Raw genomic sequence first — 144,179 nt, forward strand, 5'->3', positions numbered from 1 at the left:
GACATTTGGAACAAGTAACAGGGATTGTTGAAAGGTGATGGTACTGTAGGTGATGTATCCCCTGGTCTGGGAAACCCACACAGCTCTTACACAACTTAACTCTTAGTTAACTTGATTGTAGGACTATTTGAAATCTGCTTGACTTTTTTCAGCTCTGAAACATGATGAAACCTTGATTCTGCACTCTAACATTATTGATCACTGTAAATCGTTAATAGACACTTTCTAGTCTTGGGGCTTTCAAGTTCCACCAGGGCATCAACTGCTAAGAGCAGCTTAAAATCTACAAACACACTGGGCCTTCAAGAAATGGATTGACAAGCCCTGCATTAAACCAGTGATTGTGACTGCTTGACTACTTGTTCATTAAAAACTCACCAGCTCCTAGGTATCCCAATTCCTTCCTTTCAGGTCTTCTGGCTAGGTCTCCTCTCTTCTTTAAAAGAGACCTTTTTTCTTTTGCTCTCATTGGTAGTTCTACCCTTTCAGTCATTTGCGGCACCCCTCAGTATGGCATCTGGATATTCTCAGGCCACAAAGCCATTTGTTGAGTCTCACAGGGCTCTTAGCTAGTTCAAACCACAACCCCCTGGCAGAACACTACTAAACACAGAGTCCTTCTCCATCTGTCCCTCTCACATAGTGCAGGAGCATCCAGTAGGAGAGACTCCTTTTCCCTGATTCTCAGACATTTTGCATCCTGTATCTTCTCCTTGGAACTACAAAGTTAACTGCACACACCTGCTTCCAATTACTTCAGCTCTCAGTAGCCATTTTTTGATCCAAGATGAATGATGAGAGGAGTTTAAGCTAAGATTGTGACCTTCTACAGAAGCTTCCTAGGGACTCTAAAAGTGCTTCTTCCAGCCTGAAATATAAACTCTATCCCATGTTGTTCATAGGAGTAGGAGTTTTGACTTCACTGTTCTGACTAAATTACATTCCCAGAGTTTACACCAGAGCTTATACTGGTTTTCGTAGCATTATGCATGTTATTCCCTCTCTGGATGGGACAGCAATCTATCACATAGAATATGCCCCAGAAATGTTGATCCCCACTAGTATAGCTAGTGGACTGAAGAAAACAGGATAAAGTTATTAATTTAAGAGTAGAACAATGCCTATAGTAGGGTCTTAAACCGACAACTTGCTTATGCATTACACTACACCATCCTGGCCTACCTAAAGTTCCTCCTTAATTAAAATGATGACATAATTTCTCACTTCTCCACCTGGTCTGCTGTGTTTAACGGCTGCTACATGTCAGCAAGGTGAAATAGGTGCTGCCCTATATGTAAAGTGCTTTGGGATCTCTTGGGATGAAATGTGCTACAGTATATTATTGGTATCAGTCTGGAGTTACAATATACTGTAAATACAAAGTGAGAATCAATTCAGACTCCTATTATAACAACTCTGTTTGTTATCAATACACTTTAGTTTCAGTGAGAAGAAACCAAGCTTGTCATTTGGAAATATTTAATCTACATTGAACAGAGTCTTCAAAATCTTGATTACAACATTTAAAAATGAACTGTATATGATATATCATATTGTAGTAACTAGGCCATTCATACAGGCTATGTTACTTTACATTTCAGAGGTTATAAAAAGGGTGCATTTTCCAGGATGCTCTGTGGTTGTCTCAGGCACTGTCACTCAGCAGAAAACTTATGACAGAACCAGATATTTTCTGGTAGAACAGACTTTACAAGCTGCGCACTTGAAAAGAGAGGTGTGCAGATGGTGATACCATGACACATAATTTAGCTGATGATGTAATGAAACAAATATTAAGTGCTCACAATGTAATTTATTTTTATTTAATGCACTTAACTGTGAAGTAATATGACAAAATAAATACTCAAAAATATTGTTTTCAATTGATGTACAGTATGCATTTATTCACTGATAACTAAATGATTTTGACACTGTAAATATCAAGAGACCAATTTAGTCTCAAGACATTGACAATTTGTATGGTACTTAAAAATGAATAAATTGAGGAAAGTAATTCCAACTGTGAAATTGTTCATCCAACAAAAATATCTGTAACAGTGTTTGGCAGGTGAAATGTATTCTTATGTACATTTTATATCATTGTCTTTGTGCAGAGAATTCAAACAGAGCCACAATATGTTCACAGTGGTCATACGTGATATGTAACAAAACCATTACCAGTATAGATAAACTTTGATGTAATTCAAGCTGCTGGAAACACCTACAATTAGCATTACCAATTACTAAAGAGGGAGATTTTCCCAGTTTCTGCAAAAAAAGAAATTCTAAACTGGTAAGGTTTTTCCAAAGATGCATGGTTTTCCAGGGTTAAACATGAGCATTTCCTACATATGATACACATTTCTGAAAACTGGAGTTATATTCAGTCACAGAGATTCATAAAAAGGACTTCCTAGCTCATCTAATAAAAAATTCAGTAAAACAATTACAATTAATAAAGGATTACCAGAGTTCAGTAAACATCTTAGGAATTTTCTCATTTCACTTTCCTGACGCTTAAGCAAAAAACAAAAAACTAGTGTTATTTTCAATGATGAACAGCTGTGGACTGCACAATGAATGAGATAAGTTTGACCAATTTTCAAAGAAAAAGATGTGAATAATGTTCCCTTAAACAGTTTCTACAACACATAACATTTACTGTATTTTTCTCACATGTGTATGGATTAATTTTAATAATTATCTGAATGACACATGCCAGGTTTCCTAAATTGCCTCAATTATCTTTTAATTTATGTTTGCGAAATGTAAAATGATGTTACCGATGGGAATGCAGACATTACAACGGTGTTGTTTAACACGATATGGGACGAAAAGGGGATACTACAGTCAACAGTGAAAAGCGAGGTGTTTCTCCTCGACTGACAGGTAGAGGCGGCAGTGAGTATTCAAGCCTCTGGAGCTCATAGCCGTGCTCTGTGCATGTGTGTGAGATCATTATCAGAAACTGCTGCAGGACTAGTCAGAGAGAGAGCGAGATGGAGCGAGGCAAATACTCACAACTCTGATTGAACACAGCCAAGGGGGAAAATCACTGAAAAAACACCTTCTTCTGATCATTTACAACCGCCTTTCCCATGTCTGCAAACTAGCGTCACTACACCTCAAGTGGGATTCCGGATTTAATAAGGATACGCGTTTTGCTTTCTTTTTTCGCTGCAGCAAAAATCAGCTTGATTTTTTTTTTCACTCCAGGTCTAGGATTTGAGAGGGAAGCTATGGAGGTTTCTGATTGACCAGCAACATTAAGCAAATCAAGTGGATATTTTCTGCAACTAAGCTACGGCTGTTACCTTTGCGTTCTTTAAAGCGGAGCTGGGAAATTCATCGATTTTGACCAACGGATCTTATCGAACATATTGATTTGATAATCAAACCCTTTTTAATTTCTACATTTTCTTATTAACTCAGCCTTCATCAGACGCCATTTTCCCCTCTTTTTTTCTTTTTAAAGCCTCGCTCTGTTTGACAGATCGCCGGGAGGATGTCATTGCAGCCGGTGTACGTGTAAATGGATTTTAAATAACACACAAAATCGGAAAAAAGAAGATTCGAGAAAATAATACAAAATTGGATATGGGTTAGTAAGTAACTTAAATCTTAGTTTCTGAACGTGTTACTACAAAATGTTGTAGCATACTTAAACGCTGTATTATTTAGCAATGAGGAGTTTAATAATAGTGTGCAAGTTCCATATACGTAATCTGCATGCTTCATGAAATGCCCTTCAAAGAAGAGACAAATGGTAACTTTTTAGCTACATGCTGCGAATTTGTAGCCGCACACATATACTGTTTTATACGCTTTCTGATTAAGTTTACTATAATTTACAGAATGTTTAACAGTTTAAAATAATATTATTTAAAGTTTAGGTTCCTAACGTTGCCGGACCTTTTCTTTTGAGAGACACTCGACCTCGATAGCTCTTGGTGAGCTGTCGTTTTGTTGTCTGTATTACCGAGGTTTTGAACTTCAACTTACTGTTATTAATACACACTTCTCTATACATTCACCTATTATAAGATTGTTTTTTTCAAACAATTCCATTGCAGGGGTTTGAGAAAACAGTTACAAGGTGAAATGAAGTAACTATAGGGACTGGAGTCTTCAGAATGCAGTTAAAGGATGAGAAGATATTTCTGGGTTTAGGGAGTTTACTTGGAGACAACTGAAGATCTAATACAAGTTACATACATATGTGCAACGAAAGTACGAAATTAAGTTTAAGTATCATTATATGTTGCAATCCCTTCTATAGTATTTGTTTCACGCACAGAACTGTTGTGGAATTAAAGGTATTGCGTTTTTTAAAATCATAATGAGCTAAGTAAAACTACTTTCGTAACAAAATTGTATATGGATGTAATGTTGAGCTATTATGAAAAAGTTTCCCGCGAAGAGTAAGTAGTTGGGGGGAAAGGGAGCAAAGTGCGAAACGAACTAGACGTCCTTTGGTTAAGTAAGCGAAGGACACAAGGCGTTGCAAAACCCGCTAAAACTGCTATGTTCGAGCATCAAACTTGACTACAAGCTCAGGAAAACGCATCAAGCATTATCTACTAGTTAAGCTAAAAAAATTATAAACATCTTGCACGTTGTATTAAATCATGTCTGGCTGATGAAAATGCGTCTACATTAGAGGGCATTAAACAGATGATAATTTACTCTGAAACTAAGCTGATAAAAAGGTTTTATATTGACTCAGTTCCTGTGTATAGGGAATCCCCTTTGATTGCCGAGTACTGCATTTGCTGCTGCAGTCTCGCATAGTGAGGGTGGTTTAGCAAGGACACGACTATTGATCTTTATGTAGGTTTTCACCAGAATGCTCTGGCCTGTAGCTTCAGTGTTTAAATGTCCTTTTCGTAATTCAGGGGCTTGTAGTGGATTTTTTTCTTTTTGTCAGACATTTCCTGAAATTCGGGACGTTTTTATCACCCGATATGGCTTGAATGCCAAGAGCGGTCATTCTGCAGCATTACGGTCAAAAGGCCTTCATAAACGCTGTCTAGCACAAGCATCAAAAGTTCCCATGTACATCGTTGTGTTAACATGCAGGAAGCTAATATTACTAAAATAAATAGCGCTGAATATATTAAACATATCAAGTCTACATTTCTTCATCGAAACAGTCTTGTTATCCTCGTTTGACTAAATGCCTGTGTGAGAGGTGGGAGGGTAATTTTCATCTATGAAGTTTGTCAAGATCAACCATAATGAATCACCACTACAACCTTTACAAAAAATCAGCAACTGAACCCATTATCACTTTTTTTGCTAGCGTGATATCGAGCTCCAGATCCACAAAGAAAACAGTTTTGTTTCAGTTTTCAGAATACAAAGTTGTTATTGCACTTCTTAATAAAACATTTTGAGAAATATTTTAAGCTCATCCAGAGGAAAAAAACACTCCCAAAAGTGTTAAAGCCACTGAATCATGGATTTTAACAGCCTTACTCTTTCTCACATGCATGTGCAGTAGGCACACTAAAGTTTTATCAGTATTCTGTATTCAGGGATTACATTTTACATTACATTACATTTTAGTGATAATGTATGTAAGGCTTAATTGTAGTAGCCTTGGGTAGATGTCGAAATGCAGTAGTACTGTGTCACTTGTGCTCTCACAAAGGTGAAGAAAGTATGTAAGAGTATTTTGTCTAGGTGAGTGTATAAGATTGTTGTGGTGTAGTAAGGTGTATAAAACGTAAAGATGTTATTAAAGTAAACTAATCATAAAATGGCTGTCTTCTGATTTTCAGGGTAACCATATGTATTTTTTTTCATTTAAAGATTGGAGATGATCATGCCATCTGAGCATGGGTCCACAGAATGTGATGTGAGTTTACTTAGGTTTTCTACATCTTAAATTAAACAAAAGCTATGGGTTGTTTCACCTTATTTTTCACCTTGATGACTGTATTTAGGGATAGCATTGTCTGAAAATGATCAAAAGTTTATTAATGCATGTTTGTAAACCAAAACCTTGTCCAAAATGATGATGTACATACTGTACCTACCTTGTTTTCATATATTGTTTTCATTACTTCTGAAAATGATTTGAGAAAAATTATTGTTTCATCTTGAATAATTACTGAAATATGTCAGTCCAATCTTGAAACCCCTCTCATCCAAGTGTAAAATATGAATATGAAGGATAATTCACAAACATATTCAATGATCATACTTTAAAAAGCACAGGGATCCATCAACCCAGTGACATTTCTACTGCTAATATTTCACTGATATACCTTTTGATAATGTGTGCTTTTATAATCAAATTACATTTGGCTGCATTTCTGAAAATGTTTGCTATAGACAGAAAAGGAGGTGGCCTCACTGTTAAATATTTTTCTGGAGGCTGGAGACCTTTAAAAAAATCCTGTGTGTAACAAATGGATTATAGTATCTAATTTTTCTTTTAATAATCTCACATCAGTACAACTGCTGAAGGCTGTGGGAATAAAAGAAAATCACAGCATTTGTAAATTTTGTGAGGATATTAAATGTGAAACCCAGTGTGTGAGTGAAGTTTGTGAAGTTGTGCTCAATGATGGATGTCCTATGTAACACGTTTCTTAGTATGTTAAACATTAGGTTTTCAAAAAATGCCAATTTATTATTGCAGTGATATAGGGTGGTAGCGAAATAAATATTTTTACTGTAAATTTCCATTGAATTCTTCTTTGAAATGTCCACTGGTAGCTGTTTTTCTTCAAGACAACATATTTTGGAAACATCTTACTTTGAGAACTGGATCATTCACTTCTCTATTGACTGCTTAAGTTTGAATGACAGAATTAAGACACCCAAGTTTTTGATGTCCTGCACAACAGATGAAGAAAGAATAGGTGTCTTAGTCTCTTAGGTATACATAAGTACAGCTACCTCATCTTTAACATCCCATATTTTTTAAGCAATTTATTTTTCAAAATCCCAAGTTTGATGTTGTTTTCCATGAGATCTTAAAAACCCCATTGGCTCTGATCATTTCTGAAACTTTGCTGTCATTTTCCACCTGAACTCTTAGCTCTACACAGCTGTACATCTGTGTATAAACCTGATCAGTCCACTTTTACTCTCCTTTCAATAGTCTTCTTCCAGCTAGGTGTCCCAGTATTTATTAAGCAATAATTTCACCTCAGCCTTTCAGGACCATAAGCAAGCCCAACACCATGTATTGTAAGTGTTGCTGTGTAATGCAGTTATTGGAGTTTGCATTGATAGTTTTGTAAAAAAAATTGTCACACTAAAAATAGTACAGCCTAGATAGTTTTATTCTTTATTCAATACAAATATTAGTCCCAGATGGTATTCATGTTTCAGCTTTTACAACTTTATGAGTAATGTAACAAGAACATCTTTTCTGTGAACTAAAGACAGTCTGAAATACTAGAGCAATTACTTTGTTACTAATACAAATGTAAAGGACTAAAATATGAGTATTGTTGCAAAAGTTTCCCTCTGCATAAACTTGATAATTGTTCATTTTACTTATTTCCTCTGCAGTGGGTGGTGAGCTTAATGTTTACTTATAGGGAAAATTAAGAATCTTCCAACACTGGAAATTTGACCTTTGCAATCTTCTCAATGTAGTTATTTCTGGGAGAGCAGTTATGAAAAGCAGCCCTTTATGGGAGAAAGAAACATCCATTAATTTTTATTTCACTTTAGTAATCTGTTTTGACAAATAAGTACAGATTCCAATGCATTTGTCATTAGAAAAGAAGACCAAACCCTACATTTTTTTCCTTTCAGTCAAATAATTTTCAACATAAAGGTTTCTGTTATAAAATAGAGTTCTTGCAGTGCAGCAATTAAATGAATATACTGTCAGCACAGTTAGAAATGGTGAAAGTGATAGCAATACTGGATTAGAAGCTTAGTTATTTATAGCTGCTGCCAGTTGCTGAAATAATAGTAAAGTGTATTTGTTGGTAACCTAAGCGACACCAATAAGGTACAATATACAGATATTACCTGTGCATCCAGAGCATCCATTTTAGGCTGCTGTATAAGCTTGCAACATTTTACCTTATAACATTCTGTGGCAGCACAGGAGCTCATACTGTGAGAAGGACTCAGGAATCTCTCTTATGAATTGATTCTGTTGGCATTCGAAGTATAGTAAAAATGCAGTGTAATCCTATAATGACCTTTAAATTTTAAGTTAATGGTATGTTTTCTTCCTGGAATTCTTTAAGAAAGTCAGCTCATTTTGCTTCATTGTGTAGTTCCATGGTTAATTCTTCCCATCGCAATTGTGTATGTTTTTATAATGAGCCAGAAGTAGTAATTTTGTTTTTCAATGTGATAAGATTTCTCCCTATATTTGGCTGTGGTTGGATTTCCATGGCAACCAGCCAAAACTTGACAGGAGTTAAAGGAAATGGAAGAGACGACCAAGGACAAGGCATATTGTTGGCAGGTTTTCTGAGCTGAACATCAGAGGAAGTATACCTGTTGGCAGTGTTCATGAGTTGAAAGTTAATCTTTGTTATTGACAGCCATTTTATAATCCAGATACAGTAAAACAGACTAGCTATATTCTTCAGTTGATAAAAAGCCAACTCTCTCTCATATTCTCGATTTTGGGAAATAGCAACAGTAAAATATAGTTAAATTGATAGCTGTAGCACATTAGCTAAAGCCTCAGCAATTTTTGAAAGCTTATTGAGTTTGCCTTTGCATGATTCCCTAGCTTTCACACTGCTCCACAGCCTTTCATGCTTGTCTGCACAGCTACAGATTTGTGAGTTAATGTATTTTTTACAGGATTTGTAAGAGTGCTTAACTGCGTTTTAAGGTAATCAGAAAAAAATGTCTTATTTTCAACAGGCATTTAGTCTTGATTTTCAAAAGTCATAACAACAGAATGTGAGTCAGAGACACAATATATTAAACTTTTTTTTCAGGTCTTCCTGGCAAATGAGTGAATACCTGAAGAGGTTTATCACATAGTAGTTGCTTTTTTTAGTGCAGCCTTCATTTTTGGACTTTAAATCCAGTTAGGCCTAATGTGGCAAACATCTTTCTAATGAGAAGCATAGGATTAATAAACCTTTTTAGATTTTATTTGTTGTTGTTGATTTGAAGGCATCTTCTACTTCTATTCCAGTCTGTTGGTAGGGTCAAAACCATTTCCTGACCAGAGTCTAAACTTTGTGCATGGCAGGGTTAATTGAGTTACATGGAACGTGCCACCTATAGTGCATTGTTTTTTCACTGCACCAGACACATTAAAACCCTCTACTATTTTTATCTGAATCACTGAAAAGATCCATTGTTCTTCTTAGAGTTAAAATGTCATTGTTTTTGCTTGTTTTGGAAGATTGTATTGCCATTGCAGCTGAAGTTATTAACGATGCTCTCAGTCATTGAGGTTTTGTTATTACTTACAGATACAGTTGGTATTGGGGACAGAAATGGTCACTTTTCTTTTAACTTTTTAATTAGAAGCCTTAATCGCAAAGCATTTATTATTGGTAAAGGTTTCAGTTTTTTATGACAACAGAAATGAACTAACATATTTTATGAAGCAGGATGAAATACTAAATTTCTCTTTGACCCTTTTTTTTAATTCATTAGGCTAATGCTTTTATTTAAAGCGATTTACTTTTGTACTCATTGTTACAGCTGGACATTGTACTGTAAGTATTAATTAAAGTACCTTCCTTAAGGATACAATAGCAGTGTTCCACCTAGGTTTTGAACCAACAACCTTTTTTTATGATTATTTGACCCCTAAACACTACTTCCTATTGCTGCCTACCTTGGTCATTTTTATAAAGAGGAAGGTCTGATGTTTTTACTTCAGGAAAAAACATTGCAGCCTGACCAGTTGTAAGTGGGAGATGAATGAAAGTGATGGAATCTAGGATAAACTCTCAGGCTATTTCATGATTGCTACAGTGTATTATAAATTCTACATAAATTCTTCAGGTAGTCATTATAAGCATATAATTTGAATTATTGCAGGGATGTAGTATGGCTGACTTTTTAATATAATCTTGAAAAGACTCTGAAGAAACATGCATTGTGAATAACTTTAGTGCCATTTTCCTTTTCACTCTTTTCTATAAAGCTTAGCTGAAAATATACAATTTAATCTTTACCACTGTGTATGTCGTACAGGAAAATTTCATGGTGACTGACACTATTTATTGGGAACAACTCAAGATGATTAAATCTCTAGTTATTGTGAGCAGTAGTATTTAATTCAGCACTACATGTCACTGTTTCTTTTAAGTCTCTATTCTATTATTTCAAATATAATAAAAGTACCTGTGAAGTGGAACCAACATTAATACTAATTTAGACGTCGGGATAAAAAAAAGTAGTGAATATTACTTTTCGTATAAAACATTCTTATTCAGACCGACATAAAGTATATAAGACAATATATAAAGAAAAATTCAAATACATGCAAGAATTCCAATAACAAGACAATATTTGAGGCAGGCATGTTAGAAGTGCTGGTGTCCATTGAGCAGTAAACAACGTATAGGTGAGGATTCCGTTATTATAGAATAGAAGTATTGCAATTGAGAAGAGTGCACAATTAGTTGATGGTTAAAGTTCACAGCAGTGTAAAAGAGATCACAGCTGCTGTTCAAACCGATGAGTCTTGAGGAGACACTGAAAGGTGGTCAGGGACTGAACAGATGTGATTTCAATGGGTAGTTCATTTCACTGCTTGGATCCAGGGATGAGAGTGAATGAGCACTGGAGGCAAGGCAGCAGAGAGGAGGACAGGAGAGGACAGGAGGCCGTAGAGGGACAGAAGAAACTCTGGAAATAGACTGTGGCAAAGTGGTGGAGGCCACTGCAGGCGAGCAAAACAAGTGTTTTGAAATGGATGTGTGCACCTGTAGGGAAACAAGGTAAAGAAAAAAGGCAGAATTCTGAGTTGGAGAAGTTAAATATCAACTGTTGGTTAGATGTGGTGACCACTTTGGACACTTTAAACTGAAATATTTCTTGAGACAGGGAAGGCAACTAGACCATGAAAAAATAGTAGGTTGGATTTTTATTGGATCTTTATTGTTGTGCGATAATACTGTAAATCTGATCTCCAGTTCTTAAATCCCTTGGAAGTTTGAGTCTTTTGAGGAGAAAGGCCAATAAGTTAGAGGTCTGCCTGTCAGAAAGGCCACTGAGTCATGGTACAGCTTATTTTGTTGTCAGAGGCAGAGAGAAGAGATGGTCAAACTTTCTCTGATCTGAAGAGTTGATCTCTTACCCTGTCTGTTCAACTCTTGGCTGATTATTTCTTTAAAAAATCAGGGAATCTTCTACCAATGTTCTGCCAATTTCTGTCTTGTATTTACAGAGATGTTTACTGTATGTGGCCTTTCTACTGGCCATCAATTCCAGTTCTCCTTTTGTATAGGCTTGATTAAAACTGACCTGTATTGACCCGAGTGATGATCAAAGCGATGATCGGAATACAGAATATTCAGTTGGCTATGCAATATCACCATTATCCCATGTAACCATATATTATACAGTATTGCGAAACAATATATTAGACAATGAAATGCATATTGTTTGCGGTATAAAATCCCAAATTTATAATATTATGTTGATGTGTAAGCAAAATGCCAACTTCAGTCAACTTGTAGAAATTGTTTCAGCCCTTATCAACAAACCTAACTAAAAAACACTCCATTGATGTCTTGAAGTGATTAAGAAGTTGTGCTTGCATGGTAACATTAGCCTTAAAATTAAGTTGGCAAAATACAAAATGTAATAAAACAAAATAAATAATACTAGTGTATATACTTTCAGTGGATGATGTGCACTTTAATGCTTGTTTATTCAAAATTAAACCTGACCTTGCATAACAGATAATACAACATATTAATGGATTCCTGTAATGTATTAAATGATGAAATATTAGTTTTAAGGAACCTGTAATTCTTTATCTACTTGATCAAATCATATTGCTCATTTGGGCCACCTCTTTTGCAAGATGTTTTGAAACAAAATAAAGTCATTTTAGAACAATTGTTGGTAGGTTGCTGATCCATTCACTTGCAGTCTACACTAAATAACTCCAAGACGGTATGTCTTCAAGAAGTGCAGATAAAATTAAGTAATTTGTGTGTGTGATGTGTGATGAGAAACAATATCAGCTGAGTATCAACCCTCGCTTAGGAGCATACTGATATTTCTAAAAAAAAATAGAGATCGCCTGGTAATATTGTCTGGCCTCTAGTATTAATGAGGTTGATTTAATTTTTTCTGAGATATATGGTAGCTTTCATATGAATAGTTGCACATGCTTCACTTGGTCTCCAACTGACAAGTGTTGCTGTTTCACTGTTTAAATTAATGAGCTATTGGATGTAACAACACTGCAGAGTGAGAATCCTTAACTATGTGATGGGTATGTCGCAATAGGAATTTTCATTAAATTGTCTTCTGTTTCTTTTTGTACACTGAAGTCTATGGCTGAACCTCAGTCAGTCCTATATGATAGTTACAATTCTAGTGGGATACATTTGTGGTTTAGGGATTATAAGATGTAAGATGATGCTTCAAATAAGAATATGACCTACAATAGTTTTAAATAGTTAAAATTTAATCATGGTAAGCTTGTAAGGCCGTGCACAGTAAATAAGAAACAGCTTTTTTCTTACTTCAGAGATCTTTCATCATCCAAACTCTTTGTTTCCTGAGTTTGCCATCTTTATTTCTTAAGCAGATCAACTTTTTTCTTGTGTGAAAAGAGGTAATGGGAAGCTGTTTAATTGAAAAGGATACCCCACAAAACCAGCTTGGCACTTGAATCTTGTTCTGGGTCGGTTTCTGTCATCTTTGGCAAAGATTGTTACTTAATACTTTAATGTCCTGGACTTGTGTGCTGAGTAAATTGCCATTTACCTCTGCAGACACTTAAGGTCTGTGACCGTTTGGCAGAGCTGTCTCTGATTTTTCCCAGATTGCCCTGTTTCATAGCCTTAAAAGGGATTGTGTGTTCAGCAGCTCCTTGTTTTCAGTTGTGCCACCTACAGTAAGGTATCCTCATGCTATTTCAGTGAGAGAAGCAGGCATTTACAAGATCACTTCAAAAAAGCATTTTTCCACAATGTAAATGTTGATCTTGTTATTCAAACTTGTTCTTAATGTTTACATAGAAAAATGCTGTTTGTATTTTAGTTCTATTTTTGCAATCCAAAACAATTTTGTTTCTTTCTTTCCATTCTCACATTGTCTCTTGCTGGATGTTCATTTTCAAACCATTACTAGCAACCAAAGGAGCTACTGTAGCAGTGCTGAATGGCCTCCACTCATTTGTAATTTTTCTTGTTCCCTGTTCCCTGGAGAGGCTTGAAAATCACCACAATATATAAGCACACCAAACTATAACTTTTTTACCAATTGGACATGTGTTCCCCCATGACCCTGTATTGGGTAACACAGAAAATGGATCGATGGGAACCAGAAAAAGAGATTGCTGGAAAACTGGTTAAATCATATTCAGCCAGGGTCTCTAGGGATGAAAAAATAGGGTGTTCTTGAAGTACTTCCCCTACCTGTATGGGTTATAAATCCTGTTTAAACATAAACCTTTTAAGTGTGTAAATATTGAGATGGCTCAGTGATTTTGAATTATGCAGTGTAGTCTTGAATTTAAAAGAAAGCTATCAATATGAATTAGTAACCTGTTATCTTAGTGCAGATGTGTGCCTTCGATGGCTTGTCCATGTTTTATTTTTAAGTCACTTTTTTTTCGGATTTTTGAAATCCCTGTTCATGTGATGATGAAATACATTATGGCACAAGAAATTACTTCTACCGCCTTGTGGAAGCCTTTAGAGTTTTAAAATAAATGCAATTCAGGGTCTAGACTTCTTGGCTGAGTGCTGCTGTTATCTTTTCTATGTAAGACTGTTTATCTCTAATCATATTTTAGATATAATTGGGGCCAGAATAACGTGAATCGTCCAGCTGGAGTGGGGCCTTTGGACTACAATCTTGCCTTGCAGTACTCTTGATTAAGTGTTGCGCGATATTTTTCAAATAGTTATGACATCTATTTTGACTAAGTGTTTTTTACTATGCAATTTTATTTGTCATCATGGGACTAATATGTATTAGTACAATATAATTTACATTTACTCTTGTGGTAATTCCATATATTAAATATATTTTGTGTTCAACCCAGAGATTTTATGTGGCATTCCGTATTGGTATACATTAATTTTAAGAGTGTAAACGTTATATGGTTGCATATCCCTTTGTGGCACTAACTGCTAAATTCCAAGTGTAATTCTCTGAAATGGGTTGCCAAGCCTTCATTTTCAGCCACTTTGAATTTCTTCCTGGTTTTGCACTGTTCATTTTTTCTTTGGATTGCAATATACTGCTCAGTTGAATTTAAACCTGGAGATTTACATGACCAGTCTAGGATTTTCCACCCTTTTGTTCTGATGAACTCCTTTGTTACACTGGCCATGTGTTTTAGGTCATTATTATGGTGAAGCTCTGCCGAATATGTATGGGAGCATTTTCTTCTACATAAGCTGACATAATGTTTCTATAAACTTCAGAATTCATTCTGGTGCTGCCATCATTAGTTACATCATCAACAGAGACAAGTGAGCCAGTTCCAGATGCAGCCATGCATGCCCAGACCATGACATTACCTCCATCATGCTTCACAGATGAGCTGATGTTCTTTGGAACATCTGCAGTTCCTTTCTTTCTCCACACTTTAACCTTTTACCATCACTTTGTTAAATGTTTATACTGGTCTCATCTGTCCATATTTTTTTTTTATATTTGCGAGTCAGTTTTGAAGCATAATGTTTGCTGCTCCATGAACAGAGTTGAAGATATATCCATACTAGAATATCCTTTTTTAAAATTACAGTATTTGTCTGTATTTTGATTTGCTATTTCCAGTTACCCTTATCATCGTCAATTTTATAAACTTCTTTGTCTTTTTGTAACATACAGAATGAAATTTAATTTGTACTTTTCTCTGTTGGGTGGGGATGATGAGCAGCCACTCAAAATGTACCAATGCCAAAATTCCAGTGTTGAAGTCTTTCATTTCAAGCCCAAGTTCACCAGACATTAAATTAACGCAAAGTATAAACACATGGAAGCAAGTGTGCATACTGTATACTACTTTTGGCTTACAGAAACAAATGCATTAGAGATGAGTTTTTATCTGAATTTCACTGCATCTGCTCATTCTTGGTATAGTAGTAAAAAAATAACTAGCTTCCAACAGTCCTTTCATTTAGGTTTGTAGTACAGAAAAGAATACACGAAAAAATTAGGATTTGAATATTTCTAGTTTCCTTACAAGTCTTAAGTACTTGGTAGAAAACCATGGCAAGGAACATCCAAAATTAATAAAACCAGTTTTACTGTATTAGGTACCATGGTATGTAGTTTGCATCTGTAACTGGAATAACAAAACACTTGAGCATCACCTTTGCTATTGCAATTGTTAGAACATGAGCACCAGTATCCCTGTGGCACGCTAGTCCTAACGTCTTAAAACTCTTGAGATCTACTGCTGAAGTGAGAGTTAAAAAACCTTTCTAGCTTTTATTTCTCCTATGCGGACCACATAAAGAGACATCAAAGCTCATCTAATATACATATTTACAAGTTAGTTCCGAGTGTCTCCTTTTATCCAAATGTCTTTTCCTCCTATCCGCTCTGAAGGAGATCTCTCTTGTGCTGCTGTCAGTGCAGTCAGGCAGTTTCCTTGATGAGCAGAAAAGCAATATCAAGTGCTCTTACCAGCGGCCCTCAGGGTCTGTACTGATTTTGGTCTGCTGTGTGATATTATCACCAGGCTGATTAATCTTGTGGTACGAGTCACTCAGTTTAAACTGGATATCACTTGCTTGTAAGGCAGTGTAATGGATTGGGAAGTTTGGGATTGAGATATTATGTTTTTGTGAGGGTGTAATAGGTTATCATCACTCAGAGATGTGTGAGTGGTATGATGGACCTCATTTGAGGGTGTTTGGTAGGGGAAAAAAAAATACCTTATTGAAATGATCCCAATCTGGGTATGACCTTTACAATAGTAGGGAGACAGATTTAAAATATAATTCTGTTATATCTTTAAACTTGGGAATTCCTGCTTTAATAGGTCTGCTTGGACTCTTAAGGTTATGTGTTATGTGTTTAGTACTGCACTATTAATGTAAGTAAATGGTTTGGATCATTTTTGGAATGCCAAACATTCAGAATTTGGTGTTTTAATGAAGTGTTCTTGACTGTATGTACCAAAGAAAATGATAAATGGCTTTAAAAAATCAACACTTTTACTATTATAGCAACTTTGACTGCTAAAATATAGTGTCGTTTGGGTGAGAAAAACAAGCTTTTCATTGATCAAGATTTCAAAATCTGGAACAACCTCGATTACAACAAATTACTTATCCATGAACATCCTATATAAAGTGTTGTAGTAACTAATCTTATTACTTTTACGAATCGTATGTAATTGAATCATTGTGTGATGTTCCTTGTCCTTAATATCATTTGTTCCTCTGTACACAGCCATGAAATTAAATGGGTACTTTTTATACTGTAAAATATAAAGTGGACTGTCAGTTTAAAACCAAATTAAATCATATTTTTACGTAAAGAAGAAAAAACATTTAGTGAAGTGATAGAAATACAAATAATTTTAGCCTTTATATTCTAAGAACATGTGACCTTGATATTCGGAAGATTAAGACGTTTGTGCTCCCAGTGCTACACAGAAATGCACTTAGGAAAATACATTGTATTGGTTATTGAGGACATGGTCTTGGTCTAAATACTCTTGTACAATTTCAATTTAAAGTGATAAACCCCTTATGACAGATAAATGCTGTAAGCTGTGTTGCCATTCTGGACATTCCATATGGTGAAGTCGCTGAAACATGGTAGAGGCAGGCTTGGAATTGATAGACTATATTGTATGTTGCACTCCATTTATCAGGCATGCAACTAGCAGTCTTGCAATTTGGGTGGTCCAAGACTTAACAGTTGTCACCAGTAGTCAAGTTCATAGATCTTGACTGCTGCCTGAGATGCTAGCAGCATAGAGTGACACAAAAACATGCAAAGTGCAGTCCAGAACAACAGTGGAGTTAAAATCAATTAGTAAGCAGTATGACTCATAATAATTGCAAAGTTTTATTTTGATTACATTCATTTCTGTTACTTATACTTGGTAAAAGATAAGAAAAAAGGTTTACATTTTTGTCACAAAATTTGTAGTTCAGAAAGCAGGACTGAAACAGTTGAATACGTTTCGGTTTATATTGTGAGGGCAGTCCAGAAAAAAAGTTATTTGTTTTACTGTGGCAAATCTTCTCTTTGCTTCTTCTGTGGCAAATCTTCTCAAAAAATTGTCTTCCAGAATCAATTTTTTATATGAATGTCAGATTGTATTTGATCTATGAAAGATGGCAGTATTGCTTATAAACATGTTTTAACACTATGAAGAGCTGAAAGATTGAAAGGCTTTTAAAAAGTAAGTAGAAGTATGTGCGTCATTTACATTTGTTCACAAATGTTAAATGCTTTTAATAGGTGTTTTTCTCTTTGTGGTTAGCACTGTATTTATGGGTTAACATCTTCTGAAAATTGTTCATTTAAATGGACCAGAGAGCTGACTATGTGAAGGGCAAATGCTTGGCTTGTTTTAATAGTGCTGACAGAGTAGTACCGGATTCATAACGGCATTTGGTTTTCATTGTACTTCTGCTGCGAAGGAGATATTTCTTCATTTAGCTACCAAAGTTAAAACAGAACACCATGACATTATAGTATTTTAGCTTTGCCTCTAGGGGTTAATCTCCTGCAGCAAGCTGAGAGATAATTTGCAGTATGATAAGTATAATTGGGAGAATCTCAACTCTGGATACTATGTTGCCCGCTGCTGCTAATGGGTTTTTCAGTGTCATCTAGCACTCGTGGAGAAGCCAAATGACTTTGCTCTGATTTTCACAGCATCTCTCAAACTTCTAGAATTGTTGGGAAGTAATTGAATAAAACATGTCAAAGGGAAGACTTGATGATTTCCATCTCAACTGCTGAAGTTGTTCTGTGAGAGCTATTTACCTTCTAAATCAGTGCATTTTTCCAATTGAACCACAATTGAGCCTGTGCATAAGATGTCTGCAATATTACTGTTACTAATTAAGCAGACTTTTCTGTCCTTTTCTGTCCATGTATTTGTCTTTATCTGGCCATTTCCTCCATGAGACTTTGGTCTAGGCATTCCTGTACATACCTGTTTGTGCATTCTATAGAATGTACCTGTATACATCTACAAACATGGACATAGGTAATTCTTTACACTGGTGATTCTCTTCACTCTTATACTGTCATTGTCCATAAAGAAGTCTTTTTTTTCCCTTGTTGGATGACCTTTACAGTTTAGTGTGGGAAGGGGTGTTTCACACCTTGACAGTCAATATCAGTAAGGTGTCAGCTGGTGAGGGCCCTCTTTTGTTGTTATGGAAACTGGCTCCAGCACTTGGCTTCCAGCAGCAGGGGTGCTTCATAAGGACAGATGAGATTTGATAGGTCTCTTGCTGTCAGTTTAAACTGCCCTGACCTCTTCCCCTTAGTAGCAGTCTTTGATGTGAGCCGCAAAGCTGAAAGTAAGTTTCATCAGTGCTACAAGTAATCTACCCTCCACCTATCTTAAACACTTTCTTTTATTTCTGAATCATAAATTACTAAAATAGTCTGTTTTTCCCAGGTTTTTTGGGCAATTTTAAGTGCCAAAGCTGATATTCCATCTTTTATTTAAAATATTACGAACTCTTGCTTATGCAGTGGATCATTCAGGCATGGCAGTGCAGTGGTTAGCATTGCTGCCTCACAGTGCTGGGGACCTGGGCTGCTATCTGTGTGGAGTTCACCCTGTGTTCGCATGGGTATTCTCTGGGTGCTCTGGTTTGCTCCCACAATCCAAAAACATACTGGTAAGTTAATTAGCTCCTGGGAAAATTGCCCCTAGTGAGTGTGTACATGTCTGCGTGCGTGTCCTGTGATGGACTGGTGTCCCCTCCAGGGTTTACCCTGCCTTGCTCCTGTTGCTTACTTGGATAAGCTCCGGTTCCTTCGCGACCCTGAGGGAAGTGTTTAGAAAATGGATGGATGGACATTAAAATGAAGGAGAGCACCGATCCTTAGGGGCTGAGGGATATTTTGAATATTCTTCCAGATCCGTAAATTCCTTAATTGAACACGGCACCTGTTTACTTGATCACAGTGAAAGTGTTCCAGAGCTTTAGGAAATTTAAAGGCGACCTCTAAAAAAACCTGCTGGATTGAGACTCTTCGCACAACGACACAGGGTTGAGTAAAATCAACAGGGAACATGTTATATGCGCCATTGCTGCTTGTGACGATGCAGTAGTGTGGTATGTGTGTTGTGAAGTAAAGTCTTCTGCAAAAAAAGGTGAACTCTGAATGGTATGGTTATCAAAGTCTGTCTCTACTAGAGCTCTAGAAGTACTTTAATGGTAATGTGTGCTAGGGAGCTGTGAGTTAACCAGCTCCATCAGCTTTTATTTTTACTTGTGCACGGAGGCTAATAAACTATTTCAGTAATCTCTTGGGGTGATATGTGCCAATACTCGCAGCTTGGCACAGTTAGGTGCAGAGCCAGCAAGATCTTCCTACATGCTGGAGAAACTCAGCTATGAAGGACTTCAGTTCTAAATCTGAGTAATTGTTGGCTTCTTATCGTGTACCTTTTCACAAGAGGCATTTGGCAGACCCTTCTCTGGTTTTTCTTCTGTAAATGGTTGTGTAGTATTACTAAGACAATTATTTTGTAACACTTAAAACAAAGAGTAATGGTTGTAAACCTTTACGCACCTCTGCCTGCATGGTTGCTGCATAAGGAATGAATTCGTTACATTTTGATAGTGACCCATGGTTTGTGACTTAAATCTTTTGTGTTGTATTAATATGTTGTAAAACAGGTTTTTCTATTCTTGATACAAAAGGAAAACTAGGGAAATTCAATCTCTTATGTTACACAAAGGAGCTTTTATTTACAGGTTGTTTGACTCCGAGTACTCTTTAGTGAGAGCGTTTAGGTTTTAGGGCTTGTGAGTTCAAGTGAGGATAATCTCAGATTCTGGTTTAACCGCTAAGAAAGTTTGCATAGCTTTATTCTTAGTCATCAAGGGATTGATACTTTTAGAGGAATAAGTATTAGAATCTCTATTAAATGAAGTCTCTTATAGGCATTTACATTTCATTAGAGCTTTATTATGTTAGACATAGGGTTCTGATTTGAAGAACCAAGGGACTTTTTAATGTTAGTTTAAAAACATTGTATGTAAACTGATATGTGATATGTTCCAGGAGACTAAAATGAAAGATAATACCTGCCAGCAGTATCTTTGAGGTCATAATGAGCTGTAGGAGTTAAATTTTTTCTTTCATTTTTCATACTTGCCACTTATGTGCTACTTATTGTCCTTTTTGCCAACTCCAAATGTGAAATGTTAAATTCAAAAACTCACATAACCTGAATTTTCACTCATTGTTTTCCCACGCTAGCCAGTATTTATAAGTCAGTGTGGTATTATGAAACAGTTGTGAGACGCTTGTAAAAAATGTCGGCCCTCACCATACCCAATTATAAAAAGCACAGTATGACAACACCTGGATAGTGGGAAATGTGCATTTATAAGTTGGCACATGCAAAGTGTAGTGATAGACAGATGGATCGTACACTGGGAATTATGCTGGTGAACAATGTAATGTGAAGGATACTAACATTACTCAGGGTTCATCCATCTATCACCACTGCGCTTGAAAAAACCCATGCATGAACTAGGCCCAATTAACTGTAATAACCCAGGAGGGACCACCCAGTTGGGCAGCATGGAAGACCCATAAACCCAGTTATGGTCGATGCACTACATCACACCTCTGGTATCAGATGCTGGAGTTCCAACAATGGCAATGTCATGACTCATGCCCTGCATTTTGCATATGAACATAGAAAACAGCCTCCTGGATATTGGTAAAAAGAGACCTTTCTAATGGGTCCTGCTATTGTGCCTTTTTTGTGATAGTGAGCAAGTGTAAGCAGAAGAAACCATGAAAGGTTTGTTAATGTGCAGTGCTGTACTATATATAAGGGAATGGCATAATTCATAGTTTTGAAACATAGAGGTGAAGTAATTGTAATCATTATACCTCAGCAAAATATTTTTTTTCTGTTTCTTTGTAGAACTGGAATCTACTACACCGAGCTTAGTTGTTTGGCATTTTTGTGACACCTTCTATCTATCTTGCATTATAAACAGAATTAAACTTCATCTGAACATGAACTTGGTGTTTATATGCACTCAGAACGTGGCATCTAGAGTTCTCTTTCCTGCTGTGAAAACCACATTTTTAACTTAATGTACACTTTTAAAAAAGAGATCTCTCAGCTGCTTCATTTGTGCCCAGTGCTGCTTTTTAAAGAAACCCTTCACCTAGAATACTAATGATCTAACTTTGCTGGAAAGGTACAATATCAAGACCATATTGGATTTTAAGATATTTATTTTGTTCATTTACTTTTTCAAGGAAAACAGTGCTACTGTGGCTTTGAACTAATTTAGGAGTTATCTTTCCACCTTTTGTTGTTGTTTTTTTAAAAGGATATAGTATGCATTTTTGCCAACATTTCCCATGCATTCTTTATTATTTGTGAAATTGACCATATCTGATTTGATGCATACTAGCACAGGCAAAGAGAACATAACAGAAAGGTAAAGAGATATTACCGGTCTTTCCAGAGATCAATGTTTCATAGAGACCATAAAACTCAGCCTTTGTGTTACAAAGCTTGCAAGTGAAGGCAAAAAAGAAAACTGCAATGAACAGATCCCTGCTGTGTTCAGCCTTTTCAGACGTCCTGAGATTGTCAGTTTGCGAACAATACCATGTTATCTAATAGAAAAACTAAATGAAAAAAAACAACATTCTTGTGCGTGTGCTTTCTGTACTCGGTGTTCAGAATAAAATGTCCTTCCACCACAGGATGACCCAGTTCTTAGAAAATACACCAGTGTAATTAATCTGGGGTTTTATGTCTCTAATAACTACTTTGTGGCTGATGCAAGATCTTAGCTCCCAGTGATCCCTGCAAGGTAAGCTTGTTGGGTGGACCCTCAAAAAATTCTTTGCTCTTCGTTTTCTGTTGACAGCTGATACTTCAAAAGTTTTTTTCTTAGTATTTAGCATACTCTCTCAAAAAGAGAAGGACATTGACCTGAATCCACCTAAAAAAAATGAGATAATAGGTACTTTATGTATGTTGTGCATTTTCTGTAATATACTCCAAAGAAAGGAAACCACAGTAATAATCAGCAATACAGTGTTGCTCTTTTCAAAGGTAGTGAATGTAGTTAGTTATCATGATGTGGTTTCATATTTGACTTTTTGTGAGACCATTACTTTAGTCGGTGAGATTCTTTTTCCCCCCCAAAGGAAAGCATAAGAGATTTTGATTGTTTTAATCTCCTTTATGGCATGTTGAAGTTCATAATGTTTGGAGGATAATGATAGGATTAGTAATAATATGAACTTCAACATAAAGGGGATTAAAACAATCACCTGTGCTGTTCTTTGTGGAAGAAAACTCACAATGGTGGCCTGCTAGGGGTATGCATTTTAATGGAAATTCATGTTAATGTGTAGCTAAGGTTAATAGCAAGGAAGGATGAGGATACACATATCCTGCAGGACTGAGGTGTTATTTGCTTGGTTCTGGTGGGGAAAAATATGAAGCACCGATGATAGGAACCTACAGTATAGCACTCATGTAAAATATCCCAAAATCAGCCTTGGAATTCCCTACATAATCATTTTTTATCATTGGTGTTGTTCAACTATTTTATGAAGAAAGATTATATTTCTTCTGTTAGGATTTCAGCTTCAACAGTTTATTACCTTATTAGTTATTTATTAGTAATTACCTTTTCTGGCACACACAGTCTTACAATGACTTGTGAGACAAAACCACATGGGGAAATTGGCAACTCTTTGCTTTAGAAATGGGAAGAAATAAGTAAATAGTAGCACTGACTTCTCTGAAAAGTTCTACACACTTATCTTGGATAAGCCTGTTTTTTACTGAAGTAGTATTCTCCTGATGGGATATTTAAAAAGGACAGAAATAACAGAAAAATGTAGGTAATGGATAAAATGAAAAAACAAACATCTGACTGTTCAGCATAGGTTAGTGATGTAAAGATGGGTCAGGCATTGTACTTTGTTATTATTGTTGGGTTTTTAGCATCCTAAATAATTGCAGGAAAATCTTATGAATTGTACAGTGTTTCTTTGTAGGCAAAACAGTCTGCTTTCTGTCATTTTTAAACTAGAAAAAGCAATAAAAACCTAGAATTCTTTCAGTTTTTTTAAAACTTTCGTTTAAAGTTTTTATGGTGATTCTATGGTATTGTTTCTTGTTACAACAGGTATTATTGAGATTTTATGAAATATGTCTCTGCCAGACAGTTATTAGACATTAGATTCCTATGGTTTTTGTTCTTTACTGGGATTGAAGCTGTCTGTTACTGACAGAAAATGGCTGCAAGTTTGACACTGATGGTTCAATTATGTTAAATAGGCTGCCATGGAAGTACAGCATTCAAACCCTAATTAGGTCTGTTTGAGATGGAGCTAGTATTGGTTTGCAGGTCACTGATTTATTTGGTATTTTAAAATAATATATTCATCATGGTGTCAGAAGTCTGATGTGGAGTTCCTTATTCGTTCATTTTCGCTGAAGAATTCTGCAGCACACCACAAACCAAATGAGGTGGCTTATAATATTATGATGGTCTTCCGTGATGTCTGACCTTGTACTTGACAGTATTTCATTGTAAAATCCAGCCAAATGGTTTGGTTCAATGGACATACTTCAGAAGCAGACTTACAAATTCATTCTTGCACTTGGAATGAGCTGTAGTGTACCTGTGGTTTTGGTTTAAAAAAGCATTCTGAAATTTAATGTAAACTTAATTCAATCCCAACTCCACCAAATCAAGGGAAGATTGTTACTCAACTGTCGCAGATTTAGCTGGAAAGATGCACCTGGGAGCAATCTTTATTACAAATTGCTAAAATTTGCCTTTTTAACTTATCAGCCCTGGATACCCCCACATTAGGTTTTTTAGCAAACTATGAGAGGGTCTAACTCTTATTGATGCTTAATGATGCTAATGTTCAATGAGGATACAGAATACTTAAAATATATTTCTTGTGTTTATGGGGGAATATTAACATGTAGAAACACCTTGTTCTAAAAACATGCCTCCATTATGCCTTTGAAGAGAGAATCTTCATACCTCCATATGTCTTTACAAATTGGTTTGTGTTAGATGAAAGAGAAACAAATGGAGCAGCTTTCATTGTAAAAGTTTTAAATACAGTACATCTTTCTTAATAGTAAAATGCACTTAAATGGGGTTATTTGTAAGAGATATAACTGACAATTATCCAGATATTTAGCAACAATTTTACACAAATACAAAAGTTTTAATAAGATGAGGACAGTGCTTTGTGTTTTAATGTGAATGACTGCTACTTGCAAAAACAATACCGCTTTTCTTTTGTACTGTAAAACCATACTACAAACTGTATGTGCACACCATTATTTAGAGGTAGTCATGCTAGACAAAGTAAGAAAGAATGTTCCCTTTACTTATTTAATTAAAAACATCTTAAACTATTTAACAGATGTTCCTAAAATCAGGGCTATGGGTGACAGTGTATTCTGCTGTTTTCGTCAGTATATATAGTAGGTAATGGGTGTCTTTCATATTAATTATGCTACTGTTACTTCCTGTTGTATTGGCTAAATTCTATTAGAATAACAATTGATATTGATATAATTGATCATTTTTATTTTTTGATATTTTGATGTTGCTTGTCTAGATGTAGCCTAAGTGCCGAATAAGACTGGAGTATTAAATTTAACTTCAATGCAAACATTCGTCAGGATATCTGTGAAATGCACATATTTATATATTCTATTTAGTAGTATGAAAGGCAAGACGTACAACTAACTAAACTGGTAAACCGTTGATGGAAGTTTACTCATGGAATGCCCAAAGTTGAATATTAATGTCTATAGCTAGATTAGATTATCTGGATGAATTTGTTCATATATTTTGTTGGAAAAAGTATTCAGCTTTTACAAACCAAGATTAACTTTGGTAATATTAAAAAGGGAAAGCTGTTTGGTCATTTTTGAAAAATTGGCACACATGTGCGTCAAGACATCTTTTCCGTGAACACAGGGTTTCTTAGTAGGAATGGTTTGCCCGTTAATGGAAAAGGTTCAGATAATAGAATTTACAGATATAGGGTTGCTATGAATGATAATGGAACAATATACATTCCAAAAGCATACCTTAATTCTCAAAACCTTTCTACTGGATTTACTGGACTGATTTAGTTGTATATATGCACAGTAAATTGATCTTTATCCTTTAAAACAAAACTTTTTGCATAGATACAAAAGATATGCTTTTCCTTTATGGAATGTGGTAAAATCTAAACAAAATGAACACATTTGATGTTTGTCAAAGAGAATTACTGGGATTATGGACTGGTGAAATGGAGAAAGATTGATCCTATATGCATTTTAAAACTTTGTTTTCCTTTATTTTCTCTGCAGTGACACCTTTGCAGTTTTGTCTTCATCTGGGATTAATAGGATTTCTCAAGCAATAGCAGTTTCAGATCTTTGAGCCTTCCCTGTCTGGAAGCGTTGCACGATCCTCTTGTGAGTTTGTTCCCCCTTTCTGTGTCCCGAATTGAGGACCGGGAACGTCGATGGAGCAAAGAGAACTTTCTGGCCCCGCCCGACCAAAGGGGGGTGAGGGGGTTGAGTTTCGACCAGGCGGCAGCACCCCAATCCCAGGTCCCATCCCTGAGGATTCTGGGAGTCCCCTCCCTCTTCCAGGAAAGGGGCTCCCCGTAGCTGGTGAGAGGGCCGACCCCGAAGAGGAGGAAGACTTGGGACTGGCCAGGGATGTGGATGCCAACTCCAACCCGGACAGTGAGAAGTGGGCGCAGGGAGACGGGTTAGAAGAGCAGGAGTTCTCCATAAAGGAGGCTAGCTTCTCCGAAGGAAGCCTCAAGCTGAAGATCCAGACGACCAAACGGGCTAAGAAGCCCCCTAAGAGCCTGGAGAATTACATCTGTCCCCCTGAGATTCGGATCACTATTAAACAGCCAGGAGAGCAGAAGGTTGCCAAACCAGGCAAAAGCAGCAAGGGGACCAAGGAGGAAGATAAAGGAGTTCCTAAAAAGAAGGTAGTGTTATCTTAATAACTTTGATCTTGGTGGTAGTGATCTTTTCTTTTATGATTTTGTTGCAGCTTCATGTTTTTATTATCTTTACATACATCTGCAAGTATTGATGACCTTTTTTTGGGGGACCAAATTCTCACTTCTTCTTAAGACCTCATCAGCTACTACAAGAAACGCCAGAGTCATTTAAGGACTTTCAGAATTAGCATAGCACACAAACTTCATCGCAATTGAATTTCTAAGACCACCAGAAGGAAAATTCTTATAATTGTCTCAACACCGTCTGTTTTATTTCCTTCTCTTAAAATTGTAATCTAGACTAATAATGAAAATACATTAAAAACACACAAAAGTACTTTAAACTGAGAGGAATGTTGGCAAAAACTGCATAAGACAGTACTCTGTTAAAAAAGTGTATTTACAATCTTCTTTGTGATTGAAGCAACTAAATATTAGTGCTTATACACCTGTTACTGGTCAGTGGTATTTTCTGTTTCACTTGGCTTCATTGCAAGAAGTATTTTATAGGACCAAATTTAATTGAATTCAGTCTCAAACAGTTGTACTGCCCTGCCTGATAAGAAGAATGTTTAGAAAAAATGTGCTTATGCAAATTTGCCTTCCAGGAGACCTGATACTTGGCTAGCTTCCCAATGCATTAACTTCCTTGTGTATCTCTTTTCATCTCTGCACACAGAAAAATAAAAACAAATCTTCAAAAAGTTTGCTAAATGTGTTGATGAGATCTGCAGTCTTACCAAATAAAACTCACACTTATTGTTAAATCAAAAATGGGTTTTGAGATGTTAACGTACATGTGGGTTAACAAGTGTCAAATTAAATATTAGAAAACCAAGAAGTGCAATCCAGAACAATAATTGTTTGCAACATTAGGCTTTTAAATTTAGATATTCAATTTATCAGCGGACATAAAATGTTTGTTATTTGTCTTCTGAATTCAATGTGACAACTTAATTCCTTAATTACACCAGATGAAATAGTGAAGCTCCTTGGGATTTTAATTTTGCTGAGTTTTTTATTATACTGTATTTGTAGAACTTTTTCTGAGTTGTAGTATGGCATGTTATGCAGTGCATAAGCAATTAGTGCTAAACCAGGAATGTTTTACCGGTGTATTGGAAGATTTTTTCCCCATGGGAAGGCTGCTCTCATTGTTCTCTTAAAACGATGTGTGTTGCATTAAATATTTTTGCGAAAAAGGAATCTGTCTAATATTTTGACATTAAATTAAATGTTTAAAAGTGTTTAATGACGAGTGTAGACAATTTCAACAGCTGGGTAATCCTTTTCCCACAAATAAGCAATTAAATGATTCTTTATCACCACCATATAATACTTTAACTCTGTTTAAAGCTTGTATATCAGGGGTTTACAGTTTTATCAACATAGCCATGTAGATAATTGATTTTCATGCTAGAACTCCATCCAGCTTTGTCTCACAATACAAATACTAGAACTAGCAAGTTCTCTTATTGATGTGGTGTGTTCTTTTCATGCAGACATTGGTCAAGAATAGAGATGATTCAGTAAAAGAAAGTAGATCCCTTTGTGGGCTGCTGTAGCCTCCCACAATTTGATGGGGGTGAACTGTTATTTTCATGTCAGAGGTACTTGGGGGGTAATGGAAAGATTGATTTGAATAAGTAGCCGCCTGAGGATTATTTATGTGCTGATAGTAGGCAGGGGCTCCACAAAGTCATGCACCCATGATAACCACATCAGAGAAGTGTTGGTTAATACCTAAAAAAAAAACCTGATGTGATGAGAATGAATTTGACTCCTGCTATTTTGTAATATACTAAGGAAACCTGTTTGGACTTGGACAAGATAGGGAGTCATTTTCACAGACGAGCTTCTTAACCCTCCAAAGAGGAAAATAGTAAACGCCTAGCATGTCCCACAAAAGCTAATGTTTTTTTTTTTAAGAGGAAAGCAGGAGAGAGGAAAATAGAGGATTCTGGGAGAGAATGAAAGGACAGGATTGTGAAACCGCAGCCCGACCCTGTAATTTAATATAATTAGGGAGAAAATGCTTTTGCTTGCAGAAGTGATGTGGAACTGCCAGCATCAGCAGCTTTGCGCAAGAGCACTGGAGCTCAAATTGATTTTCTTTTTTTCTGCAACATTGAGGAATTTGGTTGTTAACCAGTGAGCTTCTAAAGCCAAATAATTGTCGGAATGCTTCTGTCTATTTGCACTAAGTAGTTTTTGCACCAGAAGATTGTATCCGAAGTTGCTGATTGTATCCATTAAGTGAAATAGACCCATTTTTACATTTCTTTGCCTGCAGTGCTGGAAGGTCTAGTTCTGATTCATAGTTTCACTGCAGCAGAAGCTAAAGATTCTGTGCTGTGACCTTATCTGAAAATTTGTTGTGCATCACCAAAAAGTATCAATTCTATTAAACTAGAAATTACATTTTGCTTAACGGTTTAGTATATGAAAGAGATTTTTGGTCTTGAGTTCAAGCATGGCCTCATAGTAAAGTGCTACAGTATGTCATACTTTTGTTTCTTGTTCTTTGTGAAGTGTTCTCTGCTACTACTGAAAGGGAAATTAATGTACAAAAAATGATCACGCCCTTGCATTATAATCCTACTGAGATTAAATCAATGAATTGGCAGTGTAATAATTTAACAGCTGAATCACTATTTATCTCAACAAAAGAATCACCTGCCAGCTCTCACAGTGCATTGATTATTGTCTGATACAGCAGTCCAAAACTGGGAATTCAGTTATTTGTTTTGATGTAGTGTTGTAAAACGGCCTTAAGAAAGAGACTGCCAACAAATTGTTTCTTTTATTTGAAACTAAGAAGGTGGCAACTCTAAACCACTGCTGGGACCTAATTTAAGACTTGTTATAGAACTGGAACTCGCTTGAAAGCACAACATTTTAGTCCTTGGCTGGAGGCTAAACTTCACAGCTGATTGGTTTTGGGTAGGTAAGAGAGAGAGAGAGTCTGAAATGCATTTTAATCCTGCAAGGCTGCCTCAGATAGTTATCTGCTCTAGGCACCCAAACTGCCTGAAAGAGAGAAGGTCATAACGCAATAGAGAATGGACAAAGAGGGTCTGCATACTGTAACTGAGAAAAGGTCAGGTTTTCACCGTATGTGCCTACAGTGGGTCGAATGGAACAAAAGGTTATGCTTGATAGCAAATGGTCAAAACTATCCTTAGACCTTTCCACTAAAATGTTCATATATATACTGTATATAAAGGAACAAGTATAGGTTTATTCCATGCTGAAAGGAGAAGACAAGAAACACAACGTTTGGGCTGTGGAGCCTTCTTCTCACGGCCGAAGAAGGCTCCACAGCCAAAACGTTGTGTTTATTTTCCTTTCTTTTCAGCAAGGAATAAACCTATACTTGTATCTTTGCAGCCCGTACATGCTTACGCAGCTACCGACTTGAACTGTATATAAAGGGATGAGAGTAAAATTTTAGCTTTTATTGTTTGAGGTAACACAAGGTTCTAGTTGTCTTTATAGCCAAAGAAGTTAATATTTAAAGAAACCCACACTGTGATTTTAGCCCTAACTGCAATCTTAATAAAATATGTACGTATGGTTGGAATGAAGAATTCTGACCACTGTCCCAAAAAGAAAACATTATTTTTCAGTACATCTGGTAATTTCAGCTTTAATTATCAGGTTATCAGAATAATTAGTACATCTATATTATTTTTTATTGTTATTTTAAATCTGATGAAGAGTCAGGTGTTCTTTTTTTGAAGTTTGAGCTATGTTTGCATGTCTTTGCCATAAGCTGTAACCAGTCCTGAGCTATAAATGCTGCCAAAAGATTTACCTGTATCTGTTTGATACTGGATCCTTAGCCTGAAACCTGACCCCGTTTTCAAATTGTCCAGCAGACAAAACCTTATGGTCTAGCATTTTTAGTTTCCTTACATAAAAAGGCTTTCAAAGATGAGGGTTAAGCTACATTTTCCTGGTGTCCAAGTAAATTAATGCCCTTGGACAGATGGATCACTTTGAGGTTGAGATGGCATGAAGTTTCACAATGGTTTCAGAATCAAGAACTGGGGGATTTTGAAGAGTCAACTCCACCTCCCTTTGGATCTGCTTAGTTCCAAGCTGACTGAGGTCAAGGGTCAGGAAGTAATTGAAACTGGTCAAGGCTTGTGAAGATAATGTTTGCAACAATTGATGGGGCTGTGACAGCTGCCTGCTCTGCCCTTCATTTGTTGTAATAACCCCTTTCCTTCCTGTAATGAAATGACCATCTTTCAATGAAGATTAGATTTTTACAAATTGGTTATCTGTGATTCTGTGACACGGCACATTGTGAAATGTCTTCGTTATATGTTCAATACCAGGGCTTTCTAACATCCAAGAATTTATCCCAGCTTGAATAATGTGACAATGAGAAGACCGGTCTGGTGTGTTCAGAGCTGTTGGCGCATCCTGGAGATTTGAATACAAAAGCATCTGTTGAGATATTTGATGTGTCTCTTTTTTTCAACCTGCTGCAGTGAATAGGCGAATCCTTAGCAATTAGATGTGGAGGTAAAACTAGACCCGCATTAGGAGGTACAGGAGTCCTGCCATTTCGATTATTAAGTGTGAGACCAAAGAGTCGGGCTTGATAATGAGGTGGCCTGACCGCACAGAGAAACTGCGTGCTGCTTAGACTGAGCTCAGTGCCAATTTACATTAGTATTCAAGGGCGTTACAATTAATTGCATGTATTCCCATTTTGCATGCAGCAGGGGTGATCAAGTTATTGTCTGGAGAGTTTTCACTTTGCTATTTACTCTGATGACCTGATCATTTAAAGTCATTTCAAGTCAGTAGAAGCTGTGGCAGATTTAACTACCTTGAAGTTATAGTGAGCTCTTGATTTCTGTGTCTTTATTAATATTGAGTGAGGTTTCAATATTAACCAATATTCACCCCGTCATTAAAAAGAACAAATGCTGGGTAGTAATTGTGCTTTTGCCTCAGTCTCAGTCCTGTGAATGGAATACTGCTGTAGCCCTGAATTATTTTTTATTCCTTTAAATAAGTTTTTAAAGCTGAAGATTGAGCACCTATAATTTAAACATCTGAGTCAATAATTGAGTAGTTCTGTGGTCTGAAGAAGGAGGTTTCGGGTTCCAAAATGCTTATCCCTGGTAAGTAAAGTTTGTCTGTCCATTTTCTCATTTCTCCTAACCCTTACCACTGCTGCTGTGGATTTGAGCAGAGCGGAATCAGTCAGATCCCAGAGTCTCAAAATGTATGAAATGAAGCTCCACTGATCAGTTTTCCTTTCTACCTTCTGTGTCTAACAGGCTTGTCAGTTTGTGTGTTGGTTCAGTTGATGGAGAGGAACAGGTTAAATAAACGAGGAATTGTGTTTGGGTTAAACGCTGCCTTTGTGCTATAATGATTGGGGAGTCTGGCACGGAGCAGATGGGCTGCCACTATGTCTCATTGTGTCTGGGTCTTTCTTTTTTCATTTTGGCTGAACTAATAGGCCAGATGGTGGCAAAGAGGAAAGGCCAACAAGTGAAGCACGGCATATGGGGAGCCTGTTTAAAATGGGACCCTGCTGGGGTGGGGGTGGGGGTTAGGGTGTGTGATACAATAAAAGAGAATTAGGGGAAGGACTTGACTTTAGTGGATAAGGTTGTAGACTGCTGTATTTAAACCGCAGAGCTTACAAATTGCTTGAAATACAGCCTTTAAAGTGAAAGATGTCAAGGTTTAACTCTAAATTCTAATGTAGTGTAAAAGATAAATTGATAAAGAAGATTAATGTACTGATTTCGCACATATGTGCATGCAGCATGATATGGGAAGTCCTGTCATGTTAATTTACTGTCACTTGATCTTCTGAAGGCCAGTATTGGGGGTGGGTGGGTTAGAGGGTAGATCCCTTGCCTAATGGATATATGTAACAATGGCAGCAGTGGTGGGCCCTGCACACACTGATCGGTTGTGCCATTAGAGTACATGAATTAACAATTTTGCATTTCTAAATGAAGGGAGGAATGCTTCTGTGTACTTCATGATCAAATGCCCAAAACCCTAATCATTTGTGCATGGCATTAATTATTCTGCTATCAATAGAAGCAGCCATGCTATCATTAGTGGTAATAATAATATGCTTTTTTGCATTTAACTGCCGAAAACTCTATTAAATGCTTTCGGAAATAAGGAAGTCCGGATTTGAGCACATATTTAATATATTTTTTGTATTTTTTTCATACTTTGAATGGGTTGGTTAGATCTGAAAGTATTTGTCCGCACAATACTGTATATTGTAGGTAACACTCAAATCATTTCACGTGCCCTGATGTACAGTATGGTTAAGTGTATTACATCATAATGCCAGTTGGCTCTTCACAATGCTGAATTGTGTAGCAATCCTCAGGGTAATGCCTGTATACCATAATTCGTGGTGTACTGTATATCTTCATGTTTGCATTCTTAACTATTAATTGTAGTCAAATTATATGAAGCAACGTGCTTTACTCTTATTTCCTTTTCAGTTCAGCATCCAAAAACATGAGCGACTAACTTTAATTAAAGAGTTTCTACATGCACCACTTCAAGGTTGTGGGAAATACTTATTGTTTCTCTAAATTATACCTGAACACTCCTTCGTTCTTAATCATCTGCTCAAAGGATTGGCCACCCTCAGTAGTGGTTAACATCAGCTAGCATTTCTATGATTTATGAGCTCTCAGTGATTTTTTGTGACAACAGGACCTTATTTCATGTTAGACAGGGTCACTGAGTTTGGGTGTTGGGCATAGTAATTAATGTTGTAAGACAGAAGTGAATATCAAGAGCTTACTCGATATGAATTTTGTCTTTTCTGTGTAGAGTTCAGTTTTGATGTTTTAGGTTTCTTCACATTGAGTTTTCTTGGAGTCATTCAAGTTCTGCTGATCAATAATAAGCTTTACAAATAAGCTTGTTTGTACAAGTTAAGAGCTGAATACTGCATGTGCCAAGTTCAAGCTGCTAACTGCTGCCGGGCATCGAATTGACAAAGATATTCAATGTCACATCTGTAGGCTATACTGTCAGTGTTAGGTTTTAAGGTTTGGTGTTTAAATTGACTAAAGTGTCATTTAAATACCATCTCATGTGTAAAATGGAAGAAAGTATGAAGGCAGTTGAAAACCTTTATAGGCAATCAATTATTGTCTAGGTTGTTCTACTTTTTCCTTGTGGTTAAATCATTTTTGATTTCTGTAAAAAAAACAATATATGGGCTCATATAAATGCTCCCATCATACTCTGATAGGTATAATATTAGTCTCAGTTGAATTTAGGATAGGATTATCTCCTTGTGTTTCAGCTTCATCTGAATTGTAGCATTACAAAGAGTGCACACAAGATTTTAAGTTATCATTAGTATGATGTGCATACCAGTAAATGTATTATTTAATGGATATCAAACAGATATGGGTGGCTTAAGCAGCCTCTTGATGTGAACTGTTTATCATAACCCAATAGTCAGGATGTAATGGTGTCACTGACCCACCATAAAATAGCAGGGCTGTTTAATGAGGCCTATAACTTATTGTCAAACGGTCACTGCAGTAAATCCAAAAGGGAAACATAATAAGAGTGGGTGTGTATCATCCTGTATTTTTATTTCTACTATATACAAATATGTAGTTTGCACATTTTTTTGTTTGTCTGTATAATATGTGATAGTAACTGTATCACTATGATAATTCATATTCAGATTATTTGCTCACTACGAAGTGGAAAAATAGCATTCTGTGGTAATTAATTACGTTTTCATAACAGAGGATGTTTTGTTGTAAATAGTTCAGTAAAAATGGAGGCAGCAGTGGTAGGCTTTACAATATGCTGCTGTGAGATTGAACTTTTAAGGGATTTAAGGGATTTGGGTTTCTATAAGGTGTGATTAAAAGGGGCTTACGTTGGTTCACAGTGTTGCAAGAGTGTTAAGACATTCTGTGGTTTGATGTAGCACTGTAGAAATCAAACATCACTCATACAGTGGCCTCCAGCAACAATAATGAGGGAGAGGAGGGGGGTTGTTCTTGCTAGTGTGAAATCGGCAAATGGCTAAAAAAGCCTTTTTCTGCAGCTGAACTCTGGTACCCTCTCCATTTCCAGCGTGTACTGTTAGTTATATTCTCTGTGTGAACTGTATTTGTACCCTATACATTAATTTTAATGGGTGTTGTATAAAACTCCACCATCTAAATATCTAGTAGGGGCTACACTAAAAGTATTGAAGTCACACCCCCTCCAGCTACAGAAAAATCCACAGTAGGTTTTCCTTCATGACAAAAAAAATAATTAGCTGTGTTTTTTTATATTTCACACCACTGAGAGGGGGCTCCTGTTTCAATAGCAACCTAGGCATGTGATAATGATATAAGGAAGTGGTATTGTTGGACTAGGTTGCATGTTGTTTTCTATCTGCTCTAACAGGGCCCCAAATGAAGCCGTCTCATTTTGGTCTCATGCTTACTGAATGGCTGGCTGCAAGCTGTGCCTGCCTTTGTTGTGTGATCCATTGAGCCGGAAGGGGTTATTTTTTGGGGGAGGTGTGGGGGAGAACGAGAGTGGTGGGCTTGGAAGCGATGGGTGAGGGGATGTGGCTTGTTTCAGTGTGATTTACCACCATCTAAACACCAGCTGTCCTCCTGCGTCTGTCTAGCAAAAGCCACTGTCTTACAGACCAGCCGGGTGAAAGCTGGTGGATATTTGCTTCATGCAGGAGCAATGTGACGTTTCTGAACAGGAGTCACTCTGTGATTTTTTTTTATTCAGTTTTTTCACACAAGGTGTTGTTTTTTTTTTAAAAGTCACATATTGTAGACATGTGTTGAGCAAGCGAACGTACACATTTAGTAATTTAGTAAAGCAAATGCTGGTGAATCAGAAGAGGAATCTATGTTTGTAAAGCAACAATGACTTACATATAGTCAGTTACCTGTAAATCTCCATTTCCTCAAATAAATTGAATAAATAACACTTATACCCATGACTTTCTTGCATTTTGTTATATATTTAATTTGGACTTGCAGTCTTGCTTATTAACTTTAAAGCACATTTAGTCATACATCATTTATAACACAAATATTAGACAAATATTAGACTTCTAGGTTAAACAGTTGTCTATAATTTTACAAGACCGTAATCTGTAGTAAGATTACATTAAAAGACCAGACTGTAACATGTAAGTAAAAATATTATTACAGGGTGTTTTGAAAACTGAATTGATATCTTATATATTTATATATTATTATAGTATATTATCATAATATATTTCACAACATTTGAAAACATTTGCTATTCAAAATACAATTCTAAGGCATTAATATTAGCAAAATTAACACATTAATATAGGAGAGGGTGAAATAGAGTGTATGAAATGTGTTCGGATGAGTAAATTGTCTATTGAAATGAATATAATAATGCTCAAATGATCACCCACTGAATTGATGTACTGTACTACACATCGAAATGAGAATCTCACATACTGAAAGGGATACAGTATGTGATCAAATGATATACTCAGCTAGTGACTGAATGTCTTTTTTCAGTCAGTAAGTGCTTTACTGGCCATAGTGGTTCTGCACTTTTAAGCACATGGCTTTTCATGTCACTTCAAAATATGTTCATTATGGCATATTTCTTACTCAGCAGTTTTGGATTTAACAGCTTTTTTCAAGATAATTTTGTATTTATGCTAAAATATTGCTATTGGGGCAGCATGTTGGTGCAGTGGTTAGTATAGCTACCTCATAGTACATCCTGCCTTGAGCCAATTGCTTGGCAGGATAGGCTTTGGCTCCCCTGTGACCTTGTATTGGAGAAATTGGTTAGAAATGGATGGATAGAATTTTACTAGTGCTGTCCTTTTATTTTCAGCAGGAAGTCCATCAGATTTTGAAAGTCATTTTTCTTCAGGAATAATCTAAGTTTTTCTTTGGAAATAGTGTGACAGAGTCTGTAATGGAGAACATGGTTTACCCTTCCAGTTTTAGACATTTGGGAAAGTTCCAGTTCTTTGTGACCTGACAAAAACATGTTCCATCTGTTTTGCAGTGGGTGAGTGTGAGTGTGTTATGTAGATACAACAGCTAAAGACCAATATAGTAGTATTTTTTATAGTATTGTTTGTATTATGACAATATAATACAGTAATAATGTTATTGTAAGGCTCACTGGCCTCTGCTCCACCCAGCTGTCGCTCAGTGCCAGTTGCCTTGGACACCAATTAACAGGACACTTGGATCACCTGGAGACTATTCTGCTGCAGTTGGTGGTTTGAGGGGATATTTAAGGGCTGCTCAGACTCTCCTCTGGGCTCTGATGTAGAGTTTTGGATTCTGAGTGTCTATTGTGTTATCTAGCTTTCTCTTATGTATGTTGCTTTGTTTTCCTGGCCTTGTTTTGTTTTCTTGACCACGATTCCTGGATCTCCCCCTTGCTTTGATGTGTTTCCTGTGTATCGCTTGACTCTTGAACCTTTCACCAGTGCTACAGCTTCCTACTTTGCCAACAGCTATATCACCCTGCAACTCACAACTGGCAACCCACTGAAGTGTAGCATTACAAAGAGTGTAAAGAGTGAAGGTGTGAGCCTGGCCTGTACCAGGTTGGGAGACCTCCTGGGAAAGCTAGATTGCTGCTAGAAGAGGTATTAGTGGGACCAATAGGGGGTGCTCACCCTGCAGTCTGTGTGGGTCCTAATGCCCCAGTATAGTGACAGGAAAACTATACTATAAAAAGGTGTCATCCTTTGAGACCTGGTGGTCATTAAAAATCCCAGCTGTTTCACGAAAAGAGTGAATTGATGAAGCCAATTCATCTGTGAACTGGCTTCATCACTCTGTTCTCCCCATGATAGCTGATGTGTTGTGAATGTACTGGCGCATTTTGGCTGCCGCCGCATCATCCAGGTGGAGGCTACACATTAGTGTAGCCATAGGAGGGGAGTCCCCATTGTCTGTAATGCACTCTGAGTGGAGTGTCCAGAAAAGTGCTATTTAAATGTAAGGAATTTATACTGACCCCGGTACTTTCGCATGTCTCCACCTCAGCGACGTGGCTGTGCAGTTTAGAAACGCTGCCTGATACAGTATAGCGCTACCCTGCCTGCGGCTTTGGGCCTCTGCTTGCGTGCAGCACCAGACTGCAGCCACTGTCAGCGCATTGCCCACAGTTTCCTTGGGTTTATTCGACTCTTGCTAGTCCCATCCAGAAGCGTGATTTTTAAGTGACATGGTATCTTTTTTTCACTGTTTTATTTGCACCATTATTTTATGTAATGGTGTTTATTTCATAACAGCATACCTCTCTTTAAAAATGATCAGTTATTGTGTCTTCACTAGGTGCCAGCTTCGCAAAACCTAGTTATTACCCTCTAATTATGGGATGCTAGCATTATTAATGGTAATTTTTAAAATATCATAATTGTGGTTATCTTACAGACTGTAAACATCTTTTCTTTTGGGAAAAAAAACAACAGAGAAAGTACACAACAGCATACAACCAGACATATCCTATTCTAATGTTTGATTTATTAGTCGTCCTGCAATAATGTATATGTTTTAATACAAAGCCATTTTTTTTGCTAGAATGAAGGTGATTCCCTTCGTCGGCTGCTCCCTTGCGATCTCACTTAGTGATTTTATCACGGAACATCTTTTTGTTCAACACCCTGCTCTATAAATTGAAAGTTCTGTTATACATATTCCTGTCCTCTAAACCCTTCACCATTAGGCTGACATAACACAATAATGAAGATGTTTCACTCCAGTTTTCCTTACTGTTGCTTAAAAGCCAAATTGTAAGTGTATTACAAGTCACTAGTTTTTGCACATTCTTTTTCGGAAGTGGTTCACTTTGGAAGTTCAGTGAAAAATCACTACACATTCTCCTGAATAAGACATTTGTGCATTTTTGTTATTTTCTTGTTCAGTCCTAAAGTTCTGTTTTTTTCACTTTGTAGAGAATTTTGGTTCCTCTTCCGGTGGTTTTAGTCTCATACCACAAGACCTAACTTCAGAAGAATGTTTTTGATTGTTTTGTCTGTATTTTATAAATGAAAGGAATGTTTTATTAACTTTTAGAAAAAAAAACTTTGAAATTAAACATTACCTTTTGGTTACATGATTGTTTGTCTTTTTACATATCCAAACTTAACTCTTGGCAGATAAGTTTCCTGCTCTTGTTAATAGAGCTTATTGTTTCCTCAATTCTGTGAGCTGATGGAACGTAAAACCACGTTTACCTCAAAATGGTTAGCCTGGATTTCTAAGCTCAGATGTTCGTGGACAGTTAAAATGTTAGTTTGATTTTGGTTTCAAGATGTTTTTTTATTATTTTGATTGGATTTAGATGGGGTTTTTTTAATGTCACGCCTTGGCTGGCCTTGTTTTGTTTTGTCATTTCTTAAGTTTAAAACAAAACAATTGCATTAAAGTAAAGTGCATTTTGTAGATGAATATAAGTATGTATTATATGTTTTAGCGCTTGCAAAGATAACTATTGAAAAATGTTTTTCTTTCTCCTTATGCACATGCACAGTACAGCCCTGCTGTAATCAGTCCTTTATCAACCACAGAATTTTATGTCTGTCCTGTTTTGGGCTTTAGATTTCATTGTGCTGAGTAAGTCTTGTTTCTGGTCTGAAACCCCTCTTTTGTATTCCACCTGAAAACTGAACTGAGCCCAATTCCCTAGGTACCATCAGCTAGCGTATAATCTAGGCTCTAGGTGTTTGCTTACTATTCTTTTTACAAATGTTTTAATTTGTTATAGTGTGAAAAGGGGTATATCAGTAATAGTTCAGGTGGGTAGCTGCGTCAGCATGCATAAGCTGCAAAGGAACAAAAAGAAGAAAGAGAACAAAACGTTTCGGCCATGGAGCCTTCTTCAGGTGCCTTCAGGAGCCTTCTTCGACACCTGAAGAAGGCTCCACGGCCGAAACGTTGTGTTCTCTTTCTTCTTTTTTTCAGCATGGAATAAACCTATTACTTATATCAGTAATAGGCCAGTAATCATACAATCCAGCCAAGTGCTTTGCTCCATTTTTTAATTTTCTTAAATTCAACATTGTTATTTTCAAATATTTGCACATTTTTTTCCCCGAGTTTGCTTTTGCAGAGGTTACATTGTACCTGTTAATGTTGGGAGGGTCGCCAAAGCATGTTACCCTAGGACCAATGACCCCGTTTCTGCTGTCACAACCATTTTAGGATTTAATTATTGACATTAAGCTGTGTTTTGGAGAATTATTTTGTCCATGTTTTTAAGAAAATTAATAACAATACTCCATAATGTCCTCAGCTGGCTGACTGCAATAATATTTATTGCTTTTGCATGTGTACTATGTTGAGGACCTCTACAACAAAGCTAGCTACAAAGCACCTCTACAACAAAGCTAGCTACAACAAAGAGGTTTTCCTGTTCCAGGCATTTGACTAGATCTTAAATAGAAACTGCTAATAGGAATCAAATTGTATTTTTTTCCTTACTGTAAGGTTGAGTGACTGTTCTAACTACACAGTGAGTCAGATGATGACCTTTAAAGGAGCCTCTCTTGAAGGTCAGAATCATAATACATGCTTATTATAGCTCAGTGCCTCTACACAATATCAATAAATTAATCAAGGTTTCTTATGTTTTGCTTCTGTGCTTTCTAGGAATTATGAGTAATGCCAGGTACGATTGCTTTGTTGTTGCCAAATGTATTATCTTTTTATCATGAAAAAGAGCTCAATGACACAACTTGTCATGTTCCACTTTTGCAGCAGAGTAGGAGTGATGACAACGTGGCTCTGCATTTTACCAGAAGCTGCTCAATGAGTCAGAGCTGACACTTTGTTTTTGGACACTTAACTTGTATTTCCTAAGCTTGAGTTGTTGTTGCACATCAGAGCTGTACTGCTTAATTTAGAGGATCAAAAGGAGAATGTTTCGAATAAGTATCGGATACAGTAATTCCCAGTTGTAAATTGCTCCATTACTTTGGAGTACTCTTATGATTGTTTGAGCAACAGGACAATGAATTGACATGACATAATGCATATCGATTAAAGAATGCATGTCGGTTTAGTACCTTGCAAAAGCATTCACCACTTTCCATCCATCGGTCTTTTTTCTAACCACCTCATCCAATTAAGGGTTGTGGAGGAGCTGGAGCCTATACCAGCAAAGAACGAGTGCAAGGTAGGATACACCCCGGGCGGGACACCAGTATATTGCAGGGCACAAACAGAGGAAATAAACAGACATTCACACATTCACACCAGGGTCAAGTTTCCCAGAAGTCAGATAACCTACAAGTATGTTTTTGGACTGTGGGAGGAAACCAGAGGAAACCCAAAAGAACACAGGGAGAACATACAAATTCCATGATGATAGCACACCAGATCTGGAATTGAACCCAAAGTTCCAGTGTTGTGAGTACATTTAGCAGGCCTTACAGCTGCAGGCCTTATTGCATTAGCCTCTACCAATTTTTGCAAAGGAAAACACTGTGAAAATAGCAGAACAATGGAAAATAGCTTTTGACTTTGGCATGGACTATATATACAGTATGACATCCAGTCTCTGCCGTTATATTCCTGACAAGAGGACAGATAGGCAATTCATTCTTTGTCAACTAATTTATTTGGACCAGGTTGGTGCAATTTTTGCCCATTCTTTTTTCCAAAGTAAAAAGGCATTCTTTTCCAAGTCTCTGCAAGAACCTCTTCTATTTTTAGTAAAGGTCTTTCAAACCTACAGATCTTGCAAGCCACTATACTGTATGTCTTATGGCATATATTTTGGCATATATCTTATGACAAGCCAAGGGGAGATATTATGGTGAAATGCGGTATGATCCACGGTATTGTGTTTCAGATGAAACAAAAAGGTTATGACATTAATTTCAGTGCAGGAGCTCCATGCATCTTCACATCACAACCTAGTTATGTAAAGATATTGTAGCACTTTTTGGTGCTAAACCAGTGGATGACTTCCTGACCATGAAGTGAAACTGTCAGTTTCCCATGTGGATTAAGCCAAGGGTGTAGTGCAGGGGTGCAAATAATTGTATGCTGGTAAGGAAGGATTGGGTAGTTTGCGTCAGTGTCACTAGATGAAGGTAGCCATTCCTTCAAAGCTTTCCCTTCTAAATCTCCCATTGAGTAACGAAGATTGGCTTATTCGTGCTACCTTTATCTGTTGTTCTGTTGTTGTGCATTTCTAAACATTTTTCATCATAGTATGTTTTTGTGTGAACACATAAAATCATTCAACCAGAAAGAGCTGGTGCAGATCAAAGGTTCTGCAGGTTTGTTCCAGTGGAGATCTTAATCACAGGCATGTTTCAGTGCTCCATTTGAGGGAAGCTAATGGATTTGTTTTGACCTCTAAAGAAGCGATTGGGATTTGTAAATGGTATCAATCTTGTACCGTTTTTTTTTAGTTTCAGAACCCCCTACATTGAGGTGCGTTTGTTCAAATATAACCAATTTGGCTCTGTGGGAGTCATTATCATTTTCATCTGTGTCCGTTCATCATTAATTGGATCACCTGTTCATAGCAGGACTACTAAACAGGTTGAGCAGGAAAGGTACACCTTAAGTAGAATTATTTTAAAACCAAGGACTGATTGTAGAAAGAGGTAAATGACAGTCTACATAAATCAATTAAAGGCATCAGTTAATACCTAACATAAATCACAGGGACCCTGCCTATGTAAAATAAAAGTTTATTTACAGATTCCAATAAGATTTAAGTTACTGAGTGTTGTGATAGATTAGACCTGACTCTTTGAAATATTAGGTGAGATTCTGATCTTCAATTGCTCAAAGTTTTTTTCGTTTTTCTTATTACTTTTGCTTTATTTGTCCTTAAATCTCTTGTACCTGCAACAAAAAGTAATTTCTCTTGCAGAGGTAATAAAATTGTCATGGGCTAGATCTGTTTCTTCCAGCACCATTGAGATGCATCTAAGTTTTAAGTGCGATTTGGAGAGTAATAAACATAGTTTTAGCAGGAATGCTTCTGATGAGAGAGATAGTGCCACTGTGTCTGTCTATGTGCGGTTCACTATTTCAAAGTGGAATGTGGTGATTGGGAATGCAGAATCTCAGGTTATAAATCACTGCAAACTATCCAGCTTGGTATTACCCAGATCCTAAGAGTACTAACTCTTACATATAAAAGGGCCTCAGCGTAAGCATAGAACACCAATCACTAAATGTTTACAAAGTAATGTAGTCTATACTTATTTATAGCAGAAAAAATTCTTTTTAAGTGTGTTTATGGAATGATCTCTTTCAAGTTTTTACTTAAGCTTAAAGATATGTGTTGATTTCTGTGCAAAGAATTTGGATAATTGTGACACTTAAAAGAAAGCATGAACAATTTAGAGCAGATCATTGAAAGGTTACGGGTTGTATTGATATATTTTCAAACATGTCAGCTTAAAAACATTTATTTTAAAGGATTGAGGAAGGTGGTTTCAGGTAACTGTTGTCAAAACAATACCTGAAGTGATATTTTAATTACTGGCATGAGTTTGACACAAAGGAATTGTTAGTTCATTGGTGGTAAATTGGGGTTGTCATTGTTTATTTTTTTTTACCTGAGTGTGCTAAACGAAATCGCTTGTTTGCTTCAGGATCCAGTTAACACTGCACAGATGTCAAATTACTGTTTTGCTACAAGAGAAATGTTTGAAGAATGTGGGTGGGTAAGGCATTTGGAATGTCTAGAAATGGGTGTGTCTGAAGACTAGGCAGAGGAGAGAAGGGTGATCTTAAAGCTCCCTTAAATCTGTTTCCTCTTACACAGATGTAGTTAAGATTAACTAGGACTGAGTTGTTAACTTTCCCTTTTGCATCGTTCCAGACTGAATGCAGTAAAGAAATAATTACGTTGATTATTTTGTGATCATAGCATCTCTACTTATAATGGAAAAAATACAACTGTGTATTATTCCTTTCATTATTGAAATAATAGCAGTAATTTCATCTCAGTAAAGACTGAAATTGTGGTCTGGTAGTCAGCCAGGCTACATTTTCTGTACTTAGAGGCATGCTTTCAGTTGATGTTTTTCAAGATTATTTATCTGTGGTAGGTGGTTTGCTGTAACTTGCTCCAAGTCCTGTCCATTCCTCAAGCTAGTTGAGATTCCCTTTTGATAGGTCTCAGAAATATATATTACAGAAGAAAAAACACCTTTTAAAATGCCATGTACCATCATATCAAACATTTACAAACACAGAAACATCAAACACTGCTTTGTATCAACAGTCTAGTAGTGTATTTTAAACCTCTACAATTACCCTTGTTTCTGTGGCTGTCAAGCCATTGTAAGAATACAGACAAGCAATGCTGCTTATTTTTGGTATTGCATTGAGTAAAGAAAAACACTGTCTTAACATTTCTACAAGTTTTATTCAACTTTGACTGGCAGCTTTTATTAAAGGAAAATAAATACACATATATACCTGCTGTTCAGATGTGTTCTGTAGTAATGCAAATAAATGGGTTTTGCAAATTATGCTGGCAGAAATGAGATGGGAGCAGTTAAGCAGTTATATATGAAAGCCTATTACTTATTACTTAATTGCAAAATAATGAAATTGATGGGTGGGTGTCTTGTTTCCCCACACAAAACCTATAACATTGGGAACACAGTCTCTCCAGTTTATTTCCTACCAGTCAGCACTGTTGCAATGGAAGGACGTCAAGGAGCTAGCATTGTATGTATGTCCATTGTATGACAAGTCATTATGGATTGTTAGTTATTTGCTGTAAACTGGAAACTGCTGTTACTGTTTTTTTTACTGTTTTCACATAATGAGGAAGTAAGCTTGGGGATTAAAAAGGAGGTGAGTTTAGTGTGTCTCATTACAAACAGGTAAATCAAACAGTGTTGCTGAACCTACATACTGTAGTATTAAATAGCCAAATACCACACTCTGCAAACATAGTTCAACTATTTTTAAACATGGACTCTGACTTATCAGCTGGCTGGCATTTCATCCTGTTCTTCATTGTACCTTACTTATGTCATGCTTTCAGTTTCTGCCCTAATGACTACAAGATCAACAAAATAACAAATAGCTTTATTTAGTGGTTTGTTTTCATTAATATATTGCCATAGGCTGCAGTTAAGCACTGTGACATACACAGAACATAAGAATGGTTATAAACAAGTGAAGGTCATTCCACCTACAGTATCTAGCCTGTTATTAGGTTATTAGTAGTTAATTCATCCAAGGATCACATCCTGAAACTGGGGCAACAGCTTCAATGGGTAGCTTTTTCCACCCTCCCAAATGTGAGTTGTCCAGGAAATATTCTTTATTAGAAAATTGTCAGTGATTATTTATTGTTTTTGATGAACAAGGAATTGCAGGGATCTGAAACTTACAAAAGCAATATGCTGAAATGCTTATGGAGTAGTGAGACTGCAGTACACAGATTTTTTAAAACCTCACCTTAATAATCTGAAACTGCACTTTAAATTGACAGTTTTTAGTTTTGTTTTCACTTGCAAAATTGATTAGACAAGTGTTTGGTACTGGCACAGTTAAGATGTTCCTAATTTATATATGGTATGGATGGTAGAGTCCAGAGGTTCAGAAGTAGTCTTGCAACTTATTGACTCTTGTCAAATCCATATATTCCATTGGAGAAAAGCGAAGACACTTATCTAAATAAAGCCTTAGAATCAAAGAATGGGACTGGTTTCTCAAACAATCTTTTTTATATACTATAAAGGTCTATTGTGTGTTTTGTCCACAATTTGAAAAGCCTAAATCAATTATCCCTTAACTGCTAGGAAGAACAATCACGGGAAACCTGAAGAGGAATGTGTCTGTCATGCTCCTCTTTTGAAGTCCATAATCTTTTAACGTTGACCAGAGAATCATTCCAGCTGAATTGGAGGCTGCTTTTTAAAGACTCTGGATTTGCCCTGTGTGGTACGGGAGCAGAGGGTCACTAGTGTAGCAAAGAGGGAATCAACCCACACCAACTGGAGTATAAAAGCCAATGCAGTCATCTGTGTGGTTTCCAGCTAAGATTGTGGACTGGATTGCGTGACAGGCACTCAGGCCATCACTATCCAGATCACATATCTCCCTGCACACTGCTGTGCACCCTGTTTGTTAGCTGTACTGCTGAGGCCCCCTGACCTAGGAATTTTTCCTAGACATTTCTGACATTCTTACCCTGTCACTTAAAAAGCAGTCCTTTGCCTGCTTATATACTTATTCGCTTTAGATCTGATGATAGAATGTGGAAAATAATATTGCAGTGGCATCTCAGGTCTTCATTGAAGTGCGACCTTCTCTTTCCCATTGAAAGCTGTTACTCTAATGCCATAGTAAGCAGCTCTTCTGAGCACATATGCCATTCTCTATGAGACCTCAGTTGGTGAAGGACATTTTTTGCAGTCTTCATACCACTGTTTATGATATCACAGTTTCATTTTGTTTGTTCCGTGAAGGAGATGGCTTTCTCAAAGAGTCGGCAGCCATTAAACCCGACATTTCCTATTTGTGGTGTTCAGTGTGTAGATTCTTACAGAAAAAAAGTCCTTTGTCAGTACGGACATTGAGAGTACAGTCTTTCAGTTACATTTAATAATGTCGGGAGCTAGACAATGACTTTCTGTCCTATATTTTTAAAATGTATTTGGAAATACAAAGGAGCTACATGTAAACAGCCATGCTGTGTTCTGTCCCAGCAACCTAGTAATAGCTTTCCATTTAGTTTCCGTTTCATTCATGAGCTAGTTCCGCATTATCTTAATGAACGGTCTTAACTAAAGTAATGTTCTGGTTTAGCTGACTGTAGAGTAGAATAGAACATGTTTTTTAAGCTTCTTCTTAAGCTCCAGAAGGACTGTTAATCAATGAAGGTTTCTTAATGAAGATCCTATGTTGTGGATGATGGCTGTAGAAGTGGTATTATTAGTAACCACACATTACCCTGCGGTAAGTTCTCAGCTGGTCAGTGTAGAAGTACAAATGAAAAGAAGGGCCTCCAGTGTGTTTTGTGGTTAGTTTATATGAGTCTGTGAAACCTCCTTTTCAAATCAGGGACAGAGAAGAATGGAGAATGTTTATGGCGTAATATAAAATTAGAGCCTGTTGAACCGATGTCCAGTCTATCTGACTGTTTGGAACTTGTTATATGTTGTTTAGTTTTAAGTACAATTACGTTTCTGTAAGTTTCTCACTGTAATTTATTAGTGCATTTATTTAAAAAAGTATATCTTTGATAGTAATTGTGATATAATGAATGTAGTTATATTTTTTGATCCAGATCTGTTACTTTCTAGGATTTCTAACATATTAAATCAAAAGATGTACTATTGAATATTAGTAATATAAGTATTAATTTAAGTACAACTATAAGTATGTACTGTATAACCTATTGTTAGTATCTCCATGTTGTTCAAGAAAGCTGACATAGTAATTTAACAGAGATGCCATGGGTGGGGGGAAAAAAAGGTTTTTTTCTGCTTCATAATTCCGGCTATATCACTTGTGTATATTTTGTTTGAAACTACAGAAGATGAAAACTCGAAGTCGGTAAAGTTGAGGTTGACTATATATGTCCTATTTGTCTGTAGTGCCAGGGGGCTGTTGGCATATTGACTTTCACTAGATCTCACTTAAGTGCAATTGAGTTTGTCAGTGAAACGTGATCAGGTCAATCAGCTGTCACTCGAAGATGTTCCTGTCACCGCCGCTGAGATGTCAGCAGGCCCAGATCGTTTTTCAGATAAGCCTTTCCTCAGAACACCAATTGAAAAGCAAGTAATTAATAGTGGCAGACACAGGGCTCTCCATTTACACTCTGATCAAAGGAAGATGTAAGGAAGACCGAGAGGGCGGTGACTTTTACCAAAATGAAAGGTGCGGGTCGATGAAGGTAGTCATTTTTAATATGACAGAGGAGGAAGGAAGGAGTACTCTGTTGTTTTGTCGGAGCTTGTTTTATTTTAAAATTAAACATGTATAACCTTTGTCTTTCATCACCAGTATAATATTATCTGGGTTTCTAAAAAGCAGTAGTAGAGATGTGTCAAAGCTTTTGCAGTTCTGCATTTTACACCTCGATAACTTGAGATTCTGGGTTAGAGGTGCTGTATACGCCATTGTGAATTGCTGCCGTCGTTTTCACATAATGACTGCTACGGTGTATGTACAACATTTTGCTTGTAAGGGTGATGTCTGTGGAAAAAAATAGTAGTAGCTCTGCTGGTGTCAAGTTTGTGAGAGACGTTTTCTGTGAATGGAGTCTGTGAATAAGCAAGCAGAGTAGAGATATGAGCTACAGATGTGGATACACTCTGTAAAAAAAATGGTCTATTCCAACTTGTAAGTGCCAACTAATACGTAAAGAACACCATGTGGGTGCTCAGGCTGAGGGAAAACCTACTCCTCTCTCATCTGTAAAAGGTAGCAGCAGGCAGATCTCTGTATGACTGTTACAAATGACTATTAAAAGGATCTTTCATCACATTCATGTTTGTGGCTTTTACATTGAAAGAGTTAAAAGAACAGGGAATCTGCAAAGTTGGATGCCTTTAAAACTGAAACTGTCTTGTTTGGCAGCTTTCTAGCATAAAACCCATTTTTTTGTTTAATGCAGCCTAATTTAATTGTTTTGAAAGGTATTTGAAACCTGACACATTCATTAGTATAAACACTTGTGCAACACCAAAGGTGTCTGAATTTTGGCATGCTGGGGTGTAGACATCAGTTTTGAAGTGTTTGAAACTATTCCAAAACAACCCCAGGGGGCAACTTTTTTTGCTTGAACATTTTCATGGTTGGTGAAACTGTCATAAAGGTCTCTTCCCGTGTGTGTAAATTTGTTACAACAAAAACAATTAAACAAAACTTAAGATGGCATATATGTGGATACATAAATAAGTGTTCTGATGGAAAGTACAGCACATATTGTAGATCTGCAAATGTGTCTAAAATGTACTTTATCTTGGGCAAAGTGGAAAATGATAAGATTGGCCTGGTTTCCACACGCTCAGTGTTTCCTCAGGAGTTAACATAACACTGCTGATCAACAACTTATAGTTGTTATATAAAGAAAGTGCTTATATAAACAGTAGAAAAGTATAAGTTTTGGAGGGAAATAAATACTGTATGGCCAAAAATTGGGATCAGTGGTGGAATTTTTGAAAGAGCCTCACGGATCCACTGGCCGTTCTCTCTGACCACACGCAGAAATATATGTTCTGTTATCTGAACGATTTTGCAAGGAAACGGCTCAGACTGTCCTTGCAAATCCTTGAATTGCTGGCAGGATTAGAGAGACTGAAACCTTTTACACTGCAGTGTGAGTGCCACAGACTTTGTGGAATGCTTCTTTGCCGTGACCTTTCACCCACACTGTGGTGAATGCAGAGCTGCCCGTTCTGTGGAGGGGAGGGGGACCTGTCATGTGCCCAGGTGAAAACAAAAGCTGCCAGTTAAATTCAGAAACCGAAAAGGAGAGTGCGAATCATTTCACTGCCATCACCAGAGTCGTTTTTTTTAAGGAAGTCTTTGTTTAAATGTGATCAAACATATTCGCCTTTTCATATTTATTCCATTAAAATAAACATTTGACTTTCAAGTACAGTACAGTACATAGTACTTGTAGACAACAGCTGCGGAGTGTTCAGTGACAGCAAAATATATTTTTAGTGACTATCAAGGCATGTATGATTTTTGGTATTGCCACTTTTTTATACAAAATCCTACACAAACATATGTTTTACTGCTGAAGGAGATTTTGTCTTAGCTCTGCTCTTTTACAACTCAGTACATTAATGATTTTTGTCTCATACAGCACTACCGTGTTATAATGTGGCCATTATAGTGTGGGATTAGTTATGGTTGTGTCTCTCTTTTCACTAAAAATGCCGGTGTTACTAAAATGTTTTAAACAGATGAAGTATGGCAGACAGCAGAAACTGAAATACTTTCTCTGCTAAAACGAAACTACAGTAGGTGAGGTGCAATAAAAATGAAATTCGAGCATGAAAACGTATGTCACAAAAGTCTACATGGTGTGGATGTTCTAGATTCATTGTATTCTAAATTTCATTGTATTCTGCTCTGAATTTATCTAAATACAAACAGTGACCGTTTGACTTTACTTTATTTTCTGTGCCACCATGAACATGAAGGATATATGAACTTTTTTGTGCTATATCCAGCTTGAAAAGTGTTATTTTTGAATACGTAAGTTGAGAGTACAATAAAAGTTACCTTCCGTAAGCCTTGACCGGTTGTTTAAGACAAATTCTGTTAATAATCTGAAAGATAAATATTTAATATATAATATAGTTTTTTTTTGCGCTTAATATTAATTGTTCAGTGCCAACAGCCCTGTTATACTGACATCCTTTGAGGTGATATGCAGGTGATTTCTATGACCCTGCTCTCCTAAGTACTCTGGTGTCTAAGATCAATATCAAGGAAGAGTAAAACCAGCTATTTTTGAGCTAAGTGCACTGCCGCACAAAGGCACTATTGTTTAGTTACTAAGGGGGGAAAACCAAGGGTTCCCTTTTATTAGTTTAAGCCATCCTCCAGTGGCTCTCTGCATTCTTTCAGTTAAAGTTTAAGAGAGAGCCCTCTAAATGTGTTTACATATGACCGTATTGAAGATGTCATAATGGCAAGAATAATGCTGATCATGTCCCATAACACAGCAGAGCACTGATACTGTGTCACCCCCCATTATGTTGAATAGCAGCAGGATTTTTATGTCAGCATATTATAATGAGGAAAGTCCTATCTTTTTGCATAATGGTTTTACATTTTAAAAGGATTATAGTATTTATCATCTTTAACTAACTTCAGGAGAGGCATATCTTGTCAGTAGCTGTTCTTTCGTGCTTTGTGCCTTTAAAAGAAATGTTGGTCTGAACATGAGTATTTGCATATAGCTAACAAATGTTTGATATGAAAAGTACAGGGAGAGTTATCCTGCTAATTTTGAAAAAATCAAGAAGAGAAAGGTTTTAAAATAAATCAGGTAAAGTATCATAAAGGGACAGATGGATATAGTGGGGAAGGTACCTGTAAATGAATAGGCAGTTGAGAGATAGCTATTATGCATTTAATATTAGTACTACATAGTATTTGTTTCTTAAAGTACAAACAATTTTAAAAGAATATCAAACTAGTATAAAAGATTGATTTTCCTCTTGTACCCTTCTGCCTTCCTTTCTTTCCTGCTTGGGTTTCTTTTTCCTTGTAAAACACAGCACTGTATCCCACGCCAAGCCATCTCTGTAGCTTGGAGCAATTTTATTGACTGACTAATATTGACTTCAGCTGCGTCACGAGCTAAATATAAGCAGTGAGGTAACAAACTCCAGGCACAGTTTATCCCTAGGACAAGATGTTCAGACAAAGTGACATGTTCTTTCCTGATATTCGGTTGAGTTTGGTGGGAGTTCTTTACGCTTCACATCAGAAACCCATGGGTTCATTGTTCTTTTTAATATTTAATGTCCCCTGTTGTTTTACACAGGGTGCTGTACTTTTCACAAGCTATATTATAAATGAATCAAATGTCTCACCCATTGACATGAGAGTAGCTTTTAAATTCAGTTGAGTATCCATCAGCTAAAATCAGTCACAAGTCTGTCAAAACAATGGATCCAAACACTGTTGACTGCTTATTTGCAGAGATTCTGGGGAGATCTTGGTGCATTATAGGAGTTGCTGTTACAGAACCTTTTACTTTCTGTAGTACTCGTTAATGTAATCTGGCATGTTTTCACCACACTTGTCTACAAGATTACAGAGATTCCTCATTGGCAGGGGTCTGTGGTCAGGAGCTGGTAAATATATACAATAGGTGAATAGCACCTCTTTTCTGGAGAAGTGTAATCTTTGCCCTGTTTTTACAGTTGATTGTAGTTTGTTTCAGTGCAAGTCAAGGGAACAGAAACTAAATGGTTAGTTCTTAATATTTTTTCCTTTACCTAGTCAAGTAGCTTATATATTTTTTTAAGAAATCAAGACAGTACAGTTTTTTTTCTAGAATATAACATGTTCTACTTATAACAAATTCATTTTAAGCTTTCATTGAGATATTCCAGATATTTCCTTATTCCTGATATGAGCTGCAGTTCATGAGATTTCACACTTACTCCATGCACATGAGTTTTCTCCTTTGCAGTCATGGAAAGATGGTTTCTATAGCAACCAATTTTCTTCCAACTAATTTTGACAGAACTAAAGGGGAGGAAAGAGACAGCTTCTACTAAATGGGCAGTTTCTCATATGTTTTCTGAACAGCTAAACATTCCACAGAAATCCGTTCCGAATTATTGGAACAGTGTTCCTGAAAATCAAGGTCATTTTGCATATTTGCAGAAATTTCAGACTTCTTTAACCTCGCAGTCTGGTAGTACATAACGCGGTACAGCCAGCTCTAGGGGTGAATTGCCACACTTTACAGTCGGCATTATATAAATAACAGGGGAGAACTATTTAACATGTTATGTGATCAAAGTACAGTAGTTAAACCTCTTAAGGTAATGTTGTATGAATGCAATATGATTGAGTGTTGGCATTTCTGTTTGCACAATTCAACCATGTGTAGATGACCAGAGTGGCTAACCTCAAACTCTGCATGCAGAAGAGTCTTATACTGTAAGATCATAATCCACATTTAATTTTTGTGGACATTACTGATCTGAGCACTTGGGGAGGGTGAAGGAATAAATGCATTTTAAAACATAACCTGTCCAAAAATGGGCAATGACATTGTGAATATTCCCTCTGTTAAGTTAATGACAAGCTTGCTAGAAGATTCTTTATTTCTCCTTTTTTCCTTGGACATGCTCACTTTTTCCATGGAGTCTTATCTCTCTCTGTGTTCATGCACCATTAGTGATAAATTGAACAGGTGATGTTAGGTCACTTAGCAACTCATTGCAAACCACAGCAAATGTTGACTTTTTCTTTTTAAAATTGCTTTGCAGTTCACAAAGAATGTCAGAGGTGACTCATCCAGGAAGGTAAGAGATTTCCCAAAATTCCTCACAGCACTCCTGGCAGGATCTGCCTGTAATCAGGGAAAACACACTGAGATTTCAGTTTCATAATCTTACATGATGGACTATTGTAAGAAATATGAAATCTTAGTTGAAATCAATGAAATCTTAGTTGGAATGACTTGAATTTTCTATTAAGGCATATATAATGGATGATTTATTTTAATGTTTTTCCCTTCTGAGAAAAAACAAAAGACATGAAAATGATTTCCTAGGTTTTTATATTCTTGATAATTGTGTTACATAAAAGGTTTTGTCACTTTCAAAGTTTGTGTATACAGTATAGTATATAGTATATTTTGCAAGTGAAGAATTAAAGAACTAAGGTCAGTAGTGCAGATATTTAAAAAAGTTAATAAGTATGAGTACAATTTCTGTTGAAGGGGACTACATTGTGAATAATCTGCATTTACAAAAAAATTATTTTCTACTTTTGTATTGAAGAATATTAAGAAAACCAACCTTATTAATTCATAAACTTATTGGCAGCTTATTGGCAGAAAATGTCTTCCTGTAGTGCTATTGCAGTCAGACTGTTAATTGCATAGACTGTATGCCTTGCAGGAATGGATTTTTTTTTTTACTTTGTTGCATTTTTTTTATGCCCACAATTACAGTGCCTCAAGCATTTTCACTGACAGAAATAACCCTGAACCTTTAAAACGTTTCCTTTTCTGTAATGTCAGAAAGACCAGACCTCTTCGAATTGCTGGAAAGGTTTCGTTTTCCAGTAAGTCAGAAAAAATGTTTCTGTGAGCTGAAAACTCTGGGAAACAGCTCACTACAAATATAGAGCAGAAATGACTAATAATTTAAAGTGGTAGGGAAAAAAATCATATTTAAACACTTTGAGGTGCAATCAAAATATTAAATAACCACTGTTTAAAATTGAGAAATTTGAATAAAATTCTTCTAAGAAAATAAATTAATCTCAAAAGTTTTTAATGATCTAAAGAGCACTAAATACTGCACCTTGCAGGAAATAGCGTTGGTGTTCTTGAGGTCTGACCCAATACTTTTAATTTGCCTCTTTGTTTGATTTGCCTTGGTGGTATTTCTATGGATTCAAATAACTCATAGTTTTACCCCTGAAAACATATCTAAAGTAACTGTTTTACGAAATACTTTAAAACGAGTGTACTAGCCCATATTTTCGGAGTTGGTTTATTGAAGAATGCTAAATGATGTGTTTGTCTTCATTGGTTTTCTGGCTGCATAACTGCAGCTGTCAAATGACAGGTGAAAGATAAGACTCTTTCAGGCAGCTGTGTGAGGCAATTAGTAAATAGATGTATTGGAAACAAAAAGGTACAATCAAGTAGTACAGCCAAAGGGTATAATCACAACTGAATTGAGGCAATTAAGTGAAAATTTAACATTAGATGGAAAAATATACATTGTGTTTGCAAGTGTTTAGGTAATGGAAGCAATTTCAAAAGTGTATTGTTTGTAATACCCTGCAAACCCTTTGAAATGTAATGTGTGGTTTTATGCACCCTTTATTGTAAAGCTTACATCTGTAAAATCAGCGCAGTTTTCTTAATAACCTATTCTAATGATCTTATTAATGACTCTGATGTGATGTCTTCCCATCATAAAGATACTGATTCTGATGTTTGCATAATTCAGTGTTTCCATTTTCCTTGCTGCTCTTTTCTTTTCTTTTCTTCAAATATTTTTTAATGTTGGCAAAATATACTGCAAAGAGTAAAACCTAGTCCTGCAATTTAGTCTTCAACAATTTATTTCCTGTATAAAAAGGGATGGATTTACTCAGTACTTTAAAACTTAGAGTCTGTCTTAATTAGCCAAAATAGGGACACAATAGAGATCTGACTTTTGCCACCTTGATATTGGTTAACGTTGGTGTTTGTGTGTGTGTGTCCATGCATCAAAATTTACAGTGGTTGTGCATGTGCAACTAAATGATTGTCTTGTAATCCAATGAGATAACAGATGGTCTCTATTCTTGGTATCCTTTCAAAACTCCAAAACCCTCCTAAAATCAAGCAAGAATGATTTATTATTTAATAAAATTCTCATAAGCTTAAAAATGGTTTTCTTTTGAAAGTCTCTTTGGATACTTAAACGTGTGGGCAGATTTTGTGCACGTACGTGGTGAGTGATATATTTGACAGGATATACTTTTCTTTTGAATGATGTGTTTTAATTGAAGTATTTTACCTCAGCTTCCCCCCTGGTACTATGGTGTACCACAGGAACCAGCAAGTGTAGTGGAGGTTTGAATAAAGTAATAGAACACTTGGAAAGTGGGTAGATAGGACTGTCTGGGATTTGTCCCAAGAGGTTATTTGTAATAGTCCAAAACCATTCACTCTTCACACTACCTTGACAGAGCGGTTTTAACGTGGGGCTCAGTGCAAAACAGAGCATCAGTCCTGCCACACCTTGAGAGGATCCCCTGCTCCCATAACCCTATGTTTCTAACTGGGGAATGAATGGGAGTCTTTATTCTTGGGAGCAGTTGTGGGAATAGATGCTGAGACTGGGGGTGGGGGCTGCGAACTGCGAGGGGATCAGACTCCTAGGCGGCATGCTGTGTGAGTCCCATTCCCCCCCCACGCCTCACCCCACTTTTTAAGTACTCCTCATCGGAGTGGACACAAAGGCATGTTAGTATTCATTTTGTTTGTTTGCTCTGGACCTGTCAAGCCAGTAGCACAAAGCCGAGAGAGATCAGAGAAGAGCTTCTCACTCAATAGAACCCAAGGGGGTCTCGGGGGGTTAGTTTCTGAGAGCGTGGTTCCCACAGGGGAGGGTGGTCTTTTGGAAAGGGGAAAGGGAGAAAGGGGGGGGTGCTGAGAAAGAGAAAGCTGGAAGGGTGGGGGGTGGAGTGTTGTCTCAAAGCCGAGGCAGCTATGTGAGGATCATATCAATCACTTGTTTTGGAGGGATTTGTTATTAAAGAAGAGGGGAATTTTTTCCCCACCCTTTCTCCTTTGTGTGAAAGCTTCCTTGGACATCTGCCTTGTCCCTCTCAGTTTTTTTTTCTTCAAAAGACCCAATCTACTGGGTATTTAGTCAAAGAGGGTTAGTTTCAAAACTATTTTTTGAAGGGGTGAGGTTGGATAGATTGGACTGTGGAGGGGGGGGGACATGAGACTTTTTCTACTGCATCGGCTCCAATAGGCTGTCTGAATGGACATTTCTTTCAAATTTAGTTGTTTAGAAAAATGATCATTAAATAGTAATTTTTTTTTGTTAATGTTGCTTAACATTTATTGGTTTGCATGAATCACCAGACAACTCCTCTGCAGCTTCAATCTGAAGTGGCTTATCATGTAAACATTTTAAGTACTCTGAATATCAGCTCATGGAAACAATAATTAATGCCAGTATTTTAAAACATTGGTAAATTCAGAGACTTTTTCATCACTCTGGTATGTTCCTCTCAACCTTAATTTCTGTCCATAAGTACATTTGATTGAGTTTCATGCAACTTAATAAGAATCCTTTAGGAATTTTTATGAAACTTCATAAATGAAAGTATAAGTATTTTAAAATACTTTTTTTTGTAAGAACATGTAAATGTAAATGTATTTTTGTAATATTACGGTTATGGACATAAATACATATTTTATCATCTTCTTGGGACTAAAGCATGTTATTTGACGTGCTTTCTTAGCCTTTCAGCATACTACTATTATCACAAAAATAAGTTAAGTTTATAAGTTGGTAAGCCATTTGCAGATGCAGTGTAATTCAGAGTTTATTTAAGGGGGGCCATCAACAATTTTTGGAACAGGAAATTGTTTCCTAGTGTCACAAATGTTCATGAATGAATGAGGACAACTGTTGTAAAGCTGGTGGAGCCGAGACTTATATCTGAGCAGATAGTACTATGCAAGTTCCCTTAAAGTCAATTTTCCTGCAGTATTGCTTCTAAAACTGTGGTAAACATGTCGGTAAACGCAGAGGATTCTTGTGCTATCTTTCCGTAAGTATGCTATCCAAACAATTTGTGTTTTAACCCACAAAATGATAGAATGAATTTAAACTAAGATTAATACTGCTGTATAATCAATAACTAGCCTGTATTAAAATAGATTTTTTTCCTTTGGTCTTTTTAAATTCCTTTATCGGTGTCTTCACATGCTGTGCAGTCTCCAGAAATTAACATAGTAATGTTAATGGGATTGTTGAAATTAAAAAGTAACATTTTGCACACACGGAGACATTAGTCACTTCAAATTATAAACACACGAATGACCCCAAAAATGTAAAGAAAACTTCACCTTTCTAGTAAGAGTTATAAAAACTCAGAAGCATGTCTCTTTTAAACATTTATTAGCCAAGGAATGCAACTTCATTACTATATATGAGTAGGATAATTCAGTAAGCATGCAGTTTTCTTAACCTTTGGATTCAAGTTAAACTGACACAGAACAAAGTAGAGGAAACATTTTTTTCTCCGTAGCAAATTATTTTTTTAAATTGTATTTTCACTATGATAGCCTATTTTTTTATTTAAAATTTCAGTTTAGTTTCGGCTCTGCATCTGTCTCTTCAAGTTAATATTTGTAACTGTCCTCTGGAGTTCCAAACCACTTCCCTTAAACTTGTGAACTGGGATACAGGAATTTTCTTCAGATGAGACGTTGACCTGAAATCTTGACTGCTGAGTGATAAAAATGCTGTGGCATGCAGTGGCCATGCACAATCTGTCCTTCCTAATATTCTGTCTTGATTCTAATGAAAAAAGCAGTTTCTCGCTTATCTATCTGATATGCTGTTTTGTGAGGCTAATGGAGTTGAATACCTGCCTCACATCACCCAGGTGGATGCTCTCCTTCAGTAATAGGTGCTTTAGGATCATTTGGGATCAACGATACTATATAAATGTAATTTATTATTACTTGAAGAGTTCATATTCATATAGGAATGTAGATTTGACATTTTAAAAGTTTTTAGAAGACTGAGGGACAGTTGACACCTGTAAATGTAGATCCCCAATATCTCTGTAGTGGTGACAAAAATTATCACAATCTAGTATTGCACAGTCAGCCATCTCTTTAATCATCTCGTCCCTTCTATCCAAGTAAAATTGTTTGAAGATTGTAATAATCCATATCTTTGAGGTATGTGTCAGGCAGAATATTTTGTTACAAACCAAAAACTGTTTATTTGTTAAATATCGCCCCAGGTATCGATGAGGAATCAAAATACGGCAGTAGTTCCAAAGCAGACCTGTGGCTGTGGCAGGAAGGTGGCTTATTTTTAGACGAAAAAACTGTTTCAAAAGTTCGTATATTTAGTTTTACAGGGGGTTATGGTTTTGGATGGGTACTCTCCCTGAGGCTAGTGTGTCTTGACTGCAGGCAGGCATAGTTAATTTGACACTTGCCCTCCCCTTGTAAAACCGTATCCTCCTGCTGTGATTGTGCTGCATGGTGAAAGTGAGACTGCAGACAGCTGTTTAAGACTGGGGCTGGGGCCTTCAGAACAGGCGGAGTGGCTGCTTTTACATTAAAGAACCCAGTTCCCTGTCTTTAGAGGCTTGCAGAAAATTGGTAAACTTGCCTGTAAAAAGTAGTTTATTCTACTGGAAGCAAACGTATCTCTGGGGAGTGGGGGCACATGTGTTTCACCAAGTTAGAACACTGTATGGGAGAGTTCTCCTGATTATTGTAGATCGACCCACTCATGAGCCACTCTCCCAGAATGTGGCAGTAATGAAAATTGAATGGGGATTTGCGTTGAGAACATTGGGATTATTTTTTGGAACTTGACAGTATTTTGTTCTGCTTTATTTTTTTCAGCTTTATAATAAAAGTACAGTTTTAAACTAGAAGTAAGACTACTGTACAGAGGCCATAATTTAAGTTCCATTTATTCATCATTCATCAGCTACAAATTTCTTCTTACTGTATTTATATACAGTATCACAAAACATTAAAATAATGAAGTGTTAACAGCAGAGGTTACATTGTGTTTTACAAAACAGTCTCTTTGTTTTGGCCATTATCACTGAACGTCTTTGGTAGGGGGCTACATTTAAGATATTTTAGTAAGCTGTATGTATAGTGTCTTAAGTACACAGTTAATTTTTATTCACAGTTTACCACACTAATGTAAAAAATTCATTGACATTTACAAAATATAATCTGCAGCTGTTGCATCAACTTACTCAACACGTGGTACAAGTAATATGAATGTTAGTTTTTGCGGGGAGTCTTTAAATGTGATCAAAGAAATTTGAAGAGATCTTTTGACTTTTATTTTACATGAAACAGAACAACAGAGGGGCCATATATGAGAGGAGATGATTCAGCCATTCAAGCTCATTTGGTTCATTTTCCCATAGTGCCATAGAGCAATGGTCCTGGAGATACACTGGTGGCTAGTTTTCCTTCCACTTGAGCTCTATCTCTCTGATGCTAATCGATAACTGAAATGATCTATCTGCTTGATTTATTTATTTTCTTCTTTAAGTCCCGAGTGACAGAACTACCCTACTTCAGGCATATGGCATCCAAGTATTTCAGCACACACAACTTTACCCAGCCTCTTCTCAACTTGCGGGGCCATATTTCTGACTGAACAGCTCTTACTAGTTGATCAATTTTTGATGAACAGACACAGGTGGGAATGACACTTTCAGACACTCCCCTAGTGAATGTTTTCTTTTTTCTCTTCTGCAGAGATCCAATTGTTTACTTTTCAGGTGGCACACATGAATGACTAGACACTTTAATGACACTTTCAATCTAGTCACTTCCTGTTCCAAATCAAGGCCCCCTCACTTCTGCATGCATGTGAAACTGTTGTGGGATGGGTTCTTAGATTGTGGAAATGAAATACAGGCTGTTGGCTCTAGTGCCTGGCAACTCTTAAATCTCTTACCATTAAAAAAAGCATGGTAGCTGGATTAATACTGGCGTCACCACATTGTCTCTGCTTGCGCATGTGTGCACTCTTTAATAGATTGGCATCCCAATAACAATACAGTAGCTTGTGTCCAGGATGTAGTCCCGCCTTGCTTCCGAGGATAGAATCCGAGTAGTTACGACCCTCACCAGGAATGAGAGACTTTCCGATAATGGATGGATGGAAGACAGAAGGGCAGTGGCACAAATTGTGTAAACTAAAAGGTTAACCTCTTTGCTCAACAAGGTCGAAAGGGAAAGCAGTCGTGATTAGTAACCTATTTGAGCTCAAATTATCAAGCATGCTGCTAAAAAGTCATTTGAGACTTCCCTACGCAAGGTTTAGGAAATGGAGCTGTAAAGAGCGTAATGGAAATCTGTACTCCGCAGCGGTGATCCAATTTTAAGCACACCGCTGTTTGGCCAAATGACGGGACATAAATAGCTGTTCATTTTTCACCACTACCTCAGCAGGAGAAATCAAACATTTCTTTCTTTTTTTGGAAACTTTCTGGGGGGTACTTATAGTTCAGAAGATATATATTTTCATTACATATTTCATTTCAACACTCAAAGGAATTTGAGGTTAATCTGTTGTGCATATGCCCAAGCCAAGGTGACATACAGTACAGCATTCCCCAGACAAGGACATTTTCTAATAGAGTATACAGTATATGGTTTTCTTAATGTGTTCCAAAGTAGCCATGATACTTTCCGCAGTTATTAAGAAGCTATGTGGCAGTTTTAACATTTTACCTTTACATAACCTGGCACATCTGTGGGTTCCTACAGTATGCGTTTTCTGGAGTAGCCCTGACCATATGCCTTTCTTACAGCATACTGTATATGTTTTCCTATACTGTATGCGTTCCATAAGAACTGTAAGGTGTTATGATGTGGTTTTGTACTTGACCAGAAGGAAAGGTAAAAGGTCTTATTTGGCTGCCCAATCATGTGAGCAGTCAGTGTTATTCATTTTTTTATTCAGTAATTTCTGTAGCCTTCTATTGCTTAGTGACTATTTGTAAGCCATTCTACAATAGATACAGGCTGTATTCTATGAATGTTTAAATATTTTAAGAACACCTGAAACTTGATTTGCCTGTAGCAGCCACGTTTTTACTTATGTGGAAAGTTGTGCTAAAATAATTTGAGAGAACATGCCCCAGTTTATGAATACTAAATTTAGTTCCAATTGTCCAAGCACATTAATAAAGGATGTAATCTGCATATTTTTAGATTTAGCTTCAGATCTTTACATTCACAGGGCTCAAAGAGTTTTAAATTAAATTAAACTTTTGAATCAATCAAGATATAATGCATTATAATATTACTCATAGCTCATAACAGCCAATGTTTTTAAAGTAGCATCATGCCATGAACACAATTGACAGACAGCACAACATACAGTCTGTGTACCATGTTTCACTTCATTTCACATAATTCATTCAGAGAAAAGTCTTTCAGATGTTTTTTTCCCTCAAATCCAAGATGGTGGCCAAACCATTAGCATTTTGTGAACACAGTTTGGGACTAGCACGGCCCACCAAAGTTTCAGGTTTGTACAGCGTTTCATTTCAAAGAACAACAAATCTGAAAATTCTGCATATGTTGTTAAAATGGCTGCCATTTTATCCCAGCCAAGCTGGCATGACATTTCCTCTGACACAACTTCCCATAGGACTTTATAATCCTGTCAGATTTCATGAGCTTTGATATAGAAGGCTGGATTTCATAGGCATTTGAAAATTCAGGCAGAAGAAGGTTAAAATCTGAACTCTTATAATATGGTTCCATCAGCTTCATTGCATGACCCCCGAATAATAATGTACTTTCATTTCCTTCATTATCTGGCACTAATTCTGTTAATTTAGCTTGACCCCCTAAAGGAATGAGGATTTTACTGTGAATACACTGTTGTACATAATAATATGTCTCATTTATTGGTTCCTAATGTGGATTCCTTTTGGTGAAACACTTGAGAATAATTAACACAGAGGTTATCATCCCACTGGCCTTGAATTGATATGAGGTTATTTAAGTTTAAAGTTATTTGGCAGCAGGCTTACATATATCTTCAAATGAAGCAGCAATAAACTGCCTTTTTGTCTTTAAAGTCAATGTCTTTAACATTCTAGCACTGAAGTTGAATACAGGCAGTGCTACTGTTTGGACTGGGAAATGTAGAACTCATTGTTTTATAGCTGTACCAAGCACTTGAAGAGAGTCATTAACATGCCCCTAATTCCCTGGTCACATAAGTTATACTGTTTGCCATACAGAATGACAGTAGCCTGTGTTGTTTCATTAAGCACAAATGCTAGTTATTGAAAATTGCAAGCCTTTGATAACAAGCTAATTAAATGCAGACAATAATGAGTACTAGGTAATTTAACAAGAAAACGGGGCACAATTTCACTTCCCTGTATCATTGTAACTAGTGAACCCTTGTGATTGAATACTAACAGTGTTTTTAAGCCCTTCATGTACGTAGTTTTTAAAGTACAATGAAAACAATGATTTTCCCCCATTTTAAAAACTTCTCCACCATGGTTGTGATTTACTGAACAACATATAGAAAAAAAGTAGGATATGTAAAACAAAATAATATCTGTAACTGTCAAAGGTTTATGAACATATGACCATTGTTTCCTAGAACTTTTTATATTTTCCCCAAAACTTTATATATTTTCATATATTGAGAACTTCAACTGCCTTTGTATTGATCCCTTTTCTGTTTCAACCAATATTTTCACAGTTTCCTTTTAACTACTTTATGTTGCATATATGTTTAATATTTACTTAAATACATTCAGTTTTATAAATATGCTATGAAGCGATAAATTTATAGATTTTTTTCCTGCTCGGTATGTTTGGTCATAATTCTGTATTTATTGAGCTGAACAGAGCTATATGATGCCACGGGCTTATACTTTTCATAAGAAAATACCACAGTGTCTAGATAGTGGAAGAACTGTGGCATTATACCTTACAAGTAGAACCATTAAATGTTTAGTAGGGACTGGAGGCAAAATCGATCTGAAGGTCACCATCTAGCCAGCTCACCTTCTTAAATGTGTAACTTCTAAACATACACTAGGAGATAGGATGGAAAATTAATTAATTGTCAAGAGGAGTCCTTCCAATTTCAGTTTTCCAGGACAGGTGTCTGTAGCTTTATTAGTGAATGTATTTTTGTTGTGATAGTGAATAAAGATGTCATAAAAGTAAGTAACTATTTTGATGATGGCTTGTAAAGTAAAGTGTGAATTGAAATTTCTCATATGAATGCCATTTTTATATTCATTGAGACAGGCACAAAAAGGAAAGATCTAGTTTTTGCCAACTAATCATAGTGTCTCCATCATAAGAACGATATGAAACTGGCATATTGCAGCTGTCCATGGCCATCATAATCCATTTATTGCTGAATGCAAACAGAAAAATTCTGCTGAAGAGATTTTAACTAGGGTTCACTTTTGAAGTATCCGGTACATGAAGAAAATTGTAGTATCTTAAATAGAGAGCAAACAAAGCATAGTTTATTCAGTGAATGACTTCACAAATCTTCTAGGAAATAAAACAGTAGATAATCCAATCCATTTTGAGGGATATGAAATGTATAAGTTCCTAATAATTTTGGAGACAAAACTCAAGAGACCTGGACAAAAATGGTTTCTTCAAACATTATCCACACACATGGTTCTGAATCTTGTATCAGCTTGTGCTGTTACAACTTGATCTTACAAAGATTTTTCATTTATAGCTTAAGAAGTTGGGGTGATTAAAACAAACATAAGGCTACCTCATTTTATGAACATCTGGAATGAAAATGATCAGACACAGTTTACCTGACAGCTGAGTGCATACCATATGCTAAAATGGAAGAAATGCTACTTATTGTGGATTCATACATCTTGATGTGTATATCTGCGCATTTAAAAGATGTCTTATAGTGTCATTTTTAGCTTGAGCAGTAAATTTTTTGTCATGTATTTGAAAGATAAGCCCATATCTTAACTGCACTATTCTGTACAGTGTATAAAATTAATATGCTCTCACTCTGCTGAGGATAACAAACAATGTGTGTCAAAATAGCTAACACTAATTGCTTGAATAAATCTTTCTAGGAGATAGTAGAAAGTAGTAGTTTTCTTGTTAAAAAATGCTAAGAAAGCTACTTAACTAAGTCTAAATTGAGGCTATTACAATCTGGAGAGAATGTAGCAAGTCAGAAATGCTCTGTGTTACATACGAGACATTGATATTGATTCTCACAATGGTCTATGTAGTAGATGGGTATTTTGTGCTTTTATCCAACGATGAGGATATTTTATTTGTCCAAGATTGAACTGCAAATCCTTCTTACCTTTTTACACAACAACAGTAGCATAAAAGCAAAGCTGTAACTGTAAATGTGGGGAGATTTCTAATCTTTAGGTGTTGCTCTGTTCCTGCAGTTCAGCCTATGTCAAGCCTCTCATAGTCCTGAAATGCACGGTGTTCCTGGTGGCCAGGGAGTGGGAAAGGCAAAGGCCATGGCAGACAAACAGTCACTTCTTGTGTGCTTAATGGACAGAGGACTGGCTAGAAAACCCCAGCTCTGGAAGAGAGGTTGTTCGGATGCCCAGCCTTTTCTGTTCTTTTCTTCTTCCTCTTTCCTGAAGTCACGCCTGTGCCATCTTTGTCCTTTTATGCTCGGAGTGGGGAAGGAAGGAAGATTAGAAATGACAGCTGTGCCTGTAAAATAGTTGACGTGACTGAAGCAACATGCCCATTGTGGGCACCAACCCCCTTCCTCTCTATCCCCCAACCATTGACGTTCAGGGAAAGAAAAACTCTGAACATCTCTCTCAGTATATGTGTGTGTGATAGGAATACATTGGAAGCTGGGATTTCTATTTTTAATTATGGACAGGCAAAGATGAAAAAGAAAATAAGTAGGCTTGTCTCGTGCATCTGAGTACATGTATAAACATGTGTGTTTGTGGGGATGAATAACAAAGACTTGGCCAGTAGGTGTTTTTTTCTTTCCAGACAAGGAAAAAATCGTGTTGTATTTTCAGATGTTTGATTGAGGTCGGAGGGAGAGACAGAAAGCTTTGAGGAGGGATGGCAGGGGAGAGAGCAGGCAGACAAAAAGCTGAACCTGTGCCAAAAGGCAACTGCCGCAGCAAGAGGAAAGACTCTGCAGTCAGATTAATATTTGCAATGTGAAATGGCTTTTATAGAGCAGGAGACCGTGTGGGTGAATAGTGAAAGGATGGGCTGTGCATGTTGGGGGGGAGAAAACAGTGATGTTTCTTTGGACAGCAGTCTTAAATATAAAACATTTTCATGAAATTCTCATCCTAAGAGGTGACAAGAAACAGTGTTTTGTTTTTCTTCAAACTATCATTTTGTTTTCTTATGGCTGTCTTCACTTCTGGAGCAGCAAAGGATTCAATCATAGTTTTATTTTATTTTTTCCATGTCAATCATCTTCTGTGATTGGACAAATAAGACAACGTACCTGTTTTGCCTTTGTTCATAAACTAGTCACAGTGCCCAAACAAGTAAGTAGGTGGCAAACTGTTTTTCTGTGCTTAAGACGTCCTGTTTTTCTTACTATTCATAAGAGGTGGGGAGGGAGTGGAGCTTGTTTTTGGGTTTGGCTTTTAATGTAACTTTAAGTTCCATTTCCTCATATGCTTGATCTGGGAATGATATGGCAGAGAGACCTGCAGTTAAGGCTCTCACTTTTTAAAAAAAATGAATTTAGGTATTCCTGTTGTATCAGATTCAGGCCTTTGAATCAAAACTATTTCTGTTCTGTTCAAAATTTGACATCAAATGTACAATCAGCAAAACAGGAAGGTTTCCGGGGGGGGGGGGGGGGGGGGTAAGTATTTTTGGATTCATTTATAATCTCTGCCTAGTCTCAGGTTTAGATCTTTTAATTTCAATTGAGGTATTCTACCTTTCCATTCTCATTTTTTGTCACCTTTAAAAAGAACTTCAGTAAAATCACAAATCCTTGTGAGGTCAGAAGGAGGACTGAGCAAGATTGTGAAGTTAAACTTTATTTGAAACAGTTATTCAAGTTATTTGAAGCATAGCAAAGTGCACCTACTCATTATGATCTCAAATTCACCTTCTGTTAGAAATATATGAAGGCAATATCCTTCTTGATGCATGGCCCATCAGAAGGATATAGGTTCCAGGTGAGTCCTTGGTCCATCTTATCATGCTGAACTTTAGCATGATGAGAAGTGTGTTATGAATCCTCTGAAGAAATTCAAAAAGTACTTTGCTACATTTGAGGACAGAGCAGTCAAAAGCTGGTTTGTTTTTCTCTTTTTCAATTAAAGTTGAGTGGTGTTGGTATTATATCTGCATGCAGAGGGATTATAAACTTAAATGAGAAACAAAATGTTAGTGAAACATTTTACCATCTAAGAGTGCAGTTATTACCCAAATAGAACCTGGAAAGCACCATTCAGGTCCATTGTCAATCAAACAATGTTTCTATTTCAGTTGGCATAAGGAATGCTAATATAATTATGATTAATGGAAATTGTTTCTCTCTTGCTATATATAATATAGAAAAAAATGATCATTTTCATTGACATCTTAGTTAATATTCTAAATGGTATCATACCATTGTCAGCATGTTTTATCAAACATTTCTTTAAATATTGTCTAGATTCTGTTTTGTTCCATGGGAAGTTACTGTAGGTTTGCCTGACAAATGGATGAACAAATTGGATATTGGTGAGCAAAGCCAGATATAGGCAAGGATTCAACCACTTCATCTAGAAGAAAAGAATAGGTTGTAAATCTCTGTAAACATGTATTACAAGCTTGCTGTCCACTGGGATAGATCCATTATTCTCCAGAAATATCCAGCTGAAGAGAGCAGTCAGTTGAAATCAGATCTGAGTAAATTAAAGATGTGGATATTATTACAAAGGCAGCCATGAGCCTGAGCTCATATTCTCCATTAGTCCTTCAGAACAGCAATTACTTTATCCAATCGCGGGTTACGGTCTAATTTATTTAACACAATTATCGCTCCTATCCAAATGGTAGCTTAGACATTTTGCCTGACTATAGCTGATGCTTGCTCATTTCCTTCAGCTTGCCACTGTTTTCTCTTTTCTTGCTACTTGCACTTTTATTCTCACATTCTCATTTAATTTTTGTTTCCTCTGTTACCCAGTTAGTAGCATTCTGGTCAGTATAACTCACATTTCCCCTCTTGTTTTTTTAATTATGTGCTGATTATCCCTGCCTGTTTTACAGTCCTTTTTTAAATGTATTTTCTGAACACGTCTGAAACGGCACATCTTTATTTAGCCTCTTCTGTTCTTTCCTGCATCTTTTTGACACTGTGATTGAGAGGCATCCCGGGTAATTGGAGAGAGGCTTTCCATATCAGATGGATGTCACCCAATCCCTTCATTCGTTTCTTCTGCTCATGTGTCTCATGACTGAATGGAACTAACACAGGAGTTGTCAAATTAACCAGCAGTTCTATTCACCTGCTGCTTTTCTGAAATTGTTTCCAGTGACTGACTTACAAATACTGTAATTTGACCAATTAGTTCAACAGTTCAAGGAGCATCACCAATGATCAGAGGGCAAGTTGGCCTGTATGTGTTGTACTCCATGTACTTCTGTAGTCAAGCATGTACCTTTGTGTAACTTTTTTTCTTTTAAAGCAACACTTGGGAGAATTGACACTCATTGTCACTCAGGAACAGGAACAGACTCTCTTCGGTCTTTTAAGAAAATGAGCTTTGTATCTTAGTTATTTATTGGCAATAAAAATCAAATGCGGTAGAAGATTGTCATTCACTCAGTCCTTCTTAGACTTTTTGATATATATATATACTGTATGCAGCCTAATGTGTACTATATCCTTAGGAAAAGTCTTCACAGTAATTCTTCACCACCACAGCGTTTCAGATTCTTGGAATCAGAGAATTGTCCACTGGACAATTCCATGTCCATTGTGCATCATTTCTTTGATTAGAGTTTTTACTGTCCTTTTCACAACCCATATAGGACATACAATAAGTTGTTGGCTAAGACCTCTGAAATAAATAGTTTGACAGCCATTAGGAAAAGTACCAATAATAAAACATTACCCTCAACTCCAGTGTATTTTAGTTCAACGCTTCTTAGACCTAGTATAACAATCATGCTGTGTTTCTCTCCAGGTTTTGGTTCTACTTATGTATTTTAAAACAAAAATAGGACAGCAAAGTCAAAACTATTTTTTTCTTTAAGGCAATTTGTATTTGTGATCATGAGACTGTATACTACACTCAGAAATGTACTTAAAGTGAATGTGTGTAAGTGCTTGTGGTCACATGAAATCACTGGGTTGGACACAAACTATAGTTTTGTTCCAATATGATCAAATGTATGCATTTGTAATCACCTAAAAATAAAACCTAGGGTATTGTATTTATCGTTCATGTTAATCTCATGACCACAAATGCAAATGTCTTGACTATGAAGCAAAAATAAGTTGAGTCAGCAAATCCAAATATTTTTAGAGGGCATTGTATTCATTCTGTATCACCTGTTCATGCAATCCACAAATATACATAAATGATTTAGGTTCACACTGAGGAGTGAATCTAGGTGTCCGTGCAGGTTGGTTAGAAAGGCAGTCCAGGCATCGTGAATTGAAACAATGGAACCTGGGTGGCAGTCAACATCTAAGTGGATATCACGCACAGTTCAGGGTCAGGCAGAGAAGGTTAGCAGAATGTACTGATAGCTATTTTTGGTGGTTGTGACTCATGGTAACCCTTAGTTACTGAACACACGCACTTGGTGGTCCAGCACGTCACTGGCTGACACTCATCATACCAGAAATAAACGAAAAGATGGAAAGGGAAAAAAGTGAACTCTTGCCATTACTGCTTTCGAAATCCCACCTCTTGTTATCTGAGTGCTTGGAGGTTAATGCTTCAGCTCTTCAGCCTGTTTCATTGAGTTCTTTTTTATTTATAAAGGCAATTCTGCTTGCTGAATTCTGCTTACAGTAGACATTTTAAGCCACCAGCTGCATTCAAGTCTTTCTGAGTCAACTCAGTAGTTCAGTAGTTTTGCCAGACCATATTCTGTTTTGAGGAAGATAGTACGGTATAATTTAATGAATGTTTTTTAATTTATTTAGATGTAGGTTTTGATTTTGTAACCTTTTTCAGCCTCGGCACCCTCCCTTATGTACTGTCCCATCAGTTTATCTACAAACTATGTGCGCACACACAAAGCATTTAGTGGATGCCCTTCCAGTTACACATGGAGTTTCCAAGACCGTTAGCCAGATACTCCTGTTGCTTGGTCCTATTTTAGTAGTGCTTACTAAGCTGCTATGGAATGGTTATGCTCTGCTTTTTGTTTTTTTATCCATTCCCTCTTAGGAGAATGTAGAGATTCCTGTTTTGTATATGGTTGCATTTGCCTTTTTAACGTTTTGTTTTACAGAATGTTAAACTGCTACATATTGCAGCGCCACTTTATTTTTGCAGAATGCTGTAGCTGTTTCAAATTACCAGTATGTTGCATTTACCAGTAAGTAAGGTTGTCATTTCAGAAGCTTGCAATCTCACCCTTTTAAATCCTTTATGTATATTTTTAAAGCATTTTTTTCTATTTGTTTCATAATCAGTAGTAAAAATCAAAGTGGTCCTCAAAACAAAAGAATGTCTTCACAGCAAGTATTTCAGGAGAATGTAAGTGTATAAAAGCTTGTGCGCTTTACTGTTAGAATAGAGTTTTCCTGACCTCCCTAAAGCTGCTGTATCCTGCACTGTATTTCAGTTTAGATGCCATAGTCCTTAAATACAGTAAACGTTTCCTTTTAAGAATGGACATAACAGCTATTGGAATATCCTGTTGAGTTCTATACATAACAGCAAGTAAAATAAAACTTTTGTCAAATGTCATCATTTTTTCCTTGGCTATTTACAGTTTCATTATGCTTAATACTTTAACTCTGCTGAACCTTGTTCTTTTTATACACCTGTATTTCAAAAACATCTGTCAGTTGCATTGCATTAGTTTGCATGAGGTAATGGTTTTGGCCCTAGAACAGCAGTGCCTCAGTCCTAAAGCTTATTGAATATCTTAATTCTTGAAACATTATAAACCGTACCACTTTATAATAAGATGTCGCAAAAGGAGATAGAAATTACTCAGTCTGATTTAAACTTTCTGTTACTTAATGGTTACCTAGATTGCACATTAGAAAGTATTAGTGGCATTTTTATAAGAGAATTAACACCTTTCACATAAAGATTATGTAATGGCTGCAGTGTTGTTTTTGAGAACAGAGGCTATAATGCTACTTAGTGAAATTTAGCAGCTGCTGGTAAGCTTTGGCACACAGAGTTTGAGACCATATCCTAAGGGTTTGGGGAGACCATGAATTCCTTAAAGGATTATGGGATTAAGAAGCTGAAAGGTGATGCAGTTTCTCAGAGACGGAAAATAAAAAGAGCAAGACCTGCAGTGTGGAGATCTCCTGTTAATGCATCTCTCAACGGCACTCCTTTTAATTAAAAAACACTGATTGAAAGATACTGGGGAGGATTAGGCACTTGGAGGTCTCCAGCACAGCACTGCTGCAGAGCACACAGCTCCCTCCACCACACTTCCCTTGGCCTTCCTGACTTTTCACAGAGCTTACTGGGAATTTTACAGCCAAGCGTGACTGCATAGAATGTTCAATGCAGATAAAATGTCCTGCTGCTGCATGCTCTGAGGAGGCGGCTTAATGAGTTGTCACTTAGCGATTACAGCTGAGAAAATGGAGCGAGAGAGAGAATGGTACAATATATAGTGGTTAGATGTACTCTCGATTGTCTCTTTCCTCTTTACATCTTTTTAATTCACACTAGGTTATTTGAGAAAAGCAAGTACTTCATTTTGTAGCCTAGAGGCCCGGTGGCTTTTAATTGTTATCACTTGTCAGTAAAGGGTGGCAAAGAAGGTCTTCTCTGAATTTGTAACTATCTGTCTGAGGTTCTGAGAACATTCCTTATAAGCAATTGGGTGTTGATCAGAAAGAAAAAGACTTGTCAGAAAGCCACTAACCGCTTCCACTGTCTGGCATTATTTCTTTAGCTGCTTGGACAACATGGTACATGGTACCCTGCACTAAATTGCCTGGCGCCCAAACTCTTCAAAGTTGTCATCCTTCATTATCATGTAATATAACATCCTCAAGCAACATTCAGAATCTGAAGACTTTTTGTTGTTATTTTCTCTTTGTAGTTTTGTTGACACATTTGTTGGCTAATTTATCTTGGGCAGTTTTTCCTAATGTAATGAGCAGGGGTCACAGTAGAACTTTATCCCTTTTACATTTAATGCTGTTTTTTCTGTGTGAGCTTAACACTGCTGGACTAGAAAACAGTCCATAATTTGTAGGTTTGCAGTGATTCATGCTATCCCAGCACATACTATATAGACCATTTTATGTTTAGCTGACATATCATAAGAAAGGTATTTTTTAAGGTTGATGGAAAATATTTAAATCCTGTTAGAATACTCTTAGAAATACTCTTTGCTTTTTTTGTTTAGTCAAATATTTTCACTTTCATTTCTACCAGCAAAGCATTCTGAAATCCCTGCTTGTTACATAAGCATCTAAGTTTAATTTATCCAGGCATCAAACATGTCTGTTATTGGTGTCTGCTATTTAAAGGTTAGTTTTTCTTTATCATACTTTATTTAGAATTAGATTATCTTACCCATGGATTGATGGATAATATTAAGACTATGAAAGGGAGATAATAACTAGGAGTTAAATAAGCATCCCATGTACTTTACTAGCCTGCTATTCATTGACCTAGCCCAAACACAGATCTTTCAGTATCAACTGCTGAATTCAATATAAGCTTCAGATGTTCAAGATGTTTAGTACAGTGAAATGATAATCTTGCCTTTTCTTTCTCTCGTTTGGTAATGTCCTCGTCCTTAGAATTTTAAAGGCTTTCTTTACAACTTAATATAAGAATGTAGTTTTCACTACTTGCATTGAGTTTGGGCTGTAAAATCCATTTTACTTTTTTCTTCAGTTACATTTTTACTCAAGAATTTTATAGCTCTGAGCTTATAACTAAATATTGAGAATGGAGCAATTCTCAATGGGACAAGGAATATGTCTTAAAAATGTAAATTGACTTGCGGGTATGATATGACAGAGTCTGTTAGCTATATATTTTGAATCCTTGAATTTACATTTGGAACATCTTTGAATAATATTTTAAATGGCAAGAATTCCCCCCCATTTCTCAGTATTACAATTGAACTTGTGAAGTTGCAGGTCATTTATGTAGCAGAGCTACTTTTGCTACCAGACTGAATAAATGCCTTGTGCACTATATGGCCAATAGGACCATATCACCAAGATAAAGAACCCTCTGCGAAGCTTAACTGTAACCACAGAGGAGAAAAGAAAACTTCAAAACCTCTTTTATGCTTCAGGCTCAGCTGCAAAGCTGCAAAATGGAAGCTGACCTGTGCTAAAAAACAAAACTGCGGTTAAACTTCAGGACTGGTTTGTAGCTCTTGGCTTTCGAAAACAGGATGGTTTTACAAAACATGCATGTGTGAGAAGTACAAGACATTACTCATTTCACTACCCATGCTTAATAACCGTAAAACCACCATTTCTTTCTGTACCTTTTGTTCTAATAAATAAATTAATTAACTATTACCACCTTCTATGTCATCAATAAAGTAATCTATCAAACCTTCACAGACTTTATCTGTTTTTTTTGCATATGCACTTTGCCTGTGTGTTCTGGATTCTAAGATGGAGCTGACCCATATAAACAATGTCAATCCGAGCCTTTCTCAGTGAAGGCACTTCCATTTTCATTTTGTAGGACAAACATTTTCTTAATGAAAGTGATTAACAGTAATAGACAACTTTCAAAAGCAAAGCAGCCTTCGCAGTGCAGTGACTTTGACAAGTCAAATTGCTCGAATGCAAGGAGATCTGCATTTTTTTTTCTTTTGATTGTTTAAATACAGGACAGCTGCAAATTCAGTGAACCTTTCCAAGAGTTGTACAAGTATTTCGTCTTGGGATGAAAGTGGGGAAATTATCTGTCCTGATTGTTCTGTGATGTACTGGCATTCCGTACCAGACATTGTCCTCCAGGATGGGAATCGTTTCCTAATATAAAAGGATGCATGGAATTTGATCTGTTCCACACATTCTGACATCCAATATTATATTGGATTTTCCACTTTGAAACCATGCTGCACCACAATGCTTCCAGTTTTTGGTAGGTTTTCACCAATTGTGTGGTTTGAATATATTGGCACATAACACTGGGCCGTGCAACCTGGCAGTGGAGGGGAATCAGGACATTTTGGCAGGTTCTTCTAATCTTCCCACCTGAGCTGCTCATTTTTAGCACTTCACAGGTTATACTGCCCTGTACAGATGGTTCAGCATTGATTGGAGGAGGAGGAGGCACATTCTTTACCAGCCTCCCCACGAGTCTGCATGCACACTCATTTTCCTTCATGATACCATAGTAATTGTCATATGCAAGCGATTACAAAACATATCAACTCATGAAAATGCATTGTTGTATAATTAAAGCTGTTGTTGTTTGATGGGTTGTTTTCTTCAGAGCTTCTTGAATCATTGGATTTTCCAAGCCTTTTTGTTTCTCCCTTTTCTGTAATCCATCTGGGTTTGGTACTCAGTAAATGGTCTATATCCAGTTGCCTCAGCCACTGATGTATTCTCTTACAGATTAATCGAAACTTCATCATTTCTTCTTTCCATTCCTTAAAAATGGTTTCTAATATTCTTCTGATATTAATGGTGAAGTGCATCTAGCTTCTGAGTACCTTTGCAATTAGCTGTGTTTCAATGAGTTGCATAGGTATGGTAATTACCTTGTACACATTGAGTTTGGTCTTGAGAGAGATGTTTTTGAGTTGCCAGAAGTTTTAAATTTGGCGTTTGGCTTTCTATTTCTTATTCTTACTATTCTGGAGCTGGAACGATCTTGGCTGAAGGCTCTGCCAAATATCAGTCTACTTCAGCCTCTGATAATTGGTATGACCTGAGGAGTATCATCTTACAACTGAAGTTTTTAAGTAGGTTCCAGGATATTTGTCTGATACTTGATGAGTTGTATGGTGCCTGATAACATACATTTGCTTTTACTTTACAAGCAATAGCAAAACTACTAACATTTCTTGTAAAGTTAAAGACACATGCAAGAAGAAAACATTACAGTCTTTGTCTCTGAATGCAAAACATTTTTTAATAATCTTCAACTGTGTCTAGATCTTTAACATCTATCCACGTCTCTGTGGATAGATGATTCAAAATATAATAATAATAATAATAATAATAATAATAAACTTTATTTTATATAGCGCCTTTAAAGGTGGGTTCTCAAAGCACTTTACAGGATGACAATAACAATAAATAAGAAGAATACAACAATAAATAAAGACAAACTAAAACACAATTACAGTATATAGAGGAGACCGTGGATGGTGGTACTAAGAAGAGCAGAGGGGTGAAGAATGGAACCAGTTAAGTAAAGGCTTTTCTGAAGAAGAGGGTTTTGAGTCTGGATTTAAAGGAGTTTAGAGAAGGTGACTCTCTGATATCCTTGGGGAGAGAGTTCCAGAGCTTGGGGGCATAACAGGAGAAGGCCCTGTCCCCCATACAATGTAGACTGGCTTGGGGGACAGTAAGGAGAGCAGAATTAGAAGAGCGAAGGTTGCGAGGTGGTGAGTAGGGAGAAAATAGTTTAGACAGGTACTGAGGTGCCAAGCCATACAGAGCCTTATAGGTGAGCATGAGGATTTTAAAGTCTACACGGAATTTGACCGGAAGCCAGTGCAAGGACTCCAGGATAGGAGTAATGTGAACACTTGCACTAGACCTGGTCAGGATTCTGGCTGCTGAATTTTGGACATACTGCAATTTGTTCAAAGTAGATTTAGATACCCCGGCGAGTAGAGCATTACAGTAGTCACTTTGAGAGAATACAAATGTGTTGATCAGCTTTTCAGCCACAATTAATGATAGCATAGGGCGTAGTCTAGCGATATTTCTAAGGTGAAAAAAAGATGTTTTGACAGTATGCTGCACATGTGGGTCGAATGTTAAGCCAGAATCGAATATAACCCCAAGGTTTTTCAATTTTGATTGAAGCTCAAGTACAGAGCCATCTACAGATAGGGTTACAGGACTGGCTTTACGAAGTTGACGGGGGGTGCCAATAAGCATGACTTCAGTCTTGTCGCAGTTAAGATGAAGGAAGTTTTGAGTCATCCACATTTTTATGTATGTTGTGTTCTCTTTCTTCTTTTTTTTCAGCAGAGAAAGTAAGATGTTATGGTCAACAGTGTCAAAAGCAGCACTGAGATCAAGAAGGATGAGTATAGAGAGAGAACCAGAATCAGAAGCTATTAGAAGATCGTTGGTGACTTTGACCAGGGCAGTTTCTGTGCTGTGAAGTTAACGGAAGCCAGATTGGAGGGGTTTGAAAAGGTTGTTTGTCATGAGGTGGTTATGTAACTGAAGTGTAACAGTACGTTCTAGAATTTTAGAAAGAAAGGGTAAGTTGGAGATGGGGCGAAAATTGTTAAGATTGTCGAGAGCCATGTTAGGCTTTTTTGGCACGAGGGTAATGGCAGCAGTTTTGAGGACCGTTGGTACAATGCCAGTGCTCATGGATTCATGTATAATATTGAGGACAATGGGACAGAGGGAAGAGAAACAGGACTGAAATAAAGTGGTGGGAATGGGATCTAAAATAGATGTGGTGGGTTTCATGCATTTAACTAGTTTATTGAGGGATGCTGAGTCAAGAAGAGAGAAGCTGGAGAGAAGGGAACCAGAGAAGTTGGATGAGGAGGGAGGAGGTATGGAAATGATATGCGTAGTGGAGAGAATGTGATGCCAGATGTTGTCAATCTTAGAACTAAAGAAATCTAAGAATGTGTTGCAAGGTTGTGATGAGGCAGGTAATGTGGTGGGGCAGTTTGGCTTGAGCAGTCTGTTGATGGTGGAGAAAAGATGTCTGGGGTTGTTTTGGTGATTTTCAATGATGTGAGAGAAGTAGGTGGATCTAGCAGACTCTATAGTAACCTTATATTCAGATAAGTAATCTCTCCAAGCCTGATAATGTAGATTTAGGCCGGAAAGACGCCACCTACGCTCAAGTTTGCGAGAGGCTGCCTTCATGGATTGCAGATGGTCATTGTACCAGGGGGCAGGGTGAGAGAAGGAGATGGTTCGAGTTTTTAAAGGAGCAAAGGTGTCGAGGATAGATAAAAGAGCACTGTTAAGTAACTGTATTTTGTCCTCTAGAGGTACAGAGGAAGAGAAACAAGATAAGGAGGACAGATCAGAATTTGCAAACCTTGGGTGATCAATTGAACGCCAGTTGTGGAAATTTACAGAGCGTGGGGGGGAGGTGTTAGAAACAGGTAATTCCAGATTGAAGAGAATGGCTAAGTGGTCAGAGAGGCCTAGATCAAGGGGAGAGCAGTGGGAGACAAAAGAGTCATTTGCAATACTTAAATCTAAGGTGTGTCCTTTGTTATGTGTAGGGGTACAAACAAACTGTACAAATATACAGTTGCATAGTAAGTCACTAATATTACCTCACAAAAAAAGACACATTTTTGATGATGCATTTGTATTGTTTGCTATTGGGACTGTCTTAAAAATAGGACCCCAGGTGACTAGTGAGTTTCTGCTATGCTAGATAAGCAAGAGAAACCAAAATAAAAATGAAATGTGAACATGCAGTGGAAATATCTAAAGGCTAGTTAATTAGTGCTTTATTTTGATTATATTTTCACTGATGTTTCTAGATATGGCATTTTGTTCAGCCAAAGATAATGATTATGATTATCAATAATGTTTTGTCACCATTATAATTTCACTACAAGAATGATCACGATTATGAACTTTTGTCCCAGCCCAGAAGAGTCCTAGGGAATTTGGTCTGTTTATGGGCAATATTGTTGTTCAGATATAGGCACTCCCTAGCTTACATCACACTGTACTTTCTTGTCATCTTTACTTAAGACCACTGTAAAGTAAAAGAAAAATGTTGATTTGTGATTAATTTTTTGTGATTATTTTTTAAAGATACAAATGTAGGTGAGAACTAGTTACACTTACACAGTACCTCCTTAAATAACATATTCTGTCTAATTCCTGAGTTTTTATTTTTTCTTAACTGCGGTATATTTAATTCATGAATGATTTTGCCTCATTTAATTTCAGAATGTTGTGTAAAATGTATTGAAAATGTGTTCACTTGAGCTTGGCAGTGCTTTGGTAAGGCGTCATGAGTCCAAGTTATGTAAAATGTGACTGAAAGTACAGTTTCTAGAACCAAATTCTTACAGAAATTGAGGACTGTATTATGGATAATACAGTATATATATCCATATATTGCTTTATACTAAACAACATTTATACTTTGCTTATCTTTGACGTTTTGTAGTATTGAGATGTCAAGATGTCTTTAATAATAGATGTTTTTATTTACAAGTAAATATGATCCAGAGGCACCTGGGCATATCTTTATATTTAATTTACAGATTGGCTCTGATTAAAATATGAGTGATCAGATACATTGGAAAATAAAATATGTGCTTTCCTATACTCTATGTGTCAGAAAAATATTATATTAAATAATCTGGGTCTTGGCACAATTGTTAGCAGTCCTGCCTATCTGTAAGGAAGTTAGAACATTCATTTTTTCTTTATTTTTATTTGTTCTGAAGCTGATACTATTTGGAGCTAAAATACATACTTTTGAAAACGTGTGTATAAATATCTGTGTTGAAAATAAGACTGAATTTTTATTTTCTTAATACACAAGGAACCACTCATATTTTAATTAAACAGTATTTACCCAAATTAATTTACTGTCTAGTGCTAAAATTAAAGCATTTCCTTTGTGATCATATCATCACACTAAATTAAAATGGATTCTGTGGATGTCATACCATTCTGAACCATCATATTGCTGAATTCACAGTAAGGTTTTTAGGATTAAATACATACGACAGAAACATATAAAGTCTACCTCTAGAGACAAAAATAATGGCTCAAGATAGCATTTACATCAGAACATTATCTGCAAATAAAATTAACTGCACACTGACAAGATGTACTTACATTCTCAGTTGTGCTGGGAGTGCATTTGTTAATGTTTTTTGTTGTTAGACTTTTCTGTTTTCCATAGATCACCTTTAAAATCCCAGTTGATATGTCATAGTTGAGAATTGTTTTTTTTAATTTACTACATTTGCTGTGTAAACTTACAGAAGTGCTTATTTTCTTCTGTCTCCATAGATCTACGAGAAGTCTTTCAAGCCTACTGAACAAAATGAAGGTGAACACCCTGTAGACTTTCTTGGAGAATCCATGAAACCAAAGCACCAGCCCAGAAGCACTCAGCACCAACTCGATTGGTCAAAAACACCAGTGGGGGGGACAGTCTCCCAGGGCAGTCTGACCGAAACAGAATCTAAAAGAGAGCCAACGGTAGTTAACAAGAGTTCTTTTCCAGATTCTGCAAATGGTCTTGCCAAACCACAGCAAAAAAAGGTCACTGGGAGCCCATCTGTAAGTCACTTCAGTACTGGATTGTCCAGCCAAGTGAGTGGCTCTCTAGTTCAGCCAAGCTCCATAGCTAGTATGCCACAGATGCCCACCCAGTCAGAAAGTAGTCGGATGATCCTCAACTCTTTAAACAAAGATAGAGTGGTACAGGAGGCAGCTGAGCCAATATTTGGAAACATTAAGAGGAAGTATGGCAGGAAGGACTCAATGAGGAGTCTGGTAGCTCAGAACCCAGAAGCACAGTGGGGCAAAAAGGCTGAAAAAGATTTTGATGCAAAAATCTCAGAGACTATAAAAGAAAAAGAAGTGCATGAACCTGAAAAAACAGCAGAATCACCCTGTGGGAACAGTGAAAGCTCTGGAAAGGTTCTGGAGAAGGAGGGAGACATCATACCAGGAGCTGTACCTCTGCAGATAGAAGACTCCAAAGGTTATCCTGGGAGAAAGAGACGAAATCGACGATCATTCAAAGATCAGCTTCCTGTGGAGAATTTATTGGAAGAAATTCAGACTTCCGATTTGGCTGAGAAGAATGATGTAGGCAACAGAGGTTTGCCTGAGCCAAAAGCTGCCATTATCAACAAGACTGAGTCAAGAACATCTAAACTGGTGGAGAAAGAAGGACCACATGAGGCAGATGAAGACAATACAGTGTCTGTCACGGAATTCTCTGAAATATGTAGAAACAGACTTCGAAAGCCAGCGCCTGTAGTGAGACCTAAAATGGTTCTTGATTCAAACCAGGCTATAAACAAGGAGGACAATGATAAACTACCAAAACCAAAGGCCAAGGCAAGGTGGTCTTACATCAAGTCCAAAAATTGCAGCCTCCAGAAAGGTGACAGCAGTCCAGCAGCAGTTGTTGCAGAGCCTCCTTCAGCCTATCCTATTACACCCTCCAGCCCACTGTACACTAATACTGACAGCTTGACAGTTATCACACCTGTGAAAAAGAAGCGTGGGCGCCCAAAAAAGCAGCCTCTACTCACGGTTGAGACCATACATGAGGGAACTTCTACTAGTCCTGTAAGCCCTATTGCTCGGGAGTCACCTGGCTCTTTGAAGAAAAGGAGGAAAAAACGTAGTTTGATAAAGCTGGTGCAAATTGCTGCTGCAAATGCATCCCCAGCTAACCAGATGAAAATTAATAAAAAAGTGGGCAATTTAGGGATCCTGGATAAGAAAACCATAAGGACAATTAACAAGATGAAAATGGTAAAGAGGAAGAATATATTGAATGAGATTTATTGCAATCTGGCTCTGCAATCAAAGGTTCCCAGGTCAAATGTTGTTTCAACTATGGCATCAACTATTGAGGCCCGTTTGGGTAAGCAGATCAATGTGAGTAAACGAGGGACTATTTATATCGGCAAAAAGAGGGGTAGAAAACCTAGAGCTGAGGTGCAGGTCCAGCAAGATGAGCACAAAACCAGTGATAAGCACCCGGTGCCTGTTCCTAGCCAGTTTGAGAACCCAGTAGTGCCTTGCAATCCACAGCCCACAGCTGGAATGCCTTCTCCCAGAGCTACACAGCCTTCTGTTGCCCACGCTGCTGGAACTGGTGGGCTTCTCTGCCCTGCCCCAGCAGACACCAGCCTGCAGGAGCTGAAGACCATGCCAAATCTGCAGCCTATTAGTGCATTGCCCACTAAAGCCCCCAAAGGCTTACACAGCAGCAATTGGAAACTTTCTCCACCTAGACTCATGGCGAACTCCCCTTCTCATCTGTCAGAGGTAGCTTCCCTCAAAGAGGTAACATTGTCTCCTGTAAGTGAGTCTCACAGTGAAGAGACAATCCCCAGTGACAGTGGGATTGGCACAGACAACAATAGTACGTCTGACCAGGCTGAGAAAGGCCCTGCATCTCGCAGGAGGTACTCTTTTGACTTCTGCACCCTTGAGCCTTCTGAAGCTGCTGCACTGGAGGCCAGCAAAAAAGCCAAGAGAGGGCACTGTTCCAAGCATGTAACAGCAGTAGCAGTAGACTCTTACCTAGCCCATGAGAGCCTGAAAAAACAGAAGCATCGCCGTAAGCGCAAGGGTCTGCAGAGCCGAGATGATCTTCAGTTTCTGGCTGACCTTGAGGAGCTTATTGGCAAGTTCCAGGTCTTCCGCGTCTCCCATCGGAGCTATACCTTCTACCACGAGAACTCGTATCCTAGCATCTTCCGGATAAACTTTGACCACTACTATCCTGTGCCGTACTTTCCTTATGACCCACTGCACTACCTTCGCAGGAACTCTGAGATGAAGTCTAAGAAGAGACGTGGCAGGCCGGCCAAAGCCAATGAGCCTATGACGAAGATGCCTTTTCTCCAAGGGTTCGGCTACCCGATCCCCAGTGGCAATTACTATGCACCCTATGCAATGCCTTATACGTCGATGCCTATTGCCACCAGTATGATGAACTTGGGTTACTATGGTCAATATCCAGCTCCTTTATATTTGTCCCATACTCTTGGGGCAGCAACGTCTCCTTTTATTAGGCCAGCAGTCCCGCCACCCCAGTTTCATTCTGGTGCTCATGTAAAGTTGACTGCTGCTGCCAAACACAAAACCAAACACAGCTCCCACCAGATGCCCTCTACTGGCATAGATGAAGCCCAGTCGTCTTTAGTGGCTCCCAAAGTTGGTGCCAGCAGCTTGCCAAGTGGCCGCCTCCACAAACGCAAACACAAGCACAAGCACAAACACAAGGAGGATCAGCACTCGAGCTCCCAGAGGGAAGACCTAGGCGGACTCTTCAGTGGAGCAAAGAACCCCAGCTATTTGAGCCTTCTGAGCGAGAGGCTTGGAATGCCTGACAAAGAGCCTTCTTTGCCTAAACATAAAGACAAGCAACGGAACCAGCAAAGCACAGACACTCTGCAAAGAAGTTCGAGGAACATCTTTGAGGTTGATACCCTCTCTACCTTGTCCCTCTCTGATTCACAGCAATGGAAACGCACCCGCGAACGAACTGAATCTGCAGGTGACTTCCACAATACCTGTACCCGCCAGCATGCTGAAACCATTAGGACCAGTTCTGACCTGTTTGGGGAGCTGCAGTCTTCTAGGGATGGTGAATCTGGCATGAACAGTCGAAGACGGAGTCTGGAAAGCTTTGGGATATACAGGGAGCAAAACATTGTCCCATTTAAGAATGGCAGGGAGAAGGTGCAGCAGATGTATAATTGCCCGAGTCCTTCATTGGCAGGTAAAATTTTTTAGTACTCAGACTATTTATTTTCTTTAGGTGCTTGTATTATGATACATTTCTCATGTAAGATTCATTATGATATAAAGTTAAATTATTATTATGGTTTTAGCTTTTATGCCATCAATTTACTCCACAACGCTTTTACTTGAATATGAACTAATGTGAATTAAATTGTACATTTTAGGCAGAATATGGATAAGATATTAGCTTGGCATCTTTTAAATTTGATGTGCGGTTTTAGTATTGATTTGCAAATAATTAAATATTAATTACTATATTGACTAATGTGCTTTAAATTCAATTTCAATTCAAAATTCAGTCAATTTTAAAAAATCTGTAATAGAAAATATAACAAAATATTAATTCACCACTGTCACTAAAACCTTGAAAAAGAAAGGTTAGTTGGTCTTTTCACTGTTGTCTTTTCCAAGGCAATTAGAATAAATGAGCTTAGCATGAAAATGGTTTAGATTTACATTAATATACTTACTAGGCTTACACCCTTTTTTTGCTTTAATATTTAGTCTGCATTTTAAGAATTCTACTGCAATCATCTGTTTCCTCATAGATGTTTTAAATAAATCATCCACAGCTCACAGCACTTTGTTTCAGTGAAATTACACAAAATTAAATGTTAAATTTGCCCAGTAACAGTTCTGCACAGTTCTGCACAAAAGGACTTCACATTTTAATTCTTTTATCCTGCAGATAAAACAAACAACAAAAATTAAAGACTTCTGAGTCCAGTAAAATTGCATGTATTTAAAGCATCGTAGCAGGTAAAATTAAACAATTGTAAACTGAGGAAAAAAACTATGATATCGACATTTTTTTTCTCTCCTACCAGTGGTCTACTAGAGATATATTATTAACACATTTTGATTTATTTTCTACAGACGTGTAATAAAAAAAGCTCCTTGTGTTAAAAGAACTGGAAAGCAGCCAGCAGTTTAATGAATCCGGCCTACTCTACTGAAGGGAATTGGGAGCCCTGGGCTCAGTTAGATTACATTCCCACTCCCTTGAGGAGGGGGGGGGAGGGTGAGTCACATTCTGCTTCCCCCACCCTCACCCCCAACCTCCTTGCTTGCTGCTGCATTTGGCAGATCCACCTCTTATCAAAATGGAAGTATTTTTTCTAAAGGAAAAGCCAGCAAAGTAGATATGTTACAGTTGCGCTCTTGACTTGTCATTGAGAAATATGTCAGAAATGTTCATTAATTTGTTTTTTTAATAAAAATGCTTTCAAAATTAATTTAAGGAAAGAAACATTAACTCTTAAATCTTGCAAGTTCATTATTCATTAATTGCATGATAATATATGAAATAAAGAAGGATCTTCAGCCATAAAATGTGCATAAATGATAACAGAAAGGTGCCGCTTGCATATTCCTGACTTATCAGTTTATCAGGCTGAAATACTTTGTTTTAATTTGGCAACCAAGGAGTACAAAAAAAATGCCATTTTTATCCTTTAAAAATTCATTATCGGTCTGGATCTAGATATTGAATTACTTGTTTAATTTACAACCCAGCTCCTTATGTAGATGGTATTTGATTTTAATAGACTACTGTCATAACCATAATTTCAGAGTTATGTGTGTACTGTTTTCTTTTTTTAAAAATGTATCCTATAAATACATAAATAAAAGTACAATAGCAGAAGTGGAAATTTAATGTAATTCAAATATTTAAATGTGTATTATTTGATTATTCAAATAAATAGTCAAGAGTATAAACTAAATTGACCTAGTAGGAAGCTCTTGAGTTGGTAAGAGCCCACATGGCAAGGAATAGCAGAGTAAAACCATTCTAACAATGTTCATCATTACTTGTTTGATCAATTAGAAGAGTCCTTTAATGAACTGTATTGAAGCCTTTTGTTGAGGTAAAATAACTGTTAACATAGTCAAGGAACCTGAAACAAGGCTCAAATAATTTATTTTCTTGGTAGACGGGGGGGGGGGACTGTCTATTGAAAGAGAAAACTGTGAAATGATCCATTATTACAAACTTTCTTCAACACTATTTGCACATGTTGGAATCAACCTTCATTTATTTATTTTTATAGAGGCATTTGTGGGATTCCTCTTTTGGAGCTATTACTGCTGTTCATCCGAAAAGTCATTTTTTAGTATTGTACTTATAATTACATTTCTTGGTTGTCAGGGAAAATTGATGGGACTTTCCAAGGATAATCAATATTTCTTCATTTACTTTCTTGCATCAAGAGTTCTATATATCATATGTTGGCCTAACAGTGAGATCCAAAATTTGAATCTGCAGAAAACTGAACTACACCAAAATGTGACCAAACTTTTTGATGTCTCCCTGTTTTCTTTACTAGATAAATGAGAAGTGGGGTTTGCTTTAGGACTGAAACAATTTTTTTTTACTGCTGTGCTTCTACACATTTACAGGTATACTTGTGCATTGAACTGTATAAAATAGCAAATGAGTTTTGATGTTTCAATTCAGGAAACAAGTTTTTTAGTACAAATAAAATGAAACCTAGACAAAAGTCCCAGGCAAGAAGGACATTGCAGAAGCTTTTCTTGCAAAAAACTGAGAACTCTGGTTGATGCCTTTGCTGCAGTTCTGTGGTTGAGAGGGAGGTTAAATGTTTCTCTGAGGTCAGCTGTATTGCTCTTTCAAGAGTACTTTAAACCAGGACTGTGTTGTATAACGTATGTAACGGAAATAGGATATTGATTCAAGTACTGGTTGTACATTTGATTTTCAGTTCACACAGTACTTCTGAATTCTCTGCAGATAGCCGTCTGTTTCAGTTCCTGTGTGCACTCATGTCCCCTGAGGTTCTCCTTACTGTCATCTTGTTGTTTGCTCCCTGGTGTGAGCTGCTAAAGATAAGAGTACTGTGCAATCCACCTATTGATGTCTTTGGGGAAAGCTGTGTGAGGTGGTGTGTTAGCAAGAGTTTCAAGTAAAATCTGTAGGCCTTTTTTTCCCCCCCACATGGACATGCGTATTTTTGTGTTTTGTAAGCTGCATTAGAAGATCTGGAAAATTTGAATCTTGAAATGCCTTTTTATTTTCACTTGGTTTCTTCACTAAGACTGATGTTTCATGGAAACAGTTTTATGTAAAACATTAAGCTTTTTTGTATATAATTTCATATACCTATTTGAGACTAAATAAACTAGACAAGTAGAAGGTAAATGTAGTTATTTGGAGAGAAAAATCCAGACTAGTCTAGGGAGAGCTGTTTATCTTTACTTACAGGAAATCATTCCAAAGATTTTCCTGAGATTTTATAGCTTCTTTCTCATTCAAGCTGTCCATGGCCTATTACTCATGACTCATGTTAAAATACCTCTACAATCATCTCTCCTGATTACATCCTGCACAAGTCTATAGTTGTAGAACCGAGTGGAACAACTGTATTTGTATCCAATTTATTTTTAGCAAGGACAGTAATGGCTAATGGCTAATCAGTCAGATTTGTGAGCAGGTTTGATTGCTCTTTATGAAAACAGGTAAGGTTAAATAAAATTTAATCTCATCCACGCCTTGGTGCTGCAGTTAACATTTTTAACCCTATTGTTTCTTGGAAACTAATATTTAAATATTAAAATATGAAGTATTCACAACTGTGGGACTATTTTATCTTAGGTTCACAAGCTACTACTTTAATTATGACCAAAAATGAGCATGTTATAGAGCTAGAACACCAGAGAGGAGGTGAAAGGTCACCTTTGTTTATCTGTTTTGCTCTCTCAAGGTCAGTAATTGACCAGTGATGTCTCCAAACAAATGATAAGCCATGTGAAATAGAAAATATTGACTCGACCTCAAAGAAGAACTCTGCAGAGTACCTGTCTTTGACCTTTCAATATCTTTCAGAAGTCAATAAAAACATAACTAGAATCTGTGCTTTGACACTAAATTTGTTCAGGGAATATTTTAACCTTGAACTCAGGGCTTTGGTTTCCATGACAACAGGAAGAAGGCCTCTGCATTCAAGAGGGGAGCTAGAGGGAGAGCAGAAGCAAGTCCATAAATCAGTGTCCCTAATGAAAACATGGTGTGTAGGCTGCAGGTAGAGATTTCAGGGGATAAATGGCTTGTGACGGTCCCTTTGAAAATTAATGTCTCTTGCACATGATTTGTTGGCACTGGGGAAGGCTGCATAAGGTTTTTTTGCGATTAATGGAGGTCAGGGAGCAAGAAGAAGGCTTGGGTTTTTGGGGAAGAGGCAGGCTCACCAGTTCTTTGATTAAAAACAAATGAATATTCTGTCACATTGCATAGGTCTCCTATGTATTTGTATTGCTTTCTATCAATGCTTTTAGTTTTATGTATTCTTAGCACTATAAAGAAACTTGCCTACAACAGCCACAGCAATTGCAAAAAGTGTTCAAAAACATGATAGTGTTTGTGGTCACCATTGGAAGCATACGGTATGTGACACCTACTTTGCACCAGACTGAAGACACTTTCTTGAGGGACTCTGTTCAGTTCATCTAATAGATCCTGGAAAAGTATATGTCTGTTAACTGATCTAGGTCCCACTCGTCATCTCTGTCTGCAGGAAGGCCAGCAGGTGAGATCCCAAGACGGTAGCACCATATAGTCAAGCTGCTATCTAGCATTATCTGCTGTGTTCTATGACAACTAAATACACCTACCCAGATCATCACACTTAGACCTCCCCATTGACTTTGGTTAGGTTTTAGGCTTGTGGTCTTCCACATCATGGGCTGTAATGGAAGTACTACATTTGGCTGTGTTTTAATGTAATGTATTGTTGGGTTTGAAATCCCTGGCTGTGAACACCTTATGAAATACAGATTGTACAAAGGCATTGTTGTCTTGATAATAGGGGCTTCTTGGCTCTTTTCTTGATTTACACCAAGCTTGACAGGTTACACGAGGCTTGACAGGTTAAAGAACATCATCATGTAAAGTAGACCCATTTAACTCTCAGTAATGAGGTGATTTAGTGCTCATGCAACAAAAGTGTATAAACCTAACGTCTCGAGACAAAAAGCAACCACAACACAACATGTACAGTAGACGTACTCCCTAACTTTCATTAATCCAATTTTCCTTAATAAAAAGTTACATTCGACCTCAGTCTTGTTCCACACTGCAATTTGTTTTACATCTGCAGTACCAGCAATAAGTTTTACTATGTGTTTACTTTGTTATCCCTTTGGTCACGAGTGAAAATCAAGCCAACACTAGGAATGAAGCTATATGAAGTTCTGAGTAACATAATTTCTTCCAATCCTGTCTTCTTGATTTACACTACTTTTTATTAAAACACTATAGTGGTCTTCCATCTTTTTTATCTTAGAAAGAGTGTGGAGTGGTTAAGTAGAAGCAGGGCAGCAGGATTGCAATCTCCCAGGGGTTTACTGCCCTTAATAATTAACAGGTGCATGCTAGTCCAACTGAGCGAAAACATAGCATTTACTAACAACCCATGTGTTAAAGGACATCCTTTTAGGTCTATCCCCAGTCCATGGGGGGGACACTATAGCACTGTATAGTACTAGTAATAATAATAATAATAATAATAATAATAGTGCACTTTTATAAGCTTAAAGTACTATAATATTTATAATGATCAATTATAAAAGGGAATGTACCATATTAGAGTGCAACATACATAAGATTGACAACCAACAACACTAACAGAAATTTAATTTCACATTGTATGAAAATTTTTAATTGTCTAATATACAACATTTTGTAAGTTACATTTTTTCTTATATGAGATGGATGTAGTTTTATAAAGGGAACAGACAGTGTTAGTGTTTCATGGTGCTCTTCACAGTTCAGCTATTGTACTTCAGATAGATTTGTTTATATTACGATGATGAAAATATACTGTAGCTTCCACTAGAGGCTCCCTTTTTTGACCAGGAGTTAAGTCAACCAATCACTCCTTAAAACTCACTCAACATTTGAAAGTAAACATTTTCATGAAGCATGAAGTTTTGGTGTTATGCTCAAAGAACTCAAGCTGCTAACATATTATTCCATAATATTAAATGAACTGCTACATTTGACAATGATGTTCAGATTTACTCCATAATATTTGAGTAACACATATGGTGAAATGCTGAAAAACTATGATAAATGTACTTCTAATAATACATTTCTTATTTCAACAATGAGCTTGAATGTGGCTGTCTTTGAAACAACTTAAAAACTGTGACTATGTTTACTTAGCTCCCTGCAATTTAAGTGTTGCGTTTTAGCCAAAAGCAACATAAGCTCATACAAGTCGCTCTTTATTTAACAGCTAAACACTGAGAAAATGAATTAGTGCTTTTGTTTTTAAAACGTGATGTTGTTTCTCACTAGGGACTTTCTGGAAGCAACAGTAAATGATATGCTTACACTGAGGTCATCATCTGCAGTGTTATTTCTGTATTTAGCCTTACAAAAATGTCACTTTACAACAAGCAGGTTGTGATAAATTGCAGTAAAATTGCCTCAGCAGGTGATTCAGCATCCATACTGAATCAATTCATTGGGAATTTAAGGTACAGGTCAATGAAGGGGTGATTTCAACTGGGATTCAAACATGTACTGTAGATAATGCCTCCTTGATAAGTGTGGTGAGTCCATAAAAAAGGTTATTAAAAATGTCAAAATTTTTTCCTGTTTTACATTTGATTATTGGCACAATAAATCATTCTAATTTCCAATGGAAGAACTACCTGGAAGAAGCTAAATGCTTGCAAGTTGGGTTTTACTACTTTGATCTTGAAGCTGGATTGTATATTTGTATGCATGGTTTCGCACCCATATTAACTGCCCATGTTAACTGTTGTCAGTATTTTGTATGACTTTCAGAAGGTTTTTGATAAAGTTCCCCCTCAAGGAGTATTTCTTAAATTGTAGGGAGTATGCATCAAGGTAAGGTATGTATTTGGGTTGAAAACATATTATTGGATAGAAAACGAGAGGTAAATACTCAAATTTGGTTGGTGTGGTTAGAAGAGTACTACAGTGATGTGTATTAGGGCTGTAATTCTTATTAATCTATGTAGATTAGTAGATGTAGATTAACACTGCTGAAGAGGCAAAAGAGATTCATTGATGAAGATTGATGTGGTGCACATTGCGTAAAAGTATAGTGTGTTATGTGCGGGTAGCAAAAACATAAAGTTACTTATGAAACAGACAAGTCTTCATCCTAACACATCATGTGCATCTTGTATCATTAATGTGGTATAAGCAGTAAATATTTGGTATTATGCCTCAAAGTATATTTAAAGGGATTATAATCCAGGGATGTTAAATTAAATTCATTCAGGTAGTGTTAATACCTCATTTTTTAATATTTTCACCACATTACAAAATAAGGTATTGTTGCTACTGTTGTCTCGAGAACAGTGACCAGATACATTCCCACACGTAAATCTCCTGCACTGACAGGCTAAAAGAAGTGAATCTGTTTAGACTCGAACAGAAGACTACAATGGGACATGATCCAAAAATTCAAAATCCTCAAAGGCATTGACAAAGTAAAGTCAACCCAAGAGTCTCCTTCAGAATCAATAGTGAAGCCTGAACCAGCCGACATGAGTTGAAATTACAACTACGAACAGAATTCACTTAGTTCACACAAAAGATCGAGTGAAAGTAGCAGAAAGAGAACCTTGATTCTTTAAAGCAACTAAACAAGCTAGATGGGCCAAATCTCTTATCCTTATTTTTAATCTTTCTTGTATGCTTGTTGTAATTGTTTGGTCTGTAATAGAAAGTGGGCAAGCTTTTAGACCAAAAGACTACAGACACATAAGTGGATTGCAGTTACACAGAGAGCCATGTAACTGTGCAATCTGAAAAATGTAACAATTTATCTTTAAACTAGGACAACATGACACTAATAAAATCAATAAAGCACCACAGATGGCTGCATTATAGAATAGTATATTAGTTTATTTTAACCATGTTAAGAGTGTTAAAGCTTACACTTCTATCTTCACCCTCACCTGACCCCTTTTCTTGCTTTAAGTGAACCTTTATTACTTTTTCTTGAATTAAGGCAAGGGCTGAAACAATGAAAATCTTTGCTTACATACACTGGTGGAGTAGAATGCCACAAACATTTTCTTAACTGTGTTGTGGATATGTTGGCGCTTAAAGCAAATTTCCTCTTTTTTTCTAGCTATAGCTGAGCCCTCATTGAGTGCTAATGAAAACAATGTGAAATAGTTTTCTTGCTCAGTGTGGCAGACAAGTCTTCATCAATCACTTTTATGTAATGAGTAGCAGATTCAAAATTCAGAAATTCAAAAAACGTGAGAATCATTGAAAAATGTAACCTTGTAGACTTCTTAATGAAAAATAAAACCAGAACCAAAGGAGACAAATGGAGACTTCGTGGAAGTGTATTTAAAATCTGTAACAGGAGGCTCTGCTTTATCCAAAGGCTTGTGGAAGTGTGGAACAAACTGCCCAGCCATATTGTTGAAATTGATACCCTGGCTTGTTTCAGGAAAGAGCTGGATAAGAGCCTTGGATAAATCAGACCCTGTCAATCAGGCTAGATGGTCCCAATGTAATTTTTGTAACTGCTCTTATAACAAACGTTGATAAATGCCAAAGATTCAAGTCTTTTATTAGTTTATATTTTTAGTAATCATGTAACTTAATAACAGTAAAAACACTGAGGTTTTGAGAGCAGATGAAAACCTTGCCAAAACGTTTGCCATTGATCTATAGTACCACTGGAATTTGAACACTTGCTACAAACCTTATATTAACCATAAGATCGTTAGATCACTAACTACACTTTCTTATAATATTATTATAGAACAACTCTCATATAATAATTAGAATATTATAGAATTAATCCATTACTGTCTAAACACAGTATAATTAAAAAATGCAAAGAACGACCTTTTCCTTCTTGCTTGAGCATGCTGAAGTTTCCGATATCATAAAAAAAAATCTGTGGCGACAGTATAAAAAAAAAAGTACTGTTTCATCAGCAAAGGATTTCCTAGCTGAGGTAATGCATTCTTCAGATGAATGAAGGCGAAGTGGCGCGTATGGGCATGGAGTAAAAGGAACTGAGAGTCTAAGGGTCCTAGCTGTGATTAGTGATTATAATGGAATAGAATTACAAGTCATTACAGCTGACCTTTTCATGAGTGGTTTCAGTAGTTCCTTGGTGTTCTTCCTCACTTCAGTTACTGCTGTTCTCCAAAAGAAGATCTTCTAGGAAAATGAAGATAGCTGTACTGCATGCAGGTATAATGTGACTGTGTAGTCAGTGCTCGGCATTTGTAGTCCCTTCCTCCATCTCTATGCTATGCTGGGAGCTGCAGCTTATAAACAGCTGGAAAGATCCTTGCTTCATACAAATAAGAGATTTTCATATTTCAAGATATTGATATCAGTGTCAAATACTTGTTCTGCCATTCTCTTGTAGATGAGCATCCCTAAGGCTAGGAGAACATAAACAGTGCTACATGTAATTTACTAAAAATATGTTTAAGTGTGAATTGAAGGGTTTAATTTTGGTAGTTTAACAGTCACAAAACAGTGTTGTCATTCTTCCTATGCTAGGTTTAATACTGTTTTCATGTTTTTTTTTTAAATAAGCAAAGTATTTTAAGTTAGTACAAAAGCTTAAGAAAACAGCATGTTCAATAATTCAGGAAATTGACCGGGATTAAAAAAAGAACTTCTTACAATTTGAAACGTATAGATATTTTTACACTTGGCAAATAAGTTCACTTTTTTCACAGAGTAAAGTAAACATTGCATAATTTGGTTTTAAAATATATTTGGTATTTGACTTAGTGAGTGTTTAATATTTATCTTTTACCCTTGCAGACAAAAAGTACTGTAACTGAGTTGTTGGAAAAAAAAAAGTGTTTGAAAAAGGGCTACAGGCACTGCTGTGGATACATGAATCTTTTATTTAACAAGTAAACACCTGACCACACACAAGCAAAATATTTTGGCATAGCTTGCTTTCAACTATATAATTACACTTAGATGCGTGTACAGTGTGCAATTTAAATACAGCAGAGAGAGTGGGAACTTGTAAGAACAGTCCTTTTCATTAGAGCTATTGGCTCCCAAACTAAAAAACTATTCATGAAGCACTGATTCTTAACTGTAGCATTGACTGGGTTCCTAACAGTCATATAGAAAAACAGTTGGTTGCCATGGTTTATATTAAACATAAGGAGACCTCCCCCTGAACTAAATGGCTGTTTGTTTTCTTAGATACAAATATTTAAGGAGCCCATACTAAAGTGTTTTTAGTAGATGTCTCATTTTTTGTAATCCTTTTTGGAGTCCCGTTAGTTTATTTTTACCACAAAATTCAATGTCATTAACCCATATGAAGTGTGTAAAAATGCATGACTTGATTGAGAATAGCATTAATTCTGGTGGGATAATTTGTGGCTTTTTTTGGAGCAGAGGAATTGCTTGTTTCTTCCAATAAAAGTGCAGGATGGATATCATTTTAGTCTTAGTTTGGCACAAATTCATAAGAGAACCCATCCATTCTATCAACATGTCATCCATATTATCTGAGTTGTGTAATGCAGAGAAAGATAGCAGAAATAATATGGATAACTTAAATGAAGAGAAAAACTAAATTAAACATTAGTGTATCATTCACATAATTCTGAAAACATTCAAAAGTCAAAGAAACTAATTTTACTTAAACTGTTTTTTTAGAAAAGTTCTATCCATAATAGGAAACTCACAAAACAACATAAAATTAATGGCAGTTGGCAGTGTACTAAGTTACATTATAAGGGTGTGGCCTGGGCTTGAATTTACAGTGCAGTTTACTTCTCAAAAATTAATTTCACTTGATATTTTTTCAAATAAAATACAAGAGGAAAACAAGAACATTACAGTATATCAATAACATTATACATCAATGTTCATTGTATGAAATCCTCTAAAATAGGCCTTTTAAAACAGGGTCGCTACGACAGAAACTCCTGAAACAAGGCTTTGGCCCTATGAGTCCTAGCATTTGGAAGCCCCACATGAATAATCTCAAGATAAACCTGAATCCAGACATGCCATTGTAGAACCTTCAAGCACTGTGCCAACAACTTTTTAGTTGCGGTCAATCCAGCCATTTCGGTCCCAGGGGGCATTTACAGTATACAGACAAAACGAGACTCATTTCAAGAATGTTACCGCTTTTGGACATTCCCAAAACTTGCATAAAAAGCTGTTCATAGTGGCCCTGGACAGAGTGTACATAGGGGACTAGGAACAAGGTTACCATGGTACAATATAAAGGGTTCCGTTCATCTGCCCCTGTGGTCAAACAGATTATTTGTTCAGTTCATGACAACCTCTTCCCTCCAGGGGGCATCATAAGAATGAATTGCAGAGTGGAGTCGGAAACATAAAAAGAAAGAGGAGCCTGGAAGCTTGTATTGAGATTCTAAATCCTGGGACATGCCAAAGTCATGCTCATTGAAAGTGATGTAAATCTCTTTGTCACTCCAATGTGAAAAATGGATAGGAGTATTGCTTTTAAGGGGTTTATGGAGAAATGTTTTAAATGTTTTTTCCCATTTTATTTTCATTAAATATGATTTGAAAATTATAGTCCATTAAACATTCACCTTATGCTTATGCATCAATTGTTTGTTTTTGCAAGAGGATGATGATTTTTAATGATCAGATTTGATCAAAACAACTACTCCATGCTATGAACATGCTGTGTTCCCACTATAGGTTTAACAGCAGAAATGTTTTCTTTACCCTATAATGTCTAAAATCTCTTTTTTCTGATAGGTATTGCAGCCCACAAATTTCTATTTAAAAATAATTGCAATTTATGTGGTCTGAAAATGGTCATAGTATGATATTTCATAATTGTTCTTTCAAATAATAGTAGAGATAAGAAATCCTGTTTGATAGATTAACATTGTTTTCTGAGACACGGTTTAGGCAGGTTTATGTCTTCTTCATGGATTCATGGAAATAGTGCGCATTGTCTTTTACATACGTCAGCTGTACCTACAGTATGCTAAGTATGAAAAACATAGGGTTGTACTGAGGTCTTCACTGCTAAAGGCTCAGCTCTAATTTCTCCCTAATGTACAGTAGGCACTTAGGATAGAGATATTTGAAAAGAATTATTTGTGTGATTTGGGGTGAAACAAATCAATAGGACTCAAAAGCTCTGTTGAGAATATAAAGGAGATTTTTATTGATGAGTGCTCCCTGCATTTGTTCACAAAGTGGTGAAGGTTGCTAATAAAAAAGAGCTCTAATATTGCCACTGTGTACAGCTGATCCTACACAAAATTTTAAGATCTTTCTGACAATGAATTTGGTTTAACTATTTTATAGAATTCCTTTTACAATGTCATTCATGCCAGAAGAGATTTACTAAATGTCCTTTGACAGGATGTTAAGATCACAATGTTGTACAAGAGCTTAGTTTGGTGCTATAGATTATGTAAGCAATAATAGCTGCCATGAAGTTGGTCATTTACTGTACTTTTCCCACAGTATGCAAAGAAATACATTTTTGACAGAATCAAGGGTTCACACCACAAAATTGTTAGTTCAAGTGGAGCTCTTTTATCTTTTTTTATTCAAGTAAAAATAATTGACAGGGAAAGTGAATAAACTGTATCATGTGTTACAAAATCAAATTGCTCAATATTTATATTTTACAATGACTTCCTATAGAGAAGAATATTCATGGAGGTCATTTGAGAATTGTTGTGTCATAATAATCCATTGAAAGCAATCCATTTCTTCAAAATATGTATAACACAAGAGAAACTGCGTTATAAACGTAGAAATGTTTATCCTTTGATGTCTGATGTACCCTTTGACCTCCTAGTTTTGTCAAATAAGATTTTCTAAAGGTTTTTCATTATTTAAGCTTCATTTAGATTTTGACCCATCTTGACTATGTGAACTGTCAAATCCAGTACTTACTGGCAGCTGGATGAGTTCTTCAGATCAATAAGTTACCAGCAGCTAAATGGTCAAGATGGATTGAATGGCTTCCTCTCATTTGTAACCTTTCTTAGATTCTTATGTTTCCATTTGTATGGAGAAAGTAGGTCTGGGAAACAAAAGACTTCCATCAACTACTCCATTTGTCATCCCTAGGAGTTCTCAGTCTTGATGCAATCAAAGCTCGGTTCTGGGGTATTCAGGTATCATCCTCAATAACATGTGTCATTTGACTAAGTGACACCCAAGCAATCATTAGATTAGATTACATTTAATTTGTTGGAAGATCTCCCTTTCCAAAAAACAAAAAAAAATGGATACCTCATTTATCTCTAGTTCTCTAACCAACGATTTTTAAAGAGTGTGGCATTTGTGTGAGTGTGAAAAAATGTTTTTATACTGTACATGACAACATTTTTTTTTCAAGAGTTTTTAATAGTTGGTAATATTCACGTTCATAAAGCTATAGCTTAGGATTTGGTCAATAAGAAGGAAATGGGTATTTGCTTTGTTATTTCTGTACTGAGCTAAGAATTTGTATTTAGCCCCAAAACTGTTACTGCAGGAATTGGTGTTCAAAACAACCTTAAGTTTACAGCCTTTCTCATTTTTCTTCTTACCGCCCAAGCAAGAACATTTGGGGAATACAGTACATCACAGCTAGCTCTCATTTTATCATTTTTGAAAGTGCTGACTTTTGGGTTTGTCACAAATCAAAGGTATTCTAATATCCACCTTCTTTATGCTGGTAATTTATTGCTTGTTTTATTTGATGCTTTTTATTTTTGCCTAGTAAGTTCAATTCATCTCAGTTTTGTTTGTTTTCTGGGAAAACTGCCCAAACTTAATGTGATAAAGGGGAGAAGGGTGTTCTCTAAGGATAGGTGTACTCAGGATAGATTTCAGAGGTGGAATACATTTTCTGGCACCTATCCTAGGGCAACGCTAAGGCTGTCTGAACTCATTCCACATGAGGCCGGTAGAAGTACAATTTCTTTTTTGGTCTGGGCTGGGTTCCAAAACTCAGAATTCTGAAGGGGAAAGGCAGTAAATTAATCACCTATAGTTCTTAGTCCTGCAGTTTATTGCATGAATTTACAGGCCCTTATATGCAAGGCTTGCAGGAGAACACTGATTACATTCAAATGGTAACTGATAAGATGGATTGGTTCATATTTTTTTTTAATTATGTATATTGATGCTATTATCTTTCAGGTGTAAATAGACCTTTCAGGTGTAAATAGTGTTTTTGTTTATAAGTGAATATTTCCAAATAATTTAAGAATGTAATGAGTTGCAAAGCCTTTCTTTCTAAGAATTGCATCAGTTTTTAAATGTTTGTATGGTATAGACTCAGATCTATTGTAAATAATTTCTAAGGTATAATTTATTCTACACATACTTTAGAACTAAGAAAGTTAGTAAATGTGGATAGTCCTTAAGTCTCATTTTTCTTAAGGTGAAGTAAATGAATCCCTTAGTATCTGAGTAAACAAAAGCATAGGTTGAATTCAGTTTCTGTCAATTTATTTGTTATAGTCACTGTCTTAATTCGTAGTTTATCTTGGTGACAAACTTTCCTCTAGATATTTATGATGATTTATGATTATGTGATTTTAGTCTTTATATTCATTCTTAATGGAAATATTATATTAAACATTTTAATACTCACAGAGCACCCTTGTTAGTCTACATAGATAAAAAATATCTAATGGAGTGGAATGTTACTTGTGTTTTTCAGTGAAAGTACATGATGTTAGCTCTGCTAAATACTATAAAACATGGGCACGGGAAATCAACATTATGTCTAGAATTCATATCAAATTAATGGTTGTAAGAGGAATAATATGGCTCTGCTTTCTTGCTCTGTGCCAGTTTGTAAATTTAAAGAGATCTATACATGGAAATTGCTTTTGTTGTGCTCAAAAGAGTGGATATCTGTACCCCAGATGTTTGGAAATAAGTCACTGTAACAACATGACTGAAGGAGACATTTCTGTGGATTTCCTGCCATTACAGAAGAGGTCTTTGTTCTCCCTTATGTGAAATGAAATCTACAAGCTTGTTACAGCTGTGTTTTCTTCTCGCCTTTAACTGAGAGGTTGTATTCTGCCTCAAACCTTCAATAGTAATGAAGTATGAAGTAACAATGGTTAATTATTGTCATTCACCTGCCAATATTTCAAAATAAAACTCTTTAAAACGCATATCCTTGGACAAATTTCTGTAAGATATCTTGTGATTTTAAAGCTTCATAGGAAGTTTACGGCATATAAAAATATGCCTCATAGATCACATGGATGAGCAGCAATATAGGAGTATACAGCACTTTTGACCACAGACTAGATATAATGTTTAAGACATTGGTCACATGGTTTGGCATCTATATCAAAATATTAAACCACTCTCTGTGAAATTAGGTGGCACTCAAATTTAATTTATGTTCAATTTCTATGTATTTCAATGTATGGCATTATTTATCTGTACTACAGTATTGTAGACTCACATTTTGTCCACAGCTTTGGAATGGCATTAAACATGGTATTTGAACTCTCCTTAAAGTCTCCTTAAAGTCTTACCTTCAGTCCTAGTTTCCATATTTTGTATTTTAACCTGTGACTTCAGTTGAAAGTCATATAACTAATAACTCCTATTCTAATTGTGTTTTATTGTTCTCCCATGGTGTTCAGTACTTGTAGATTCCATGCCATGGATGAAGCCATGATTTTAGAGGGTAATTTTAGGTTGATGCAGAACAAAAATGAAGATCATATGCACTATGGTGGTGATGTTTAGTGGTGATGTCGAGTTTTTCAGGAAGCTTGGACAACTTTTAAAAGCCTGCTTGTCTGAAGACACTTGTGGTAGAGGTATGAACTATAGGCCATGAAGTACCTTTCTGCCGTAGATTTAGAACTGTTCAAGAGGTGTCAGTAAATCACAGTGTTTGGCAGCCATGTTGGATTTTGTCAAAAATATCCACTCATGAGGAATAACAACAACCAAGAATTAAATATTTGAGTGCTGAGTCATAGTAAGAGCTGGCTAAGGGCCAACCTCCTGGCCATAGACTGAGGAGTTAGCCAAAAGTAGCTGCAAAGGTAGAGATGGGATGGAGGAGTAATACAAAAGACAAATGTGTTGGATAAAGGACATGTGTATGGTATTTTTTTCAACAACATTGTTGCACATATGAAATTGCACAAAATTAGGGATAGGTCACATGATTTTGCAGCAAATTTGATTGTCTTTTCTAAAACCATTATGTTGCAAGTAGTTTTTTGCAAATTTGGACTAGCTGTAATATCTGTGGGGCCTATTTGCAAAAGAACTGAAACAAATGTTTGTGAGCATTGTTTTGTTTAAAAATAACAGTGTTGTGCATAGTTACTGTATTTAAGTAAAGTTGACAAAAATATACTTTTCTTATTGCAGTTTGTTTAATTGTTGTCTCAGTTTAGAACTCACATTCTCTTTGCTACTATAGTCTCTGTATGCAGTACACTGCAGTGGTTGTGCTTTTAAAGCATAAAATAAGTGTGTAATAACACAAACCAATATAAAACTCCTGGTTTCTCAGAACAATAAAAAAATAAAAGAGGAATGAAAACCTGGAGCTCTGTTAGGTTCTAACTTAGCCATCATTTTCTTTCTGATGCAAGTGACCATTTTTTTCTCTTTTCTTTGTTAGATAATAGCCCACCCTTGAAGAAGAGGTTTAAACGGAAAGAGATTGAGGAGATGCAGTGTGAAGTGCGCAAGATGTGCACCTTTTCCAAAATCCTTTCCACTAAGAAGAACCTAGACCACGTCAACAAAATCCTGAAGGCAAAACGGCTCCAGCGACAGGCGAAGACCGGAAACAACATTGTGAAGAGGAGGAGGGGAAGACCCAGAAAGCAGCCTGTCCTGTTGGATGACGAATCCTTGGGCCAAATGCCTGTGCTGGAGAAATGCATTGATCTTCCTGGTAAGAGAAGCCTGCGCACGAACCTTGTACCCGAGACTCTGGAGTTTGCCAAGCAAGATTCCATCATGGATGCAATTGAGTCTGTGGTCCACATGGCAAGGGTGCAGCCCAAGAGTGGAAAGCGCTGGCACCAGAGCCAGGAGGACGTCCGAGTCAAGCGGCCACGACGGTGTCGAGGAGTGGAGAAAGACGAGGTTGCAGTCCCGGGGAGAAAGCTTGGCAGCTCCGCCCTTTCATCGACCAGTTTTTCAACTGTACAGTCTGCGCAATGAATCCTCCTTGCACTTTAGCCTTTGTTTTTTTCTATATTCAAGTATTATGGGCATTCTTGGAGGATTCCGAAGGAGAACTTGGTCAGTTCTGCAGGATACACCTGTCAACACGTAACAGGAAATACATTGCATCTCTGCTGCAGTTGGCTTTTACTTTCTTTAGTCTACTGAAGACACTACCATGGTGTATTGGACTCCTGCAAAATCCCACCCCACTCATACTATATCTTAACTTTGTCTCCTAACTCTGGCTCTGCCACATCTAACCAGCAAGTATATAAACAATGATTCATTAGCTTATACTGTGCAGCTTCAGTTATTTTGCCTTGGATTACTAATTTTGTTAAAGAACAGTGCATTTGTTGCAATGACAACACATTGACCGATCTTTGTTTTCATTGAACTCTGTCCCCCTGTTCTGAATTGATGTTTTTTCTGAACTGGTGGGAGGATGGCAATACTTTGGAATAATAAGACCTAATGAATGCTGTCATGCCAGCTTCGTTACTCAAAAGGTCTGACTGTACATAGGAACATTTTCTTCTTACAATACATGCCTTTTCGCTGTACAGTGTGTTTCAGAAAGTATTTTTGACTTACTGGCTTAAAAAGTAGTGAAGTGTGTTGTACCCTGGAACATGAAAGTTGGGTATTATTTTTAACCAAAAATAGAGATGGGTGTGACTTGAGACATGTTTGCTTTCAGATAAAAGGATCCAGATTCATTATTTATATGAAGTGGGTACGTCACATACATAGTAGTTAAAAAATGAGAACAGAGCAACCAAAATATTCCCTGTCATTCAAATACCAGTCAAGTCATTCTTTTAACATGGTGTTAAAACAGTTGTCTTTTACAAAGTCAGTTGCTTTCAGCTGTCAATAAAATCAATTTAATTTATAATTCTATTTATAAAATCAGCACTTAAATCCTTAATTAAGCCTTAAAATGTAAAATGTTCCTGTTAAAATCTGGTATGGAATACCATGTAGTAGCACTGGACTTACAAATGTGTTGTATCAGTTCTTTCTGCATACATTTTTTCAAAAGTCTTTAATTAATTCATTTGGTATATATTGAGTTGTGCATGGAAAAAAATGCTAAGGAGATGAAAAACTTTTGATGCCAGAAGTTATTTCAACTTCTGAATCCGGAAGACGCAAAACTAGGGTTCACTTTAAGAATTAACCTTTAAGGAATTATAAAGTTAACCTATCAAGAATCGTAATAAGATACAAAAAGTATTTGACGTTAGATATACTGTTTGGGTCATAGTTGGAACAAAATTAATTGAAACTGAAAAACAGTGATATTAATGTTGTTATATAGGACCCCATGCAAATCCCAAACCTTAAAGGTGCAAGATATACAGTATATACTCCCATTGTTTGCAGTCTGCACGTCGTTTAGAGATGATTGTGCCCAAATTACCAGAAGAATTACAGTAAACTTTTGTAAGTGTAGTTACCAGAACGTTTTCAAGTATAGTAACCAAAGTTTATGTCTGCAATTTGTGTTGTAAGGCTGGGGGTTAAAAGATGGTTTGCGGTCTCTGTGGCACCCAATATACCAGGGCAAAATGGCAATAATAAAAGAACAAGTGAAAAAGCACTGTTTACTAGAAACGAACAGAAAGAGAAGCTGTTTGGAAATACGGTATGAGTCATGTTTTGCATATCTAGTTTCTTCCGTGAAAGCTGGCAAATTACTCTTGTTTAGGGAAACATTCATTATGAACTTAGGTCAGTATTGTGTTGATGTGTCCAGTGGCCACATATGGAAAGTAACAATCAACAGAAATTCTGTATAGTTCATGACATTAAGTTAATGCATTCCCTTATAGGCTCTGTAGTTTTTGGGAAACAGTAGTATTGTAGTCTGAAAGCAGTTGTTGATGTGCCTTATGTGTGTTTCCCAAGGCATAATGTGTGGTTCCCAAGGCATAAAATATCTGCGCAGATTATACAAGCAAGGGAGAAGTTATCCTATACTCAGAATATTTATTCCAACTCAGTGTGCCTGAAAAACAATGATTTAAGACAGTAGTCCCTTTATATAGCTTAATATGAAACCTTAATTTTGTTTTTGTACTGTTGATAGCTATAAGATGGAAAGTCTTGTAAATCATTTCAGTGGATCACAAAAGTGATTTTTTTTTAGTGTGGTTCTGGTTGTCCTATCCAGCATTACACAGGGGCCCTGGTCAATGGTGCACAGCCTCATTCCTTCGGGGCAGCAGCAGTCCAACAGGATTTGAGGTTTAATGGCCCACATTTTAAGAGCTGGGAAAAAGGCAAAACTGGTCTGAATAAGTTAATATTTCAATTAGGCAGCAAAGAGCTCAGGTGGAACAGCATTCAGAAGACCCTGCAGCCCTCCAGGACTGCAGCTGCAAACCTCTGCCCCCATACCTTTGCTTCCTCCCATGATTGTATTAATCCCTAGGCTGTGTCTTGTGTGGCGTCCCCACTTCTTCTATGTGCTATGCATCAGGTTATATGAGTAAGCTGCTGGTGGATTGTGACTTTGCAACAAACTGTTGAATTCATCTGTAAATTCAGCTTTCTGTTTTGGGTCCACCCTTTCACAAAGATAAATAAGTGGTCTTATTTGATTTCAAGAAAACAATAAATGTAAAAAAAAATAATTATAATGAATAATAATAATTTGCAACGTGTGCAAAAAGTGACTATCATTGCAACTATTACTGCAAAGGGTCAGAAAGTCCTTTCTTGCAGTAGAGCCTTAATCTGAAGTTTAATTAACCTAGAAGTCGATTGTAAATAGTGTAATTAAACTGGATCTGACTGCATGAATGCAAACTGTGTTTTACAGAAACGTGGGTCTGCATAATGGTTCCTGTCAAGGTGTCCAGCTATAGCTCCAGCAGGATACAGCCTAAAATGAGCTGAGGACTGCTGAGACTAAAGTTGAATTGTGTAGTTTCGTAGCCAATAATAAACAAGCTAGCAGCTATTTCTTCTGTCAGTTGTACAAATGCAAGGCTTGTAGACCTACTGTACATGGGTTTGGACTGATTCATTCTGAGACATTGCCAAAAAAAGACTAAAATATTTCCATTACAAAACCATGTCAAAGTATTTTATATCAAACCACTCTAACTGGGTTTCATGGTTCGTTTCTGAAAGAAGCTAAATTTGAATGTTCTACTCTAACCAAAATTTAAAAATCACAACCATTAAAGCATTACTATTATTTGTGGCAGTACAAGACACTCTTGGTACAGAGACGGCAGAGATGGTTAGTCATTAAGCCAGCATAAAAAAAGGATTTCTCTGAAAAAAAAAGTAATTTTATGTTGTTGTGTGAAGCCTGAAATACCAGATACCTGTACTCTACCAGCCGAAATACCGGTGCCTTCTAAAGCTTAAAAGTGTTTTTGTTACCTGGTTCTTAAGCTTCAAAAAGAAAATGGAAAGATAAACCAGACTGTACATATGTGATGAATATGTCTTGAACTGCTTTACCTTGTATTATGAAGGCAATTGGCACTACACAGAGCTGAAGTCTTACCTGACTGTGAAACACTAAAGTGAAAATGTAAGAATATCAGAATTACTGCTCATGTTAACACAGGTTGCATATACATCAAAGTGTTTTTAAGTTTTTTAAACAATGCTGTTGTTTCAGACATAAAGTGCAAATGAAGTATTGAGAAAAATAAATGTAACAATGTACATTACAGGAGCACAATTGGAGCTCTGACTGTGCTGGCATATTTTAGTTTGTATACATAGTGTTTTTTAACCTCTTTTTAATAGAGTGGATTTTTTTTCTTTTTTGCATGTTCTACTTGATTGTATGTATACATATTTTAGACAAGGGGAAAGTTATTTGTATTTTAATTAAATTCGGAGGAAAAACTTGTACATTGTTTGATATGTTTTTTTGTAATGGATTTTTAATTCATGAAGCATTTTTGTACATTGTATGGATATTAAAACTGCAAATATTTGGCATATATATATAGGTATATATTGGGTAAAAATTGCATACGTATATATTTATATATATATGCTGGCATGCTTTTGGTCATGTTTGTTCATGATCTAGTTGTTTTTTTTTCCTTTTTTTTCTTAAAGAAAAGCTCATTCTTTTGCTGCCATTTCCTGGTTAGCAGTATAGAGCACTTAAAAATAAAATAAAGTTGACCTTGTTCATATGTTATTCATTGTGTGAAAATAATAAATGAGTTTATTGAAAGCCTCAAAAGTGTTATAGTCTTCTTGTCTCTGCCTTGTCAGTGGTGCACTGACAAAAAACACTTCTTTGACAAAACATAGCCCTTTTAAGTACTGTGTTAATTCAAGTGCATTTGTCCTGGATCATTCAGATGGATCATAGCTTTGGGAACATCTCGCCAGCATCCAAACCAGCAGACATTATTTGAACTGAAGGTTGATCATTTAAGGCTCTTTTCATTACATCTGTTTTCTTATTTAATAATGTTTCAGCAATCCCTGTATGTGGAATGTGAGTACAAAGTGTTACTTTATGAATCACGTGCAATGTTATTAAATTAATCAGTTGATGCCATTATCCAACACGGCTTGCAGTTAATGAACTGTGAAATAGAATACAACAAAAGTGTAATAAAGAGTTGTATGACGACCTAAAGGTGGGGTACAACAAAGTGGGTCTTCGATAGATGCCGGAAGGTTGTTGTATATAGTCACACTTCAAGAGAAGGACCAGCTGTGTGACCAGCAGAATAAGATTGGAAAAATAAATGTAGAACTAAAGATGGGTAGAGTGAAGGGAGTGGTAAGATCAAGGATACTTTTTTTATTTGAGATATCTGCCTTATTGACAGCTTTATTCAGAAAATTTTGTAAATTGAATGTGTATCCCAAGATTCCTTACACTTATATAGCACTTTTCTGGACAATCCACTCAAACCCCTTTACAGATAATGAGGACTCCTGTCCACCACCACCACCAATGTGCAGCCCCACCTGGATGATGCAGTGGCAGCCATAGTGCACCACTACACTCACCATACACCAGCTATCCGGTGGGGAGAAGAACAGAATGATGATACCAATTCAGAGGTAGGGAATTATTAGGAGGCCATGACTGGTAAGGGCCAATGGGAAATTTCATCAGGACGCCAGGGATACACTTTTCAAGAAATGCCGTGGGATTTTTAATGACCAGAGAAAGTCACAACCTTGGTTTTATGTCTCATTTGAAGGACGGCACCTTTTAACAGTGTCCCTGTCACTATACTGGGGCATTAGGACCCACTCAGACCACAGGGTAAGCACCCCCTGCTGAACCCACTAACACTTCTTCCAGCAGCAACCTTAGTTTTTCCCAGGAAGTCTCCCATCCAGGTACTGACCAGGCTCACACCTGCTTAGCTTCAGTGGGTTGTCAGTTGTGAGTTGGAGGGTGATATAGCTTTAGAATATTTTTTCTGTTGTGGACACCTGGTGGGTATCCAAAGTTTATAGTTTATATTTTTTCTTAGATCCCATTTTAAATTGTTTATAATTAAATGGAAAAAAGCCACAAAGTTACATTTTTCTCTGTAATTTAAAATGAGCAACACATATAATGAACATTATAATCAACATCTGTTCTAATTTTGAATTAGATCATAGAAATGACATAAATCAATATTACATTCTAATATATTGTACTGTTCATACCTATTTCTTTTCATTGGAAAAATGCAAAGAATGTGATGCCAGATATTGTTGTCTTTTTTGGGACAGAGAGATTTATAAAGCTAATGTCTCTTTTCATTTCATTTCTGATCATATGTACAACAGTTTGCAGTCCCTAATCTGACAGGATCAATATTCAGTGCACAGAGATGCAGGCACTCTAGTTTAAATGGGTAAGTTTCACATACTGTAGATCAAAACCTCAACTGTATTAAGTTAGCTAAGCAGAGAAAGAAAATTGAATGCAGATGTTGGAAAATGCAAACAACAGTTCATGGTACTGTTAAGTGGCAAACTGAGGGAAAATATTGCTCATCAGATCTCCTCTTTCCTACATTCATTGACTTTGTAGCCTTTATGCTGTTCTAGTACTGAACAACCCTCATAAAAAGAATTGTTCCTGCATTAGAGTATGTACTACATTCCCTAACAAGTGAGAGGCAGAGTGAAAAGCTGAACACTATAGACGCTTGCCATTCTGTAGAATCATGTTGCCATGGCAGCTGAGTGAACTGCCCATATGCCTCCGAGCAGGGGCTCTGCAGATATCTTTTCACTGTTTACCTCGTTGCTTGCTAGAAACAAGCAGCTCAATTACCTCATGTGAGTGCAGACAAAACAACATGGTTCAGTGACGTACAGTGCAGGTTTAAAAGTATTGAGACAAGTGTCCCTATTCAAGAAATGGATAGCTCCAGAGATCATGTATTTTGACACGTGTGCCACTCCAGAGGTACATTATGTAAAGGCAATTTGTAATCTGACATAGGCAGTTCTGGCTGGAATGATATACTGTATGGATCAGCACTGACAGTGATTTAATGTGGAGTGGTAATTGATTGCCATGCATACAAGTTCCTACCATGGGGAATACAGTACAGAAGAGGAAGACCATTGGATATGCAGGAAAAAAGCAGGCTGATAGGTAAATTCTGAATTCTTTATAACAGACACTTATAAAGTGACGGGGAAAAAAACTTAAACTTCAGTGCTCATTACTGGTACTATTTTTATGTTACATGGCCCTAGTATGAGTGCCCCTTATATTGTGTGCAGAAGCTTAAATGTTTTCCAAACAATTACAGATAGATTACACAGTATTTTTGTAAAGAATAGAAATCGAAATTAAACAGCACACAAAGTTTAGATCAAAGTGTAGATCTACATCAAAACGGACTTTTATTTCATAAACAGGAATGACTTAAGCTGAAATTGTTTGCCAAACATCATTCCAGTTTTGTGGAAAAGACAAGTAGGAAATATATATTAGTGCCTGGTTACAAGAAATGTTTCATACAATGAATGTATAAAGAAATTATTTTCTTTAATATATGTACTGGGCTGCTTTAGCATCCTATTGAGAAGAACATGAATAAAGAATGCACTTCACAAGTAGACAAGCCTAATGGTTCTTTACATTAACATATTTATAGTGGATTTATATCTTTTGCACACCCAGATGAAATGACATGAAACCAGCTAATCATTCAAAAAAATTTAACAAAAACATCAAGATGCTTTTCCACATAACATTTATTGAATACTGTGGAGGGATGCACTCCTCATGTCTGCTCTTCAGAGTTTCATTTCACCCAAGCTCTTAACTATCTGCAGACCAACATAGCACCTTTGACAAAACAGCTCCTTTCATGTGGCTTTCTTATATTCTATGGCTGGCAGGGTGGCCCAATGGCTAGCATTGCTGCCTTGCAGTGCTGGAGCCTTGGGTTCAATTCCTGGGGGTACTATTTCTATTATTCCTTAAATTGCAAACATGCAGCACTCAGTGACTCCTCTTGCAAGCTCCTTAGCTCCCAAAATATCACAGTGGTTCCTGTTGCATAGCAAGCTAAGTGTACCTCTGATGTTTAAAGGCAGTTCGTGAAACAGCACTGACATTGTCAAAACAATGAACAGATATCCTCTGTTTCAGTTTACAAAATCAGTGCAAAAATCCCCTATATATCTAACACAAAGCTCAAAATCAAATAAGTCTATAAAACAGTACAACTGTGTTGGTAAATGGGAAGCTCTCTTTCTCAGTGTTTAGACAGTGCCATACAAAATATGAAGTGTCAACATCAATATTTCCCTAAGAGCATGTTCCTCTACCTTACAGTCCAACTGAAAATGGATATCATTGAAAGTGTAATTACTGTACTGTTTCAATAGTTTTGATAAATAATAAGGCCATTCCCACACACAATATAACAAATAAAAATTCTATATTTAACCTAACAAATCCTAACAGTATTCATTCAATAAAATTAAACCAATGCATATACATTAAGCAAAACAATGCAATGTTGTAAATATGGTTACAGTACATGAATCCAGAAAATCAACAAAAACAAATGGTTCAACTAAATGAAAACCAAATTAATGTGTTTGAGAAAGAGAAACAAATGATCAACTGTACACATCTCACTGGTCATTCAGTCTCTCCTTATGGTTAGCCTACAGATTTTATCCACATTGTACCTTACGGATTCTGTTTCAGCGCAACAAGGGTAAAAGTGTCTTGCTTGTCACAGCTATTCCCTGCAATAATCTTCTGCAATTACCCACAGCCTAATGTCTCCAAAGACATAATCACGAGGCCTGTGGCAGTAAACCTTCTACATCTAGGGAGAATAGAACTCCTCAATGAGGTTGAGGAATGGAGAACAGGGTGGTAGGAATTCCATGCCCATGTGTTGGGGTGCAGCAAACCTTTCCTTGAATGAAACAGAGTGGTGAGAGCTGACATTGTCCCACACCACTACATAATTTGGCAAGTCAGCCTTCAACAGCTGTATCTCATCAACAGCTACAAGACTGCTGTATAGAGCATCCAAGGAAACTAACAACTAACAGATGACCTGTGTTGTAGGGCCCTATGGTGGGAAAGTGGGCGATGACACCAACACCTGATATGGCAGCCAACATGGTTATACTATCCCCACACTGTAGTGGCACATTTCATGTGGCTCTATATCCAATAAGTTTATCGCCATGTCACCATTGTCAAGCCATGAGTTTTGACATGGTCTATAATGGTAACCCTTATTTCATTAGAGATATCTGTATGCCTTCATCTTTGCCTTCCTCATCCTTTCCTTCTCGCCATCCCCTGTACTACCACCATGCATTTGGACCCTTCTTCTTCTTCCAGCTACTTGTTCCTGCTCCATCTTTCAGCAACACTAACCCAATTTCAGCAACACTAACTGGTGACCTAATATATACAGTATGTGCTTAAGCATTGAAGACATTTGAGTAAGTAGGTAGCTGCATCGACATTCACAGGCCGCAAAGGAACAGCTACACTTTCATTCCATGCTGAAAGGCAAAGAAAAGAAACACAATGTTAATTATTTAGGACTTTCAGCATCGATACAATTTCATAATATTATAAAACACAAGTTATGACAGATTATTATAGAAGCTTCAATCCATAAGTGGCTTACTCATGACCAATACTGGAATTAGACTACTAATGTGATTCATAACCTTTGCCCACAAATTGCATTAAGGAAGATATGTGGGTGAATAATCTACATTTCACCATCTGCAAATGACCTGAAAGACATTGGAGCAGTCTGGGAATTTACTATACAACTACAAATATTTACTGTCTCCTATAATGGTTTCCTAACAGACTTGAATATTGTAAGTATGCATGATATATGGTACAAAGCTGGGACACAGTGCAGCTGTGGGAGTTTTAAGAGCAATGGGTATAAGGTCCATATACGGGCAACACTAATTGTAGTGCTCTTCGGCGAGCTTCCTTTTACACTTAACACACTCCAGTACAATTAGCTTCCCAAACCATTACCATGAAGTGTGGACGAAAAAAGTATTTTAATTAAACTCCTGAGAGCTGCTTAGCCCCGTCTGTTTCTAAATTAGGCAAAAAAAAATTCATAAGTAAAAATTAATACTCTGTTTAACTCCACACACATTTCAATAAAGAATGGCACACTCTATATGTCACTTTATACCAATTATTTTTAATAAAATAGATTTGTAGTTTTTAAAAAGAATTGTCATTTTTAAATATATTTTTTCAACTATTTAAATGTAATTTGTGGAGGTATACGCCTCATCTGCCAAACAGCTACAGATGTTTCTGTCACTATGTAAAAAGTGTTACATTGCCATTATTTTCCATGCCAAATCATGTACGTGTATAACAAATTTTAATTGAAAAAAAACCTAATGATATGTAAAACATATGTAAAATTGTCATGTAAAATAATTTACGGATGAACAGAACACTATATTGTCACGTAGCAGTTCCTTCCGGGCCCTATGCGGACGACGCGATCCAGAATAGTGAAGATACACTAGGGAAAAAGTCATGCGAGAGAGGGTCTGGAGACGGGGGGCGTGTCCATGCAGTGCTGGTGTCCAGGGGGAGTGAATCCGGGGCGAACAAACAAGGCGAAATCCAAAAGAGTAATCCGAGACAAAGGGTAGAGTCCAAGGCCAGGGGATCCATCCAGGGAGTTAAAACACGAGCCGGGTCGGGACCGGCGAAGGGAGGGGAATCAGGAACAGAAGAGTAAAACCATAACGGAGCCAGACGCAGCAAGACCCCGGGCTCTCATGATGCGGAAATCAATGAGGAACCAGGAGTGAGGTCCGCGTCTGGCTTTTAAGGGGGAACGGGAATAGGGAACAGGTGCAGACAATGGGAGGGAACGAGGAAGGGCTGGAGCTCCCTTAAGAGGAGGGGTTAGCGATCGTGACAATATTCATTCATACATTTTCTATCTGCTTTGTGAAATACATGATTGAGTGGGAGCTGGAGTGTATTCCGCTGTGCAATGGGTACAAGGCAGGATACATCCTGGACAAGATGTCATTCCATCACAGGGCAAACAGACATGCACACCAGGAACAATTATTCTAGAAGCCAAGTAATGTACCAGGATGTCCTTGGATTGAGAAGGGAAACTGAAGCACCTGGAAGAAACACAAGAAAGGGAGAACATACAAACTCCAAACAGATAGCACCCCAGGTCCAGGATTGAAGGTTCTCCTGGTCAGAAATGCAAATTTAACTAAGCTATGGTGTGCCAGTACTTGATTGGGAGACTTGATTGCTGCTGGAAAGGAGTCCTTTATAGAAAGGACCAGAAGTAGTACTGTATTTCCCTTTGGACAGAATCCACTGTGCCTTAGAAGGTGCGGTCTTTTCAAAGTCCTATCCAAATTAAAATATTTCACAAAAGTTTTAATAAAGCTGGGATATTCAGCTTTATCCAAACCCACAAACCAAAAATCGAATCTGCCTGAAGTCCCCATACTGGTATAATAAAAATATCAAATGTATGTTTTATTTCGGTTTTTGATCACGTTGGTTTATATCCACTGTGGTATAGATGGCGTTAGTGTGTCTTTTTGAAATATGAAGTGGTGCACAATGGAAATTAATCATACGGCCCCAAAACACATCCCACTTTCCCCGCCATGTCAGAGGTAACGCGAGATTAACCAGATCAAGAAACTAAATGTAATTAAAGCTGGTCAACACTCATACAGACACAAATTAAATTTTAAAAAGGTTATTTAAAGAATAACCTTTATATCACATCGTGTTTATAAAAAGAAAATGCAAGTTTTATTTTGTCTGCTTGAGGTTTTGGACATTCTTTGCATTCTTTGCATTTTTATGTTGGTAAATGTTTCACAAAACTTTAGGTATCAGTAATTTGTATTGAAAAAGAATGACACTTCTCCTGTGAAGTATAGAGGTGGGTCTGTTCCTAGTGCCCTTGTTAGAATTGAGAGGCAGATGGATTCCAGAGTATAACAGAATATTTTTATCCAACATCCTGGTTTCCCCTGCTAAGAAACTCAAACTTGAACACAAATAGACTTTCCGGCAAGTTAACAACCAAAAACAAACCCCCTAATACTCTGATAAATGAGTAAGGGACCATAAAATCAATGTTGTTGAATGTAATAAAATAATTAAAACACTTTGGACAACAATCCAATAGAATGTTTGCAGTATGCTGTGAAGAAAGCAAAACACCAATGCAAGTCAATGCAAGTCAGGAGCTGAAGACATTCTACATAAGGGAATAGTCAAAACTCCTTGAGGAAACTGAACTTCATTACAGCTATAGGAAATGCTTTCTTTATGATTTCAAAACCAGTGAAGGATCTGTTAGTTGATTGCAGGTGTAAACTAATTTTGAAATCTTTTGTTTAGAAAATGATGCAATTATCATGGAGAGATTTATGTTCTATGCATTACTGACGGTCTTGTCATTTTCCATGTTTTCTGTTAATTATGTAACTAGAGTATTATACATGCATGCTTGCAATCTGTTTCACTAAAGCTTAAATTTCAGTTACATTGTATAAGAAAAGTGTAGAGGTGCCTGTATTTCAAGAGCTTACCTGAGCTAAAAAAGTCTCAATTCACCATGCACATTCTGCCTACATTGAAACATGTTACATATTTAAAAGATATGAAAATCAGTTTATTGTCAGCTAAAGAAAAGGTCAATGTATAAATAAAAAGTAGCTGATTATATTGAACTACATCTGATATGTCAGCCTCATCCACTTTTTGCTTAGCTTAACAATATCACTGTGATTACATTAAAATCTATGCCCCAAATGGAAATTGGAAGCAATTACTTCGACAAGTGGCACTGTTGAATCACATTGCTCAATTAAAAGCCAATTTGCTTGTGAATTAAAACTCACAGCCTGTCTAAGAGTAATCTATTATCTTCCAGCTTAAAGGGGAAAGAAAATTATGTTTCATACTGTAATAGTTAAAAAATTAACATACTTGTTATTCTTTGAATCGAGCATTTCCTATATTACTATGAAACGTGTATAGACTTTTGTTTTGCTGTAATCAGAATTAGACATAATGTTTCAGCACCAATTTTAAAAAAATAGTTAAATGTTTTAAAAATGACCAGGAATGACATGGGAGCTAGGAAATTACAGGCAGTGCCTTAAGTAAAGATACAAGAGTTCATATGTTTTGAAGACTATTAATATCTGGTGGTTAAATTAAATAGGACAAAGATGTTGCCTACACTTCTCATTTGTGGTTGTGGTGGTTTGCAACTGAGTATTTAAAGGGAGTACCTCTGCTAACTTTTTTTATAATAGCGCTGCAGCTAATTGCTGCCAGAAATTCAAGAAGATTTGTAATGAACGGTTGCGATCAACATGTTTTGAAAATGTTCCACCAAATAACTAGTCTCAGTTTGAGCAAGCAAAAACCAGTTTCAAAGAGATTATGATAAATTAACTTTCCTATTCCTCTTTAATGCTGCCTGTCTTGTATCCTCATGTATAAATGCATGTGTGCATCTTAAATGTTTTCATATTATGGCCATTGAGGCCTCATATAGTAAGTCAAATTAGAAAAAGCATGACCAGAAAGCAAGGGCTTAATAACACAGTGGCTTTGGCTTTGTTAATATACATTTCTGTTTATCGCTCCACAGCTTGACATCCGAGCCTCATTATATCTAAAGAAGGGCTGCCAAAAATGGCTTGCAAATCCCTTGTATCCAATAACCATGTCGTTATATTATCTCAACAGACACAGCTGAGATTATCAGCTATTCACATCTAAAAAATATTAATTTGGTACCATGCCCAAAGTACCTCCATCTATTGCCATAGCTGAAGTGGCTATTACTAACAAGCATAGTCTTACGATTACTGACTCGATGCTAAGCTGCAAGCTCACTCCCCTAGGGGATAGCAGATGTCGAGTTAAATATTCTTGATAATGCCCAATCTGCTTTGCTGTATTGATTCCTATTGAGGATGGACCTTTCCAAAGCTAATGGCACTGCCTCAGATGCAACACAAAGCAACGTGTCTGTTACAGATAATTTTAAAGACCAGGGGGCACTTTATAGACAAAATACCAGTAAGGCAAAGCTAAATTCACTGCTTCATCGTGCTACTGCTACTGCTACTGCTACTGCTGCTGCCATTATTACTACTACTAATAGCCAGAAGCCATATCACCCTGCAGCTCTTAACTGGCTACCTGCTAAAGCTAAGCAGGGTTGAATCTGGTCAGTACCTGGATAAGAGACCTCCTGGGAAGCTATGGTTGCTACTGGAAGTGGTGTTAGTGGGACCACCCTGCAGTCTGTGTGGGTCCTAATGCACTGGAATAGTAGCAGGGACACTATACTGTAGTGAGTGCCATCTTTCGGATGAGACATTAAATCGAGGTCCTCAGACAAATAGCACCATGAATTATTACACCAGATTATTCATGTAGAGTTTCATATTACGTATGTTGTATGATTTGCTTTTTGCATGATTTCAAAAACTAATTAAACATGAAAACTGTATAAAAGGTTTCCCAACTATGTGAATTTCAAATTCAATTCATTCAAATTGTGAAAGAGCCCAACAGTTCAATGCAGACCATTGGTCCTACCAGACCAAGCCCTAAATATTGGATTTAAAACACAATTGCATTAAAATTAAAACTTAAAATGCATTAGCATTAGAAGACCCACAGCCCTTTATTAATTATGGTCACATTCTTCTATTCCATGCAAAGCATAGCATTTTAGATAAGGTAACTTTAAATACAGCATTGCCTTAATAACATAAAGGAAAAGTGTAGAGTAGCTCACTGGGATATATAAAAATCCAGCTACGTATCTGTTTTTTATGAATAAAGATATACAGTATTTTACTGTTATAGGCTTTGTATTCAAAATCATGTCTGCAAATCAATTTTGTCGTACCCAGGCGAAAAGCTGCTTGCATCTTTGCATTACCTCGGAAACTGGGCACATTCCCACAAGAAACCACATTCAACCCAGGGCTACTCAGACGTGATCAAGACAGATTTCCTGAGCTCCTTTGACCAATTAATCCCACAATTTAAACCCTATTATGTCATGGGTACAGTGCTCTGTCATTGAGTTGCTTCCACAACTATGGTAGTGCACTAGTACTGACATATATCTTTAAAGTTTTCTCTGAATCTGTCTGAAGAAATTCCAAGTCTGTCCTGAACCAGATCCACTCGACAATACCAGTCCAAATGGCTCCAAGTTTTCCACCAGTTCCCAACACAGCGGTGTAGCCTCCTAGTCTGTTTCCTCTCCTGACAACTGCATTCGTATTCAGTCCTGTCCTGTTTCTGTCATGTTTCTCTTTCTCAGTCTCAATCACTCTACATCCAACTTCAGGCATCTCTGGTGGCCTCCAAGCTCTGCTATCTCGGCTCTCTCAGCCAGTATCCGACAATCACTGAGTTCTAGCTCATGGATTAACAGCCTGTCAGTAAGATGTGGCAGTCGCTTCCAACTAGCTGAATCATAACACATTTTTAATGTTCAGTTCTTAAATCATGGCTTTGTACTCAAGAAAGAAATGAACATGTTTCACACAGTGCCTGACTTATATTAAGCATCCATTTATCTACATGAAAAGCTGATGAGACAGTGGAATGCAGGGCCATGAGTTGCCTGGGAAGTGCCAATGTTGGAAGAAAGGATCTTCCTCAATTTCTGTATGGGTTTTTGTAGTGGTAGTGGTGGTTGGGACCGAGAGATATTTTCCCACTTGCATTTACGTCTCATCAGCTTGGAACTGCTAGTTCTCATTGTGTGTTTCTGTGTCTTGGTGATGGCAGCTTCTGTAACTCCAACACTGAGACACCTCCTATTGCTCAGCCTTCATCCCAAAGCATTTCATGTCTTGCTTACTCATCCTTATAGTGGAAATTGTTATGGCCTGTAGGTTTCTTCTGTCAACTATCTCATCCAAAAGATATCCATAACTCGATGTATCATCCTGTATCTTATGCATATGGCCAAAAAAACATAGGCACTTTTGTTTCAGCAAGGCGAGGATGTTAGGCATGTTTGTCTGGATCTCAGCATGGGCCAATAGCTCCTACCATGTAATCCCAAGAATGCATCTCAGAAAGCAGAGATGGAAGATGTTCAGTTCCTTCTCTTGTTTGCAGTAAATCAGCCATGTCTCACCATCCAGAAGCTGAGGACACATAATTAGTAAATCAAAATCTTGTCTTTCTGTAATTGTTCCAGGCTTCCTTTTTTTAGTTGTCCAAAGATGTATTATTTATTTTCAGATTGAGCTCCTCATCCGATGACAGGTTGTACACCATGTTTTAGTACCGTCCAGGGTGTATCTTGCCTTGTGCCCATTGTTTGCTGGCATAGGCTCTGGCTCCTTCCTGACCCTGTATTGGATGATGGAAAATGAATGGATGGATAATTTAATCAATATAAAAAATTCCTATATTTAGTAACACATTCATCAAATAGTGAATTTCTTTTGATGCTCAGTATACCATAAGTCCTTTGCAGAATTAGGTTTGTATAGCTTGAAAATGGTGAAAACCTCAATGTATGAAGATTTATACATATATACTGTAAACACATAAACACAGAAAACAAATCTTTACATAAGCAAATAAAGCATGACAAAGAACAGTTAAAAACCAGAAAGCAAAGGGTAAAGTCCCTGATTCACGTCTTGGTGAAAAGAGTCTTGAAAACAAGCTACTGTATCAGACATGAAAACAATGAATATTTTATAAGAAATGGAATTAGTCACGGAATGCAGTTTATTATTAAACTGATGTATTACAGTAAATAGCAAAGCCAATGATATATACTGTACACACAGCAATGCAAAACATAGCATTTCTAACAATGACAATTGATCCAGAATGCAAACAAATACATTTTAAACAAGATCATGATAACAAAAATCATTATATTTGATTCAGCATATACAAACTAACAACTAAATCAAAGCACTACATATCTTACTATTATTGTATGTCTGTAGTTCAATTCACTTACATTGTTTGGTTATCCCTTGTGATAGTGGGGAAGTGATTCTCTTCCATGAATATTATCAGGTGACTCATAAGCCCAGTACAGGATTTGCACCCTCTCTGGCAGCTTGAGTATGTGTTGCCTTGGGAAATATCAGGTCATGTACTGTGAAAACAAGACATGGTGAACTGTCTTTGATGCTCTCACTTTGCATTCTTTTTCTGACATATTTGGATCTCAAACTGCAGAGCTCCTTTCCAAATATTCTTCCTCCATCTGGTTCTGTCAAAGGTCATAGACTCCCAGGAGTTGATATCGATGTTCAATTTTTTAAGTTTGCTTTTGCCGTATTTGTGAAACATTTCTGCAGGCCTCCTGTGGTGTGATTCTCTTGGCAAAAACAGAACTTTGAGAGCCTGGATTCTGACATCTTGAGAACCTGGCCAGCTCAATGGACCTGATAATGGATGGTGACTATTTGGAATTGAACATTGATGTTGGTGCATCTGTCTTCTACTTGATACATTAATTCAACCACAAACAGCATTGATGATATGACTGTAGTCTTTTTAGGTGTCTCCTCTATTCTGTCATTATTTCAGTCGCATACAGTAGAGAAGGATTGTGGACTGCATGATACTCCATCAGTTTTGGTGTCCCAAACCTCAGTTACATTTAGGTGGCCAAAGACTACATTATAGATATCACATGATGTCATTTTTACTAATACATATCAGCCTGCTGTAAAAGGTCATTCCCAAGGTTTGCAGTTTCCTAAATTCTTCCCATATTCATTGTGAATCTTAATTGGTGGCATTGGGATATGTATATTGGAGATGGAGGATTTTGGTCTTCTGAATGCTGTCTATGTCCCATTTTCTCACTTACCTCAGTAACTGTGCTGACAACTGTTTGGAGGTCTACTATTGTCAAGTACAAGCATCACCAGCATACTGGAGTATGCTGACTGAAGTCTGGGTGATTTTAGTTTTAGTTTTGCACAGGCATAGGGCATAAAATGACCAGTTATTTAGTAAATCAGCTGCACTCCAGCAGGGACCTTGTCCGTTATCAAATTGAGCATGACACTCAGAAATATGAGTTATGAATATCAGAAATATGTGTTACAGCAATGATACACCTTTATCTGACTTATCCTAACGATTCTGTAATGGATCAATGATTGCTACACATATGTCATCATAAAGCAGGTGAAGGATGCTGAAACATCCTGAAGGACATTTCTGGAGGATCTTACAGAGTGCCTAAAATGGAGTCAAACACCTTTCAAAAGTCAGTAAAAGTTAAAATAGAAGGTCTAAGTAGATGGGGTTCTTTGGGGAGAGGAATGCAATCATTTAGGAGATGTTTTATTAGTATATTACTATGTCCATGTTGAACAACAGAGAGCACACTCTGCTTTTTTAATGTCCACAGTGGACATTTCTTTTTTGATGATTTTCACAATTCTGGCATCTTTATTCATTTGGGATTACCTCCTCACTGACAGCTTGGAGGTGCAGTATTAGTCCCTGTATTCTGTGCTATGTACACAGATGGAACTGAGCAGTTCCATCACCTGCTCCTTTGCTGTTCTTTGTGTGGTTATGTTCATTCATGCTAGTAGAATTCCAAGCCTGTCTGTAACGGGGAGTTCTGAACTAGATATACTATTATGACAGTGGATTTTAGATTGACTAGATCTTTAGAATTCTCCTTAAACAGGTATTTATGGCCTTTTCCTTTCAAAGGTTTCAAAGGCACCAGACCGTGGGTATTCAGGTCATATAAACCTCTGTGGCATAAAAATCAAGAATATAATTTACATTAACCTGAATTACTTTTGCCTTGTCTGTTCACCACCACTATCACTCTGCCAAACACAAAAATCCATAACTTGAGATCAGTAGGTTCACCAAGCACCCAATCAGCCTTGTGTTTTATCATATAGCTTTCAAGTGTTTTGCAGTCATTGGTGATATTTTTCTTGAGATCTTTCAAAGTGGTATGAAATTTGTTCTTATCTTCCTGGTTGAAGTTTGAAAGCTTTTACTTTTTTGCTAATGCCCTCTTTTGGTTTCATCCTTCAATGATTTGATGTTTTCCATGGACATTGACTTTTTGCAAGCAACATTTGGGAGCCAGTTTGATATGAATAATAATGGAATGGATTTATTTGATTTGGGGCAGAGACAATGGGAAAAATATCTTCACATTCATGAACTCTTGAATGTGGTGGATAATTTCATTCTTGAATGGCAAATCCAACAGCATAAATTTAATATTCTTCCTTAAGGTGACCTTCAACTTCAATTTAATGGAGTTTTCCCACTCCATGAGAAAGTATTGTCACTGTCATGTTGAAAGACAGAATGTCTAGTTGGGGAAAGTAAACTTGATGTTAGTTTTATTGAAACAGTTGAAAGGAATATACCACTGAACAAAAAATGCAACTGTTAGGTACCCTTGGTTACTATTACTCTTGATTGCTACTGCAAACCACAATGTATCCACAACACAGTCCCACTGTCATATCATTATTTGACAGTCACCTTCATATTCCTTGAGATGCCCAAGGTTGTTGGGTTTCACTTACAGTAGGATGAAAATGCAGATGGAAGGCATAAATGCAGTTCTGGAAAATAATTTTCTGGACTGCCCATGAGGGACCTAATGTTTTAGTCCCAAGAATAAACCCACTGAGTAAAGGCCAAATTCTGTGTTGAAAAGTTGGTGTTCTCCTGGAAAATGTAATCTATAGCTGCTAAAATCACAAAGCACCTTGAGTATTTAATATACTCAAGAACATTTGTAAATATAGAAAATAGAAAATTTTGCTAAACTTTTTCATCAGTCTGCCATCCTCTGTAGTTTTTTTTAAACTTCTTCAAGTTGCTGCTGAATTTATAACTCTGATGGATCACACTCAATTTAGATTCATTGTGTGTACTGTATGTATATTATTAGTTTGTTAGCACACTGCATGTGCAACATAACGACACTAGATTTATGAATGCAAAACTCTTTATGTAGTTCCCTGCTTCAGAGAACACCTCACACTGAAATGCAGCTATAAAGAGCTTTGGAGATAATGTTTCCACCTGTGGAATAATTACCTACTGTAATTGTTGTAATTGCAGCAGTACGTCACATCTAATGTTAGATAAGCTGTCTCTGAGTTGTCTCTACTACTTGTCTCATGCAGTACATCCTCAATGGCACAGGTGCCTGAAGAACTACTGGAAAAGCGGCATAAAAGATTTAGCTCACCATTACTCAGTATATTAAAATATGCAATCATCTTGGAATAGATTATAAAATCTGATTTTATTCCTATATATAAATAGATAAGTAAAAAATAATGTTAGACCCACTGTGTACAATACCAAAATAACATTTCCTAAGCCTAGGCAGACTAGTCAAATGAATTTATAAACAAAGTTAAAATGACCTGAGGACCTTAAATGGAGCTAATGGGATATTCATTCTTTCTTTATTCATGGGATACATTTTCTAACCCACAGAAATCTATTCCTTATTAGAACCAGATACCATAGCTTTGTTACATTTCCAAAATCTTTGTTGGGGCTACTTTTCAGTCATTTGTGTTTCTGATAAATGAATTGCAGCTTTCTTTTCTGCTCATGCAATAACTCTGTAGATCTTTGTTTTGGTGTATACACATTCCAAGTGGGTTCCTCTTTTTACCTTGGTTTACCTCTGGCTGAATTTGAGGTTCATAATTATTTTTCCCAAAAGAGTCTAATGGTCCAACAGCTAACCAAATCATGAAAGCTGCCAAAACCTAACAAATGTCATGTCCATTATAACCCCAAAAAGAACACGTGAGGGAGTTATTTAAAGGTTAAATCTGTTGAAAGAAAATATTTCAAAACCAGTCAATTTTTATCTAACGTTCTAGATACAACATATTTAACCTTTTTCATCTTTTGTACTTATGAAGCATAAGTATACGATCAAGAGCTCTACCATCATAGAAGTTTGGATATTTTTTCATTGCACAGCACTGACAAAATATGGTCTTACTGTTAATCTAATCTTTACTCATGTATGATTTCATATTTATTAATATACGTATTTTTAGGAATGAGAATGATAACTGGTGTTATAAGTCTCTTCTTTAGGTTTCAATAATCTTTATAATTAAAGAAAATTCACCTTTCATTCTAATCAGACAGTCCTATTGTATTTTTTTATTTTAATGGAAATTAGTGTCAATGTGAATAATGTTACAGCAAGTTTACAAAAACATTGACAGCTCTGTGCGCTAATGACAACACATTATAAGTGACATGTTTTTGCTAGTACAGGACAGAAACTATGAGCACCAGTTACCTTCTGTTGAACCATTGTCAGGGATGGACCAATAAGTTAATTCATCGCACCTTGAACAGGCAGAGGCAAGTAAATAGAGAAACATTGTTGCTGTCATTTGAGAGACAAGTATAATCAGAAAGTGAATTTAAGTGATACCTATTGGTTTGAAGATAACTCAAGCTTCTTTTCATCTCATCCTCAATCTACCAACCAATTATTGATATGATTTATTAGTAAATAATACATACTGTAAGTGTTCCATGCTTATCACTGTCAGGAAATTGAAATTTATACAGAAAGATTCTTGCATTTGGGGATCTACTGTATTTGCCATTTGTGTAATGGACAATGGTAAATAATAATAATTCCTTACACTTACTTTCATGGACACACCACTCAAAGAGATTTACAGGTAATGGACTCTCCTCCACCACCACCAATGTGCAGCCCCACCTGGATGATGTGACGGCAGCCGTTTGGCCAGGACGCCGGGGTTACACCCCTACTCTTTTCGAGAAGTACTGTACCCTAGGATTTTTAATGACTACAAAGAGTCAGGATCTCAATTTTACATCTCATCCAACGGACGGCACCTTTTTACAGTACAGTGTCCCCGTCACTATACTGGGGCATTAGAACCCACACAGACAGCAGGATGACTGTCCCCTACTGGCTCCTCTAACACCTCTTCCAGAAGCAACCTTAGTTTTTCCCAGGAGGTCTCTCATCCAGGTACAGGCCAGGCTCACACTTACTTAGCTTCAGTGGGTTGCCAGTTGTGTGTTGCAGGGTGATAGAGCTGCTAATTAAATGTTTATAAACATCCCTTTAATGCAGGTGATTTCTATCACTGGAGCCTTTAATACGGAATAAACAATATATTTCAGTAAAAAGGTATCCTTGTTTCTATAGGTTCATGAATCATGAATAGTTTTGTTACTTTCCAACAGGAAAGATGATGATCAGATATAGTCCAGAGCATTTTCTTAGAAACAATTTCTGAAATAAACATCTTAATGTGTTGTTAATATCTAATTAATTCTCATGACAATTATCTTTTTTAATAATGATCTTGAATGAGTATCCTAATACTGGATGGTTAATTGACTTTTAGGAAATTGGCCTGAGGTGTGAGTGTATGTATGTGTTCACCCTGTGATGGACTGGCATCCCTTTCAGATTGTATCTTACCTGTGCACTTGTTGCTTGCAGAGACAGATTCCAGCTCCCTTGCGACCCTGAATTGGATGAAGTGGTTAGAAAATGGATGGATGGATAGACGGTAGGTGGGGAATGGGTTTTGACATTTTTTAGTTTAATGAACATTAATCTTTCTTTCTTATCTGTACATACCAGAGATTAGCAAAAACTGAAACAGAGCTTTTTGAATGAAGCTTAAATGCCCATCATTCTCAACATTAATTTATATGGAAGCTGTGGATTAGTTTGAATTAAAAACAATAATGAGGTAGCATCCTCCACTCCCTACTGACCCAAAGAATCAGATTTGAAGTGTATATGTGAATTTAAAATCCCACTACAATCCTATCAAAAATTTGAGCAAAGTAATGGGAAGTTTTGTTATGGTAAAACTCCTTTGAAAATACATACTGCAGCTTTTATTAATAAGGGAACTGTAGCAGTATTTATTGATCCATGCACCAACCATGATTCCAAAAATGTCTTCTGAACTGCATTATACAATTTAATAATTTTAGTTTGACACTGTAGTCAATGTGATTTCGTTATACAGAAAATTTCATTACTATAATTTATACCTATTTGGTAAATTCTGCTTTGTAGTTTTACTCAGGTGTGATCAAGTCTCATTATCAAACACACTGAAGTGAGAAAGTGCTAGGAAACACTAGATCATGCAGAAGAAATACAAACAAGAGCAGGAAAAATACAAATATGCTGATGAGGATTTATTGACAAAAACCATCCAAAGAAGGCAACAGAAAAAAAAGCAAGAAGTGATGGCCAAGAATACAGAAGGTTCAATTGTAGAAGTCTTATGACCCAACAGTGGCGAATAATACACATTTTCCTACAAAATACTCTTCAAACATAACTGTGTAAGGAGCATGTCATTGAGCCAAAACATACTGAACAATGTCAGTTTTCACAGAGGGAACAGTTTATGAAATAATTTTAGCATAAAAGTTATGAAACTTTCTTAATTTTAAGAAATTAAAATTAAACTAATAAATTCATTAAACTAAAAAATATAAAAAATCAATGCATTTTTGAATACTGGTATACTATAAGCACAGTGGATAACATTGCTGCCTCGCAGAGTTTGGGGCTCTGAGTTCAATTCTAGACCAGGAGTGCTTTTTGTATGTTCTCTCACTGATTACATGAGTTTCTTGTGGTCCAAAGACATACTGGTATATTAATTAGCTTCTGGGAAAATTGGACATAGTGTGAATGTGTGCGAGTCTGTGTTAGTGTCTTTTTGTCTGTGATGGACTGGTGTCCCTGCCTTTCATCTGCTGCTCGCTCCATCTACCTTGTTTTTTGTTTTTTAGTAATATGTTATATTTTACATTTAGTTATTTGAGAAACGTTATATTATTCCCTAATGCAAGACTTTGACATTCAAATTGCAGTGCTTCGAAGCAATGATTATCCAGCTGTTGCCACCATCCCTTTCACTTGAAATATCAGATAATTGGATAGACCGGTGAAATTTGCATACACAAGCAGTTCATCCTGTAAGATAAATAACATTTAACACTGAATAACATTTGTCCCTCTATCACATTTGTTAGGTTCTAACCAAACTACTGAAATACACGTAAATGGCACAAAGCCACGCGGAGACATTATATCTATTTTTGAGATATAGGATTTCGCAGCTGGTGTGTTTTACAAGTAATTGTGCATTGTAATCCATGACTGCATATGTAGTAATTTAGTATTCCTTTTTCTTTATGGTTTCGTAACATACTGTAAAGTTCAAGGTTCAGAACATACCAACATTGCATTAAATTATCCATTGATTTTTTTAAACAGTCTATTGATGTACAGTAAAAAACAGGTAATACTCCAGTCTTACAAAGAAATTGTCATTCTTCATTTTTTATCTGTTAGGCTAAAATCATCTAGTCATTTTGTTCTGCCCCACAGACTACATGGTTCGATTCTGACATTGGTGAAACCCAGCAACCGATTTGTTTAATATTTTTTACACTGTTTTTCCTGAGATTTAGAGCTGAACTGTATGGCATGATTTATTAAGCTGCACTTGTCTTACTGACAATTATAGCTCAATGCACTGAATACCCATGTGAATGGGATGATCCTTCATCATTTAAACCTTGATGTTTGATTTTTATGGATGTACGTAGACAGAATTCCTATGTCACTCTCCAAGGACATATTGGGAAGACTGATTCATCATCCATCAGCTATTTCATTCCATTAAAACACTCACCAAGACAAGCTGAGTTTCCAAGGTCAACATTCTGAAAATTTAACGGACTGTGCCTTACAAATGTCTTGGTAGTTTGTATTTTTTTCTACATACAGTATCATCATTAACAGTGTGTCACAAATTACCAAACCAATAAAGTCTTGATTAATGAGAGTACTGATTAATGAAAGACTGGTGTTTCCCCAAAACAAAGGACTTTGTTTTCCAGAAAATAGGTGTGGTGGACATACAGTATATGTTTCTTGAAAGAATTCTACAACATGCAGAGTTCAGGTGAGTATCTAAGTACCTAATCTAGTTTGGGATTCTTACCTTGACATAATAATTCCAATTAATAAAAAAAAGTTGCCTTTAATCTTATGTGAATCATAAGTATTTTTTATATTCTTAAATAGCAATAACTATTTTACTGTATATGGAAAAGGTGATTGGCCAGTTTTAAGAACAGTCTTGAGTTCTTAGTCTTGCCAAGAACAGAACAGTGGCCAAATTAATTAAGGGTTTTACTCCATGGTACAATTTTCAATGTGACATTGATAGAAAAATAAATCATTTACAATAACCAATAGTTTAGAAGTACTCAGAGAGAGTTCAATTTCAAGCGCTAACAAGGTGCCTATGGTTAATGTGTACAGTATATGTGCTAATTGGATGTTTCCTTCACATAAAATAGTGTAAAATAAATCACTTTGCATATGTTTGTATATTGATTGTACTGCATATCTATCTGCAAAGAACTATTACTATGTCTGTCATAATTGTTGAAATAAGTAATTTACAGTTACTTTTTTCACAACTGCGCATTCCTAAGCCTAGACATTTCTAACTATGCTTTTTTATTCTATGTTGCAAGATGGACATAACATTATACAGTACAATGTAAACCATATTCAAACATTTCAGTGGAAAATTCTCCAGAGAATTTTAGGACATATCAATGTACACTATTTAGTCACACAAAGAGATTGTGTTAAGATAACTGCAATACACTATTGTCCAATAACTTAGATGTTGTGTGGGGAGAAAAACTTAATTCGGTACATCAATAAAACCCTGATCTTGAGTTCATCAGATGAATCACTAACACAGAATGTCAGGGCCACATACTCAATTGCACTCTAGACAATTAAACCAACATATTTATTTCGCAATGATGTGACCAGAGAAACTCAAGCAATCTGTCATATCAGATACTGAGAACATGAGCATAATAATAACCATATTGCACCAACCGAAGGCCAAGCCCAGGGGCAAAATCTTGTGTGAATTTCATAATGTTAGTATTACACTGTATAGTGGGACTACCAGCATGGTACAGCACAGCTGGAATTAATCCAAGGCAATGTGTTATAGTTTGAAGATGAGCCGTAGGGAAACAGAAATAAAAATCCATGAGTGCAGCCTGCATGAGGCCTCTTGCCCTAAGGCCTGGAAACACTTCTTTAGGTACTGACAGCTGAGACACCTACTTCTCGGCTGCCATTTGTTTCAAACATATTCAGTGTGAAGAAGAAGAAATTTCTTTTTTTCTTCAGCCAGCCTGAGTGCTTAGTTCTAATTTTTCCAATTCGCCTTGTCTTTGGTTTTGTGTTGGTTTCTTTCTCCATGTTTCTGCATGTCATTCTCCAAAGTTTGCCATCTTATGATGATAGTATTCTACAGATACCCCCATGATGTATGTGGTGACCACTGACTAGTGTCTTGGACACTTTAGCATCAGGAATTAGTTTCACATCAGGTTCAGTTCACTCACAAATAAATCTAAATTCAGTAGTTGGGTCAGATCCTAATACATTCAATATAGAGAGGAAGTGTATTAGAGGGGCTGCTATCCAGACCAGCGCTGTTATCTGTATGGAGTTTGTATGTTTTCTCTGTGTTTACATGGGTTACCTCCGGGTGTGCACACTTCCTCCCACAGCCCAAAGACACACTATTATGTTAATTGGCTTGTGGGAAAATTAGTCCTTGGTGTGACTGTGTGGCTGTATCTGTGTTTGCGTCTATGTGTTTGCCCTGTGATGGGCTGGTGTCCCATCCGGGGTGTAGCCTGTCTTGAACCTGTTGCTTGCTCTGGATCCCTGAATTAGAAGAAGTGGTTAGAAAATGGATGGATGGATAGATAAATATAGTATACATAGGAAAGCAGAAATAGGCAAGTCCTCACAAACGCTATTAAATTCTTAAAAAAAAAATTATTAAATTCACTGGTCATTTTGCTTTTAAAAACTGACCGAAACAAATCTTTTCATCCATTCAGCACACCTCATTATGCTTCTCAAAGAAACAATATGTATTCAGTAACGTGCTATTTAAAAGAGCACATTTTAACTAGCCTTCATATCTAAAAAACCTTGCAGAATACATTATCAATTTCACCTGGATTGCAACATTTCTATTATTTTTTTTGCATACAAAAAGTCACCCAAAAAAGATGTTACACCATTTTGAGTTTTCACATTATATTAATACCTCTGTATTACTAAATTAAGTAAAACTGAAAGTGAGACCATTCACTGTCATCACACACACTTGCTTTTGAAGAAAATGTGCACCTGCACTTTGCCCTCTCTGAGTAACGCACATGCTAAATTCCATAAATGCTATGCCTCAATGAAAACATTTTAATTTGATTTTTGTTTTTAACTCCCATATTGTCTCTATTATGATTTATTTCCTAATACATATACACATGCCCCTGTTTTGTATATACTATAAATACACAAACAAATTCACCACTATGCAAAAAGCTTTTAAAATGCCTTTATCTATAAGGACTAAGTAGTAAAGTTTGATTTGCAGTGATGTTTCAAGAAAAAAAACTACAACAAAATAGTTATTTTGTCAGGAACAATTGAGCAGAAATTGATATAATTAATATATTCTATAGGACTATATATTCTAATTAATATAGGACAAGAAACATAGGGGCGAGATAATGAGTGAGTATATCAGAATTTGGTGCATATGCATTTGGATAATTTCTTGTCACCCCATATTTGGCAACACTCACAAATAAAAGTTATTCAGCCTGTATATACTGTATATATTTAGTTTTGTGGCAGTAACAGTATTTAGGTCAACGCTCAAGAAACAAGAAAAAAAGCATTAGGCTTATGCACAGTTTGTTACTTTATAATATTTTTCCACTGATCTCTGTTTCTCTTCATGGTTTGCAATCTGAATATATTCCCTCTGGTCTAATTCCAAACATCTGAAATTTTTAATTCAACAAAACCCTTTATCTACAACATTGCCATTTTGTGGCCGCATTTCAAAATTCTATACATACTGTACACTCTGTCAGGCTTTTTAAATTGTCACTGCGTGTTTACTTGAATGTAAATGTTCTCAAAATGAAAATGTTTTTGTCATTTCAAATGGCATAATGGAAAAAGCAGACAAAACTACTTCAAAGCATCCGTGGAAAAACATATGAGTTAAAGATAATTTTCCCTTTAATGCGATTAGAGAAGAAATGTTAGAATATCAGAGAAACATTGTTTAAACTTACAAATTTATTAAATCCACATTAAAGCAACTCGGTCATGGTTGTGCATTGCTTGAACCTGATTGCACTTTTATTAATACTAAAGTCCTGCCTGAAATAAGCTTCCACTTCATCATTGGGAGTTATTGTATCCCTGTCTTAATTCTAAGCCTTTGGTGTTAGAGGATTTCGACAGGAATTCTCTGATCTCAATTCCATATTAAACACATTTAGATTGTACTACACCAGATCATATAAGCCATTCCAGTATGGAGGAGGTCCAATTGATTTTTTCATGTACATTAATGTTATGTTGTTTTTTTTAAGTACACTTTCACTCATTTCAAAATGGATATCAGCAATCCAAATCTACCACAAAATGACAATATTTTTAATACAGGGAGTATTGTGCTGCAGTTGCAATATGTTCTGGAATTATAAATTCCATGTTATAATTGAAGAACATACAATATGTTTTACATTTTGATTTTACTTTTTTAAGTTGCTAAATATCAAAGGAAAATACTGTGCCTTGTGATAAGACCAAACATAATCTCCCAATGCTCTTTTTTCAAGAAAGCGCAGAGATAAATTATATATCCAAGCACAAGGAAAACTGCTCTTTTATGCAGCAACATAACTATAACTATAAGAACTATGCATGTTTTAATAGTGCTGAAGCTTGATTTCTGATTGCTGCTTTTAATCTATACATCAAGTTAAAAGGACTCAGTGATACAGAATATCAAAAAGCAAAAGCAATAATGTGGTTGGAATTTTAAAATGTGAAATTTTAATAAATGTGAAATTAGTATGAGACCCGCTACAGATGACAGGTTTCATAATTCCTTTTATTTAGGATTATTGTTCAAATGGCTAGGTGGAATTGGTCCGATGAGTTTATATGTAACTAATAATGCCTGGTGCCAAGTTGTAATTACACATGTTGGAATTCAGTAACCGTTTTCAAGCTGAGATGAACCTTCTGTTTTAAATCCCAGAACATTTCAATGATCAATGTAATAATAATGAGTAATCTTATCTTCGTAGAAGCCTGTAACATATTTTCCTCTTTCCAGCTTCCAGATTATCCAGAACTACAGAACATCAGATAGCTTTGCAGTTCTAGTCCATGATGCAATAACAAAGATCTTTCTATTGCACATACTCCTTGGGTATTATAAGCTCCTAGAACATCTGAAACTATAAAATAATATAAGCAACAACAGAAAATAAACAGTGGTGATCGCTCTGAAAAAATGGCTTGGGATTGCAGCAAATATTTAAAAAATATACAGTATATATGTCAGGAATATATGTCAGGTTATACACAAATTGTTCTTAAACATGCAGATGCACAACACATTTAGTTAAGGTTCCCAATATATTGGCCAGTAAGAATACGTACTTTCACAGTCTCTTCTGTCTTGCCTTATGGTTTGAATAACTTTCTTACAGCTTCGGCATTTCACGCATCTTTGAAATAATCCCCTTTCCTTCACCAACTCCTTTTACTGAAAACCTGAGACCTTGTGACACTTACTGTACTTCTTATTTTTTAGAAAGGTTTTCCATGTTTTGTTTGTGTTTTCTTGCCATCTTGAACTATTACAATGAAGTGTTTGCAAATTGAGCATCAGTCACGCTCAATTTTTTTCACTTCCCTTTAGTTGCTGAATTAACAGCATCAGAATCAATGGACAAGGGTATCCCAGACTGGATAGCCAGGTTGGAAACTGCATGCAAAGTACCAGCAAAAATTACACTTGGTCAAATTTAACACTTATCATTAAAATATATCTCTAAATACAGTTTAAAATGAAAGTGCTGAGGCTGTTACGTGAAATTTGTCATCTTTGCTATCAACTAATGAAATTTGCATCTCAAAAATGATACTGTATATGAGGCAAAGTAAAGAATTTCAGCTATTGTTTCTGGGTATAATATTGCAGACATATTTAGCAATGTTAGAACAAATGGCGCTTATAACGAAAGTTCAGGACGGATGACAACAGCCAAATCTTATCCAGCTGTCAGTTATTCGCAATCATCATGTCATTTCCTCACCTAAAACATCAATATATTTTTTATAATACTTAACATAACACACTTTACAATACATAACAGCATACTTTAAATTATCCCCTTTTCTTCCTCATTTACAGTATGTTTTTTTGGGGGGCATTTCACCTCCACCTCACCTCATCTTTGCAGCTGGCCCTTGGTCACTTCTCACACTGCATGGGGGTCCTACAGCCAGGAGGCTAGCCCTTAGCCAAGCAGGTTGAACCAAATTTTGATCAAAACATTCCACAATGCTTTTAGCATGCTTAATTATTGTGTGTTGTTCTAGTGAATTGTTGTTTGCTGTGTTCAATCAGCCCCTTTCCCTTATCCTCCTCTTTTCAGGTGAGGATAAGTATTGGTACTAATAGCTGACAGGCGTTTCTAATCTTCAAGTGTTCCATGTTGAATTATTAATTAAAACAAAAAAAACAGGTAAATGTACAGTATAACCTTGGTGCCAGCTTTTGGAGTTTACTTTTTGGGTCTGCCTCTACAGAGTTTGACTGGATCCAGTATATCAAGATGAAGACTAGAGAGTTGTCTATGAAGGAAAAGCAAGTATTTGAGAGCAAAGAAACTGTCACGCCCTCTGCAGCCAGAGGGCGCTCCTTCTCTGTCCTGTCTCTCATTTCTGGTTCTTTGCTGTCCTTCCGGTGTTTCTCTCTCTCTGGGACTATATATTTCTGGGTCTTTCAGTCTGCCTTTGCTCAGCATTGACGTTCGGATGTCCTGAAACCCGCCTAGCACCAGGTTGCCCCATGTCCGCTACCTGAGGGCATAGGTTTCTATACGGCATTTCCTGCATAGCTGAGCCCGGGCTGACCCCCGTCTCGCCGCTACGCATTGGATCTTTTCACTCTCCTGTCATTCCACACCCGACACCCGTGACAGAATGCTGAGCCATTTTTTGACCCTGCCTTTTGTTTTTTCTGCAGTTTTTTCTTTTTCTCTGTGCTTTTTTTTCAGTTCTTCTATTCTAATCACTGGATATCACTCTGATCTTCCGTGTCTGTAAGTGGGTCCTGTGCCTGGCTTTCCTCGGATAAGATCTCTGCGATATCAGTGATTGAATGTTGAGCTGGATCTCCCATCCTAATTGCTAGATATCATTCCGGTCATCCGTGTCTGTGAGCGGGTCCTGTGCCTGGTTTTCCTCAGGTTGTCGACTCCGATATCAGCGTTAGTTTGGTGAGCTTTCTGCCGTTCCTCCATTCTTTTCGCTGGATATCTCTCCGGGCATCTGTGTCTGTGAGCGGACTATGGTCTGGCTTTCCTCAGGTTGTCCACTCCGATATCAGCGTTAGAATGAGAACGTGCCTATTGCCCAGTCTGCGGTATTTTTCCCCGGGTTTTTTGTTTTTTAATCTTGTTTTTGCCTGTTGTTTTGATTTCTCTTCCTGGTTTCCTCTCCTATTTGGTCCCCCCTGCTCCCTGTGTCTCAGAACTTTTGGTTCCTATCTGTTTTTTGTGGTTTGTCTCCCTGGTCTCCCAGGTTTATGTCTGTTGTGTTTGTGCTTGTGTACTTTTTTGTTTTAAGTCTCCGGAGCTCTACTCGACCCCCCCCCCCCCTTCCTCTACCCAATAAAGGTTTATACCCTGGAGGAGGGGGTAGCTCTCAGCCGTGGACTCCCGGAGGTTTCCTTTCAGTTAAATGAGGTTTTTCCTCCCCCCAGTGCTGTACAGCTCATTTATTTGTATGGGCATCAGGAGCTGCCCATGAAAGGGGGGGGGGGGGGTACTGTCATGCCCTCTGCAGCCAGAGGGCGCTCCTTCTCTATCCTGTCTCTCATTTCTGGTTCTCTGCTGTCCTTCCGGTGTTTCTCTCTCTCTGGGACTATATATTTCTGGGTCTTTCAGTCTGCCTTTACTCGGCATTGACGTTCGGATGTCCTGAAACCCGCCTAGCACGAGGTCGCCCCATGTCCGCTACCTGAGGGCATAGGTTTCTATAGAAACCTAGTTAGCTTCTATAGAGCCCGGGCTAACCCCCGTCTCGCCACTATGCATGGGGTCTTTTCGCTCTCCTGTCATTCCATGGTTCGTCCTTTCCGACATCCGTGACAGAAACCTTTAATAAGTCCCATTGCAAAGAGATTGGACATGGCAAAATCCACAAAAATCTAAATTTCAATAGTACGCAGTAAAAATGACAAAGTTTACTTCACTGTCCCAATTTGTATACTTTTCATTGTAACTGTATACTTAAAATGTGCTCCTTTTTTTCTTCTTTGCTGATATGCAGAAGTAATATTTCAGACAGTTATCAGACTGGTATTTAGATGGAAAATGAGGGCTTAAGGCAAAAAAGGGGCAAATTTATCATTTATTTTTCTGTCAACATGGATTTTACGGTGCCATTACATGAAATTGAAAAGATTAAAAGTAATGCCACATTTATTAAAAACCCTGTAATATTTTTTATCATAAAGTTCTTTATCAAATTTGAATGCAGATCTTATACATGGAAATGGCACTCAACAATTCTTCTGAGGCTGAGACCTACACCTAGAGGAAAAGCAGGTCTGCAGATAAGTTGATCCCCTGCTGTGGTCTCTGCATGAAATAAATTCCAACACATTATTTTTTTTCTTCTGCATAAAGCCACCAATTAAACTAAAGCAGTGCCCGACCTGACAGTAGCAGGAGTGATTATTCCATAACACAGTTAGGCCCCTCTAATTGACTTCAAGTGCTTTGCTTAAAAAAAAAGATCTTCACAGCCACCTCTGTCAAAGTCACATTGATATGCAAATATCAATCCACCTGACAGAAAATTGCTTAAGAAAGAGTGACACTCTAAATTGAATTATCTCACAACCCCCCTTCACCCCTTCCCCCTTTCACTATCCGTGGAACCCATAGTGATCAATCTGCATATGTGTCTAAAGATGAGGAGGATTTTTTTTTATGGAGATAAACAGCAGAGGGAGAGCAGAGGTTGCCATGGGAACCGCGTGACTCATGACAATTTGGTCGTTGAATGAAGCCATTAGTGGTGTTGAGCTGCGTGTTGCGGTTTTTAAAGTGAGCTCCCCGGGAACCTGTCAGCAGCTGCCTTCCTTCAGCTTTTCATTAAAAGCAATCGCAGATCTTCAATCCGCCGTCTCATTACTTTTTTATATGCTGCTTGAGGAATATCACGCTGCCTGTGGATGTGTTCGCAGTCCAGTTTATGGCAGAAGCTCCTTTACAGTTTTAACCATAAATTTTAAAAGGTTCTCAGGGAAGGAGGGGGTGGGCTTGGAGAAATCTGTCTATTTTTCATTTAACACCCCCCCTTCATTCAAGGTTTTATATCAAAGCCATGCTGATAGTTGTTGTGCATGTAATGTAATTGGTTGAATGATTTGAAATAGGCTGGTGCTGATATATATTAATCCAGTTAGTTTTTTTTTCAGGCTCCATGCTGAATTGTGACATGAAAGGATGGCTCCAAAGGTGTTTTCAGTGTGAAAATGATGTTCCAAATTGAGGTCACTCCCCAAGATCCTGTTCCTTTCACTATGTATAGAAGTGGGCTTTGGAGACCTTGAGCAATAGGATCCTGCTTGTGTTTGTACTCCACTATTGTGACTTGTAGTAGGGGGTTAATTAGTTTAAGCCCTTGAATGACTGCTCTATTGAAGACTAAATCTTTATTTGATCACTCCCCAACCTCTTACCTAATCCTCTATGACGATGCAAAGCACGATCCAGCTTTTACAAAAAAGTAGAAAAACATTTTAAACACCTTATGGTATCCTAATGACAAAATATTGGATATCATAAATGAGGTTTCAATTTTTATATTCCTTTCACAACATTTTGCATTCTGGGGCACAGTTTTGAATGAATCATAACTACGCAAAGGCATATATGTCCACAGCTTCAATAAAGGTTACACTGAGCAGTGATTTGTTAATGTTACAGGCCGTGATTTTCAGCATTGACGCACAAGTGATTAATACATCTAAGAAAAGAAAGCTGGAAATCATAAATTCCTTACACTGTGGGCAGTGGCTCTGTGGCTAAGGTTTTGTGCCTGTGGCTGGAAGGTTGCCGGTTTGTATCCCATGGCCAGCAGTGGAATCCTACTCCGTTGGGCCCCTGAGCAAGGCCCTTAACCCCAGCTGCTCCAGGGGTGCCATATAAATGGCTGACCCTGCGCTCTGACCCCAAGCTTCTCTCCCTGTCTGTGTGTCTCATGGAGAACAAGTTTGGGTATGTGAAAAGACAAATTCCTAATGCAAGAAATTGTATACAACCAATAAAGTGATCTTATAATGCAACATTGAATGAAATTCATACTATATAACTATAATTATACAGACAGGACATTTTTACATAACCAGTCCATAACACTGAATGTTAACATTATATTCATATTCCTACATACAGTACATACAACACAAAGTTTATAACAGAAGTTCAGGGGGAAGGCTAGATCCTTATATTGTCCTTACAGTACAATATACTGTATGTATAGGTATGTAGATATACTGTAAGTCTCGCACCCAGCCTTTCCTTTTGTATACTTCTCTTGCATCCCCTCTGCCACTACACCACTGGGGCAAGTCCACCCATGGTGAGGGGGAGTCATGGGCTAGGCTGCCATTCCCTTAGCATGGTGAATCACACCAAATACGCACTATGCTGTATATCTCATTCCTCTAATGTATTCACTAGGATGAAACTGAACTATTGAAATTGAAACATCTCGCAAGTAGGCACTGTAAATCAAAGTTTGTGAAAGGAATGGATCAGTGCTACAGTAGTCTCAGCTATAGTTTTCTTTTTAATAAAAATAAAAGATTGTTATTTATCAGAATGGATCTCATTAAATTATATCTATATTTTTAACTGTAACGGCAGTTAATCACTAACGGAAATGCCTGCAGAACTTGTGAGCAAGAGAACGTCTTAAAGATCCTATGTTCTTTCTAAATGGCTAGTCATAGAACTATATTGTTTTTAAAGCTTTTTTTAAAAAAAGCTTTTCCTTTGCACTATACTTCAGAATAATTTTTAATAGGGAAGTGCATTATGATGGACATTAAAATCTGTCCAGATGAGCTTTTCAAACTTTTCTACACATGAGATCCAGCACAAATGCCTTCCTTATAATACAAATCATTTGAATGCAACAATATACCTGTTTTTGATGAGAAATTGATGATTTTGTTTTTGTACAAGTGTTTGAATTTTGATGTTTGGGTTTGTGCTTGTTTTTGCATGTATGTAGCACTCTCTTTTGATAGGAAGCTGAGATTGTGTGGCAGAAGTTGTGCCCGCTCCTCACAGGAAAAAGATTAATGCTTGGGTACAGATAAATTAAATCATTAATAAAATCCCAAACCAGAAGAGAAAATAAAAAAAGGTGAAAAAAAACCTTCAGGGAACTTACCATACACAGTAAGCACTCTCTTTAAGCAGATTAATTAGCGTATAAGCTTTAAACTGAAATAATGTTATCTGGAAAGCATTATATTTAGATTCCTACAGTACATAACTATGCCAATTTACTTCTTCAACAGGTCACTAGAAAGTCCTTCTTAAGGCATTGTTTGAAACCAGGAGGACATTCTTCTCTATTTCTGTTCTGTAGTGGAGTGTTTTTCTTTTCTTCTTTTTCTTCTTCAGTCAGATCAGTCTATCAGTTGTTAATTTTGCAGAGAGTGTGAATTCTCCTACAAGACACATTGCAAAAAAAAGTATGGTATCTGAACAATATTAAAAAAATAGTAAACTTCTACAAGAGAATGTTAACTTTAAGATAAACACATTATTTCATGACATGGATAGTGTATAAAATGTACAACTGAAAGAATAAATGATTTTCTTGGAGGTGGAAGACTGAGGTGTGCATGTTAAAAGCAAAGTCATACTCCACATTATGCCCAGCTATAGAAATCAGTTTCTGCTTGATACAAAAAGTAAATAGGGAGCTTCCCTTTACGCTGTCATTCTATTTTATAATTTTCCTGGTCCCTCCTGCTTTCTGCATCCATGTAAATGTGCACAATCTGTAAACTGACATTCAGGATATCCAAAAGAGGACATCAAGTAGTGGTGTGTCACTGGGGGTGAGATTCAAGTTTAGAAGCGAAATGTGGGCAACAGAGTTCACACCTGACTTGGCAGGTTAGTCTTTAAACCTTGGTATTCTGTGCTTTAATTTAAGAACCTTCCATAAAACGTAATCAGTAGGCTTTATCCGTGGTTCAGACTAAAATATTTCAGGGCTAAGGTAGTCTGCAGATTAATTCAAAGTCCTAGTCACACCAATCAAAAGATTTTTTTTTTTCATGGAGCTGTCCAATCATTAATTACCGGGTCATTGAATGTGAAAGGGAGATTTGTTTTTACACTTTCATCAGTTTAAACTCATGTTGGTCAAGATGCATAATATTTCTAGTTGTTTTGCCACTTCAGTCTTTCACTGTCTGTGCATACAGTACATACTGGCCATATTAACTGTATACAGTAAATATACTGTAACTTAGTAGTTTACTGTTGATTGTGAAACAAAGGGTAAGCAGCAAATACCATTCTGTCTCAGTTGATTTTGTCAGTGTTTTTGGAACACTGCAGTCTTCAAGCTGGGTTATGTGAAAAGACAAATTCCTAATGCAAGAAATAATGGCAGAAGTTTGGATTTTTATTGGAATAACAGCGACTGGACACAGCATTTTAACTGTGGATATTTTGTGGTGTTATTGAATTCCGGAAAGAGGTCAAATTTTAATGTTGCACTTCCACTTCCTAAAGCATATACAGTAAGCTTCCTGACTGAACATACAGTAGTTCCTCAACTGAACATAGCTCCTCAACTGAGCAGAGCTTCCTAACTGAACACAACTCCCCGCCTGAACATAACTACCCAGCTAAACATAGCTCCCTGACTGAACACAACTCTACTGATTATCCTGTCGAGCTCCCCTGCCTCCACCAAAGCATCATCTTTCTAGCAATTCTCCTGGCTCATACCTCCTAAGTGGGAAGAGATGTGATAGTGCTGACTTTTTCCCAGCACCATTATTTCCTCAGCTAAGACAGTTAAAGCCAAAGTACTAAGCACTTTATCCTTTCATTCAAGAGCTTGTTTAATCATTATTAGTGTTTGACCAAATAACATAAAGCTGTACTCACATTGTGTGAAATATGTGCAACTCTCAAGAGCATAAAAACATATCATAGTGTTAAGCAAATTATATTCAATAATCACTACATTTTAAAGCAAAAAAAATAGTAAATTATTGAATATTAAAAACACAGCAAACCAGCCTAGTTAAGAGTAGGGGAATAGAGACAGTAACAACACCTACAGAGGTTCTAAGAGAGAAGAGAAAAGGGTCATTTGGATCTTGTCTTTCTTAAGGACGGTCGAGAAATGTCAAAGTCATTTCCTTGCTCAAACTTCATTCTGTGATGTGATATATCATAATCTATAATTTTATCATTTATGAGCAGCAAATGCTTTATTAGCAAAATATAAAGACTGCACTGGTACCGGAATGTCTAATATGAGGAATATATGAAACAACAACTCAGATAACATATGTCTATGATACAGTACTTGACTAATTTTTTAATCTTTATAATATTAGCTTTTTTATCTACAATAAATGGCAAATGCTTCCAATTTGTATGATCTTAAGCCCGCCTTGCTGTTTTGGAATTAAGAAAGGCATTAACATTCACATTATGAAAATCTCATTTTAAATCACTTTTCTTCACAACTGGAGAACTTGGCTTATCGCAAAAGATCATTATATGTCTGCACTGCCCAATGGACTGCAGTAAAATACATGGAAACTTTAATTTCAGGACTATTAAAAAAGAATCCCAAAGGCGTGACTGTAGAACAAATGGTGACTGGTTACAGTGTTAAAACACATATGCCAAATCCCTAGATTAATTCAAAATGCCCAAGGCATTTCCATAAATTTTCCGACCAAAGGCACAGGAAAATAAGATGAAAAACTGAAAAATGAAAATGTATTTGGGTTTGTAATTCCTTGGAGGTCAAATTATAGTTCTTGCCCTTTGCTCCTTAATTGCTTTTTTCTACTTCATGTGCGTGATGCATAGCCCCCCTCATAAGCATGCTGGCAGATCTGAAATACACTGCCATGGTTTTTCCATTCTTTAACTGACAAAATCAGCCAAACTTTCATCTTTGCCTTGGCCCCTTTCCCCTTCATGTTGAAAAAGCAAAATAAGTCTGCAAATTGCATTTACAGTATATGTAAACAGATGGAGTCCTTTAAAATACAAAGAAGCTCAGTGTTGTTATAATGTGCCAAAATGTTCCACTGTCCATCCCACCATTAATGACTCTTGATGTTTGCAATGCTTAAGATATGCCAAGTGATTATAAATTACAAGACTCTCTTTACTGATCAGGATAGAATTTGCAGTACTTATGTGGTTGAACCACTGGGATTAAGTGATCATAACGGGGTCAAATGTAAGGTCTTTTGGCAGTTCAAACCTGCATTTTCCAAACTTAAAGCATTTAATTTCAGAAGAGCAAATTCTGTTCAGAAGAATTTAAGCCTACACAGGATATATTGAGGGGAACTGCTAGTTAATGGTACAGTTGAAAGCAGTTGCAATGTATTTGAAAGACGTATTCTCAGCACAAAGGGGAAAAAAAGTATTCAAAAATCGGGAAGAAAACAATGATCAAGACATCCTCACAATGGCAAAATTATTCTGCAAAAAAGGCCTTACTCAAGGAGTGAGAGACAATGTGAGTAATGCTTTGTTAAGAATGCACAACATCCTACATAAAGATGAATCCACACTCTTAAAGGTTTAAAATAAATGGACCAGAGATTAGCGACGCATACAAAGACTGAATGCCATGAATTATATTATATATTGAGTGGTAGTTATAAAACCAGTCCTCCTGAGTAATGAACATTCAATGTTATCTATCCAACCATCCATCCATTTTCATCCATCCATCCACTGTGTAGCCCTCAATATTATCTATGAAAGCAAATTCTTATTCCTTTGGGATAGAAGTTTATTAGGTGTTAGAATACTTACATTGAACCATTGGTGTTTAGGCCCCATCCTTTTCTTGTATATTTTTGCAATACAAAACGAACAACCTCTTTCCCCACTCCACCTCCATCCCACGGCAGTACTCCTGCATCAGTGTTGCCAATCAAAAACCCATAAAATAAAATCACAGTCACAACAGAATTCCCTTGCAATAATGTTTTGACTGCCTTAGCAGCACTGCCTCAAGCCTTAGGCAGTGGAAAGCTGTGTATAACTCATATCAAGACAGGCCAAGACCCACTGACACCAAGGCAGGGGATGTGTAGGCTCCTAATGTAGTGCCAACACTGCTTTACCTGCAGGTATATCAGTGCTAAACCAGCGGGGCAGAGCAGTGACACTGTGGCTAAGGATCTGCACTTGTAGCTGGAAGGTTAACATTTCAAATCCCTCAGCTGGCAGAGGAACCCTACTTCGTTGGCCCATGAGCAAGGCTCTTAACCCCAGCTGCTCCAGGGGCACTGTATAAATGGCTGACCATGTGCTGTGACCCCAAGCTTCTCTCTCTCTGCCCATGTGTTTCATGGAGAGCAAGCTGGGTTATGTGAAAAGACAAATTCCTAATGCAAGAAATTGTAAATGGCTAATAAAGTGATCTTAAAGATTAAAGGCCCAGGTCAGAGTTATCATTCTGCAGCTGAGGCAATATCCATATTTCTCTTAATTAAAGTATCGGTCAAAAAGGAAGGTACAGCTTTCTAGAACTTGAGCACCACTGGACACTCACAGAATAGTTTGTAAAAAAGAACCCAAGCTCCAATTAGGACAGAGTGTTCACAAGGGAAATTTGTTACCTTTTAGAAGAAGTCAAATGTATTCTGTGAAGAAAGTGCTCCCGTCAATGATTATTAATTACATTATTCCAAATATTGTTCTATGAAAAAGCATCTGCAACATTCATGATCCTGTCATAGATAGGAACCTTTATACATTTTACTTCATTTATATTGCATTTATACAAAACTTGTAATACAAAAACATATTGTAACGCTTACGGCCGACAGGCACTGTGTAAGAGCCGGTGTACCAGAGCAGGTGACGTCACCGCCCTTCCCTGTGATAGCAGTACTACAGCTACTGGGCTGTGGAGAGATCTCTCTTTAGCTCACGGGGCTAGGTCGCTGCAGAGAGACGCGTGAGTCCTGGGTTCGAGCCCCGGACGGCGCGGGGCCGACCTGATGCGGCAAGGGCGCCCGCCTGAGCCCCTGTGGCGTTACAATATATAAGTGAAACCATTCCCTTTGATTTGTCCCTAAGGTTGAACACACTGTATTATGCACTGGGTGCATAGACAACCTCATTTCCCAGGGGATGCCATATGCTTGCATTGCAGAATAAAAATGCAAGTACAAAAGCATAGATCATGCAGTTTGCTGTCTGAGCAAATCAGTAAGACGGGATGATAGCTCCCACAAAATGTAGAACATGATCTGTGCTATAATAGCAGTACTAACATTTTTCCTACAAGAGCTTTCCTCAATGGATGTGTTATGTCAAGCAAAAGAAGACCTAACTGGGGCCAATAAGTAAGATAAAATTCAGGAGGGATCCCATCAGTGCTGGGAAATTGATACTTTCAGTATCTCAGACAGAGATACAGATACATATAATATAGCTCCCTATGCAGCAAAAAAGGCAAATGATGAAAATTTAGTTTTAAACTATGCAATTTAGAGTAAAACATGCATAAACAAGAGTCTCAAAGTTACTAAGAGGACAGGTCAACTGCCATTTATGTAATATACAATAGATAAATACATACATAATACATTGTGCTAAGCATAGAATTTAATTATTTTCTTTCAAAGTTGATTTCCAGTACTGCAGCCTCACAAAAGGTGGGTTGTTGGGCATTCTCTAGGAAAGTTGATCTGTTGATTTTTATAATTTTCAAAAGACGAGATAAAGATGAGATATATGTAGTATGAAGACACATACAGTACAATACAATTCTCTTTCGATAAAGACTTTGTATTCAGCAACCACCCTAATTGCACTATTTGGACATAATATATTGCATACACCCTGGATATGTAGCAATTCTATTTATATTGAGTTTTTTAATTCAACTTTTATTGCACTATTATTATGTAACCTTATTCTGTAACTTTTAATTTTGTGATTTTTATTTTTATCCTCCCCCCCCGGTGAAAAGACTTTTCATTGCCAGCAATTACTGCTGCATGCTGTATTGTTGTGCATTTGACAAATAAATGATAATGATTGATTGCTTGACTGATTATATAGAATACAAAAATTATTCCAATGTACAGTAGGGTGAGACTGTGCAGATATTTGAGGATTTATCAATTATAGCAATTCTGGAACAGTACAACTGTACTGGTGATCTGATAATCACATACTGTATGGGTATCATGTCTACATTTTATACTTCAGAACAAAGCACTTGGGACACGAAAAATATTCTTGATTCTTTAAAAAGCAGTTATCTGGTTGAGGGGTTAAATGCTTAATACTTAACACATCAGATCAAACATACAATTTCTCATACAAGTGCTGCAGATGCCTGCAATTGGTCATTTATTACCATTGACCTTGATCTGTTGAGTACATGACTCCTGAGAACATTGATATCTATATCAGAAAATTGACAGGGGGACAAGAATCCAGTTTGTCCATGGAAGGTGTGTAAACTGTAACAAAATAATTTTTTGCTCCAAATATAAAATTGTAAATATGCTGATTTCTCTTGTTTATCACTCACATGCACATTTTCCCCAACAAAAGCTTCTCCGGTCTGATTCCTTACACTTTGGAAATAACCTGCTTGCCTACTGTAGGTCTCCATGCTACCTACAGTATCCCTTCTTCCAGATCTGTTTATCACCCGAAGGAGGCTCCACAGCCGAAGCATTATGTTTCCTTTTTTTCCTCTTTTCAGCATGGAATACACCTTCGCTTGTTCCTTTGCAGCCTACGCATGCTGACGCATCTCCCTACTTGAACAGATCTGTGGATGCCAGACTGCCTGAAAATGGAAAATTTGCAAATGGACTGATTAACATTCATATCTGAGAGTTTGCTCAGTAGTAAATCAGGAATGATTGTGTTAAATGCTGAGCTAAAAGCCACAAACAGGATTCTAGCGTACGTGCCTCTTAGGTCCGAACGTTGCAGGACAAAGTGTAGGCCCATATTCACAGCATCGTCCACTGACCTATTGGCCTTATACAGTATGCAAACTGCAGGGGATAAAGGTGAGTAGTAACAGTAGCAGTAGCAGTCTTCAGGTAGTTGAGAATCAGACGTTCAAATGTTTGCATTATCACTGACATTAGTGTGATTGGTCTATAGTCATTAAGGCAGGTTAGTTTGTCCTTTTTTGGAACAGGAACAATAACAGAGGATTTGAAGCAGTCTGGCACTGTGCACTGGGACAATGATTGATTAAACATATTAATTGGTTGAAAAAGATTGGAGCAAGTTAGCCAGCACAGTGTTTTAATGTGGCTGGAGATACAGTCAGATCCTGCTGCCTTTTTACAGTTTTGGTTTTTAAATAGCCTTAACACATTCTGTTTGATTTAAAGGGCATTCTCAAGATTTGTAAAAGGCATTAAGTCTTCCTGAGAGATTGAGTGAGAGTGGGTGTGGCACTGCTGTTGACTGGGGGACAACAGCTCATCTTGGGGGTGTGAAATATCTGGAAGAGTCATGAGACTGCTATGGACAAGGTCGTTGGAGTTCCTTTGTGTTTCAAATCTACTGTAAAATGTGTTGAGGTTGTCTAGTAGAAAGTGGTCAAGATGTATCTGAGGAGATTTCCTTTTGTAATTGGTAACAGTTTGGAGACCTTTCCAAACAGATAAACAGTCTTTGTTAGCAAATTGTTGTTTCAGTTTATCCCCGTAATTCCTTTTAGCAGATCTTATTGCAGAATTGGTCTGTTTGTAGTGGTCCCTGTCACCACTTTTGTGAGCTGCTTCCTTTGCTTTTTGAGGGACTCTTAATTCCTTTGTGAACCATGGCTTTGCTTTGTTGTATTTAACAATAATATTTGTGGAAATACAAACCTCTTCACATAAGCTAATATATGATATATATATATACAAGCACCGTTTAATACATCCCAGTCTGTTAAGTCCAAAATATCTCTGAGCTCCTCAATTGCAACAGTAGTCCAAGTGCGCACAGATTTCTTGTTGGGTTTTGTTGTTTTAAGTTTTTGTTTACATGTAGGAAGCAGTTGTACCATCGCGTGTTCTGAGTTCCCCAGGGGTGCTCGAGGTATAGCATGGTACGCATCTTTTAATGTGCAATAACAATTATCCAATGCTTTCTCATTTCTAGTTGGACAAATAATCAACTGTTTATATTTAGGTAGCTCCTTGGTCAAGTTAATATTTTTAAAATCACCTAATGGGATAATGGGAGGGTTGGGATGGTTGTTTTCCAGCTGTGTGATTTGACCAGACAACAGCTGCTGTACATCCAAAGCATTTACTTGAGGGGGGATGTATACACCAACCAGAATTATGGAAGACAACTCTCTAGGACAGTAAACGGTTTGCAATTAATAGCCAATAGTTCCAGATTAGCAGAGAAGTACTTTGACAACACAGTAATATAATTTGTTGCTGAGCTCAGCATCAGTTAGCTCTCAGCAGGCAAAATCCCGAGTCAGGTGTTACAAAAGTCAGCCATGTTTCAACAAAACAAAGCCGAGGTGAAAGTGTAATCCTTGTTAGTAGTTAGCAAAAGTAGTAGTTTGTCCAGTTTATTCCTCAGAGATCTTACGTTGGAAAGAAATAATCCTAGTAACAAGGCATAAAAATCATGTCTCATAAAACAAACGAGTGACCCAGCACGATGCCCCCTCCTCTGCTCTGCCTGTGTCGCAATCTGTGCGCATCACCGCATTTACATTGTAATGATTCATAGCCGTTCAGGGACGCCAAATATGTAATGTTGCCATAGCCAAAATGTAAATGTAGTGGCTCTCTGAAGGCACCAGTTCTGTAGGGTTTGGGCATTTACTGAGACAATTATTAATTGTAGCAGTAAATCACAAAATTGATTCTTGCGATGGCTTTAGAATCCAACCATGCGACATAACTCAAACAACGCACACACACAGGTACTAATACACGAGGATACATTTATTAATACATAGAATATGCATATAAACCTAACAGATCTTATCGAGAGGGTTATCAGAATACAAAAGATATATATTCAGTCAGTTACGAGGTGTTACACATCAAGAGGACATACATTCAGTATATCATTCATTAAGACCGTTTCATAAATGAACTTGGTTATAACTTCTACATTAGATACTTGAAACAAGTACATAACTCTTAGGAATTAAATTGATATCAACTGGTTGGGATAACAATTGAATTCTCGAGCTGTAATGCATTGAAGTTGAATACTCATCCAATTTCTGGGGATTCATATCTCCTGCGGGCTCAAAGAAACAGTTGCAGGCTGTTGCTGTCCAATCCGCGCTCTCTGGCTCCGTGCCAGGCTGTGCTGTGCGGCTTGCGACGGTGCGCTGCTGATGCTCACTGACCGGCTAGTTAGTGTTGGCTTTAACTAGCAAAGTTTGTGCACAGGAGAAAAGATGACTGTGGATCCCAGCAAGTCAGGAAGAGGACCGGTTCGTTCCTGATGAAGAGCTAGTTCTGAATAGTGATTCAGCTGTCCACAGTTCTGACCTGTTCACGAGGCCTGCTGCTGGTGCTAACCTCGGGTGGATCCTCTGGTTATTCTCTGGCAACCTCCGCTCTAGACTCTTAGAACAAAGGAAAGTTCTGGCACTCGGACACACTGGCCGTTCCGTGGTTGTCCGGGCTGAGTCTTAGGATGGTCAGGAGGCGCGCTGCGAGAATGTCCTGCCCTTGGGAGCCTTCTGCTCCTGGGCCGTCCTGCCCTGGAATTCTCCTTTGAATTCCCTTTAGAACAGTCCACAGAATCCTCTCCAGAATCTTACTGAATCTCTGTGTTGCCTGTTTTTACCTGGAGGAACTTCAGCTTGTTGATTGGCTGAAAGTTCCATGGGCATCAGAGTCCCACGTGGGTTACTCAGCCCTACCAGTCCCTGATTGGTTGATCAAGGTGAGATATGAGTCGCTTACTCTTGACACTTAGGAATGCAGTCCAGATGTCCATCTGGCACTCCCTAGACAGATAGGCGCCAATGGATGACCATTGATCATGATAGCCAGGCTTAGCTAATTGCATCCCCGTCTGGGAGCTTGCTTCTTATCAAAAGAAAACATCTTAAATCAGCCTGCATGAATTCTTTCTCTGTGGCTGCACCACAGAGATGGAGGGTGAGATGGGGCCTCCTTTAAGACAGCATACCAACGCTTAATTCTGTCTTATTAACAAGCATTGCCGCTACAACATATTGCAGATGCTTGTAAAAAGCCGTTGGAATTGCATCCTGAATAAACAGCAGTTTTCTCTGGTATATTTTATCTGGTATATGAAGACATATGTATTTCACGCAGACCGAGATTGTTCAACTAATTGTGTGACTTGACAAAGGAATATTGAATACACCAAGGATGTGAATACCTACTGCATACAATCATATTAACAAAAATGCATTAAACGTATTCAGGGTGAGCTGTTGGGTTTTGTTAAAAAAAAATCATTTTAAAAAATGCAATTACTGTTCATCTAGCCATTTTCTACAGGTAACTGCTTCATCATCATTAAGGGTTGTAATGGAGCCGGAGCCTAACCTGGCAGGATACAGGTGGAAGATAGGATACTCCCTGGATGAGACGTCAGTCCATCGTAGGGCACAAAGAGACAGACACGCACACTCTCACATTCATAAGAATGTCGGTTTTCTAAGAAGCCAATTAACCAACCAGTATATCATTGGACTGTGAGAGGAAACCGGAGCACCCAGAGGAAACCCATGTGGATACAGGAAAAAC

At 37.0% G+C, this 144,179-nt stretch overlaps 1 protein-coding gene across 2 annotated transcripts; it reads left to right on the forward strand.

Moving 5' to 3' along the window:
• Positions 1–2,954: 2,954 nt before the first annotated feature.
• setbp1 (SET binding protein 1) lies at positions 2,955–102,591 on the forward strand. 2 transcript variants are annotated; one of them, XM_088911256.1, is made up of 6 exons: positions 2,955–3,601; positions 5,815–5,860; positions 25,709–26,349; positions 52,358–52,393; positions 77,690–81,155; positions 97,807–102,591. In XM_088911256.1, exons 3-6 carry the CDS (start codon positions 25,867–25,869, stop codon positions 98,355–98,357), a joined length of 4,536 nt encoding a protein of 1,511 aa, XP_088767382.1. In that variant the 5' UTR covers positions 2,955–3,601; positions 5,815–5,860; positions 25,709–25,866; the 3' UTR covers positions 98,358–102,591. The 2 variants fall into 2 exon arrangements, with proteins under 2 accessions (XP_088767382.1, XP_088767381.1); XM_088911255.1 differs by lacking the exon at positions 5,815–5,860.
• The last annotated feature ends 41,588 nt before the right edge of the window (positions 102,592–144,179 follow it).

The sequence above is a fragment of the Atractosteus spatula genome, chromosome 3 (assembly GCF_055471065.1).
Source record: "Atractosteus spatula isolate fAtrSpa1 chromosome 3, fAtrSpa1.hap1, whole genome shotgun sequence".
Lineage (NCBI taxonomy): Eukaryota > Metazoa > Chordata > Actinopteri > Semionotiformes > Lepisosteidae > Atractosteus > Atractosteus spatula.

Coding starts and splice junctions, on each gene's coding strand:
- setbp1 (XM_088911256.1), top strand. CDS start 25,867: ATGGAGCAAAGAGAACTTTCTGGCCCCGCCCGACCAAAGGGGGGTGAG. Junction 26,350..52,357: donor AAGGAGTTCCTAAAAAGAAG/GTAGTGTTATCT, acceptor ATTGCTTTGCAG/TTCACAAAGAATGTCAGAGG. Junction 52,394..77,689: donor GAGGTGACTCATCCAGGAAG/GTAAGAGATTTC, acceptor CTGTCTCCATAG/ATCTACGAGAAGTCTTTCAA.